General features: G+C 45.9%; 3 protein-coding genes across 4 annotated transcripts; all 3 read right to left on the bottom strand.

Annotated features, from left to right (window-relative positions):
- Positions 1–36,266: 36,266 nt before the first annotated feature.
- LOC136593129 (gastrula zinc finger protein XlCGF17.1-like) lies at positions 36,267–61,687 on the bottom strand. 2 transcript variants are annotated; one of them, XM_066588641.1, is made up of 4 exons: positions 61,586–61,687; positions 61,438–61,506; positions 53,335–53,437; positions 36,267–37,688 (listed from the first exon to the last, which is right to left on the bottom strand). In XM_066588641.1, the coding sequence occupies exons 1-4, from the start codon at positions 61,664–61,666 to the stop codon at positions 37,024–37,026; spliced, it is 918 nt and encodes a 305-aa protein (XP_066444738.1). In that variant the 5' UTR covers positions 61,667–61,687; the 3' UTR covers positions 36,267–37,023. The 2 variants fall into 2 exon arrangements, with proteins under 2 accessions (XP_066444738.1, XP_066444739.1); XM_066588642.1 differs by lacking the exon at positions 53,335–53,437 and having other exon boundaries at positions 61,586–61,633.
- A 41-nt stretch (positions 61,688–61,728) lies between these two features.
- LOC136593123 (oocyte zinc finger protein XlCOF29-like) lies at positions 61,729–69,281 on the bottom strand. The gene is made up of 3 exons (XM_066588636.1): positions 69,171–69,281; positions 62,591–62,693; positions 61,729–61,968 (listed from the first exon to the last, which is right to left on the bottom strand). Exons 1-3 carry the CDS (start codon positions 69,188–69,190, stop codon positions 61,729–61,731), a joined length of 363 nt encoding a protein of 120 aa, XP_066444733.1. The 5' UTR covers positions 69,191–69,281.
- Positions 69,282–94,792: 25,511 nt separating this feature from the next.
- LOC136593126 (oocyte zinc finger protein XlCOF7.1-like) lies at positions 94,793–135,552 on the bottom strand. Its single transcript, XM_066588639.1, has 8 exons — positions 135,414–135,552; positions 116,370–116,472; positions 115,894–116,073; positions 115,688–115,811; positions 115,541–115,605; positions 103,196–103,528; positions 97,449–97,551; positions 94,793–95,925 (listed from the first exon to the last, which is right to left on the bottom strand). Exons 2-8 carry the CDS (start codon positions 116,445–116,447, stop codon positions 95,015–95,017), a joined length of 1,794 nt encoding a protein of 597 aa, XP_066444736.1. The 5' UTR covers positions 116,448–116,472; positions 135,414–135,552; the 3' UTR covers positions 94,793–95,014.
- Positions 135,553–144,179: the final 8,627 nt, after the last annotated feature.

Genomic DNA, 144,179 nt, shown 5'->3' with positions numbered 1-144,179 from the left:
GCTGATAAAGAAACACAAATTTGAGAGGGACCAAACAGATTACAACAGAGGAGAAATCTACAAATAGAAAGGTAACACCCCTCACGGGAAACCGGAATCGATTATGAAAGATAAAGGGCAGAACAAGTCATGAACAAGAGTAACCTTCTCCTCGTCTGATTTTATGGAATGGGATACAAATTATAAATCGTGAAGCCGTAACCAATCAAGCTCAGAAGATTCCACCATCAGAAATGAAAGCAAAACAAGAACATCAAAAAAAGGTTAGAAGAGCTAGAAAGAAAAAGGAGATACCCGAGTCGGGTGGGGAGGAAATGAATAATAACATAGGACTTCTAACCCCTGTTGTTACATCTGAAGAACAACTATAGGTTCTAAATAAAGGACTACATTTTGTACCGAGTGAAGATTTTGAATTATTTCCAACCTTTACCCATCTGAATCGGTTCGTCAGAGCCCTTGTAGTTACAAAAACATTTCTTTGAGGCCAATATGGATAATGAAAATGTTAATTCTAGAGGGATTAGCAAAACACAATGAATACCAAAGAAAACATTTTGCTGAAGTAATGGCACTACTAGATCTTCAGGATTTGGAAAGAGAGAGTGCAAGTACAGAAATAGAGAATAAAAAGAGAAACCAAGCATGAATATATGGAACTGTTCTTTCTACCTTATGTCAGCAAGAATGAAATGTGTGGAGGACTTCCAGCAAATGATGGAAACAGAACTAAAAGAATTACAAAAACAGTTACATAAAGTGAAGTCAAAATACAGAAATCTATCAAAAAACAATACGAAATGCTGAAAATCCTAAAGGCTAATGTAAATATCATTCTAAAGAAGTTGGATAAGGGTGGAAATATAGTTCTTATGGGCTACATTATATTCAAATCTTATACATAAAATGCTGGACAATGATCAACTCTAATGAAAGGCTCAAAGAAGATTCAACACAAGAATGCATGGAGAAACTACATACCTTTTGGAAGAAGGTCAATGCCCTGGAAGCTCTAACAAATAAGGAAGCTACTCTCCTACACCCAGAGCACCCAATAACTGCTAAGTTTTATGGATTACCCAAAATCTATGAAAACATTTTTCCTCCACCTATGCGTCCAATCGTTGCAGGCATTGGGTCTCCTTGTGAGCACTTAACTCCTTAGTGACGGCCCTATAGTCTTTTTACGTCCTGCTGTTGCAGAACGTGTATGGAAGGAAATAGCGCCAGTATCTCCTTCCATACAGTGCGGGCATCAGCTGTTTATTACAGCTGACAACCGCGGGCAATAGCTGCAATTGGCCGTTCGTCCAATTGCGACTATTAACCCTTTAAATGCTGATGTCAATTCTGACAGCAGCATTTAAATCCTCCAAACGATGTTCGGGGGGTCCTGTACCCCCCCCCCCCCCCCCCCACACGCGCGGTGAGATCGGGGGAGCTATGCAGATGTCATGGCAGCCGGGGGCCTTCTGAAAGGGTGACTTCATAGACTGCCTGTCAAAAAAGCAGCATGACGTAATGCTATAGCATTATGTCATACTGCTCAAGAGTAACGATCCACGCCACCATATAGTAATTAATGAGAATAACTCACCTGGTGCCCAGCGGGGTTCCCGTAGACCGTTAGATCCTATGGGAACAACCCGCCAGCACCTGTGATCCGAGTATGCCTGTAGTAGTATACGAAGAGACTTCAGATATCCTTCGATGGGGAAGGAGAGCCGCCGGAGTAAAAGCAATCCCAAAGAGAGAAAAAATCCCCCTCAATGGGTTAAAACAAGCAAGCTTCAAATTAGAAAAAAGCTCTTTCCGCGCTCCTGCTGGAGCTCCTCTTCGGAAGAAATAAACTGTCGTAGCAGACAGTATTTATATAAATTAATCATAAATTTATTTCCGAATAAAAAATTGCATGCAAGTAAAGGTCTTGCAGCAATAGTTCAACAACGCGTTTCGGCGTTCTACAGACGCCTTTCTCAAGTATACAGAGTGATAAAAATGCAACATTTAAATAGCATGTCTTACCTTTTTGGAGGTGGGGGTTACAGGTGCTTGGCGCGCACCTCCGTACCGTGTCGCTCTGGCGCGGTATCTAGGTGTCATAGCTATGCAGCGGAGAGGGTGTTCCAGCGTACATGTACGCTGGTACTGAACGTAAACTCCGTAATTTTAGAAGGGAAGGCACGCTAAATGTGTAACTCCCGATCTGATGTGTGAAAACAAAAACTCCGACCTTCAAAGAGATTAATGCAATCACATTCATTGTGCTAAAAATTCAATCTAGATCCATTAATGGAGAATGTTAATATAAAGATAGAATACTATATGGTGGAATTGTATATATGCATACATCAATGATGAATAATATTGAAATGATATATTACGGGTGATATGTAAAAAAATAAATATTTAAATTAATCAAAAGGGAATAAATAGAAAAAACACCTAAAAAATGGGCCCGTTACCAATGAACTCAATAAATCAATACAACCATAATACCTTATCAAAAAACAGGGATATATACCTAAAACTTCATGCTAAAAATCTAGAACAGATGGTGATGGGAAAATATATATAACGGTTACTGATAAAAAATAAATATCAACATTTTTCTAAAACCTCGTTCAAACCAAACGGAGTTAGGGTATTTAATCTAAAAATCCAGAACATCTCTCTCGTCCTTAGTTGTGCAAACGAGAGAGTGTGAATATGTTCTACTGGTGTTATTTTCATGTCCTTTGGATTTTTGTTGTGTTTCTCCGAAAAATGGCGTGAAACGCTGTGTTTAGAATAACCTGTTATATTAAATCTATGTTGATTTGCCCTTATATTTAAAGTATTAGTGGTACGTCCTATATACTGCAATCCGCATGGACATTCAATCAAGTATATTATGAATTTAGAACTGCAATTTAAAAATTGATTGATTTTTATATGTTTTTGTTCTTTCGGGCAATATACTGATTTTCTCCCCTGTGTAATATTACTGCAGCACTTGCATTTTCTCTTGCCCCAACAATAAACTCCTGTCACCATAGGTTTTTTTATTGTCTCTTTAATGAGTTTTTTATGTGGATTAGATGGGGCCAATATGTTTTGAATTGTTTTGTTTCTGCGGTAAATTACCTTAGGTTTATCTTGTATTTCTTTGTTTAAAATTGGATCCCTTAATAGGATATTCCAGTTATTTCTCATTATTTTTTCAATCCTAGTTGCTTGGGAATTATATTTTGTTATAAATAACACATTTTTTTCTGAATCTATTGTTTCTATTTTGTGGGAAATTTTTAGTTGGGTCAGTGGACTCATTGAGTGCTTTTTTATAAGCAGCATCAATTAAATTCGCAGGATAACCTTTTTGTTTAAAACGATCTTTTAAAACCTGTGCTTGGGAAGAATAGATTTCTATTGACGAACAGTTTCTACAAATTTTTTGAGATCTTCCATTTCACCATTTTAGGTGAAATGGAAGATCTCAAAAAATTTGTTTTGGGGATAAATTTTAGCTCCCTTTGTGCATCCAGACATAAGATTAGGGCCACAATGGGTATATTTCTGAACACGGGAGAAACAGGGGTATCCATTTTGGGGTGTAAATCCTCATTTTCATGGGCACTATAGGAAAAAAATGTCTTTAAAATGACATATTTGCAAAAATATGAAATTTTATTTTTTTCTCCTCTAAATTTAATTAATTCCTTCAAAAAAATCGTGGGGTTAAAATACTCATGACACCCCTCAGTGACTACATTAAGGGGTGTAGTTTTTAAAATGGGGTCATTTGTGGGGGTATCTATTATTCTGACACTAATGAACCTTTGCAAACTTGGCTTGGTGCAGGAAAACAAAGTGTTCCTCAAAATGCTGAAAAGTAATGTTAAATTTGTATGTCCTCTAAATGGTTAAAAAAAACACAAAAGTTTTTCAAATGTGCATTCAGAATAAAGTAAACAGATGGAAATATATATCTTATAAAAAATTTGTACAGTATGTTTGGATATATTTGAGATATTACAGTTGAAAATGTGAAAAAATGACAATTTTTCAAAATTTTCCCAATTTTGGTGCTTTTAATAAATATACACAAATTATATCGGTCTCTTTTTACAACCAAAATGAAGTACAACATGTGGCGAAAAAACAATGTCAGAATCACTTGGATATGTAAAGTCTTTACGGAGTTATGCTACGTTGAACAACGCATGTCAGATTTCCAAAATTTGGCTCCGTCACTAAGGCGCAAACAGGCTTTGTCACTAAGGGGTTAAAGGAAACAAAATAGGGCAGTAAAACCACCACATGGGTAAAATCCCTAAAGTGTCTGGTCCTTAAGCTACAAAACAGCTTGGTCCTTAAGGGGTTAAACGCGACAAACAGGGGTATCCATTTTGGGGTGCAAGTCTTCATTTATATGTGTCCTGTCTAAAAACAAAAATGGAAATTTTCTTACTGATAATTCCCTTTCTTGAAGACCTCATGACAGCATACGCCGGAGGCTGCTGACCTGCTGGGACAGGAAGGGGCAGAGCATAAAAGAAACCTCCCCTCCAACACCACTAGTGTTTGTCCTGTCCCTTCAGGACAGCAGCGGCAGAGCTCAAGCATATGCTTTCACATGCCGCCAGATCAGGACTCGTGAAGGCATCGGGCGGCATCGTTCCTGGCAGACCCGGTTATGCCAGTGGGAAATACCTCACCTGGGTGCTAACCGAGACTGTGTGGGCCTGGGTCGAAGGACGGGCTCTCCGGCACCACCGTGGCTGTCATCCAGGTGGCAGCCGCTACATCGGCTCCCTGGCACTAGCGGCTGTTGTCAGACGCTCTGCAAGGGGGCGGGGCATCAGATAGAGTGCATGGAGTGGGCAGGGCCTACCGCTGCTTGGCGACAGATTCAAAAATAGCAGAACCAGCAGAACCCTGTAGGAGGCTACTACAAGTGGGGATCAGTTCCTAAGGACAGAAGTCCAAGCCCACAGTACAGGATATCGGCCAGGGAGAACCCAGACAATCTCCAAACTGTAAGTGTTCCTATGGGCCAAACTACAAACACCTGCACTACATTCCCTTTACTAATGGAGTTCTAGCTTGTCATGTCAGGACAGGGATACTCAAAAACCTAGGGAGGTTAGGAGGAGATGTAAAAGGTGTCCAGTATGCTTAGTGAAACTGGATGACTTTCAGCTGGAAGTGACGTCTGACGCCAGGAATCGGGCGCCAGAAGCTAGCCAAGAGCAGGAGACACCTGTAGAAATCTCAATCAAAATAGGCTCCCTCTGAAAGCTCCAAGTCCTGGATAGATGAGATCCATATCGGCAATAACTGGAGTATGTCAGAACAGATTCAAGGAGTGCAAGCAGTAGCCAGAGAAAAAGAAGCTGCATTTAGCAAGCATGACACCGATTTTGGACAAGTTCAGTACATCTATCATTCAATTCCTACTAACGGTCATCCACTCATCAAAGAGAGATACTGTCCTATACCTCCAGCTTCATATCAGTAAGGTAATACTATGATACAAGATATGAAAAATAAAAATATTATTAGAGAGAGCTACAGTCCGTGGGCCGCACCCATCCTGCTTGTAAAAAAGAAAGATGGCAGAGAACGTTTCTGTGTGGATTACAGAAAACTAAATTTTAATCACACATACAGATGCCTACCCATTGCCCTGTATAGAGGACTCTCTCACCACTCTCGGGTCTGCCGTATACTTTTCCACTCTTGATTTCATTAGCGGCTATTGGCAAGGGCCCATGTACGGCCCTGACCATGAAAAGACTATCTTTACCACTCCAATGGGCCTTTTCGAGTTTAATTGCATGCCTTTCGGTCTTTGTAATGCACTGGGTACATTCCAGAGACTTATGGAGCGCTGTCTAGGTCACAAAAATTTTGAGACTGTCCTTCTATACCTGGACAACATGATGATTTACTCGAAAACTTACAAAGAACATCTTCAGCACCTTAAAGAAGTTTTTCAAACCCTCATCCAGCATGGCACAAAGGTAAAACCAAGCAAATGTCACCTACTTCAGACAGCGGTCAAATACCTAGGTCATATCGTCAGTGCTGATGGCATTATTCCAGACCCAGATAAAACTGAAGCAGTTAAAAGTTGGCCTACCCCCAAAATGCTAAAGCACATTCGTAGTTTCCTGGGGTTTGTTGGCTATCTTGCCCGTTTTATCCCCAATTTTGCTCGTCTGGCTGAACCATTGCAGGAATTATTAAGAGGAAATGCTAAAGAAACTCACAGCAAGTCTATTTTTATTGTATGGGAAGAAGAACAAGAAATAGTCTTCCAAGAGTTGAAAGAAAGATTAATTATGCCCCCACTTCTGGCCTACCCTGATCATTCTAAACCCTTCAATCTATATACTGATGCTAGTTTCCATGGTTTAGGTGCTCTCCTTAGTCTGGTTCAAGATGACAGGGAAAGAGTTATTGTCTATGCTAGCCATTCTTTAAAAGGGTCTGAGAGAAATGACTAAAGTGATAGTTCATTCAAGTTAGAACTGTTAGCGCTAGTCTGGGCCATAACTGAAAGATTCAGGGATTATTTAGCTGCTGCCAAGTTTGTTGTATACACAGACAATAACCCAGTTGTACATTTGAATTCAGCTAAGGCAGGGTCATTAGAACAAAGTTGGCTTTCTAAATTATCAAAATTTGATTTCACTGTCAAATATAGAGCTGGTAAGCTAAAAAAAATGCTGATGCTTTGTCATGTCTGCCTAACAAAACTGATTATTCCCTTTAAGAAGACTACTGGGAAGAAATCGAGATTCCAGACATTAACGCACGCCAGACTCAGCAGATGACAGTTCCAAGTCCCTCTACTCAAACTTCCTGTTATGTACAGACTGAAATCCAGAGATGGATTCTCCTTCAACAAGACAGCTGAGCCTTTGGAGAACTTCAAGAATATCTTTCATCAGGAACCACCACAAAGGGAATCCTCCGGAAAACCTCTGATACGCAGCTTCTCCGTTTGTGGAGACAAAGGAAAAGACTCTTCTTTCGCAAAGGCTTTCTATTACAGAATTCTATTGATCGAGTATTTGGAAATCGTATCCATCAGATTCTAATTCCCTACAGAGATGCAAGCAAAGTGTTAGAAGCATATCACGACAAATCCGGACACTTTGGAGTACATAAAACTGAGATGACTCTGCAGAACAGATTCTATTGGATAGGGATGCGAAACGATATTGATAAATGGTGCCACGATTGTTCTACCTGTATAACCCAAAGAAGAGCCAACTCTGATCAGAAGACCAAATTACATCCCATCATTACTAGTAAACCTCTAGAACTTCTCGCCATCGATCATTTGAACGTTGAGACTAGTTTGTCAGGCTTTAGTTACGTCTTGACCATGATCGACCATTATACCAAGTTTACCGTGGCTATTCCAGTCAAAGATCTCACTTCTCAGACTACCGCAAGCATTGTTTGGAAGCATTTCATCTTGCCATATGGATGTTCAGAGAAGATTTTATCAGATAGAGGGACCGCATTTGAATCACAATTATTGCATGAACTGTGCAATGTATACGATTGCAGGAAGTTACGCACTACAGCTTATCATCCTCAGGGCAACAGACTCTGTGAAAAAGCAAATCAGACTATCTTAGAATTACTCCAAACCATTCCCCAAGAGAAAAGAGCAAGATGGCCTCAGGTACTCCCTGAAATGATTTATGTATATAACACTGTCCATTGCTCCACGGGATACTCTCCCTACTATTTAATGTTCGGACGACAAGGATGACTCCCTTAAGACCTTGCTTTGGGAAATCGTGTACCCGAAGATTCTGACTTATTACCTTCTACTACGGTAAATGGGTCCAGGATCATCAACGTCGCTTAAAAGACTATTGTAGACACTCGATTAGAGGGAGTGCAATTGAAGCGCAGCAGACAGATTTTGATAAACACGCTCACGCAGTTCCTTTACAAATTGGAGATTGAGTATGGTTGAAGAAAGAGCATCGTCAAGGAAAATTGGACTCTCGTTGGGAGGTAAAGCCTTATCAAATTACAAGTGTACCTTCTGTGGAAAAAGGACTATATTATATCACACAGCCTAACAGAAGATCTCAAGTAGTGCATCGAAACCGGTTAAAGCTGTGTCATATATCAGAATCCCCAACAGATTTCAGCTAATCAGAAGGTGAAGACATGCTAGCCAGCCCTTGTCCATCCCCTCTCGAGCTAATCAATCTTTGGAGTTGGTTCCTTCATCCGTTGATAATTTTTCCCCCCTTCTAAATCTCAGCCAGAGTTTCCAAGCCCTGTCTCAGAGATGACATCGTCTGTGATAGGACTCTCATCCAGATCTACAGCGCCTATCTTTAGAGTCAGAAGATTACCTGCTCCTTCAGCAATTTCTCTCTGTGGATCGACAAGGAGCAGAAGAGGACAACCACCCATCCGTTATAGGGATAAGTAAACTATTAATGTTCTTTTGTTGTTTCCTGAAAATTTTTTGCATAAATTTTTAAAACTTTTGTATTTTACTGATATTTTTGTACTTTTTGGGTTTTCATTATTTCTTTTCTTTTAAATGGAGCAACGTTCAAGATATGCACCTCAAGAGACTACTTGTTTTTGTTTTTCTTAAAGTTTATAAACTTTTTCTAACAAGTGGATGTTATTCTATTCTTTATTATGCTTTACCTGCTGCCTCTACCCTATGCCTTAACCTCTCTCTAATTTACATTGTCTTTTAGACATTCCTGGACTTTTTTATGAACTAATCCTGTGGTCCGGTGACATGGAGTTCCTCTTCTCTCAGACTGTCTCGCCATGATTCATTTCTTGTCTCTCTTATACATGTATATTTAAAATGTATGATGTTTCTGACTTTGAGGAGAAGAGCAATGAAGGACCCCATAGTAAACTAGAAGTTAGGACTTAGTCCATTCTCATGCAAAAAAAATGTTCATGTGTTTTCTAAGCTAAATTTTCAGTGAGATATCATTCCCTGCACGTCCTTCTACTTTTAACCGCCAAGGATGGCTGTGGTTTTAGTGGGGGAGTGGGGGTGGGGACTGTAGTTGCGCAGAGCGTGGCACTGCAGGGACCACAGGCAATTAGCCATGTTATATTCTGTTGCTGCGACTGTGCTTTGTGTAAAGCATCGTTATTTCTGTAATGTATAATCTGCCCGGCAGCACTGCATTTAGATTTGCTGATTGGTTGCTGGGAGACCAGTGCATAGAGGTTTCTGTGTGGTTGAGCAGGCTAGGGGGAGGAGCTAGCATGCACAGTGGTTACAGAAGCAGTTAGATTAGCCGTGGACCTGAAGTGCGCAGGAGATTTTGTGAGGAGACACTGTCCTGATTGGATGCTGGTGGTTGTGCTCCCTTGGGGGTACGATCGTAAGCGACCAGGTGCCTCAGAGAGTGAGGTAAGTCTGATGTATGATACTCCGGTGCATGCCTGGCACCTGTATACGGGCCTGATGTATGATAGTCCAGTGCATGCCTGGCACCTGTATACGGGCCTGATGTATGATAGTCTGGTGCATGCCTGGCATCTGTATACGGGCCTGATGAATGATGGTCTGGTGCATGCCTGGCACCTGTATACGGACCTGATGAATGATGGTCTGGTGCAGGCCTGGCACCTGTATACGGGCCTGATGTATGATAGTCTGGTGCATGCCTGGCACCTGTATACGGGCCTGATGTATGATAGTCTGGTGCATGCCTGGCACCTGTATACGGGCCTGATGAATGATGGTCTGGTGCATGCCTGGCACCTGTATACGGGCCTGATGAATGATGGTCTGGTGCATGCCTGGCACCTGTATACGGGCCTGATGAATGATGGTCCGGTGCCCGCCTGGCATCTGGATACGTGAGTGACCAGCCTGCACAAAATCAATCACCTCAGTAAAATTTAAGTTTACATTCAGTCTAATTGGTAGAAGGAAGATAAAAGCAAGCAGAGTTATTTCCTTAAATATTTTACCTCAGAAAAACATCTAACATTTCTCAAGTCATTCTTAATCATCTCAGAAGGGAACAACGCCTCACTAGAAGCCGGATCAGATAACTACTGGCCGCCATTTTGGGTTCCGTTATTACACTTAGTGTCAGCATCCATTTATCGTTTCTATGTTTGTACAGTGAAATCTTTCAGGGATCCTTCTCTATCTAATCAGTCATTTTAGCAGTATTTTAGCATTTCTATTTAGTCAGTTTTGGTCCATCATAGCCGCATATAGTATAGCTACTTTAATATCTTCTCCCCTGTATTGCTAAATACTACATATATACCACTACAAGTCTTATTGCAATGTCTTATACTCCTCTGTAATTGCTGTGAAGAAAATCTACCCCATGAACCGACACAAGAAGCATAGTAAATGTTTGTACCTTTGAATTTGCTATCACGTCTTTATTTCATTCACACTAACAAAGGTGCTGGCGTCACAAGAGACTTTATTTTATATTACAAACCCCACTCCTCAGTTGGATCCTTTGAGTCCTGCTCATGCGGCCCTACTGGCCCAGGTGTGTTACTGCCCCATGACAAAGTTAGTGACTACCTGCTCCTCTCCAGACAGCTGCCCAGTTCACACACAAGGTTTCGCACGAAGCACTATAACAATCATTATAATCTTTCCACATTGGAGAATTTGGAGTTCTACAAGGTTCTTTTTTTCTACGATCTTCCTTTAGGGTCCTTTAACCCCCTTTCCTTATACATTCTCCACATCTCATCTGTACGGATGCCATCTTTCAACAAAACTAGGAACATATATCTTATCTGCTTACTCTATCTGGATTCACTTGAGTTATTAGATTTGGATTGAGATTTTGATCTTGTCAAGACTTTCCCTTTTACAAAGATGATCTTACATCTAAATAAAAATCCTCAAGCCCTGAAGCAGTGGCTTGCTTTAGGAACATGTAAGGAAGGGCGCTTTTCTTGTCACAGGACTCACTACATCCCCACTGTGAAATTTTTGAATCTTTAATCATTACCTTTTGATTTTGGGACCCTTGTTTCTTATTAAAGGGGTTGTCCCGCGCCGAAACGGTTTTTTTTTTAATTCAATAGGCCCCCCGTTCGGCGCAGGACAACCCCAATGCATGTGTCGCTGCGGCGACTTCTTCCTTCTTCTTACTTACCTTAGTAAGATGGCCGCCGGGATCTTCACTCACGATGCACCGAGGGTCTTCTCCCATGGTGCACCGTGGGCTCTGTGCGTTCCATTGCCGATTCCAGCCTCCTGATTGGCTGGAATCTGCACACGTGACGGGGCGGAGCTACGCGATGACGCGTAGAAGGGGGTGGAGCCAGAACTCCGCTCGTGCCGAGACCCAAAAGAAGGGAGAAGACCGGACTGCGCAAGCGCGTCTAATCGGGCGATTAGACGCTGAAATTAGACTGCTCCATGGAGACGGGGACGCCAGCAACGGAACAGGTAAGTGAATAACTTCTGTATGGCTCATAATTAATGCACGATGTACATTACAAAGTGCATTAATATGGCCATACAGAAGTATATACCCCCACTTGCTTTCGCGGGACAACCCCTTTAAGTCCCCTTTTCTGGTATACCCTCCATATATTTTCTGTGCTCATACCATCTATTGTGTCTCTCATGGCCTCATCTTTCAATAATGCAACAAACATTTATTTTCTAGTAACCTCAGCCTTATCACCAGTACTCTGTTCCCCATCTCCCGGTAGAAGATTGCTTGGCACCCCATTCTCCTACGTCTTCCAATTGTCTGACAGCCTCCAGGATGGCTTCTATTTCCTGTGCAGTTTGATTGACCAATAAAGCCATAATAACAGACTTGTACACTGGCAGGCACATTTAAATTATTTTATTCCTCACACCCCATGGAAAGGATAGGTATATTAAATGAGATCAGAATAGCGCTCCTACAGACATAAATTGTGGGAAATGAAAAAAGGATGAAAGGGTTTGGACTTACCCGGTACTTAGTGAGGTCCCACAGTGCGGGGGCCTCACTAGTACCTCCAGGTCCAGGAGCGCCTGTAATATAGATAGTTCTTCCTCCCAATCCTCAATCGGAGAGCTTCTCGGATCCTTGTGTCCACCCAGTGACAGGGGACCCAAATATAGTACAATCCGGTGATAAAAGAAAAAATGATCCAAGCGCTTCCCGGGATAGACAGATCCTCTATATGGAAAGTTTCTGCTTAGTTTATTTGCAACGCGTTTCAGCCCATACAAAAGGGCCTTTTTCAAGCATATAACACAATACATAGCAATCCTTTATATGCCTCTCTAACTGCTTCACAGGAACGCAGATGAAGAATTAATAGAGCTTGATCAAGCTAAAACATATGGTATCTTCAACATCTCTAACCATTTATTAAAGAGGTAGAATTACTGACAAAAGGGGTAGGGCATAGGCGGACCCAAGTAACATTTCTGTAGCAAAAGTATAGGCAGACCCCAGTAACATTTCTGTAGCAAAAGTATAGGCAGACCGATGTAACATTTCTGTAGCAATAGTATAGGCGGACCCCAGTAACATTTCTGTAGCAAAAGTATACGTGAACCCCTCAAACCATTCAGCAGAAACTGCATAAGCGGACCCCAGTAAAATTTCTGTAGCAAAAGTTTAGGCAGATCCCTGTAACATTTCTGTAGCAAAAGTGTAGGTGAACCCCTCAAACCAGTCAGAAGAAAAGGTATAGGCAGACCCCAGTAACATTTCTGTAGCAAGAGTATAGGTGGACCCATGTAACATTTCTGTAGCAAGAGTATAGGCAGACCCAGTAACATTTCTGTAGCAAAAGTATAGGTGAACTCCTCAAACCATTCAGTGGAAACTGCTTTGGCGGACCCCATTAACATTTCTGTAGCAAAAGTATACGCAGACCCCTGTAACATTTTTGTAGCAAGAGTATAGGTGGACCCCAGTAACATTTCTGTAGCAAGAGTATAGGTGGATCCCAGTAACATTTCTGTAGCAAGAGTATAGGCGGACCCCAGTAACATTTCTGTAGCAAAAGTTTAGGCAGACCCCTGTAACATTTCTGTAGCAAGAGTGTAGGTGAACCCTTGAAACTTTGATCTACCCAGAGTATAAGCGAACCCCTGAAAAAATGTGGTTACCAAGAGTGTAGGCGAAGGCCGGAAAAATTAGTTAGATAACAGTATAGGCGAGGGCAAGAAAAACACAAGTACTCCCCAGAAAAATTACTCAACCGCGAGGGCAGGTGAAACCCATAAACATTTTTGAAAGATACAGTTCGCTGTTGCTTAATTTGTAACAGAGCCTGGAAGCAGCCCTGTGACAAAATTGGTGTCTGTTAAAGTATCAATACTTTTGAAACATTGAAAAAGTGTTAAGAAACTTTTAAACAGAGCCGTTTGGGCTGCAGAAAAATTGGCACTTCAGCGTGATGACATGCTGTTTTAGGAGGAGGAGTCGAAGGAGGAGGAGTAATAATATTCGAGGGTGAGTGACAAAGCTAATTCCCCCTTCTTTTGTGGTGATAGAGGATGTATTTTTCTCCTGTTATTCTCCATTTATCCGTGATGATTCCCCCAGCTGCACTAAACACCCTCTCTGACAAGACGCTAGCGGCAGGACAGGCCAGCACCTCCAGGGCGTACAGCGAAAGTTCGTGCCACGTGTCCAGCTTTGACACCCAATAGTTGTATGAAGCAGAGGTATCACGGAGGACAGTGGTATGATCGGCTACGTATTCCTTCACGATCTTTTTACAGTGCTCCCTCCGACTAAGCCTTGACTGGGGAGTGGTGACACAGTATTGCTGGGGAGCCATAAATCTGGCAAAGGCCTTGGAGAGTGTTCCCCTGCCTGATCCCTGCTCCATTCCTGGTATTTGGCCCTCTGAACTCCATCTTCTGCCACTAGCGCTGTCAGATGGAAACTTTAGCATCACTTTTTCACCAGGGCCCTGTGGTATTGCATCACTCTCATACCCCTTTCCTCTTTGGGAATGAGAGTGGAAAGGTTCTCCTTATACCATGGGTTGGGAAGGGTGTACACCCAGTAATCCGTGTTGGCCAGAATGCGTCTAACGCGAGGGTCACGGGAAAGGAAGCCTAACATGAAGTCAGCCATGTGTGCCAGGGTACCAGTACGCAACACATCGCTTTCCTCACTAGAAAGATGACATTCAGGATCCTCCTCCGCCCATACATGCTGAACAGATGAGAGGCAAGCAGTATGGGTACCCTCTGCAGTGTGCCCAGCTGTCTCTTCCCCCTCCTCCTCCTGCTCCTCCCCCTTCTCCAAAACGCGCTGAGATATCGACATGATGATGGTCTGGCTATCAAGCGACATACTGTCATCCCACCATCTCCTGTTCCAACCACAAAGCTTCGGTGTGAGAACTGGCGACTCTCGGGGCCTCTGTGCCCGCACCACCGGTCCTACCAACCGGGTTGCAGGAGTGCGGCGCAGGGGAGCCCCGGTTCTAGTGATCTCCCCTGGCCGCAGTAAATCTGGTCGCTGCCGGGTTGCTAGGGAGGCAGCTGGCGCTGCCCCGCGCCGCGTCCCCATTTCCATGACTACCAGGCGTGCTTCCTTGGTATCTGTCTGCTTAGCAAGGCTGGGGGCGGTGTTCCCAGCATCTCCTTGATTGTGCCCTGCTGCTGTCAGGCTCCCCGCCCCAATCAGCTGCTGGGGCGGGAGTTCTGACAGCATTTAAATGTGTGTTTTCCTTCCAGTTTTGCCAGTGTTAGTTTGGTCTTCCAGCTGCACCCGCGTATTATTTGACTCCTGTTGTGACCCTGGCTTTCTGACTTCTGCTTTTGGACCTTGACTTCGTTTTTGCCTGACCCCTTTGTACCGCGTACCCTCCTATTGCCGACCCGGATAGTCTGACTATTCTACTGTTTGTTTGTCTCAGTGTCTGTTTGTCTTTCCCGTGTTCCGCTTCCCTAGTGAGTGTAGGGACCGCTGCCCAGTTGTTGCACTGGGGGTTAGCCCAGGGGGGCAAGTAGGCAGGGACAGGGGTTGCGGGTTTTCTCAGGGACTTCCATTATCTCGGACTCTGTCCTGACAGTAACACTGGCCGAAAGAAGGTCAGACCCTTGTATCCGACCCGCAACTTTGAACCCCTCGATGGAGGCTGTGGCGGATTTAGCAAACCAGGTCCAGGTCCTTACGAACCTTGTCCAGGACCTAACCACACACTTGCAGCTACAGGACCAAGTAGTGGCTGCGGGTTCCGTGCAGCCCTCTTCCGCTCCAGGAACTGTGTCAGAACCTCGGACTACGCTTCCTGATTGCTTCTCCGGGGAGAGAAGTCAGTTTTTTGCATTCAGAGAGAGCTGCAAGCTCTACTTTGACCTCCGACCCCACTCCTCCGGTACTGAATACCAGAAAGTGGGAATTATCATTACCCGCCTGAGGGGAGCGCCCCAAAATTGGGCCTTCTTGTTACCTGCTGGCTTTCCCACCCAACTGCTCTTGACGCCTTTTTTTCCGCCTTGGGCCAAATTTATGACGAACCCGACCGGGCTGGCTATGCAGTTTCTAAACTTCTAGCCTTGCGCCAGGGTTGCATGATGGCGGAAGACTATTGTTCCCAATTCCGCCAACATTGTACGGAATCCGGGTGGAATGACGCCGCCTTGAAAGATGTATTTTTGGCCGGTCTGTCTGAAGGTCTTAAGGACCTACTGGTGGCCCACCCAGAGACTAGTACCTTGGAGCAAGCCATGTCGCTGGCTATTCGGGCCGACCGACGCTTGAGGGCTAGACACTCCACTCGGACCAGTCCACCCCGCACGTCCACTTCTTCTAATGACCCGACTTTATCACCTCCCACCACATAGCCCATAGAGCTTGGAACCATGAACCCTAAACAACGACGGGAATATCGCCTAAAGAAGAATCTCTGTCTCTACTGTGGGGAGTCGGGTCATCGCATTGCGACCTGCAAGAAGAAGCCACGGCAGGAAAACTTCCGCTCCTAGGCAGTTATCGGGAGGACTGTCCTGTCTAGGAGCTAAGGTACTCTCTGTGATGTCCAAGATGTTATTGCCCTGCACCCTAGAATTCCGTTCTTTCTACCGTACTGGGCAAGCCTTCGTTAATTCTGGGGCTGCTGCAAATTTCGTTAATTATAATTTTGTGACTCAACTGTCTGGGTTTTTGTTACGCTTAGAGACTCCAATTTTGGTTTCAGGCATTGATTCCACTCCATTGCAGGTGGGTCTAGTTAATCTGGTTACCCCGGAAGTAAGGTTTACAGTAGGAGCCCTACATATTGAGTCCTGCACATTTCTTGTGATGAGAGACTTGTCTGTGGACGTCGTTCTAGGTCTACCCTGGCTACAGGAGCACAATCCTGTAGTTAATTGGGACACGCTGGAACTGGTAGAGTGGGGTCCCCGCTGTGCCAATCACCTACATCCAGTTGGGGTTCTTGAAGACAGGATCCTATGCTAACACTATCCCTGTATAAGCAGCAGCACTTGCCCTAACCTCTGCCAGCCTGCGTCTGAGGCGAGCCGCAGGCAGGACCAGTTTAAGTACTCGGAGGTGATCTGATCGGCCCAGCCACTCACTACTGTGGGGGTGAAGAGGGCTGGCATGTCACAGCAGGAAGTGGTAATGCCTTCCCCGCATATCTATTGGCTAGAAAATGGCGCTAAACATGCGGGGAAGGAAATGCAATTGACTCAAGTACTGCATGGTGTTCGTCTCAAGTACCCTAATGCTTGAACGAGCATCATGCTCGGATGAGTGTGCTCGCTGATCTCTAGTGGTATGCAAGAATAGAGATCCACAACATCACATGCAAGCCATTCATATTCCTTTTCCCATGTGAAACCATTACACTGCTGTATGACACACTTACAGTCAATAAGGTGTCCTGGTGTTCTACGTACCACAGGTTGCAGAGCATGGTCTACCCAGACACTTAACCCCTTAGTGACGGAGCTTTTTTGCTTTTTTCCATTTTCATTTTTTCCTACTCCCTTTAAAAAAATCGTAGTTCCTTTGTTTATCCATCGACGTCGCTGAATGAGGGCTTGTTTTTTTGCGGGATGAGTTGTATTTTTCAATGGCACTATTTATTGTACCATACAATGTACTGAAAAACTTTTGAAAAATTGTAAGCGGAAGGGCGGAGCCTGACGATGCATGGATAGGACGCACGCTGCCCGTGCTCCCGCTACAGCCACCGACATACAGCTACTTACAGCGGACCAAACGCACCCAGAGGACCCCAGACGGAAGATGGTGAAGAGGAGAGGCACGGGGAAGCTGCCGGACGCCACCGAGGAAGATCCGCAGAATATCCAGCGGTACTTCGGGAGCCACAGCGCGTCGGCCCCCCCATCCAAGATGGCGACGGACCATGTGCGCGCGGATCAGCCTAATGCCGATAGCGGAGGAGAGGATGAGAGAGCAGCAGCGGATGCAGGAGCGGTGGACGCCGGCGGGTCAGATAAGTGCCCTATGAACACTGACTCCATATACACCCCTGCGACCCCCCCCCCAAGACCCCAATGGGACTGAAATCCCAACATAAAAGGGGGGACTATCCTCAACACAGGGCCACATTCCCCCAGCCTTCCCCACCAGAGAGTACCAGACACTCCAGATCCCCCAGAAGTGATATGGGGGAAAGTCAGGCCCCAAGCCCTGCAGAAGCCATTAGCCGTTGCCCGAAGGAGGGAGAAAGTCACGCACCGCAGAGACCCCGCAGGAGCCCCAGTAATGCGGTTAAGCCCAAAGCCCCCAGACCAGATCCGCAAATACAAGACCCCTCGTCAGAGGATGAGTGGGACTGGAGGGGACACCTACGTGCTTTGCCAACTAAGTCCGACTTCTAGAGGCTTGAAGCCTCCCACAAGGAAGCACTATCTATGCTACAGCAAGAGATTAAACACGTGGGCAACCAGTTAAGTGCAGTTGAGGAGTCACAGGAGACGGTCCTCTCCACGCTAGATGCCCACAGTCAAACGATCAATGCACAAGCCATGCAGATTGCGGACATATTGACACATATAGATGACATAGAAAACCGCCACAGGCGTAATAACCTGCGAATAAGGGGACTATCAGAAGAGATCATGCCGACGCAACTAGAGGAATGGGCCCGTAACTTCTTTGGTTTGCTGTTGCATAGAGGATCTGAAAGCCCGGTTGAAATAGACCGAATACACAGAACACTAGGCCCAAAACCAGACAACCCAAATAGACCGAGGGACGTGGTTTGTCGCATACATTATTACAAGGATAAGGAGGCTTTAGTGAAAAAAGCTCGTGAAAAGGGAGACACAATAACGTACAACGGAGCTCCCATAGAGGTGTTTCCAGATCTAGCGCGACGCACACTACTACAACTGCGCAGAGCAGTAAGACCGATTTTAAACGAACTAAGAGCAAACAACATCCATTATAGATGGGGGTACCCGTTCCAACTCATTGCTACGAGAAATGGGAAAACAGCTTATTTCAGATCACCAGCTGACCTACCAGGGTTCCTAGGAGCGCTAGAACTGCCATTGGTGGCGATACCTGACTGGCCGTACGTGCCAGCGCTACCGGTGGGAGCACCAAGAGAGCCGTGGCAAGAAGTGAGACCCCATAGGCCAAGAGGGTCGGGGCCCAACTACAGAGCGCAGCGTTGACCATCCACTAGGAACAAAGGCCAAATCTTAACAAAATGTGGGTCTTAAGGTCCGGCAAAAGGAGAAACACTTATCTGACACTCCCCGGTATAGAGGATTAGAAGGGAGAGTGGATAATGCAAGACTATGCACGGGAGGGTGGGGGGTCATCTGGGAATGTGTTATTGTTACATGCTTTACATAGAGGTTGCAAAAGCGTTATAGTTAAGGCAAAGTAGTTTTCTGAAAATTGCCATTTAATCACTTATTGGTTTGTCGGTGGGGGTGGCGGGAGGGGGGGTTCTGTTCAACTGCCTCAATTTCCCTCCCCCACAGGATGGACGATGCGGAAGTATCGTCTGTAACCAACCCAAGGTTGGTTTCCCTCATTTTGAGGTTGGAGACCCTGAGTCCAATCGACAGAATGCTTACCTTCTGTCACCTTTTCCTATTCTTTTCCCCCTTCTATCTCTCTTCTTTTCCTTTCTTGGCCTCTGCCTCACCAACGCTCCAGATGGAGGGCACCCAAGTAGTCCCCTCATCAATCAAAAATAAACCACCATGACAAATCTAACTTTCTGTTCATTTAACGCCAGGGGACTGAACATCCCTGCCAAAAGGGGTCAGATCCTGGCGCATATGCATAAGAAACACGTCATGATAGCTCTCTTCCAGGAGACTCACTACAGAGCCGGACATGTTCAAAAGGGGAGTCCTAGAAACTACCCCAGTTGGTATCATAGTGTGCATCCGGATAAGAGGGCTTGTGGAACATCGATCGCAATACACAAGACCCTCCCGCACAAGGTACTAGACTCTAAGGTAGACAGCGAGGGGAGATTCATTTTCCTAAAGCTTGAAGTTAGAGGGCAAATACTAACTATAGCTAATATGTACTCTCCAAACTCCAAACAGGTCTCGTTTGGCTGCCGGATACTGGAAGATCTGGCGCGGTTCGCTTAGGGTTCAAGGATCGTCCTGGGTGGGGATCTCCATTTCGGCTTGGACCCAGACTTGGACTCGTCCTCGGGTAAGTCTGGACCCTCCCTGACAGCACTGCGTAGATTACGCAGACAACTGGCGGAGCTGAAACTCGTTGACCTCTGGAGAATTCTCCACCCGGGGGTCAAGGATTACAGCCATCATTCAGTGTCCCATAACACTTATGGGAGATTGGATTATATATTCATCTCACATGAGCTTTTGGACCTAGAGCCCAGGTGCTCAATGGGCAACTTTATATGGTCGGACCACGCACCTGTCTATGGGACCCTCTTGGGGCAGGGGAAAAAAGGCGGTTTGAACTCCTGGAGGTTAAACAACAACCTCCTGAGAGACGAGTGTTGCCTACAGGAAGTCAAACAGACCATAGAGACATTTACAGATGCACATAGACTAGACACAACAACCCCGACAGTCCAGTGGGAAGCCCTGAAATGTGTCCTAAGGGGGGTTTTTACTTCCCATGGGACTCGTCTTAAAAGGGATAGGACAGGCAAGTTGTCGGATCTGATATCACAGCTAGACAGAGCAGAGAAGGCTAACAAATCGAAACGCACACCAGATCTAAACGTGGAAATCTCAAAATTGCGCCAGCAGGTGCTAGGGATAATGGATAAAAAATATCTTTGCATGCGTGATAGATTTAAAGGAAAATTTTACGAGTACTGAAACAAAAGCGGTTCATGGTTAGCTAGAGCCCTGAATCCCCGGGTCAGTCAAACACATATATTCACGATGAACTCAAAGGAAAAAGGGAAAATACACGCGACTAAAGATATACTGGAATGCTTCCAAAACTACTACAGTGAGCTCTATAATATAGAAAATGCGGGAGACCCGACGGAGATTGGAAAATACTTACAAGCCCATGCCCCGAAAGCTATACCCACGGACAAAGCAAAGGCAAGAGGGGGACTTCACTGCACAGGAGAAATCAAAGACCTAAAAATAGGGAAAAGCTCGGGTCCCGACGGGTTTACGCCTAGGTTTTATAAAATCCTGGGAGACCGCCTGGCCCCTATTTTGTGTAAGGCCTTCAATGCAATCTCGGACACGTGCATCTTCCCCCCACAAGCTCTGCAAGCCACCATTACTGTAATCCCAAAACCCGGTAAAGACCCCACGGCATGCGAGAACTACCACCTCATTTCCTTATTAAATATTGATACAAAGATTTTTGCTAAGATCGTGGCTACCCGACTACATCCATTGACTCCAGGGATCATCAATGGAGACCAAGTGGGATTTGTCCCTAGGAGGGAAGCCAGGGACAACACCATCAGGTCACTTTCTCTGATTGAGCGGGCAAAGGAGGCAAACTTGCCACTATGCATGCTCTCAGTTGATGCAGAAAAGGCTTTTGATCGAGTCAATTGGACGTTCTTAGAGGCTACGCTGAGACATATAGGCCTAGGGGACAGGTGCAGAAAATGGATAATGGCCCTATATAACAACCCGACAGCTCAAATACGTGTAAATGGCACGCTCTCCAACCCAGTTAGTATAAGGAATGAAACGCGTCAGGGATGCCCCCTTTCCCCGACATTATATACACTGGTAATGGAATCATTAGCGAATGCCATCAGAGAAAATAAAGAAGTTACGGGATACAGGGTAGCAAGAAGTAAGCATAAGGTTGCCCTATACGTGGACGATTTATTGGTATACATGACAAGCCCTAAAACGGCCCTACCCACGATCCTAAAGGAATTCGAAAAATATAGCAGGGTCAGTAATTTCAAGATCAATCTGACAAAATCGGAAATACTAAATATTTCACTCTCCACTGAGGAAATTACAAAACTAAAAAACAGGTTCCCTCTGAGATGGCGGGAGGACCACATAAAATATCTAGGGGTGGTCCTTTCCCCTGACACGGAGAAACTATACGAATTAAACTTTGAACCCATCCTCACCTCAATACTGAAGGACTTAGATAAATGGCGGCCACTAAATCTCTCCTGGCTCGGCAGAATAAATGCGCTCAAAATGAACACCCTCCCCAAAATCCTCTATCTTTTCCAAACGTTACCCATAAAAATCCCAAGAGATTATTTCAAGAAATTTCAAAAAGCAGCAACCCGCTTCATATGGAAGGGATCAAGACCACGACTCAGTTACAGACTAATGACGCAAAGAAAGGATAGAGGAGGACTGGGACTCCCGGACCTACGTCTATACTATAGAGCAGCAATCTGCAAAGTGGTGTTAGACCTTGTTCGTAGAGTATCCACGGAACGGTGGGTGGAACTGGAACAGGCAACCACTTCAGTGCGAATCCAAGGATTATTTTGGTTGAAGGGAGGCCTGGGTAGACGGGGCTGTAGGGTCTCTCCCCTGATGAAGTCAGTGTTGGAGATATGGGATGGCTTCGAAGTAAAGAGCGGACTGGTGAGGGTGCCAGGCCCATGGACACCCTTGAAAGGAAACCCAGATTTCCTACAGGGTAATGGGGGATTGCCTCTACTGGAGGGCGTGAACTCACAGCTCCCTAGAGTGCGGGACATTGTAGGGACAGACGGATTGTTAAAACTGAACGAGCCTGCAGGAGAGGGGGGAACCCGGGCAGGTGCGTGGTTCCAATACCAGCAGTTGGCTCACTACATAGGAACTCTGGGCCCAGTAGCTAATCTGATAATGCCTCCAACACCATTTGAGGTGCTATGTGGCACCCCTGGAAAAAAGAGGGGTGAAATCTCCGCAGTCTATGGGATGCTGGTGGACGGGGAGGGTCGGGACATTGGGGTCGGATACAGAAAGTCCTGGGAGGTGGAGCTGGGGCAAAGCGTGCCAGACGAGGATTGGGCAAAGGCCCTATGCTTGACGCAAAAGATGACGGTATCGGGCAGCCACCAGGAACTGAATTATAAGTTACTCACGCGATGGTACCGAACCCCAGCGTGGCTTGCTAGATTCTATCCAGGGGTTTCAGATCTATGTTGGAGATGCTTGGCGGAGGTGGGGACACACACATATCTGGTGGTCCTGTCTACATAATGCTCTGATTGGACGATCCCTAACTCTCACACCAGAAATAGCCCTGTTGTCGGTTATGCCGGGCCCAATAGGGGTCAACAAAAAGAGAATTCTAAGATTCTTCATCCTAGCAATGAGGGCGGCGATTCCCCGATTGTGGAGATCTCAAGTTCCTCCATCTAAACTGAACTGGGTAACAGCCATGGATGAGATAGGCCATATGGAGGAGCTTAGAGCGGAGGATGATAATAAATATCCAGCCTATCCATCGATTTGGGAGCCGTGGCTAACCTTTCGCAAGTCGGCCGATTTCGACAAGTGGTTGGTGGAGGGGGTTTTGCCAGCGAGGTAAGAGATCATGGGATGGGTGGTCAACACGGAGCACGAGGCATTATGTACACCCCTTTTTTTTACTTTCTTCCCACAACTTCCTTTTCCTCCTTTACTCTTCTCTTTCTCTCTCTCTCTCTCTCTTCCCCTTCCTTTCCCTAATCTTCAACCTCTCTTTCTTTTCTCTCTTTTCTCTCCCTTACAATAAGTTAGTTGCATTTTACCTAAGCTGAATGTCGGTCCCGGTGGGCTCGGCACCCAAGGGCTGTCGCTCGGGGGCGAGGAGAACATCCGGTTCCAGAATTTAAGATACAGTTTCTATACTATTGTATTAGTGTTGGATTGCATTAGTTAAAACTAAAGAAGTATTTCTGAAGCTTTAAGTAGCTCCTCACTGAGGGTTACAGAGACTATAACAAGAGACTTTTATTGCATAAATCAAGAACAGAAGAGAAGGGTACTAGACGATGGCACTTCTCCACAACGCCGGAAGCCATATAAATATAGTATTCTGGTTGTAACAAAATAGATGTTGTAATAGTTTGTATGCTGCAAAGTCTCGAATAAAATACTTTTTGAACATAAAAATTGTAAGCGGAGAAAAATGGGAAAAAACCCGACATTCCACCATCTTTTGGTGCGTCGTTTCTACGGCGCACAAACTGCAACAAAAACGACCTGATAACTTTATTCTATGGGTCAGTACCAAACGAAAATTTTTTTTTTGCTGTACTAATTGTATTTTTTTTAAAGATATTTAATTTTTTAAAAATGTATTTTATGTCCATTTTCTGCGCACAATAACTTTTTTATTTTGGGGGGGAAATAGTTAGGTTAGGGCTCATTTTGTGCGGTACGTCCTGGTCATTTCCGTTGGTACCATTTTCGCATACAATTGACTTTTTGATCGCTTTTTATTACATTTTTTCTCAGAGATAGGGTGACAAAAAAACTGCATTTCGGGACGTCCCTTTTTTTTTTTTTTTTTCGTTCACCGTGCGGGGTAAATAATATGTTACTTTGATAGATCGGACTTTTACGGATGCAGCAATACCAAACACATATTTTTGGTTTATTATTTTGATTTTTTTATTGCAAATATGGCAATAGGGTTTTTTTTTTTAAACTTTTACTTTTTTAAAAATAATTACTAAAACTTTATTAATCTTATTTTTACACTTTCTTTTAGTCCTCCTAGAAGACTACAACCAGCGATGCTTTGATCACTCCTGCAGTATGACATAATGCTATAGCATTACGTCATACTGCTTTTTTGACAGGCAGTCTATAAAGTCACCCTTTCAGAAGGCCCCTGGCTGCCATGACATCTGCATGGCTCCCCTGATCTCACCGCGGGGGCCGTACAGGTCCCCCTAACATCGTTCGGGGGAATAAATGCTGCTGTCAGAATTGACAGCAGCATTTAAAGGGTTAATAGTCGCAATTGGCCGAACGGCCGATTGCGGCTATTGCCCACGGGTGTCAGCTGTAATAAACAGCTCATGCCCGCAGTGTATGGAGGGAGGTAGCAGTGCTATATCCCTCTATACACGTTCTGCAACAGCAGGACATAAAAAGACTATAGGGCCGTCACTAAGGAGTTAAGTGCTCACAAGGAGACCCAATGCCTGCAACGATTGGACGCATAGGTGGAGGAAAAATGTTTTCATAGATTTTGGGTAATCCATAGAACATAGCAGTTATTGGGTGCTCTGGGTGTAGGAGAGTAGCTTCCTTATTTGTTAGAGCTTCCAGGGCATTGGCCTTCTTCCAAAAGGTATGTAGTTTCTCCATGCATTCTTGTGTTGAATCTTCTTTGAGCCTTTCATTAGAGTTGATCATTGTCCAGCATTTTATGTATAAGATTTGAATATAATGTAGCCCAAGAGAACTATATTTCCACCCTTATCCAACTTCTTTAGAATGATATTTACATTAGCCTTTAGGATTTTCAGCATTTCGTATTGTTTTTTGATAGATTTCTGTATTTTGACTTCACTTTATGTAACTGTTTTTGTAATTCTTTTAGTTCTGTTTCCATCATTTGCTGGAAGTCCTCCACACATTTCATTCTTGCTGACATAGGGTAGAAAGAACAGTTCCATATATTCATGCTTGGTTTCTCCTTTTTATTCTCTATTTCTGTACTTGCACTCTCTCTTTCCAAATCCTGAAGATCTAGTAGTGCCATTACTTCAGCAAAATGTTTTCTTTGGTATTCATTGTGTTTTGCTAATCCCTCTAGAATTAACATTTTCATTATCCATATTGGCTTCAAAGAAATGTTTTTGTAACTACAAGGGCTCTGACGAACCGATTCAGATCGGTAAAGGTTGGAAATAATTCAAAATTTTCACCCGGTACAAAATGTAGTCCTTTATTTAGAACCTATAGTTGTTCTTCAGATGTAACAACAGGGGTTAGAAGTCCTATGTTATTATTCATTTCCTCCCCACCCGACTCGGGTGTCTCCTTTTTCTTTCTAGCTCTTCTAACCCGTTTTTTGATGTTCTTGGTTTGTTTTCATTTCTGATGGTGGAATCTTCTGAGCTTGATTGGTTACGGCTTCACCATTTATAATTTGTATCCCATTCCATAAAATCAGACGAGGAGAAGGTTACTCTTGTTCATGACTTGTTGTTCTGCCCTTTATCTTTCAAAATCGATTCCGGTTTCCCGTGAGGGGTGTTACCTTTCTATTTGTAGATTTCTCCTCTGTTGTAATCTGTTTGGTCCCTCTCAAATTTGTGTTTCTTTATCAGCATGATGGATTCCTCCAGTTTAAATAGATTTTCCTTGATCCTTATCTGCATATTTTCATATTCAGTCAGACTGACTGTTTCTATAAGTGATTTCTCAGTTCCTCCAATGTTCATGTTTAGTTCTTGAAGCTCGTATTGTTCATATTTCATAATCAGCTCCGGAAGCCTTAAAGGGGTTCTGACATGAATAATTTTTTTATGCTTTAGCAGCCATTGTTCCCTGGTCTGCCTAATGGACCCAGGGAACCCATGGGTTAATGGCTGCTAAAGCATAAAAATCTTATACTTACCTTGTCTCCTGTTGTTGTTGACATCGGGGGGTCATCTCCCGGCAGCATATTAGCACTTTCTGCTTAGGTTAAGCAGCCTGACTAGAGCCACCTGATTGGTGCACGCTGTGCAGTCACGTGGTGCCGAAGAGCCAATCAGGTGGCTCTAATCAGCAGCGCTGCTTAACCTAAGCAGAAAGTGCTAGTATGCCTCCCGGCAGGCAGTCTTCTTCCTCCAGCAGCCGCGCCGCTCCGGGATCGCGCGCATGCGCAGTGGAGAAGTGCCCTCTGACAGGAGTCAGGACGGGCTGCGTCTCCACTGCGCATGCGCAGCACTCCGGAGTTCAGCCGGACGGACGGGCCGCCCACAGCAAGCACTGCTTGTGACGTGCTTGCTGTGGCGGTCCGTCCGTTGACCTCGGAAGTGCCTGACGGACGGACCAGAGCAGGAAGCGGTCTTTTTGACCGCTCCTGCTCTGCTTTAAAGGCACAGAAGAAGATGCCGGCTGGAGGGGACATGCCTGGCGATCGGGCCAGGCCAGGCAAGGTGAGTACAATTTTTTTTTTTTCATGTCAGAACCCCTTTAAGGAACATTCCGACAAGATATTATTCCATTTCTCCGTAAATTCTGTACTGAACATGGTTGTAGGTTTTTCTTATGTGTAACCCCTTGCGGCTCATCGTCAACTTGCTATACTTAGTGACTGCATGCATGTCTCTCCAGGTTTTTAGTTCTTTTCTTTATCCAAAGAGTTGAATAGAGACTTGGTTTCAGCATTAGATTGTAAGGCCTCAGGTGTAGAACTAAATACACGTGATTGTGGGCTGTATGTGTAAAATGTCATAGTCTACAGCTTATCTATATATAGTTGTAGACCAGAACAATTCAATAGTTAACCTTGCAGGTGCCAATTAGCAATGAACAAATACATGCACAAAACAATTTATGTCTTAATGTAATAATAAGCACATACTGTCATTTAATTTAAGCATGAAACTAGAGGTTGCACAAATATTAGCCTGCATGGCAGGGGTTACAATTGGAAATAATTTGCAAGACCAATAAAATAGTTGTGAGCTGCGTTTTCATTGCGGCTTTGCTCAAAAAACAAATGAAGATGCTTCTGTGATTTTCATATGGGGCAATTGTGTCAAGGAGAATTCTGATGAGATTCCCTGCTTTGCAGAAACTTTCTCCTCCTGACAGAATCTGTCAGTCATATTCTAATTGGAAATTAAAAAAAAAATCAATAAGTAAATCTATATATATATAAAGACAAAAGCCCTCACTGACTGACTGACTGACTCACTGACTCGCCAAAAGTTCTCCAACTTCCCGATGTCGTAGAAACATGAATTTTGGCAGAAGCACAGATTATCTCCAAAATAGGAAAAGTAATTGGGTCCCAAGTCGATTATTTAATTCTAGCGCAAAAGAATTAGCGTTGAAATTTAACGTAAATAATCTAAATCTTTCACTTCCCAGTGTCATAGAAACTTTAAATTTGGCATGGGCATTGAATATGTCATAAATAGGAAAAGTTAATAGGAACCAACTTGATTATTCAATTCTATGCGCAAAAGAATTAGCATCCAAATTTTACGTACGAAATCTAATTATCTCATTCCCGATGTCATAGAAATTCGAAATTTGGCATGAGCATTAATTATGTGATAAATAGGAAAAGCTAATGGGTCCCAACTCGATTATTCAATTCTAAGCGCAAAAGAATTAGCGTCCACATTTTACGTACGGAATGTATTTTTCTCACTTTCCGGTGTCATAGAAACGTGAAATTTGGCATGAGCATTGATTATGTGATAAATAGGAGAAGCTAATGGGTCTCAACTCGATTATTCAATTCTATGCGCAAAAGAATTAGCATCCAAATTTTACGTACGGAATCTAATTCTCTCAGTTCTTGGTGTCATAGAAACATGAAATTTGGAACGGGCATTGATTATGTCATAAATAGGAAAAGCTAATGGGTCCCAACTCGATTATTCAATTCTAAGCGCAAAAGAATAAGCGTCCACATTTTACGTAAGAAATCTAATTCTCTCATTCCCGGTGTCATAGAAACTCGAAATTTGGCATGAGCATTGATTATGTGATAAATAGGAAAAGCTAATGGGTCCCAACTCGATTATTTAATTCTATGCGCAAAAGAATTAGCGTCCAAATTTTACGTACGGAATGTAATTTTCTCAATTTCTGGTGTCATAAAAACATGAAATTTCGCACGAGCATTAATTATGTCATAAATAGGAAAAGCTAATGGGTCCCAACTAGAGATGAGCGAGCACCAAAATGCTCGGGTGCTCGTTACTCAAGACGAACTTTTCGCGATGCTCGAGGGTTCGTTTCGAGTAACGAACCCCATTGAAGTCAATGGGCGACCCGAGCATTTTTGTATATCGCCGATGCTCGCTAAGGTTTTCATTTGTGAAAATCTGGGCAATTCAAGAAAGTGATGGGAACGACACAGAAACGGATAGGGCAGGCGAGGGGCTACATGTTGGGCTGCATCTCAAGTTACCAGGTCCCACTATTAAGCCACAATAGCAGCAAGAGTAGCCCCCCCTCCCAACAATTTTTACTTCTGAAAAACCCTCATTAGCAAGGCATACCTTAGCTAAGCCCCACACTACCTCCAACAAAGCGCAATCACTGCCTGCATGACACTCCGCTGCCACTTCTCCTGGGTTATATGCTGCCCAACCCCCCCTCGCACGACCCTGCATCCGCAGCGCACACCAAAGTGTCCCTGCGCAGCCTTCAGCTGCCCTCATGCCACACGCTGGCCTCATAGCCACAGCACCCTCATGTCTATTTATAAGTGCGTCTGCCATGAGGAGGAACTGCAGGCACACACTGCAGAGGGTTGGCACTGCTAGGCAGCGACCCTCTTTAAAAGGGGTGGGGCGATAGCCCATAATGCTGTACAGAAGCAATGAGAAATCCAATCCTGTGCCACCTCAATCAGGAGCTGCACACGTGGGCATAGCAATGGGAAACCCATGTGCCACACACTATTCATTCTGTCAAGGTGTCTGCATGCCCCAGTGAGACCGGGGTTTTTTATAAATAGTCACAGGCAGGTACAACTCCGCAATGGGAATTCCGTGTGCACCCACAGCATGGGTGGCTCCCTGGAACCTACCGGCTGTACATAAATGTATCCCATTGCAGTGCCCTGGACAGCAGACGTCAGATTAAATGCAGGTGGGCTTCGGCCCACACTGCATGCCCCAGTCACACTGGGGTTTTTTATAAGTAGACACAGGCAGGTACAACTCCCTATTGTGAAGTCCCTGTGGACCCACAGCATGGGTCGCTCCCTGGAACCCACCGGCGATACATAAATAAATCCCATTGCAGTGCCCAGCACAGCTGAGGTAACGTCAGGTTTAATGCAGGTGGGCTTCGGCTCGCAGTGCATGCCACAGTCAGAGTGGTAATATGTACCTTAACAGTAACCGCGTTGGTGGGAATGTGGTGGCGACTGCGGACCTAGTAGCGCGGTTTTATTTAGTTGGTTTTCGGAATGTGGCCAGGATTAAGTGGGCCATGGTGGGGGGGCTCTCTTGTTGTGTCGGTAAAGGTGAAATTCTTGGACTGCCACCAGACGGACCAATGCAAAGGTATTTGCCAAGATTTTTTTCATTGTTGGAGGAGTTGGAGGATGTTTTTGAGGCACTAGGTGTCCTCTCCACGTGTCCGTGGTTATATGCACCTTAACAGTAACCGCGTTGGTGGGAAATGGCCTCGCCACCATCATGTCTTTGGGAAGCCTCCGTTTCCACACCCCAGTGACATAGCATTAGCAGCGGTATAGGCAGAGCCCAGAATTAGTAACATTTCAGCGGTAGCATTATAGGGGGAGCACAGTATTAGTTCCATTTCAGTAGTAGTAGCAGTCCAGACAGGCCCCAGTAACATATCACTAGCAGCAGTATAGGGGGAGCACAGTCTTAGTTCCATTTCAGTAATAGTAGCAGTCAAGACAGGCCCCAGTAACAATTTTGAAGCAGCAGTATAGGGGGAGCACAGTATTAGTTCCATTTCAGTAGTAGTAGCAGTCAAGACAGGCCACAGTAACATTTCCGTTGCAGTAGTTTAGGGAGATAACAGTCTCTTTCACATTTCAGTAGTTGCAGTATAGACAAGGCCCCAGTTACATTTATGTAGCAAAAGTGTAGGCCACCCCACACACCTTGCTGTAGCATGAGTGCAGGCAAAGCCCATAAAAATTGCTAGGATTACACTGTAGGCGAGGGCCCAAAAAAATTGGTGTACCAACAGTACTAATGTACCTCAGAAAAATTGCCCATGCCCAACCAAGAGGGCAGGTGAAACCCATTAATCGCTTTGGTAATGTGGCTTAATTTGTAACTAGGCCTGTAGGCAGCCCAGTGAAAATAAAAATTGGTTCAGGTGCAAGTTTCAACGCTTTAATGAGAATTGAAACGTATAAACATTGTTTACAAAAGTAATATGACTGAGCCTTGTGGGCCTAAGAAAAATTGCCCGTTCAGCGTGATTACGTGAGGTTTCAGGAGGAGGAGCAGGAGGAGGAGGATGAATATAATACACAGATCGATGAAGCTAAAAGCTCCCCATTTTGTATGGTGATAGAGAACGATGCTTCCATCCGCGGGTGCAACCTACGTATTGTTTAGGTACCGCTGCTGTCCGCTGGTGGAGAAGAGAAGTCTGGGGAAATCCAGGCTTTGTTCATCTTTATGAGTGTAAGCCTGTCGGCACTGTCGGTTGACAGGCGGGTACGCTTATCCGTGATGATTCCCCCAGCCGCACTAAACACCCTCTCTGACAAGACGCTAGCCGCAGGACAAGCAAGCACCTCCAGGGCATACAGCGCGAGTTCAGGCCACGTGTCCAGCTTCGACACCTAGTAGTTGTAGGGGGCAGAGGCGTCACGGAGGACGGTCGTGCAATCGGCTACGTACTCCCTCACCATCCTTTTACAGTGCTCCCGCCGACTCAGCCTTGACTGGGGAGCCAGAAAGCTGTCAAAGGCCTTGGAGAGTGTTCCCCTGCCTGTGCTGTACATGCTGCCTGATCTCCACGCCTCCCCTGCTACCTGGCCCTCGGAACTGCGCCTTCTGCCACTAGCGCTGTCTGATGGGAATTTTACCATCAGTTTGTCTGCCAGGGTCCTGTGCTATAGCATCACTCTCGAACCCCTTTCCTCTTCGGGTATGAGAGTGGAAAGGTTCTCCTTATACCGTGGGTCGAGCAGTGTGTACACCCAGTAATCCGTAGTGGCCAGAATGCGTGTAACGCGAGGGTCACGAGAAAGGCATCCCAACATGAAGTCAGCCATGTGTGCCAGGGTACCTGTACGCAACACATGGCTGTCCTCACTAGGAAGATCACTTTCAGGATCCTCCTCCTCCTCCTCCTCCTCCTCAGGCCATACACGCTAAAAGGATGACAGGCAAGCAGCATGGGTACCCTCAGCAGTGGGCCAAGCTGTCTCTTCCCCCTCCTCCTCCTCCTCCTCCTCAACGCGCTGAGATATAGACATGAGGGTGCTCTGACTATCCAGCGACATACTGTCTTCCCCCGCCACGTTTCCGAGCGCAATGCGTCTGCCTTTATGCTTTGCAGGGAACTTCTCAAGAGGCATAGCAGAGGAATGGTGACGCTAATGATTGCAGCATCCCCGCTCACCATCTGGGTAGACCCCTCAAAGTTTCCAAGGACCTGGCAGATGTCTGCCAACCAGGCCCACTCTTCTTTAAAGAATTGAGGAGGCTGACTCCCACTACGCCGCCCATGTTGGAGTTGGAATTCCACTATAGCTCTACGCTGCTCATAGAGCCTGGCCAACATGTGGAGCGTAGAGTTCTACCGTGTGGGCACGTCGCACAGCAGTCGGTGCACTGGTAGATTAAACCGATGTTGCAGGGTGCGCAGGGTGGCAGCTTCCGTCTTGGACTTGCGGAAATGTGCGCTGAGCCGGCGCACCTTTCCGAGCAGGTCTGACAAGCGTGGGTAGCTTTTCAGAAAGCATTGAACCACCAAATTAAAGACGTGGGCCAGGCATGGCACGTGCGTGAGGCTGCCAGGCTGCACAGCCGCCACCAGGTTACGGCCGTTGTCACACACGACCATGCCCGGTTTGAGGCTCAGCGGCGAAAGCCAGAGGTCGGTCTGCTCTGTCAGACCCTGCAGCAGTTCGTGGGCCTTGTGCCTCTTCTCTCCTAAGCTGACGCTTGCCCACCGCTGTGCTGCCACGCCGCGTGACACCGACTGCTGGCGACGTGCTGCTGCTGACACATCTTGATTGCGAGACAGAGGTTGCGTAGGAGGAGGAGGGTGGTTTAGTGGAGGAAGCATACACCACCGCAGATACCACCACCGAGCTGGGGCACGCAATTCTGGGGGTGGGTAGGACGTGAGCGGTCCCAGGCTCTGACTCGGTCCCAGCCTCCACTAAATTCACCCAAAGTGCCGTCAGGGAGATATAGTGGCCCTGCCCGCCTGTGCTTGTCCACGTGTCCGTTGTTAAGTGGATCTTGGCAGTAAACCGCGTTGGTGAGGGCGTGTACAATGTTGCGGGAGACGTGGTCGTGCAGGGCTGGGACGGCACATCGGGAAAAGTAGTGGCGAATGGGAACCGAGTAGCGCGGGGCCGCCGCACCCATCATGTTTTTGAAAGCCTCTGTTTCCACAAGCCTATACGGCAGCATCTCCAGGCTGATCAATTTGGCTATGTGCACGTTTAACGCTTGAGCGTGCGGGTGCGTGGCGGCGTACTTCCGCTTGCGCTCAAACAGTTGCGCTAGCGACGGCTGGACGCTACGCTGAGAGACATTGCTGGATGGGGCCGAGGACAGCGGAGGTGAGGGTGTGGGTGCAGGCCCAGAGACGGTAGTGCCTGTGTCCTGAGAGGGGGGTTGGATCTCAGTGGCAGGTTGGGGCACAGGGGGAGAGGCAGTGATGCAAACCGGAGGCGCTGAACGGCCTTCGTCCCACCTTGTGGGGTGCTTGGCCATCATATGTCTGCGCATGCTGGTGGTGGTGGCTCCACGGCTGATCTTGGCGCGACAAACCTTGCACACCACAGTTCGTCGGTCATCTGCACTCTCAGTGAAAAACTGCCACACCTTTGAGCACCTCGGCCTCTGCAGGGTGGCATGGCGCGAGGGGGCACTTTGGGAAACAGTTGGTGGATTATTCGGTCTTGCCCTGCCTCTACCCCTGGCCACCTCACTGCCTCTTCCAACGTGTCCTGCTGCTGCACTTGCCTCCCCCTCTGAAGACCTGTCCTCAGTAGGCTTAGCAAACCAGATGGGGTCAGTCACCTCATCGTCCAGCTGCTCTTCCTCCGAATCCTCTGTGCGCTCCTCCCTCGGACTTACTGCAATTACTACTACCTGAGTGATAGACAACTGTGTCTCATCGTCATCGTCCTCCTCACCCACTGAAAGCTCTTGAGACAGTTGCCGGAAGTCCCCAGCCTCATCTCCCGGACCCCGGGAACTTTCCAAAGGTTGGGCATCGGTCACGACAAACTCCTCCAGTGGGAGAGGAACCATTGCTGCCCATTCTGGGCAGGGGCCCGAGAACAGTTCCTGGGAGTCTGCCTGCTCCTCAGAATGTGTCATTGTAATGGAGTGACGAGGCTAGGAGGAAGGAGGAGCAGCAGCCAGAGGATTCAGAGTTGCAGCAGTGGACGGCGTAGAAGACTGGGTGGTCGATAGATTGCTGGATGCACTTTCTGCCATCCACGACAGGACCTGCTCACACTGCTCATTTTCTAATAAAGGTCTACCGCGTGGACCCATTAATTGTGAGATGAATCTGGGGACCCCAGAAACGTGCCTCTCTCCTAATCCCGCAGCAGTCGGCTGCGATACACCTGGATCAGGATCTCGGCCTGTGCTCACACCCTCACTTGGGCCTCCGCGTCCTCGCCCGCGTCCTCTAGGCCTACCCCTACCCCTCAGCATGGTGTATTACGAGTAGAGAAGAAACAGAACGCTGTAATTAAATGTGCCGCTTATTGGCCTGTGGTTGGAGGCTGACTTCACTTACGGAACACACAGCAGAGCCAGGAAACAATTTTGCGCACGCCTGTAGTGAGACGTAGGTGCGTATGACTCAGCTACTGGAATTCACAGCGCAGAAGCAGTCAAGTGGCCAAACGGCAGTGGTAGGCCTTAAGTATTTTGCTTCACTTTTTTAAATGGTGAGCTGAAACACCAGACAGATACTGTATGCAGCGTATATTATGTATACTGTTTCCCTCTTGCGCTATGACGGCGGTGATGTAACGGGCACAGCAGAGCCAGGAAACAATTTTGCGCACGCCTGTAGTGAGACACAGGTGCGTATGACTGAGCTAGTGGAATTCACAGTGCAGAAGCAGTCAAGTGGCCAAAGGGCTGTGGTAGGCCTTAAGTATTTTGCTTCACTTTTTTTAAATGGTGAGCTGAAACAGCAGACAGATACTGTATGCAGCGTATATTATGTTTACTGTTTCCCTCTGGCGCTATCACGGCGGTGATGTAACGGGCACAGCAGAGCCAGGAAACAATTTTGCGCAAGCCTGCTGTAACGCTTAGCTGCGTATTAATTAGGACTACTACCCCCGGCAGACACGCAGTACACTGAAGACGGTCACAGGCAGCCCAAATATAGTATTTTTCCCCATTTTTTTTGAAAAAGCCCACTGCCTATATAGACAGTATATCTCTTTCACCTTTCCCACTGTCCCTGCCTCACCAGTACTGCCCCTATACTCTGTACAATGACTGCAGACTGAGGACGCAATGGTCTGCATGCCCGATATACAAAAAAGAAAAAAAAATGTGCAACACTGCTAAAAGCAGCCTCAACAGTACTGCACACGGTCAGATATGGCCCTAAGAAGGACCGTTGGGGTTCTTGAAGCCTAAAATAACACCTAACGCTCTTCCTATAGCAGCAGCAGCATCAGCAGCACTTTCCCTGATCTATGTCAGAATGCATCTGTGGCGAGCTGCGGACGGGGCAGATTTTAATACTCGGGTGTCACCTGATCTCCCCAGCCACTCACTGCAGGGGGTGGTATAGGGCTGGAACGTCACAGGAGGAAGTTGTAATGCCTTCCATGTCTTTCTATTGGTCAGAAAAGCGCGCAAATGTCTCAGAGATGAAAGTGAAAGTAACTCGAACATCGCGTGGTGCTCGTCTCGAGTAACGAGCATCTCGAACACCCTAATACTCGAACGAGCATCAAGCTCCGACGAGTACGCTCGCTCATCTCTAGTCCCAACTCCATTATTCACTTCTAAGCGCAAAATAATTAGCGTCCAAATTTTACGCACGGAATGTAATTTTCTCACTTTCCGGTGTCATAGAAACGTGAAATTTGGCACAAGCATTGATTAGGTCATAAATAGGAAAAGTTAATGGGTCCCAACTCGATTATTTAATTCCATGCGCAAAAGAATTAGCATCCAAATTTTACGTACGGAATGCATTTTTCTCACTTTCCGGTGTCATAGAAACGTTAAATTTGGCACGAGCATTGATTATGTCATAAATAGGACACGTTAATGGGTCCCAACTCGATTATTCAATTCTATGCGCAAAAGAATTAGCGTCTAAATTTTACGTACGGAATGTAATTTTCTCACTTTCCAGTGTCATAGAAATGTGAAATTTGGCACGAGCATTGATTGTCATAAATAGGACACGTTAATCGAGTTAGGTCCCAACTCGATTATGTAATTCTAGCACAAAATAATTAGCGTCAAAATTTTATCTACATAATCTAAATCTCTCACTTCCCAATGTCATAGAAGTAGAGATGAGCGAGTATACTCGGTAAAGGCAAATGCTCGAGCGAGCATTGCCTTTATCGAGTACCTGCCCGCTCGAGATGAAATGTTCGGGTGCCGGCGGCGGGCAGGGAGCTGCGGGGGAGAGCGGAACGTAGGGGAGATCTCTCCCTCCCTCTCTCCCCCCCGCTGACAGCCGCTACTCACCGCTTTCCCGCGCCGGCACCCGAACATTTCATCTCGAGCGGGTAGGTACTTGATAAAGGCAATGCTCGCTCGAGCATTTGCCTTTACCGAGTATACTCGCTCATCTCTACATAGAAGCATGAAATTTGCCATAAGCATTGAACATGTCATAAATAGGAAAAGTTAATGGGTGTCGTGGATTTCCTTTGCGTCCACCGACTTGATTATTTAGGAATGTTCACACCCTTCCAGATTAAATGATTAAAGGTTGGGGGGACAGTGCGCACCGTCCGAAGTAATCAGTCTGACACAAGTTCAGATTAAGAAAACTTCCTGTTTATTTCTGGGCGTTTAGCCTCTTTTATAAAGTTTAACATATCTGCCCTTTTGGGGCAGGCCAAAGGTTACATAGATACAGCGTATTGTTTGATTATTGGATAAGCGTCTTCCTTCATCCGGTCATCTGGTATTGCCCGTCACGTGGTAGCACTCTGGAGAGTAGAATGGGCTGTCTACAGCGGTACTCGGATAAAGCCAATTACTCGGACGAGTAGGGCTTATCCGAGTACGCTCGCTCATCTCTAATCATTCTCAAAACACAAAAATGTCCTAACAAATTCCACAAAGTCCAGGATCGGCAGTGATTCTCCCCTCACTACTTATACACATAATGGGTACCAGCTCTCCCTCATCCCCATCAGTTCTGAGGAAACATCATCAAAAGGAAGAAGAAAGAGCGTCCCAAATACAAACATGTAAGTTACACAAGTAAACTTTTATGAACAGTTAGAAACAAGTTTATAGACGCAGTTATATGTATCAGAGTGAAATACTCTATGTACACGGCTGATATAAAGGTGGGTTATCTGGATTATATTTGTTTCTGGATAACAGATGTTTATTGGTAATTACATAATGTCTTACTCATCACTTAGTGCCCTAAATTGCTTCCTTTTTCTTGTGTATGACATGTCAATTTACTTTTTACCTGTGTGAATTTTCTGATGCCGAATTAGCTTTGCTTTCTGTGTAAAACATTTCCCACAGTCTGAACAAGAAAGTGGCTTCTCTCCTGTGTGAATTCTCTGATGATCAACAAGGGCTGGTTTCTGTGTGAATTCTCTGATGTGTAAAAAGGTGTACTTTCTGTGCAAAACATTTCCCACATTCTGAACAGGAAAAAGGTTTCTCTCCTGTGTGAATTCTCTGATGATCAACAACGTTTGATTTCAGTGCAAAACATTTCCCACATTCTGAACAAGAAAACGGCTTCTCTCCTGTGTGACTTCTCTGATGATCAACAAGGTTTGATTTCACTGCAAAACATTTCCCACATTCTGAACAAGAAAACGGCTTCTCTCCTGTGTGACTTCTCTGATGTGTAACAAGGCCTGATTTCGATGTAAAACATTTTCCACATTCTGAACAAGAAAACGGCTTCTCTCCTGTGTGACTTCTCTGATGTGTAAGTAGATGTGATTTAACTCGGAAACGTTCTGCACATTTTTTACATGAATACGGCTTCTTCCCTGTGTGGGTTTCTTGATGTTCTCCCTTTCTGTGACCTTTATCAGTGTGTGATGGATCAGAAGATGGGACCTGTATAAGAGGATCAGATGATGTATTTTGGCTGTGATGGGTTGAGGGGATATCTGGGATAATGGCAGGTTCTTCATATGTATCTTGTGTGATACCACAATCCTCTGCTTTAGTATCTGCAGATATCAGATCTCCCTCTGAGCTCCCGGTACCGTCATCTGCAGAGAGTAAAGCTGATTATTCTTTAATACTACAAACCTTATAAATGATGCTGATCTTTTATAACATTTCTATACAAATAACAAGTCATGTAGCAAAATGTAATCATCATCTAAGGGTGCTTTTACACAGGCTGACAGCCGCTAGAGTAATCACTGAAAAGAGCCATTACGGATGACTGTCAGCCCATGTAAACATGGATCCTGACAGAGCGAGTGAGTGAGAATCGCTCACTCATCGAAGTCACTTGGTTTGCAGCTCACTTAAACACTAAGTGATTGTCGGTGCAGAAGAAAAACCAAAAACTGCAGAATCGGGACTTACAAGCAAATTCTGGTTTTCCCCTCGTCATCCTGACAGCATACACCTGGAGGTTGTCTGCTGGACACCTGTTGGGACAGGAAGCGGAAAAAACACAAAAGGTAACTCCCACCACCGGCTCACCAGTGTCTTCCTGTCCCTACAGGACAGTCCAAGCGGAGCCTCCAGGTGTATGCTGGAGGTGAACAAGAGAAGAAGACTCCCATGCAGCCTGTCCGCCCGTGGGGGGACGACTCTCTGTTCGGGATGGCAGGGCTTGCGCGGGTGAGACCCTACGAGGGGACCCTCACCCGCAGGATCTACGCAGCACTATTTCCCCTCGTGGAAATCCTCCCCCAATACACTGCCCAGAGGGGTAGTCGTACTGGCAGAAGCAGCCCCGGTACCTGAGGGCTCGGAACGCCGGCGTCTCCAGCGGGGATCCAGCACATCAGACAGAGGTATGCCAGCGTTGATAGGGGCGCTCGGGCCGGTCGGCGTGAGAGCGGCAGCGACTCCATGTGTGTCTCCAGGTCGGCAGCGCTCGGGTGCGGGTCCGGTCGGTGTGCACGTGGCAGCGGCTCCATGTGTGCCTCCTGGTCGGCGGCGTCCCTGTGTATGCGGCGTATCCCCCGGGTCCGGCGGCGTGACGTCAGCGCGGCCGCGTCACGTGGGGGGGCCTCTCTTAAAGGGGGCGTGTCGGCGCCAAATTCGAAAATTTAAAGGCTGGATTCCCTTGCATGTCTCCTGTCTGCACCTTATTGAAGATGTCAGCCAGAGAGGACGCTGAGAGCAGCCTGCTGGTGAGTAGACCTCCTGTGGGTCTTGTACCGGGGGGAGGAAGGGGAAAACAAGTATCATAGTGCTGGAAGTTCCTTTTGCTGTCTCCGTCTCTTAGGACAAAGATGCGCAAAAGGTTAGAGAGGCCAAACAGCGAGTTCGAAAATGTCCAGTTTGCTTGCGGCGGCTAGAAGAAGGCCACACCAAGCCACTATGTGCGGACTGTACGGAGAAAGTAGTCCGTGAAGAGGGCTCCTCTGGCATGTCGGACATCCGATCCATGATCCGCGAGGAGATTGAAGCCTCTCTCTCATCTTTTTCTCTTCCGCCCCCCACGAAAAGGGTGAGGCGGTCATGAATGGAAGAGTCAGACTCTGAGGAAGGACTCCTAGAAGATTCTCCCTCAGAATCCATGCCGCCTATGGAGGATGCAAGAAAGTACTTCTTTTCATCGGCGGACCTGGGTCAGCTGTTAACCGCGGTCTGACGCACCATGCAGGTGGAGGAAGAGGTGCCGCAGCAGCCATCCTTTCAGTATAGCCTGTTCAGGGGGCTCCTACCGCAGCCCAAACCGTCGTTCCCAGTTAACGATATCTTAAAACAGCTGATCCTGACAGAGTGGAAGCAGGCAGACCAAAAATTCTTCCTGTCCAAAGAATGTAAGGATCGGATGGTCTTCATACCAGAAGATATCGAGTTGCTGGAAACCGTCCCTAAGGTGGATCTGGCGGTTGCCAGGGTCTCAAAGAAAGCCGCCCTCCCCTTTGAGGACATTTCCCAACTGCGGGATCCACTAGATACCAGAGTGGATTCTGCGATGAAAAAGGCCTGGGAGGCTGCGGCCCTGACCGTTAAAGCCAACATCACGGCCACATCTGTGGTGAGATCTATGACAGTCTGGTTGGACCAACTTCAGACGCTGATTTGTCAGAGGGGCTCTAGGGAAGACATCTCCAACTGCCTTCCCCTCCTCCAACAGGCAACCAGCTTTCTGGCAGACGCCTCTATGGAGTCGGTGAGGTTCGGGGCCCGTTCAGCAGCCCTCTCGAACACAGCCAGGAGGGCCGTCTGGGTTAAGGTCTGGACAGGGGATAACGCTTCGAAGAACAGGCTCTGTTCCCTGCCCTTCCAAGGACACAGAATCTTTGGGCCTTCCTTGGATACACTCCTAGAGAAGGCATCGGATAAGAGTCAGGGACTACCATCGGACAAAACCTTCAAGCGGCCTTCCTCCTCCTACCCTCCTCCCTTTGTTCCCTCCAGAACATACAAGGGGAAAGGGAAAACCGGACGTTGGTCCTATCCCAAAGGTGGAAAGGGTGAGAATCCACCCTCCAGGACCCTACAAGTAGGGGGTAGGCTGAGGGGGTTCGCCCTTAAATGGAGTGAGGTGACCTCCAATTCCTGGGCCTTACGCCTAGTCTCGGAAGGCTATAAAATTGAATTCTCCTCCCCTTTCTCCCCGGAGGTTCGTGGTCACCCCCTGCCAGTCACCCTCGTCTGCTCAGGCCCTCCAGTTGGGGGTGCAGGAGCTGTTGTCCCTAGGGGCCATCACCCGGATTCCCACAGAAGAACGGTTCAAGGGGTGTTACTCCCCCTTGTTTCTCGTTAAAAAACCTATAGAACCATAATTAATCTGAGATTCCTGAATAAATCTATCTCATATCAAAGATTTAAAATGGAGTCGCTGCGGTCAGCAATCTCCTTAATCGCACCAGATAGCGTCATGGCCACCGTGGACTTAAAGGACGCCTACTACCATGTCCCTATACACATAGATTCCCAGCAGTTTCTGCGATTTGCCCTGGTGATAGAGGGGTCAGTCTCTCACTTCCAGTTCACGTGCCTGCCGTTCGGGATTTCCTCCGCACCCCGGGTGTTCTCCAAACTGGTGTGTAGAGATGGTGGTGGCGCTAAGGACTAACAAGGTGTTGATTGTCCCATACCTCGACGATTTCCTGATCATAGCAGGATCAGCTTCAGAACTCCGGTTCCAGGTCAACCTCACACTCCATCTGTTCGAGTCGCTAGGCTGGATCATCAACTCTGTTAAATCCAGTCTTCTGCCCGAACAAAAGAAAAGATTCCTAGGAGTTATCCTGGACTCACACCGCCAGTGTTCATTCCTTCCCCTAGAAAGGCAAAAAGCGATCCAGGACGAGTGTCGGGCACTTTCTCTAGCCACCAAAGTCTCCCTTAGGAGAGGCATGAGGGTCATCGGCCTCATGACATCTTGCATCGGGGTAGTCCCTTGGGCCCAATTGCATTGTAGAACTCTCCAAGACTTTATCCTGAGCAACTGGGATAAATCACCCGCTTCCCTGGATCAGACAGTCGTCCTTACTAGAGATGAGCGAACGTACTCGTCCAAGCTTGATATTCGTGCGAATATTAGGGTGTTCGGGATGCTCGTTACTCGTAACGAGTACCACGCGATGTTCTGGTTACTTTCAGTTTCCTCTCTGAGACGTTAGCGCGCTTTTCTGGCCAATTGAAAGACAGGGAAGGCATTACAACTTCCCCCTGTGACGTTCAAGCCCTATACCACCCCCCTGCTGTGAGTGGCTGGGGCGATCAGATGTCACCCGAGTATAAAAATCGGCCCCTCCCGCGGCTCGCCACACATGCCTTGTGACTTAGCTGAGGGAAAGTGCTGCTGCTGGTGCTGCTGTAGGGAGAGCGTTAGGAGTGAGTGTAGGCTTCAAGAACCCCAACGGCCCTTCTTAGGGCCACATCTACTAGTGTGCAGTACTGTGTTAGCACAGTATTTTTATTTTTTTTTGTCCAAAATTGGATCTGCAGAGCATTGCGCCCAGCAATAGGGACAGAAGTGGTGGTTAGGCAAGGGAGAGTGTTAGGAGTTAGTGTAGGCTTCAAGAACCCCAACGGTCCTTTCTAGGGCCACTTCTATCCGTGTGCAGTACTGTCCAGGCTGCTGTTAGCAGTGTTGCATATATTTTTTTCTTCTCAAAACCGGCTGTGCAGAGCATTGCACCCGGCATTAATACTACAGGGATAGAATTGTGTAGGCAGGGCCAGAAGACATACATTATTCATTGAATACACGCAGTGGGGTCTTCCCTTTGCTAAAAAGGAAAAGAAATTATATTTGGCCTGCCTGTGTCAGTCCTAAGGTCTGTGTGTACGTGTGTGCTGCGTGTACAACGTACAAAAATCAGACGCAACCAGCTACGCTTTACTGCAGCCTAGCGCCATTGTCTTTCCTGACTGGCAAATACCTGCTCTGCTAGAGTTAATAACTCTGCTACACTATACTTGTGTGACACTTTTTGAGGGCCACACCACAGATATTAAACTTCTTGTTTTTCATTGAATACACGCAGTGGGGTCTTCCCTTTGCAAAAAAGCGAAAACATTATATTTGGCCTGCAGGCTTGCGCCAATTTATTTCCTGCCTGGGAAATCAAATCACTGGTAATACAGCATGCTGAGGGGTAGGGGTAAGCCTAGAGGACGTGGACGTGGACGTGGCCGAGGACGCGTAGGCCCAAGTGAGGGTGTGGGCACAGGCCGAGCTCCTGATCCAGGTGTGTCGCAGCCGACTGCTGCGCGATTAGGAGAGAGGCACGTTTCTGGCGTCCCCACATTCATCGCCCAATTAATGGGTCCACGCGGGAGACCTTTATTAGAAAATGAGCAGTGTGAGCAGGTCCTGTCCTGGATGGCAGAAAGTGCTTCGAGCAACCTATCGTCCAGCCACAGTTCTGCGCCGTCCACTGCTGCAAATCCGAATCCTCTGTCTGCTGCTCCTCCTTCCTCCCAGCCTCCTCACTCCACTACAATGACACATGCTCAGGAGCGGGAACACTCCCAGGAACTGTTCTCGGGCCCCTGCTCAGATTGGGCAGCTGTGGTTCCTCTCCCACCAGAGGAGTTTATCGTCACTGATGCCCAACCATTCGAAAGTTCCCGGGGTCCGGGGGAAGAGGCTGGGGACTTCCGCCAACTGTCTCAAGAACTTTCTGTGGGTGAGGAGGACGATGACGATGAGACACAGTTGTCTTGCAGTGAGGTAGTAGTGAGGGCAGTAAGTCCAAGGGAGCAGCGCACAGAGGATTCGGAGGAAGAGCAGCAGGACGATGAGGTGACTGACCCCACCTGGTGTGTAACGCCTACTCAGGACAGGTCTTCAGAGGGGGAGGCAAGGGCATCAGCAGGGCAGGTTGCAAGAGGCAGTGCGGTGGCCAGGGGTAGAGGCAGGGCCAGACCGAATAATCCACCAAGTGTTTCCCAAAGCACACCCTCGCGCCATGCCACCCTGCAGAGGCCGAGGTGCTCTAAGGTCTGGCAGTTTTTCACAGAGACGCCTGACGACCGACGAACAGTGGTGTGCAACCTTTGTCGCGCCAAGATCAACCGGGGAGCCACCACCAACAGCCTCACCACCACCGGCATGCGCAGACATATGATGGCCAAGCACCCCACAAGGTGGGACGAAGGCCGTTCACCGCCTCCGGTTTGCACCGCTGCCTCTCCCCCTGTGCCCCAACCTGCCACTGAGATCCAACCTCCCTCTCAGGACACAGGCACAACCGTCTCATGGCCTGCACCCACACCCTCACCTCCGCTGTCCTCGGCCCCATCCACCAATGTCTCGCACCGCACAGTCCAGCCGTCGCTAGCGCAAGTGTTGGAGCGCAAGCGCAAGTACGCCACCACGCACCCGCACGCTCAATCGTTACCGTCCACATAGCCAAATTTATCAGCCTCGAGATGCTGCCGTATAGGGTTGTGGAAACGGAGTCCTTCAAAGCTATGATGGCGGCGGTGGCCCCGCGCTACTCAGTTCCCAGTCGCCACTACTTTTCCCGATGTGCCGTCCCAGCCCTGCACGACCACGTCTCCCGCAACATTGTACGCGCCCTCACCAATGCGGTTAGTGGCAAGGTCCACTTAACTACGGACACGTGGACAAGCACAGGCGGGCAGGGCCACTACATCTCCCTGACGGCACATTGGGTGAATTTAGTGGAGGCTGGGACAGAGTCAGAGCCTGGGACCGCTCACGTCCTACCCACCCCCAGAATTGCGGGCCCCAGCTCGGTGGTGGTATCTGCGGCGGTGTATGCTTCTTCCACTAAAGCACCCTCCTCCTCCTCCTCCTCCACCTCTGTCTCGCAATCTAGATGTGTCAGCAGCAGCAGGACGTCGCCAGCAGTCGGTGTCGCGCGGCGTGGCAGCACAGCGGTGGGCAAGCGTCAGCAGGCCGTGCTGAAACTACTCAGCATAGGAGATAGGAGGCACACGGCCCACGAACTGCTGCAGGGTCTGACAGAGCAGACCGACCGTTGGCTTGCGCCGCTGAGCCTCCAACCGGGCATGGTCGTGTGTGACAACGGCCGTAACCTGGTGGCGGCTCTGCAGCTCGGCAGCCTCACGCACGTGCCATGCCTGGCCCACGTCTTTAATTTGGTGGTTCAGCGCTTTCTGAAAAGCTACCCACGCTTGTCAGACCTGCTCGTAAAGGTGCGTCGGCTCTGCGCACATTTCCGCAAGTCCCACACGGACGCTGCCACCCTGCGCACCCTGCAACATCGCTTTAATCTGCCAGTGCACCGACTGCTGTGCGACGTGCCCACACGGTGGAACTCTACGCTCCACATGTTGGCTAGGCTCTATGAGCAGCGTAGAGCTATAGTGGAATACCAACTCCAACATGGGCGGCGCAGTGGGAGTCAGCCTCCTCAATTCTTTTCAGAAGAGTGGGCCTGGTTGGCAGACATCTGCCAGGTCCTTCGAAACTTTGATCAGTCTACCCAGGTGGTGAGCGGCGATGCTGCAATCATTAGTGTCACCATTCCTCTGCTATGCATCTTGAGAAGTTCCCTGCAAACCATAAAGGCAGCCGCTTTGCGCTCGGAAACAGAGCCGGGGGAAGACAGTATGTCGCTGGATAGTCAGAGCACCCTCCTGTCTATATCTCAGCGCGTTCAGGAGGAGGAGGAGGAGGAGGAAGAGACAGCTTGGCCCACTGCTGACGGTACCCATGCTGGTTGCCTGTCATCATTTCAGCGTGTATGGCCTGAGGAGGAGGAGGAGGAGGAGGAGGATCCTGAAAGTGATCTTCCTAGTGCGGACAGCCATGTGTTGCGTACAGGTACCCTGGCACACATGGCTGACTTCATGCTAGGATGCCTTTCTCGTGACCCTCGCATTCAACGCATTCTGGCCACTACGGATTACTGGGTGTACACACTGGGTGTGCTCGACCCACGCTATAAGGAGAACCTTCCCAGTCTCATACCCGAAGAGGAAAGGGGTTCGAGAGTGATGCTATACCACAGGACCCTGGCGGACAAGCTGATGGTAAAATTCCCATCCGACAGTGCTAGTGGCAGAAGGCGCAGTACCGAGGGCCAGGTAGCAGGGGAGGTGCGGAGATCGAGCAGCATGTACAGCCCAGACAGTGCAACAGTCTTTAAGGGCCTGGCCAGCTTTATGGCTCCCCAGCAAGACTGTGTCACCGCTCCCCAGTCAAGGCTGAGTCGGCGGGAGCACTGTAAAAGGATGGTGAGGGAGTACGTAGCCGATCGCACGACCGTCCTCCGTGACGCCTCTGCCCCCTACAACTACTGGGTGTCGAAGCTGGACACGTGGCCTGAACTAGCGCTGTATGCCCTGGAGGTGCTTGCTTGTCCTGCGGCTAGCGTCTTGTCGGAGAGGGTGTTTAGTGCGGCTGGGGGAATCATCACAGATAAGCGTACCCGCCTGTCAACCGACAGTGCCGACAGGCTAACACTCATCAAGATGAACAAAGCCTGGATTTCCCCAGACTTCTCTTCTCCACCAGCGGACAGCAGCGATACGTAAGCAATACGTAGGCTGCACCCGCGGATGGAAGCTACGTTCTCTCTCACCATCCAAAACGGGGACATTTCTGCTTCATCAATCTGTGTCTAATATTCCTCCTCCTCCTCCTCCTCCTGCTCCTCCTCCTGAAACCTCAGGTAATCACTCTGAACGGGCAATTTTTCTTAGGGCCACAAGGCTCACTCATCTAATTTTTCGAAACAATTTTTATACGTTTCAATGCTCTTAAAAGCGTTGAAACTTTAACTTGAACCAATTTTTCGTTAAACTGGGCTGCCTCCAGGCCTAGTTACCACTTAAGCCACATTAACCAAAGCGATTAATGGGTTTCACCTGCCATCTTGGTTGCGTATGGCCAATTTTTACTGAGGTACATTAGTACTGTTGGTACACCAATTTTTTGGGGCCCTCACCTACAGTGTAATCATAGCAATTTGTATGTTCTTCACCTGCACTCATGGTACAGACGTGTGTGTGGGGTTGGCCTACACTTTAGCTACATAAATGTAACTTGGGCCTTGGCTATACTGCAGCTACTGAAATGGAACGAAGACTGCGCTCCCACTATACTGCTGCTTCGGAATTGTTACTGGGGCCTGTCTTGAGTGCTACTATTGCTGACATGGAACGAAGACTGCGCTCCCGCTATAATGCTGCTAGTGATATGTTAGTGGGGCCTGTCTTGAGTGCTACTATTGCTGACATGGAACGAAGACTGCGCTCCCGCTATAATGCTGCTAGTGATATGTTAGTGGAGCCTGTCCTAATGCTACGGCTGAAATGTTACGAATTCTGGGCTCTGCCTATACCGCTGCTAATGGTATGTCTCTGGGGTGTGGAAACAGAGGCTTCCCAAAGACATGATGGCGGCGAGGCCATTTCCCACCAACGCGGTTACTGTAAAGGTGCATATAACCACGGACACGTGTAGAGGACACGTAGTGCCTCAAAAACATCCCCCTCCTCCTCCAACAGGGAAAACAAACATTCTTGGCAAATGCCTTTGCATTGGTTCGTCTGGTGGCAGTCCAAGAATTTCACCTTTACCGACACTACAAGAGAGACCCCCCACCATCCCCCCACCACGGCCCACTTAATCCTGGCCACATTCCGAAAACCAACAAAATAAAACCGCGCTACCAGGTCCGCAGTCACCACCACATTACCACCAACGCGGTTACTGTTAAGGTACATATTACCAGTCTGACTGGGGCATGCAGAGACACCTTGACAGAATGAATAGTGTGTGGCACATAGGTTCCCCATTGCTATGCCCACGTGTGCAGCTCCTGATGGCGGTGGCACAGGATTCTATTTCTCATTGCTTCTGTACAGCATTGTGGGCTATCGCCCCGCCACTTTTAAAGAGGGTCGCTGCCTAGCCGTGCCAACCTCTGCAGTGTGTGCCTGCGGTTCCTCCTCATGGCAGACGCACTTCTAAATAGACATGAGGGTGGTGAGGCATTAGGGCAGCTGAAGGCTGCGCAGGGACACTTTGGTGTGCGCTGTGGGGGGAGGGGGGGCGGTTGGGCAGCATGTAAGCCAGGAGAAGTGGCAGTGGAGTGTCATGCAGGCAGTGATTGTGCTTTGTTGGAGGTAGTGTGGTGCTTAGCTAAGGTATGCCATGCTAATGAGGGCTTTTCAGAAGTAAAAGTTTTTGGGAGGGGGGGGGGCCCACTCTTGCCGCTATTGTGGCTTAATAGTGGGACCTGTGAACTTGAGATGCAGCCCAACATGTAGCCCCTCGCCTGCCCTATCCGTTGCTGTGTCGTTCCGATCACTTTCTTGAATTGCCCAGATTTTCACACAAGGAAACCTTAGCGAGCATCGGCGAAATACAAAAATGCTCGGGTCGCCCATTGACTTCAATGGGGTTCGTTACTCGAAACGAACCCTCGAGCATCGCGAAAAGTTCGTCCCGAATAACGAGCACCCGAGCATTTTGGTGCTCGCTCATCTCTAGTCCTTACCCATAAAATAAGGTCCTCCTTGGAGTGGTGGATGTCTGTTTCCAACCTTGCCAGAGCCACGGTTTGCTACCCCTCATCCCCAGTATCCATCTTTACTGACGTGAGTGCAACTGGCTGGGGGGCCCACTTAGGCCGTCATTACGTCCAAGGGGGCTGGAACCAGGAGGAAGCTACTCAGTCCTCCAACTACAAAGAACTTTGCGCTGTCTGGAAGGCCATTCGGGGCTTCGAGACAGAGATCAGGGGTAGACACATTAAGATCTTCTCGGATAATATAACAACTCTGTCCCTCATTCGCCACCAGGGATCTACGCGGAACTCCCGACTCCAAGACCTGGCGGCGAAAGTTCTCGGGTGGATAGAGCAGCGGACACCTTCCGTCGCAGCGTTCCACGTAAGGGGCCCAGAGAACTCCATGGCAGACCATCTCAGCCGCAGGAAGATAGATCCGGGGGAGTGGACTCTACATCCACACGCTTTCCAGCTTATTATAGAAAGATGGGGGACACCAAAGGTGGACTTGTTCGCCTCTCGGGAGAACACCAAGTGTCCCCGGTATTTCTCCAGGGGAGTAGACGGGGGCTTCCTGGGAATAGACGCACTGTCCCAGGCTTGGGATTGGGACCTTGCATACGCCTTCCCACCTATCCCCCTGATCCCTCTGGTCCTAAGGAAAATTCAGGGGTCCCCGGGCTCCGTTATCCTGGTGGCCCCATTCTGGCCCAAGAGACCCTGGTTCCCGCTCCTGGCCGCTCTCTCGACACGGGATCCACTACATCTGACGCAGAGAGACGACCTCCTTCAGCAGGGACCCCTGATATGCCCGAAGGTCCGACAGTTCAGACTGGCGGCCTGGAAGCTGAGCGGGTAAAATACCTGAGCCAGGGCTTATCAGGGAGGGTGACCAATACTTTATGTGAGAGCCTCAAGAAATCCACCAGAAATATATATACTAGGGTGTGGGACACCTTCTCTAGGTGGTTGGGGCGTAGTATTCATGACCTCCAACAGCCGGACATTAACAAGATATTGGAGTTCCTACAGGATGGATTAGATATGGGGCTAAGACCTAGTACCTTTAAGGTCCAGGTGGCCGCCCTTGGGGCCTTCTTTGACTCCCCTTTAGGGGACCATAGGCTAATTAAAAAATATCTTAAAGGGGCAGTCAGACTTCACCCCTTTGTAAGGGACCCAGATATAGAACTTAAAATAAATAACTTTATTAATTATGAGTTAAAAACTTCGGGGCAAACAAAAAAAGACAATCACACATAACACGTAGTGACAGGACAAAAAAGAAAGGAGAAAAGAGAGACCAATGTGGATAAGGGATTCAAATAGGGAAGGGGAGGATACGGGATGTCAATGGAGTTACACCCGACCGTGTAAATGATCCCTATAGGTCTCTTATATATGCAAAGCTCTCAATGAGTATAGGAGAAATTTTCCCACATTTGCATAAGTCCTTTCTGTTTTCTCAAAGTGCTGTTAAATCTTCGTGATCAACACCTAATGTTTTAATGTGTATTAGGTAGGTGTACAAATGCAAATAGATGTTGTCACATGAGTTGGTACATATGTGTCCTCCTTGGGACCATTCTTATTTGATCAGAGCTTTTTTTGCTCGATTGATCAGAACTTTCATATTCTGGTCAAAACCTTTGTGCTCGACGCGTTTCCCTATCGGAATTTGCCGATAGTTCATCAGGAGCAGGGTCCAGATATTACCCAAGATATATGGATGGTGTGAGGCAAAATATGCCTGTCACTATTCAATGTGTCTTTGAGGGATATCCTCCTTTAATACAAAGGGCCCACTATGCCTTGTCTGCAGTTATTTGCAGACCAGAGACCCCTATCGGTGCTTCAAATAGTATAGATGAGAGATATAAAGGTTGTTTTAATAGATTGATTCGCATCCATATGTTAAGATGCAGGGTCTATATTGCTCGTAGATAACGATTTTTTGCGGCTCTCATTAGATCCCACCGTCTTTTGATGAACGGTGTAGTTCTTAAAAGCCTTCCTGTACTCTAGATCATCAACGTTACATAGAAATTTGGAATATGCCCATATTCCGTTTAAACAACTTCCAAGTCCAAATTTTTAGTTATGGAGATCGAGATATCATGGTCTTCCCATCAGGACTATATATAATGTGGAAGTTTCTCTCTCTGAATCAATGCCCTAATTGAATCAAAAGTGGCTAGTAGTGGATGCCCCAGTGGCAAGTAGTTTTTTTGAGCCTCCCACAGGACGTTCAGGAGAAATAGCTCATAGCTTAGAAGTGCTGGCTACAGATAGCTCATAGTAAAGTCGCATACCGGGTCACTACCCCATGCAAGACAAAAAGAGGCTAATAGTAACTGCCACAATGGCAAAATTGCATCTTAATCTAATTCAGACAAGAGCTGGAAGATTCAGAGTAAAGTAGCATAAATAGATCTTATAAGAGTAGAGTATCTAAGAGCAAGGCATTAGTGGTCAAGCATAGCGTCTGCAGCTCTGGTGGTGAGCAGCAGACATCTGAATACTATGTGTCAGAGTCCAGGTTTTAAAGCTCCTCTAGCTCCTCCCATTCAGTGTGTCATTACGGATATGGCCAATTAGGAGGCTTCGGGGGAGGTGCTAGAACCAATGCACTACCTCCAGAGTTATCCATGCATTATATTTGTTACAGATAGGTCTCATTTATGTCCGGGATGACCGCATGCCATGCTGGTCTAAACCGCAATCTCCCCTTGTTGTTTGATCCACTTTAAACCCCATCGATGTGGGATTTGTCCAGGAGGTTTACTTTACTTCCGCGTTCCATGTTGGAACGCAAACGGGACGTCACAGGCGCAAGCGTACGACGTGACGTATGACGTCATCACGTCGCGTCCCGCTGCTCATTATTGCGGCTGTCATGCATTCAAATGACGGTGTCCTCGTATCTAAATCATTTAGGAGGCGGGGTTCTGCCCTGCCAGGACGTATCCTGGCCGCGTCACCGAGGAGGGGACGAGGGGGGGGAGGCGTTTACAGGGGGCGTGTCAGGATCTTCCCTGTATTTCGATTTAGTTTTAGGGATATACACATCAACCTTTGCGTTCTATGATGTGCCAATTCCCTAATTGTTGCAGAGGGATCCATCGATGTTGCATCCGGACGCCGAGGGGTATCATGGCAGGTCAAAGAAGAAATTTGTAAATTGCGGAGTTTGTTCCAATTTATAAGCATGGATACATATGTCCAATTGGGACATATCAATGCATATTGTCTGTATTTCGTGTTTGGTCCCATATCCTAAGCCAAGTTTTCTAAGAATATACTGACATAGATCTTTGATTGGGACATATTTATGCATAATATCTATATTGAATATTTAGTCCCATATGATAAGGAACTATTTTTCTCGAGGTATGCTAACACATATATAGTCATATGGGGTCCTTAATGTTAGCCCAATACTTGATAGAGAAATATCAAAATAAAGGTTCAATGAAACGCAGGCGTGGTTCTGTTGTAATTTATAGATAGGCTTTATGCATTATTTTAATGTACGTTGCCATATTGGTGGGGAGTAATCTTTCTTTCTGTTGTTTATATCCGGAGGTGGTACCTGTAGACGGGAGATACTGAAGGTAGTATGACAATTATTTTGGAGACACTCAGCCCCGCTTCGTTGTTTGTTGTTACAGGAAGCAATTGAGGCCTGACCCTTTTTTTCAACCGAAAGTTCTCACAGACTTTCATAGGGAACAGCAAATAGTACTTCCCTCCTTCTGCCAGGAATCCCGTAACACCACGGAACAGAGGTTCCATAATCTAGATGTTAGACGAGCAGTCCTGAAGTATTTGGAGGTCACACATTCCTTCAGGAAGTCTAACAACCTCTTTATTCAATTTCAGGGTCCACGCAGAGGAGGGGCCGCTACTAAGGACTCCTTAGCGCGTTGGGTCAGGAGGGCCATAGAAGAGGCGTACAGATCCCAGGGGATCCCACTCCCGGGCGACGTTAGAGCCCATTCCACTAGGGCGGTCGCCTGTTCCTGGGCGGAGAGAGCCCAGACGACAACCGACCAGATCTGCAGAGCCGCCACACGGTCAAGCATGCATACCTTCACTAAACACTATCGCCTGGACCTGGGGGCCAGCCGTGATATGGCCTTTGGGCGGAAGGTGCTACAGGCGGTGGTCCCAGCCTAAAGCCCTTGGTTGTTGGCACTTCTCCAGGTGTATGCTGTCAGGATGACGAGGGGAAGACAGGAATTAGGTCCTACCTGTTAATTCCTTTTCTTGAAGTCATCCTGACAGCATAGGGGCTTTTCCCTCCCCTTGAGTTATTTTTACGTGAAGTAACGTATTGTACTATGATTTCTGTAATAAAAATAATTGGTTAAGCAAAGCCGGGTCACTGTAGTTATTTGGTACACACTGGTGAGCCGGTGGTGGGAGTTACCTTTTGTGTTTTTTCCGCTTCCTGTCCCAACAGGTGTCCAGCTGACAACCTCCAGGTGTATGATGTCAGGATGACTTCAAGAAAAGGAATTAACAGGAAGGACCTAATTCCTGTCTTCATCAATAACATGGCGGTCTCAGGGGTCTGAAAAAGGGTCATGAAAAGTACTGGACAGCAGAGTCCTGTACAACCTCTGGGTTCCTGTTCCCGGTAGATCTCCGAGCCCAAGCTACAGAAATAGTATTTTCCATACAGATGGAGTTCGGCCATTTCTGCACCAACATCAGTTTCTGTTTTTCCATTAAAAAAACTCATATAAAATCTCCCATGAAGCCGGATGTCAGGAACACACAGTGTACAGCAAACATAGAGCTGCTCATCTATAAGACAGCGTAGTACATACAATAATTCTATATCCTGTCATGTCAGACCAGGACTAGGCCGGGGGCCGGGGGCAGCTGACAACCAAGCTGGGTTGCCCCACACGTTTATGGCCACCTAGTTTGCCCCTGATCTCAAAGCTATGGCAGCTCCTGCCGCTACTAGTTCTGACAGTCTTACTCACGGTACTGCTGTGTCCCGCTCTCTCTCACAGGCTGAAAGAGTGACCTCCCTCCCGGCTCCAGTGTTCACTGTAGTTGAGTGACCGCGTCGGGGGGAAAGAAGTGAGGTCACATTGTGAGCCGGTGAGAGAGCACACAACACAATTGGGAATGATTGGGAAAAGTGGAGGATAATGGGGTCTGTTCAGGTACATTGATGAGCATGGGGGCTGTTTGGGGTACAGTGGAATATGATGTGAGCATTTTGGAGGATGATAGGGACTGTTTGCAGGACCTTGGAGGATGAGGGAGTAGTTTGGGGGACATCAAAGTATGATGCTGCCACTTGGAGATGGACATGAATTATATGGAATTAAATCTTTTGGTGTTTAAACTTTGCTCTTGGGCCCATAGGACTCTAGCTATACCAATGTTCAGAGTCTCAGAGGAAGTCGCATTAATAACTGAGGTAACATCAGGGGGCACTATTACATAAAGGGAGATCACAACGGTGGGGGGAGGGGTGGCACTATTACCTAGTGAAACTATAGTGGGCAGCTTGATGGGGAGAGTGGGCTGAAACAAGGTTTGGCTGCAAGAAGTCGTAAAGGCAGTCTGGGCCCAGAGATAAGAACATATAATATTATATTTATCCCAGTGGGGGAGGAGCATTCTTAGTTTTGCTCTAGGTCGCCATGGAATCTACATAACTATCTGCAGCCTGTGACCGAGGAGAATCTGTGACTCTTCTCTGCTGTATTTAGTGGTTACTACTCACCTGGGCGGTTACCTGTAGGCATCCCCTCTTTACATCGCTGATTGCCCCTCACATTTTTCTCTGTAGCATTAATATTGGTTAAATCTTCATCCTGATACAAAAGCTGTGAGACAAATGTTGTAAGAGTCAGCAGACGGTTGGAGAAGTCATGTGGAAGGTTTTACATGACCAGAAAAGGTCATTAATCATCATGATGACCAAAAATGACCTGACAGCAGTAGTTATCAGAGTCATGTCAGAGTGGGTGCAGATTTACTTAGATTACAACTGCTCGTTAAAGGGATTCTGTCACCGGGTTCATGACGTTTGATTTGAAGCTCATCTAACATAGTAAAATAGTATGCTGGGCTGAAAAAAGACAAGTGTCCATCCAGTTCAGCCCGTTTCCACCCACTCCTGCATGTTGATCCAGAGGAAGGCGGTAAAAAGAAAAAAAACCCTAATGGAGGCAGTAGCCAATTTGCTTATTTTTTGGGTAAAAATTTTTTTCTCAACTCCATAGTGTCAATCAGAACAATCACTGGATCAATATTTGAAAAAGTTCCTACCTGCCTCTAAGACGGATGATTGGAAGATACCCGGTTCACAACCCTTCCGGTTATTAAATGTCTATACCCTGTAATATGGTAGCACTCTAAAAAGACATCTAATTCCCTCAAACTCCTCAATAGATTTTGTCACTTCCTCAGGCAGAGAGTTCCAGGGTCTCACTGCTCTTACAGTTAAGAATCCCCTTCTGAGTTGGTGATAAAACCTTCTTTTCTTTAGACGTAGAGGATCCCCTCTTGTTACCGTCGCAGTCCTGGTGTCCCTGGTTCCCAATTCTGACATGACTGGGGTCCTTAGGCCAAGTGATAACATTTTTAATTAGATACGGAGGTTATCAATGCGAAGTTGTATGTCCTTATGGAATGAAGTAGGATTATCACCCTGGGTCATTCAGAGGTCCAAGGGAATTGTCGTATACTCTCACCCCAGGAAAATGTAGAAGCGACAGTTCTGCCCAATGAGTCTGGTAGGGGTTTCCTGCATATAAATAGTGTTCAAATCAAATGGGACACATACACAAGAGCTTGGAGGTATTCAAACCCTTTCCAATCACTGACTCCCCGGGACCAGGGGTGGAAATTATAAGCGGGTCTAGAGGACCATACATTGTGAGCGTAGTTAGACTAAACTATCCCTTTGAGAAAGCCTCTAATATCATTGATTGTCATCTGCTCGCCATTCTGGAGCCACGAGCCTTCACCCAGAATTTTTGTTTTGCGTGCATGGTTTAAGTGGTCTGCCCTGAGTGTAAAGGCAGGATTGTATGTGTGTGGAGTACCTACAGCTGGCTATAATGCATATGTTGGGGGTTGGCTGTGCTTTTGTGCAGGCTACTAATGTATTTGTATTATATTGGGAATGCATCACACAAGAAGGTAGACCCTCACTCTCACAACAGGCGAGGATCCCAAAGCTGGCATTTCTGGCATATCCTGTGCACACGTAGTGGCTGTAGCACTTCCAAAAACTGCACTGCCTTGTCCGCAACTATGAGTCAAATAAACTAAATTTAAGGACTCATAGAAGCTGAAGCGCTGAATCCAGCGATGCAAGTCCTATACTTACTCTGCTTGGTATTCCCCTGCTGTCCGCAGGTATGCCAAGGAGAGTAAGCATATGCTCACTATCACATGGTCAAGAAAATCACGAGACTTGTGCCGTGCGGAAGGAAAAAAAATCACTGCATGTTCTATCTTTTTGCTTTCCTCAGAGCACATTGCATATGGTTTTCAATGACACAGGAAACCACATCCCACGGCATGCGATGCAATGCTTCCCACTGAAAACAATGGGAAACATTTGCCGATCGCTACTTCCCAGAAGTGATGGGAGGCGTTCTTGCCATGAAAATGCCTTGCATCTGCAGGTAAAACGCATCATCTCTGTATCTTAGATTACTGATGGTTCTTCCATCTATTTTCACCCAATACCCTGATCATTTATGTCCAGCCACCTCAGGATCACTGCCGCATAGAGACAAGACAGAAAAGACAACAAAGATTTCCTGAACGCCCGCTGCAGGAGCCTTGAATTGGCCTTTAAGAAGGGTCAAACAAGGGAATTATTTGCCATTTTGAAAAAGATGAAGAAGCCTTTCTCTGCCTGCCAAGCAGCCATAAAGGACCACGATGGGAATGAAATCCGTGACCAGTAAGACATGAAGAAGAGATGGAAAGAATATACAGAAGGACTATAAGTCAGCGCCGCAGTGACCATGCAGAGGAACATGGGAGCCAAGAGGATCTGGAACCAGACCTGTTGGAAAGTGAAGTGGGCGATGAGGCAGCTACCAGACAGCAAAACATCTGGCATCAATAGAATCATTGCAGAGCTGCCCTAACCAGTCCAGAGAGCCGCACTAATAACACTATGGCGGACAATCTGGAACACCTGCATATGGCCAAAGGATTGGGAAAGATCAGTTTCATCTCACTGCCTAAGAAGGGTGATGTCAAGGTCTGTAGATACTATAGAACTATCTCTCTGATTCCCCATGCCAGCAAGGTACTTCACAAAATCATTTAGGGGCATTTAGACAATATCATTGACCAGTAAATTCTTGATATAAAAGCTGGATTCTGCAAGGGTAGAGGGACCCGTGACCACATCACAAACCTGAGGTGGATCATGGGAAAGGCAAGAGGCCATCAGAACAAACAGCAGTATCATTCACTAAACCGCACAGCTTTGCCAGTCTGAACAAATGGCCGATTTGTGGTAAACCCATGTCAGAATGGTATTTTGTCCCCCTTACAGCCACCCTGTGGCTGATACATGTGAGCTCATCCTTCAGAAGGTTCCTTATGGCATTCAGTTTGTGAGAAGAACTATGAAAAACTATAGATCCCAACACCCCCAAATACAGACCCTGTGCCAGACCCTAACCTAAATAGAGACCCAAGCCTAGATCCACCCTAAACACAGATACCAAGTCAGACCCTCTCGTAAAAAAAAGACCCCGGGTCAATGTCTTCTTGAATGAAACCCCCCTTAAATACGGAACGCAGTCCAGATCCCACCTAAATACACAGCAATCTAGACCCTCCTTAACCCTTTAGGGTATGTTCAAAAGGCAGAATTTGCAATAGAAGTTCCAATAGATGGCCTGCATTATTTTATTCCTTCATTAGCACAGGGAAAATCAGTTGATGTAACATCTACTTTCCAAGAGAAAACAGATGCAAAATAGTAATTGAATAGTTCAGCCTTCTCAACGTTATTTTAAACCAATTCTTTAAACCCAACACTTTTACTGAACCCCACCATACTTCTGGGTGATGTTATTTTGGCTGGCTGTCCATAGAAGGTCCAGTAGGAAACCCCTTGTCTGAGTGGGTTATGTTCTAACTACATAGCTGCAGGTCTAGAAACTGGACATACAGTAGATATTAGATGGCGACTCAATGATACCCTCAGGTACATCATACATATGTATATTTAACATGGCTAAACACACTGCATGTTATGCGGCTTTAATTCTGAACATCTCAGATTTACTGCGCTTTATGTTCCTCTCAAAAAGTCAGTTTTACAGTAAGCATAATTCTTGTGTGATGGACCCTACCAGACAAGCTCTTTAGAGGGGGATACGGAGACTCATATCACAGTTACAGCTGATGATTAGCAGTTCTTGTCAAACATTTATAGTGAAAGAGATGACCGTTCAGCCACCCGACTGTATACTCGTGGTCTATAGGTTATTTAGGTGAATGCAGAAGTTAATAATATCACCTCCCAGCAGGCAGAGATGGTACTAACTAATCATGTAATATTGATGCACCATAGGATTGATTGCTTAGAAGAGTGGAAGACAAAGCAGGGGCAGATCTTAACATCAGAACAGTGCCTGGTAAGCAGGCAGAAGACTGCACTGCATGGAAGTAACTGCAATGTATAGGAAATATTCAGAGACATTTAGAACACAGCAGAAAAGCAGAGGAGGGGTACAGGGATGGGAAACGTGGTTTTTGCCAGAGTGGTGCTTTAAGCCCTTAGTGACGAAGGCAAATTTTGGAAATCTGACATGCGTCACTTAAAGGGGTTGTCTCGCGCCAAAACGGGTTTTTTTTCCATAGGCCCCCGTTTGGCGCAGGACAAACCCAAGGCATGTGTTAAAAAAAATATATATATATTACTTACCCGAATCCCCGCTCTGCGACTTCTTCCTTCACCCACGATGCACCGCGGGTCTTCTCCCATGGTGCACCGTGGCCTCTGTGCGGTCCATTGCCGATTCCAGCCTCCTGATTGGCTGGAATCGGCACACGTGACGGGGCAGAGCTACGATAACGACGCAGGACCAGCTCTCCGGCACGAGCGGCCCCATTCACCAGGCAGAAGACCGCACAGCGCAAGCGCATCTAAAAACGCCAGAAGACAGCGAAATTAGAGGGATCCATGGCGACGGGGACGCTAGCAACAGAGCAGGTAAGTGAATAACTTCTGTATGGCTCATATTTAATGCACGATGTATATTACAAAGTGCATTAATATGGCCATACAGAAGTGTATAACCCCACTTGCTGCCGCGAGACAACCCCTTTAATATATCATAACTCCGTAAAGGTTTTGCATATCCCAGTGATTCTGATATTGTTTTTCGCCACATATTATACTTTAATTAGGTGGTAAAAATAGACCCACAGAATTTGTCTTTTTTTCACATTTTCAACTGTAATATCTCAAATATGTGCAAACATACTGTACAAATTTTTGCCAAGATATATATTTCCATCTCTTTACTTTATTCTGGATGCACGTTTGAAAAACTGTCATTTTTTTTAACCATTTAGGAGACGTACAAATTTAACATTAATTATCAACATTTTGGGGAACACTTTATTTTTCGGCACCAAGCCAAGATTGTAAAGGCTCATAGGTGTCAGAATTATAGATAACCCCACAAGTGACCCCATTTTAAAAATTACACCCCTTAGTGTATTCACTGAGGGGGGTCAGGAGTATTTTGACCCCACAGTTTCTTTTCAGGAATTAATGCAATTTAGAGTAGGAAAAATAAAATTTCACATTTTTGCAAATACGTAATTTTAAACGCAGGATTTTTTTCTATAGTGCACATGAAAATAAGGATTTACACCTCAAAATGCATACCCCCGTTTGTCCTGTGTTTAGAAACATACCCATTGTGGCCCTAATCTTCTGTCCGTATGCACAACGGGGCCAAAACCGAAATGAGCAGCCAGTGGCTTTCAGATCACACATTTTGCTTGAAGGCGTTTTAGGCCCCATTGCTCACTCGTAGACCCCTTGAGCGGCCAAAACGCGGAGGACCCCCACAAATGACCTCATTTTGGAAACTAGACCTCTTAGCGCATTAATTTAGGGGTGTACTGCGTATTTTGACCCAACAGTTTTTGAGTGAATCAAGGCAAAGCAGAAGGAAAAAATTACGATTTTTTTTTTAAATCAATTATGTGATTTTAAAAAACAGTCTTTTTTGGACAGCAAACATAAGCATGGAGGCTTTCACCCAAAAATAGATTCCCCCCATTTGTCCCGTGTTCAGAAACATACCCATTGTGGCCCTAATCTTCTGTCCGTATGCACAACGGGGCCCTAACCGAAAGCAGCAGTGGGTGGTTTTCAGAACAGACATTTTGGTTGAAGGTGTTTCAGGCCCCATTGCACACTGGTAGACGCCCTGAGCGGCCAAAACGATAGAGAACCCCCACAAATGACCCCATTTTAAAAACTAGACCCCTTATCACATTCATCTAGGGGTGTACTGCGTATTTTGACTCCACCGTTTTTAAATGAATCGAAGCAAAGCAGAAGGAAAAAATTACGATTTTTGTTTTTTTGGCAATTATGTCATTTTAAAAATAGTTTTTTTTGTACAGCATACATAGGAATGAAGACATTCACCCCAAAATGTATACCCCCATTTGTCCTGTGTTCAGAAACATACCCATTGTGGCCCTAATTTTCTGTCTGGATGCACAACGGGGCCCAAACTGAACGGAGCGTCAAACTTTATCTGTCTTAACTTTTATGTGATCACCATTATCCATTGGATAATAGCCATCACGTGACCGAAGACCACTCACTGCGGCCCCCCGTGACATCTCCAAGCTCTTGGCTACCTTTAGTAGCCAGGAGCAAGGAGATTTTAAATTTCCTCTTGCCCTCCCCAGCTTCTGCGCTTGCGTTTGCCATTTTGGCGACGGGCACATGCCCCAAAACTGGGGAAAGGTCCGCAGATAAGGATCCCGTCAGGGGACATCACCGGTGGCGTTATTTAAGTAATTTCACCTCCCCTCACGGATCCGATCCGTGACGGGAGGTGAAAATTGAGGTTTTTTTTACTTTTACGTGATCGCCGTTATCCATTGGATAACGGTTATCATGTGACTGGGAAAAGCCTACCATGGCACCCCATGAAATCTCCAGGCTCTTGGCTACATTTAGTAGCCAAGTGCGGGGAGATTTTAAATTACCCCGCCAATCTGTGGCTTTTGCGCCTGCGTCCGCCATTTTGGCGACGGACGTGTGCGCAGAAGCCGGGCAAGGTCCGCGGATAAATCTGGGGGATTTAGGTACCCAATTTCATCTCCCCTCATGGATATGATCCATGAGGGGAGATGAAACAAACTTTTCTTCTTTTTTTTTTACTTTTTAAACTTTTCTATTTACTTTTATATGATCGCTGCTATCCATTGGATAGGGGGGGGGGGGGGGGGGGGGGGAGTACCCTCAGCTCCCCTTACGGATCTGATCCGTTACGGGAGCTGAAATCTCAACTGCTTTTAACTTTTTGGTAACTTTACCGGTGATCGCGTGACCGGGGGTGGGGTCCTGCGGTCCTGGATGACAGCTCCATGCTGTCGGCTACCTCCGGTAACCGGCAGCATGAAGCTATCACGTCCTGAGCATGCCAAGCTTTCATTCCTAGAGGAGGCATGTTTTCACATCCTCTAGGAATTAAGCCCAGCAGGCAAGGCATAAAAAGGCAATGGGGCCGTCACTAAGGGGTTAAGGCCTCATGTCCACGGGGAAAATCAGATCTGCTACGGATTCTACATGTAGAATCCGTAGCGGGTCCCTCCTGCCCCGCGGACATGAGCGCTGAAAATAACAATAAATCAGAATAAACTCACCTCCCATCCGCTCCGTTTCTTCTCTTCGCTGCGGCGTCATCTTCTCTCGTCGCGGCCGGATCTTCATTCTTCGGCTCGGCGGATGTGCATGATGACGTCGGTGACGTGCCCCGCGCATGCGCCGGGCCGAAGCAAAATGATCCGGCCGCGACTGAGAGAAGATGGCGCCGCTGCGAAGAGAAGAACCGGAGCGGGTGAGTAAACTCTGATTTTTGTGTCCCGCGGATCCGGACGGCTTCCATAGAAGCCCGCGGGAGCCGTCCCCGCGGGAGACTATGGAGCATGGTCCAGATTTTTTCATGCTCCATTTTTTTTTAAATCACTTTTATTGACGATCCGCGGGTATTTATCTACCCCGCGGGTGGTCAATGCATCCCTATGGGGTGCGGAATCCGCGGGCAGGAGAAGAGTTAAATCCGCTGCGGATTTTAATTCTTATTTTCCCCGTGGACATGAGGCCTTAGGGAAAGACAGAAATATATTTTTAATTATTTAACTCTCAGCCATGTTTTTCAGCTTTAGAAATATACCCCTCCATGTATTACAGGGTTCAAAATCCAGTTGCATTGTTTTACTTGTGGCTTGTTGAGTGGTGAAACTTCCAAAAAATGATCACGTTTTAGGAGAAAACCGACCTTGATCATTCTTTCCCCAAGGCCTTCATTTAATGCATATGTGTCAAATTAAGGTCCCTGGATGGAATCCAGCCTGCTACCTCATTTACAGTCTTACAATTACAATCAGCCCTTTGAAGGCAACCATAACGCTGATGTGGCCCCTCGGTGAAACTGAGTTTGACACAACTGATCTAATGTCTCTGGTCAGCGGTAATCCTGCCATCTCCACCGGCCTCATCACACAAGTAGAAGACATCTAATAAGACTGAAGACAAGAGCTTCACAGCCCTTCTACAGATCAGAGGGACATCTCCACATACCTGATGGTCCTGTGGAAGAAGAGGACGGGGACATCTCTCTGGTGGGCTTCTCTTACTGGATGGAACTGGAGGAAACACAGACACTGAAGTAATTCTTTACATACAGATAATAAAGTCCCCGTGGATTTAGTCCTGTCTGTTACCATGGTGATGTATGCGGCCGGCGGGTCTCCATCATGGCGTCCTTGTACAGATCCTTGTGTCCTTGTAAATACTCCCACTCCTCCATGGAGAAATAGACAGCGACATCCTGACACCTTTATAGGGACCTGACAATACAATATACAGTCATTACCCAGAAGCCTCCAGTGCTGTTACTGTATAATGTCCCAGCATTCCCTGCAGCGTCACCTCTCCAGTTAGCAGCTCCATAATCTTGTTGGTGAGTTCTAGAATCTTCTGTACATTGATGTCCTCATGTATCAGGGGGTGAGATGGGGGCCCCATTATTGGGCTCAGAGGTCTTCCCCACCCATCACACACAGGGGCCCGACAGCCATCACTAGAGGTCTTCTTCACTACTGTGTAATCCTGCATGTGGGGAGACATTAATAAATATCAGTGCAGACATTTCCAGAGTCCATCACTTCTCCAGTGATATCATCTGTTATTACTATAGATAAGAATGCAATGTGACATCATCAGAATCTCTCCTTCCTTCAGTGACATAATCTGTTATTACCACAGATAAGAATGATGTGATGTGACATCATCAGAATCTCTCCTTCCTTCAGTGACATAATCTGTTATTACCATAGATAAGAATGATGTGACTGTGACATCATCAGAATCTCTCACCTCCCCAGTGACATCATCTGTTATTACCATAGATAAGAATGATGTGATGTGACATCATCAGAATCTCTCACCTCCCCAGTGACATCATCTGCTATTACCATAGATAAGAATGATGTAATGTGACATCATCAGAATCTCTCCCCTCTTCAGTGGCATCATCTGTTATTACTATAGATAAGAATGATGTAATGTGACATCATCAGAATCTCTCCCCTCTTCAGTGGCATCATCTGTTATTACTATAGATAAGAATGATGTAATGTGACATCATCAGAATCTCTCCCCTCTTTAGTGACATCATCTGTTATTACCATAGATAAGAATGATATAATGTGACATCATCGGAATCTCTCACCTCCCCAATCAGCTGGAAGAGTATCTCTAGGGTGAGATTTAATACACTTTCTGCCGTGTTGTTTCTGTCCTTCTCCATCTTTGATGAATCAATCTGGTAGGAACTTGAATGAAAAGAATATGAACCAATGTAAAAAACACAAACAACATAGGAAACTAAATTTACTGGAGATAATAAGGAAAAACATTTAGAAGTATTTTCCCATTACATAAAAAGTGATTGGCTGCAGCAGTCACATGTCCTGGTCAGCAGCAGCCAGGAAAGATGGAGCGGTTATGAAGCAAGTCATAGGAAAACCCTGATAAGGAGATATTAAAGGGAACCTGTCAGAGTTTTATGAAGCCCGAACTACAGGCAAATCAAATTCCAGACAGGCTTCTCCCCAACCCAGATTAGATCGACTGATAGCCGTGAGGCAGGGAGAAGTCGTCAGCGACCGCCCCACTGACTCTTCTCCAAGTTCAGAGCTGCTTTTTCCAGGGTTTTCTCTGAAGTGCTGCAGTGTTTTAGAGCACAATATAGATGTCTGCAATGTACATGCGTGTTGGGATGTATGTGTGACAATATACATGTCTGCAATGTACATGCGTGTTGGGATGTATGTGTGACAATATACATGTCTGCAATGTACATGCGTGTTGGGATGTATGTGTGACAATATACATGTCTACAATGTACATGCGTGTTGGGATGTATGTGTGACAATATAGATATCTGCAATGTACATGCGTGTTGGGATGTATGTGTGACAATATACATGTCTGCAATGTACATGCGTGTTGGGATGTATGTGTGACAATATACATGTCTGCAATGTACATGCGTGTTGGGATGTATGTGTGACAATATACATGTCTGCAATGTACATGCGTGTTGGGATGTATGTGTGACAATATACATGTCTACAATGTACATGCGTGTTGGGATGTATGTGTGACATCGGCAGCAGAATCCTCCTGACAGCTTCCCTTTAACCCCTTCCTGTAGCCATTTTTTCCCTACCACCCAGGGGCAATTGCTTTATTTCTCTAACATAACTGTATGCGAGCTTCTCTGGAGGAACAAGGAGTCTTTTTTTAAAGCCTCATTTAACATACGGAGAACTTTGTAAAATATTCTATTAGAAGATCATTTATTAGGAAATGTTTTTAAAAATTGTGGTGGAATTATTTAAAAAACGTGATTGAGCCATAGTTCTTTTTGTACATCGCTGTGCAGTAAATGGACACGTTCTTCCTATTTCAGTGTGCCGGTGAGAATACGGCGATGACACATTTCTATAGTTTCCGTTATCTTTTACTTCTTTTTTAAAAATTACCCTTTTTGATTAAAGCTGCTTTCTGCTGAGGAAACTGTATTTTGTATTAATGAGTTTGTTTTGTGTTTCAGTAGAACAGCGCTTCTGTAAGACATGCGGAGAAGCAAGCAGGATGTTCTACAGCCCCCCCCCCCCCCCCCCCCCCCCCGAGGGTGCGGCCCCTCTAGTGATAACAGGAGTACCCAGTGATGTCAGGATGATGTGGCTCCTGTAATACACGGCTGTTACACCCGCCGCATACAGCCATTTGTATTCTGCTATAAAACCCACCTAGTAAAGCGGAGACTCAGCCCACGTAACACATGACGTGTCCATAGAGTGATTCCGAGCTCGAACCAACCTCACCCAACTAGTCACCCGCATTATATCTAACACTCCAAATTCTGAACCCCAGAACTTCTCATATTGCCCTTTGGTGGATCTGGGGGAGATGTTCTTTATTGCCGGCTGAGCTGCAGTTTGTATTAGTGCTGTTTAGGGATATAGGACTTCTAGATCATTCTTCACTTGATTTTTGGGCAGACGAGGCGACTACAGATCAGCCATTCTAGCATTACATTTTCTCTCTCACATAACATTCACTATGTGGCATAAATACCATGCTGCTTTAACCCTTTTCTTGCTGACCATGAATCTCTCAGTGAGGCGCTCCAGTAGGTAATAACGTAGGTGGAACATCCTTGCTACTAATTGCTGTATCTCAGGCTGTATTGTGGCTGGAGGACCGATTTTATGCTCCTTTTAAAGCCAATAATGTGGAATGTTGGTCCTGGCCACAATACAGCCTGAGATACAGGAGGGTGAAGTGAGAGATGAAGTGACAGCTGCACAGACCTGCAGCTCTCAGTCTGGTCATTCCTGGGTTTCTATAGGCTTTATCTCAGGCTGTGTTGCACATAGAGCATCCATCATGGCCTTGTTTTACATCCAAAAGTTTTAGAAAAAAGGGACCGTTTTTTGAAGCTATCTGCTACACAACCTGAGGTAGAGAAAGTGGAAATGGTGCCAACCTCTTCAGTCAGCTTTCAGTTTAAGGGCCCTCTTAGAAGGAAGGATTATCATTTTAAAAAATTGTTCAAATGAGCGAAAGGGTGTACTAGGTATTGTGGATGTAGCAGAGCTGTATGTGTGTAATGTACACGCTCCTGTACTGTATGTGTATTGTGGATGTAGCAGAGCTGTATGTGTGTAATGTACACGCTCCTGTACTGTATGTGTATGGTGGATGTAGCAGAGCTGTATGTGTGTAATGTACACGTGTATGTGTGTAATGTACACGCTCCTGTACTGTATGTGTATGGTGGATGTAGCAGAGCTGTATGTGTGTAATGTACACGCTCCTGTACTGTATGTGTATTGTGGATGTAGCGGAGCTGTATGTGTGTAATGTACACGCTCCTGTACTGTATGTGTATTGTGGATGTAGCAGAGCTGTATGTGTGTAATGTACACGCTCCTGTACTGTATGTGTATTGTGGATGTAGCAGAGCTGTATGTGTGTAATGTACACGCTCCTGTACTGTATGTGTATTGTGGATGTAGCAGAGCTGTATGTGTGTAATGTACACGCTCCTGTACTGTATGTGTATTGTGGATGTAGCAGAGCTGTATGTGTGTAATGTACACGCTCCTGTACTGTATGTGTTTTGTGGATGTAGCAGAGCTGTATGTGTGTAATGTACACGCTCCTGTACTGTATGTGTATTGTGGATGTAGCAGAGCTGTATGTGTGTAATGTACACGCTCCTGTACTGTATGTGTATTGTGGATGTAGTAGAGCTGTATGTGTGTAATGTACACGCTCCTGTACTGTATGTGTATTGTGGATTTAGCAGAGCTGTATGTGTAATGTACACGCTCCTGTACTGTATGTGTATTGTGGATGTAGCAGAGCTGTATGTGTGTAATGTACACGCTCCTGTACTGTATGTGTATTGTGGATGTAGCAGAGCTGTATGTGTGTAATGTACACGCTCCTGTACTGTATGTGTATTATGGATGTAGCAGAGCTGTATGTGTGTAATGTACACGCTCCTGTACTGTATGTGTATTGTGGTTGTAGCAGAGCTGTATGTGTGTAATGTACACGCTCCTGTACTGTATGATGGATGTAGCAGAGCTGTATGTGTGTAATGTACACGCTCCTGTACTGTATGTGTATTGTGGGTGTAGCAAAGCTGTGTGTGTAATGTACGCGCTCCTGTACTGTATGTGTATTGTGGATGTAGCAGAGCTGTATGTGTAATGTACACGCTCCTGTACTGTATGTGTAGTGTGGATGTAGCAGAGCTGTATGTGTGTAATGTACACGCCCCTGTACTGTATGTGTATTGTGGATGTAGCAGAGCTGTATGTGTAATGTACGCGCTCCTGTACTGTATGTGTATTGTGGATGTAGCAGAGCTGTATGTGTAATGTACGCGCTCCTGTACTGTATGTGTATTGTGGATGTAGCAGAGCTGTATGCGTGTAATGTACACACTCCTGTACTGTATGTGTATTGTGGATGTAGCAGAGCTGTATGTGTAATGTACACGCTCCTGTACTGTATGTGTATTGTGGATGTAGCAGAGCTGTATGCGTGTAATGTACACACTCCTGTACTGTACGTGTATTGTGGATGTAGCAGAGCTGTATGAGTAATGTACACGCTCCTGTACTGTGTGTGTATTGTGGATGTAGCAGAGCTGTATGTGTGTAATGTACACGCTCCTGTACTGTATGTGTATTGTGGATGTAGCAGAGCTGTATGTGTGTAATGTACACGCTCCTGTACTGTATGTGTATTGTGGATGTAGCAGAGCTGTATGTGTGTAATGTACACGCTCCTGTACTGTATGTGTATTGTGGATGTAGCAGAGCTGTATGTGTGTAATGTACATGCTGTACTGTATGTGTATTGTGGATGTAGCAGAGCTGTATGTGTGTAATGTACACGCTCCTGTACTGTATGTGTATTGTGGATGTAGCAGAGCTGTATGTGTGTAATGTACACGCTCCTGTACTGTATGTGTATTGTGGATGTAGCAGAGCTGTTTGTGTCATGTACACGCTCCTGTACTGTATGTGTATTGTGGATGTAGCAGAGCTGTTTGTGTCATGTACACGCTCCTGTACTGTATGTGTATTGTGGATGTAGCAGAGCTGTATGTGTAATGTACGCGCTCCTGTACTGTATGTGTATTGTGGATGTAGTAGAGCTGTATGTGTGTAATGTACACGCTCCTGTACTGTATGTGTATGGTGGATGTAGCAGAGCTGTATGTGTGTAATGTACACGCTCCTGTACTTTATGTGTATTGTGGATGTAGCAGAGCTGTATGTGTAATGTACATGCTCCTGTACTGTATGTGTATTGTGGATGTAGCAGAGCTGTATGTGTGTAATGTACACGCTCCTGTACTGTATGTGTATTGTGGATGTAGCAGAGCTGTATGTGTGTAATGTACACGCTCCTGTACTTTCTGTATTGTGGATGTAGCAGAGCTGTATGTGTAATGTACACGCTCCTGTACTGTATGTGTATTGTGGATGTAGCAGAGCTGTATGTGTGTAATGTACACGCTCCTGTACTGTATGTGTATTGTGGATGTAGCAGAGCTGTATGTGTGTAATGTACACGCTCCTGTACTGTCTGTATTGTGGATGTAGCAGAGCTGTATGTGTAATGTACACGCTCCTGTACTGTATGTGTATTGTGGATGTAGCAGAGCTGTATGTGTGTAATGTACACGCTCCTGTACTGTATGTGTATTGTGGATGTAGCAGAGCTGTATGTGTAATGTACACGCTCCTGTACTGTATGTGTATTGTGGATGTAGCAGAGCTGTATGTGTGTAATGTACACGCTCCTGTACTGTATGTGTATTGTGGATGTAGCAGAGCTGTATGTGTGTAATGTACACGCTCCTGTACTGTATGTGTATTGTGGATGTAGCAGAGCTGTATGTGTGTAATGTACATGCTCCTGTACTGTATGTGTACTGTGGATGTAGCAGAGCTGTATGTGTGTAATGTACACGCTCCTGTACTGTATGTGTATTGTGGATGTAGCAGAGCTGTATGTGTGTAATGTACACGCTCCTGTACTGTATGTGTATTGTGGATGTAGCAGAGCTGTATGTGTAATGTACACGCTCCTGTACTGTATGTGTATTGTGGATGTAGCAGAGCTGTATGTGTGTAATGTATGCGCTCCTGTACTGTATGTGTATTGTGGATGTAGTAGAGCTGTATGTGTGTAATGCACACGCTCCTGTACTGTATGTGTATTGTGGATGTAGCAGAGCTGTATGTGTAATGTACACGCTCCTGTACTGTATGTGTATTGTGGATGTAGCAGAGCTGTATGTGTGTAATGTACACGCTCCTGTACTGTATGTGTATTGTGGATGTAGCAGAGCTGTATGTGTGTAATGTACACGCTCCTGTACTGTATGTGTATTGTGGATGTAGCAGAGCTGTATGTGTGTAATGTACACGCTCCTGTACTGTATGTGTATTGTGGATGTAGCAGAGCTGTATGTGTAATGTACGCGCTCCTGTACTGTATGTGTATTATGGATGTAGCAGAGCTGTATGTGTGTAATGTACACGCTCCTGTACTGTATGTGTATTGTGGATGTAGCAGAGCTGTATGTGTGTAATGTACGCGCTCCTGTACTGTATGTGTATTGTGGATGTAGCAGAGCTGTATGTGTAATGTACACGCTCCTGTACTGTATGTGTATTGTGGATGTAGCAGAGCTGTATGTGTAATGTACGCGCTCCTGTACTGTATGTGTATTGTGGATGTAGCAGAGCTGTATGTGTAATGTACACGCTCCTGTACTGTATGTGTATTGTGGATGTAGCAGAGCTGTATGTGTAATGTACACGCTCCTGTACTGTATGTGTATGGTGGATGTAGCAGAGCTGTATGTGTAATGTACGCGCTCCTGTACTGTATGTGTATTGTGGATGTAGCAGAGCTGTATGTGTAATGTACACGCTCCTGTACTGTATGTGTATTGTGGATGTAGCAGAGCTGTATGTGTGTAATGTACACGCTCCTGTACTGTATGTGTATTGTGGATGTAGCAGAGCTGTATGTGTGTAATGTACACGCTCCTGTACTGTATGTGTATTGTGGATGTAGCAGAGCTGTGTGTGTAATGTACACGCTCCTGTACCCCTCAGTTCGGTTTTTCTGCACCGAGGACATAGCGTTGTATCGCTCTCCATGAACACGCACTAGCACACCACGCACACAACGACACGTACCGTATGCACTCCATACACATGAGCACATGCTAGCAGACTCCATAATCCTCACCATACAGGCCCTCATGCAGGAGAAAACCTGCAAATATCCAAAAATGAGCCTAAAGTTCCTGTAGATTCCTCCGGCCGCAGGCAGCAGCTTACCTAGATGCACAGCTGTAACTGTATCTGCCTGCACACTGTGTACCACGTGGGGCCCAACAACCAATGAGGCGGCTGGATTAGTCAATGCTACTGAAGTGTGGTGGAAAAGAAATCTATGTCTCTCATACCTCCACCGGGGTAGATGCTGGATTGGAGGGGCTCCTAGGAGGTCTGAGGACAGGAAGTCACATGGTCTGAGGTCACATGACTGTAAGGGGAGGGGATTACTAATACTGTAGGCATATTTCCCTTTTCAGTCGCAGTTCTCCGGCGCGGCGCATTCAGCCAATCAGCTGGCTGGAATCGGCACCACGTGACCACACAGCGTGCACGCGGATTGCCTTCAGCAGCCGTGTGCACTACACACTACACTTAAAGGGGTTGTCCCGTGAAACCAAGTGGGGTTACACACTTCTGTATGGCCATATTAATGCACTTTGTAATATACATCGTGCATTAAATATGAGCCATACAGAAGTTATACACTTACCCCCTCTGCTGCTGGCGTCCCCGTCTCCATGGCGCCGACTAACGCTGTCTTCTCCTTCCATTAGACGCGCTTGCGCTGTGCGGTCTTCTGCTCTGTTCAATGGGCCTATACCTAACCCTAGGTCTTCTGCGCATGCGCAGACCAACTCTTCGGTGCGAGCACGCCGGAGCGGCCCCATTGAACAGAGCAGAAGACCGCACAGCGCAAGCGCGTCTAATGGAAGAAGACAGCGTTAGTCGGCGCCATGGAGACGGGGACGCCAGCACCGGAGGGGGTAAGTGTATAACTTCTGTATGGCTCATATTTAATGCACGATGTATATTACAAAGTGCATTAATATGGCCATACAGAAGGGTATAACCCCACTTGGTTTCACGGGACAACCCCTTTAAGCAGCACGGGGTTAGGTATAGGGTTGTGTTTAGGGGTTGGGGTTCGGGTTAGGTAACCCTAAACCTAACCCCGTGCTGCTTAACTGTAGTGTGTAGCCGCGCCGGAGAACTGCGGCTGAAAAGGGAAATATGCCTACTGTAGTACTGTGGAGAGGAGAGGAGGATGCTGGGAGGGCCGTGATCTGAATGCAGGAAGGAATGGTGTCCTGTCTCCATAAGGAGAGCACCCAAAAAGTGTGAGGAGACACCTAGGGGTCGGGGGATGGTATCGTCTCTCCCCAAGGAGAACACCCACAGCAGCCGTCTGTGTGGTTACTGGCTTGGTTTCCTATAACTCATCATTATCTGCATAGAATGCAGGAAGACTTGGTCTCACCCCCCCCCAGGATTCCTCTTCCCCTGTGTGAGGATGCTGCCCCCTTCTGGTCGGAGGGTCCCGGTCCTTTACCCCCAGGATTTCTCTTCCTCTGTGTGAGGATGCTGCCCCCTCCTGGTCGGAGGGTCCCGATGCTTCACTCCCCAGGATTCCTCTTCCTCTGTGTGAGGATGCTGCCCCCTCCTGGTCGGAGGGTCCCAGTCCTTCACCCCCCAGGATTTAGTATCCTCCTGTGTCCTCAGTGTAGATCCGGCTGCAGTAAAGGACTCTTATCTAAGGGCCTTTTATACCGGCAGATACATCGCTGGTCGTTCAACCAGAAATCCTTCAGAATCGTTCCGTGTTTCACATTCGCCGTATAAGTGAGACGGAGCGACCGAGCGCTGATTAACCCTTTATACCTGCAGGAAATGAGCGAACAGTGAACGATTCTTGTTCTCCGTTTCATCGTCTCGCAGTCAGACTGAACGATTATCGCGCACTTTCTCTCGTTTGCACAATTATTTGAAGCATTATCGCTTTGTCTACAATCACCCTGCGGGCGGCTTCACATGGGCGGGTTGGAACATATAGAATGTACGCGTGCAAAACATGGAGAATAGCCCCCCAGTATGGATGTACCACTAGAGGGCTCCACATACAAAATGCACATTGAGTGCCTTGCTGGTCGGTCGCACTGGCAGCTACGTGATTGGTGTGGGCAGCGGTATGTGTGATGAAGGAAGGCTTGGGCAATGCACGCAGCGGAGAGGTGTGATGATGTCATCATCCTGCTGCTCTTGGAGACAACTGCCTGCCATCTGTGCTCCCGGCTCCCCTCACACCGCGGCTGTCTGCTGGAGAAGTACAGAGCAGCGGTCTGGTTCCGGGGTCACGGCTGACATTTCCGGTGTGGGGGTCCCATGACTCTCCTGGTCTGACTGCCCTGTGTTTGTGCATTGTGGCTAATATTCAATGAAGTGTAGTTCTTCTGCAGGTTATCCACAGGGTAGGAGATAACCTGCTGATCCCTGGGGGTCTCACACCACTGAAAGTCTCCTGAGGATCTTAAAGGGGTTGTCCCGTGAAACCAAGTGCGGTTATACACTTCTGTATGGCCATATTAATGCACTTTGTAATATACATCGTGCATTAATTATGAGCCATACAGAAGTTATTCACTTACCTGTTCCGTTGCTAGCGTCCTCGTCTCCATGGTGCCGTCTAATTTTCAGCGTCTAATCACCGGATTAGACGCGCTTGCGCAGTCCGGTCTTCTTCTTTTCTGAATGGGGCCGCTCCTGCCGGAGAGCGGCTCCTCGTAGCTCCGCCCCGTCACGTGCCGATTCCAGCCAATCAGGAGGCTGGAATCGGCAATGGACCGCACAGAAGCCCTGTGGTCCACCGAGGGAGAAGATCCCGGCGGCCATCTTCACCAGGTAAGTAAGAAGTCACCGGAGCGCGGGGATTCAGGTAAGCACTGTCCGGTTTTCTTTTTTAACCCCTGCATCGGGTTTGTCTCGCGCCGAACGGGGGGCTGTTGAAAAAAAAAAAAACGTTTCGGCGCGGGACAACCCCTTTAACCACTTAGTGTTTTTACATCGTAGCTAAGTGGGATTTAATCCCCGAGGATATAAAAACCTGCTTCCTGCGAGGATTAAAGCCACGTGGGCTATGGAGGGAGCTGACAACATGGAGCTGTCATTGGGGGGTCGCAGGGAGCACCTTTTCCCCGGCAATGCGATCAGCGCTATCCATTAACCGCATACAAGTGTAAAAACGTTTTCAAAAAGTTAAAAATTCAGCTGCCCTTATGGATCGGATCCATGGGGGAAGCTGAGAGTACTGACCCATGTCTTCTGCAATGTCCCGCGGTGATCTAGTCCTCCAGGACCTGACGCTGGTCTTGTGTGCATGCGCCACAGGTGTCATTATGTCAGTCGCATGTGCAGAAGGCCGGGAGTCCAGGCAAATTTGAAATCTCTTGGCTACTGAAGTGTACAGGAAATGTCTCTGGATAACGGTGATTACAGAAAAGTGAAAATAAAGTTAGTTATACCTCCCCACAGGGATCGGATCCATGAGGGGAGGTGAAAATGCTCGCTCCTGTCCTCTGTAATGTCCCGCGGCATCTGCACCTGCCGTGGGCTTCTGCGCATGCCCCGATGTGGCACCCATGCACAGAAGGTGGGAGAGCCAAATTTAAAATCTCCCTGCCCCTGGCTGTCAAACATATACAGCGGTCCCAGCCCCATGATCACTGTTATCCATCGGATAACAATAATCATGGAAAGTTAAAAAGTGTAAAAAAAAAAGTTTAAAAAGTTAGTTTCATCTCTCCCCCTTACAGATCATATCCGTAGACCTTACATACCAAAGGTCCCCGAATTTCTCCCCTGATGGAATCTTTCTCTGCGGCTTTACCCCGGCCCATTAGCATAGTGGCGGATGCATGTGCAAAAGTCAAGGATTGCCAAGGAAATTTAAAATCTTCCTGCTCTTGGCTACCAAAGGTAGCCGAGAGCCTGGAGATGTCACGGGGGCTGCGGTGAGTGGTTCCTGGTCACATGATTGCCGTTATCCAATAGATAATGGTGATCGTGTAAAAGTTAAAACAAAAGTTGAAGTTTCATCTCCCCTCACCATTCTGAAAAAAGATTTAAAATATCCTTGCTCCTGGCGGCCAACGGTCACCAAGAGCCTGGAGCAGTGACCAATGGCCTCGCTGAGCAGTCCCCGGTCATGTGATAAACAGGTAGCGATATACCTTAGGCCAGTCTCGCATGACCTAATAGAAATTGCGGATTCCGCGTGCATTTGATCTGTAGTCATACGCGGATCAATCAAATGCATTGGATTACACAATTCTGCTGACATTAGCGGGTCGGAATTACGGAATTCACGTGTTCTATTTTACTGCGGATACCCATGACATAGAACCCATTGTGCTGTATGGTCGTGGATATCTCTGCAGCCCATACACAACCACATTGTGTACGGCCTGCGGGTACCCGTGTCATCGCTAAGCAGAGGTATGACAAATATAAACAGAAAAAGTTGTACTGCGTATAACCGCCTGTGTGAGTACGCAGTTATGTGCAGAACATTATGCAGCACAACGGCCGAGCTTACAGCTGGGATCCGCTACGGGCTTCCACAAGCGGATTCCACATATAGCCGTGTGAGCCCGGCGTTATTCACATCACTTTGTATAATGTGTCATTTACAAGAAGCCCCCGGAACGCTCGCCTTCCTGCAGTTCCCGGAGCAGCTTGATGAACGCCTTCTGTGTGAGACCGCCGCACCTCAGCAAGCTTAGGAAGACTCACAGAGCGCCACTTTTACACATCTCTGCCACTGGGGTCAGGAAATACCCCCAAAAAAGCGAGGATGAGGGATGCCTGATATTATTTCCCCTATGTGCCCATCCCAACCAGGCCCCCTAATTACCCCTGTCTTCGGACATATCACGGTATGCGGTTACTGGTCACGTGATCGCCATTATCCAATGCATACGGCCATGTGAGCCCGGCGTTATTCAGACCGCTACCTGTAATACGTAATTTACAAGAAGCCCCGGGAACGCTCGCCTTCCTGCAGTTCCAGGAGCAGCTTGTTGAACGCCTTCTGTGTGAGACCGCCGCACTGCAGCAAGATTACAAAGCCTCACAGAGCGCCACTTTTTACACCCCATCCCCGCCGCTGAGGTCACAAAATACCCCCCAAAATACATGAGAGGAGGGGGGATACCCGGTTTTCTTGCCCCATGTGCCCATCCCAAGCAGCCTCTGTAATTACCCCTGTCTTCGGACATAAAACGCAGTTTATATTATTACCTTTATCTAATATTTAGGGAATGCCAAAAAATGGGGATGACGGGGGTGGGGGATTATTTTTAGGAAGTCAATTTTTTTCTGTATAAGTGGGCAATGGGGCCTGGAATTCAGTTCTGCCCTGAAATCCAGCGGGCATTCCCTCCATTATGGACCTAGCCATGTGTCCTGTAAGTAGATTAGGGCCACAAGGGGTATATTTCTGAACACGGGACAAACGGGGGGATCCATTTTGGGGTGAAAGCCTTCATTCCTATGTACACTGTACAAAAAAAAGTTTTTAAATTGACAAAATTGCCCAAAAAATGAAAATCGTAATTTTCTTCCTTTTGCTTTGCTTAGATTCGTTCAAATACTGAGGGGTCAAAATACGCAGTACACCCCTAGATGAATTCGTTAAGGGGTCTACTTTTTTAAAATGGGGTCATTTGTGGGGGTTCTCTATCGTTTTGGCCGCTCAATGGCTCTACAAGTGGGCAATGGGGACTGGAATTTATTCCGTTGTACCCTGAAATCCAATGGGTGCTCCTTCCATTATAGCCTAGCTATGTTTCCTTTAAGTAGATTAGGGCCACAATGGGTATGTTTCGGAACACGGGACAAACAGGGGTATCCATTTTGGGGTGACCATCTTCATTCCTATGTACACTGTAGAAAAAAACTGTTTTTAAATTGACACAATTGCCAAAAAAATGAAAATCATAATTTTTTCCTTCTGCTTGTCTTAGATTCATTCAAAAACTTTGAAGTGAAAAAAGTCATCGTACACTTAGATAAATTCGTTAAGCGGTCTACTTTTTAAAATGGGGTCACTTTTGGCGGTTCTCCCTAGTTTTGGTCACTCAATGGCTCTACAAGTGTGCAATGGGGACTAAATCTCCTTCAAGCAAAATTTCTGTTCCGAAAGCCACCGGTTGCTCCTTTCATTTTGGGCCACATTGTGCATACAGACGTAATACTAGGGCCACAATGGGTATGTTTCTGAGCACAGGACAAACAGGGGTACACATTTTGGGGTGCAAGTCTTCATTCATATATGTGCGGTACAAAAAAAACTGCTTTTGAAATGACAGAATTACCCAAAAAATGAAAATCGTAATTTTTTTTCCTTCTGCTTGGCTTAGATTCATTCAAAAACTGTGAAGTCAAAAAAGTCATCGTACCCCTAGATAAATTCGTTAAGCGGTCTACTTTTCAAAATGGGGTCACTTGTGGGGGTTCTCCATCGCTTTGGTCACTCAATGGCTCTACAAGTGTGCAATAGGGCCTAAATCTCCTTCAAGGGGGGCGGAGCTAGCCAAGCAGGAAGAAAGTCGCACATTACCCGGGCTCCGCACCAAGCACTAAAAAAACGGAGTGTCCTGCCATACCGGCACCCCCGGTAAGCCGCTTACCTGTCCAGTCGCGCGGCCCAGCACAAGAGGAGCAGGAAGACATCTCTCCCGACGCGCTCCGTGAGGTCCGGAGACTGAGGCCTACTGCCGCGGCTGCATCCCCGGCCTAGATTTTGGGACGCCGCGGGTCGGCGCGAGCCGGGGGAGCGATCGGCGGCAGCCCAAGCACAGGGGGAACATCCGATCCACCGCCGGAGACACCGGAGAGCCCAAAACCACCCTCGACCCCCTCCTAGCAGCCTTAGAGACCGGAGGAGCGGGAGAAAACAGCGCGGGCGTTGCAGCAGAGGGGTCTCAGGATAAAAGGAGAGTCCTGCCAACTATAAAGTGAGGGGAATCCCCCTTTACAAGGAATTCCTCTATAAATCTCTACCGCCATCTACTGGCCACATACCATATTGCAAGCTCCTAACTTTTCTTTACTACAAAAAAAAAACAAAAACATAGAACATTTAAAGCTAGTAAAGAAGGACCCTAACACCTCTCCACGCCAAATGGAGTAATCAAGACACCTACCCATAGGACGCATACTCGGAGACGCTATGTTACTACACTAGCCTCCGACCGGATGGTGGAAAGTGATACTATCAAGCTGCAACAAATATAACCACAAGAAAAACTAGTGCACTCTGCCCTGAAAACCCTCTACTATGCCAAAGTACGGGAAATATCCAAAATCAACTCCGCTTCGTCCCACAGCCAAACCAATACCAAAATTGTTCCGCCCATCACAAACCACAGAAATGGAGACCCAAGAGCAAGACCACCCAACCACGTCAGAGTCTAGACCAGGCCCCAAAAAGCCTACCGCAAAGCAACCCCAAATTTTCAAGTCAAGAAATCAAAGATCTATACGAAAATATACAACAATTATTCAAAAAAGAATTGCTGGAAGCTGTGGCCGAATTCTCCAAACAAACTCAAGAACTCGGACAAAGAGTCGAGGAGATAGAAAATAAAACCGACGAAGTTATAGAAGCATTAGATCAAGATAGAAACCTTATCAAAGAAAACCAAGAGAAAATAGAACAACTAGAACTTAAATTGGAAGATCAAGAGAACAGATCTAGAAGAGCGAATCTTCGTATAAGAGGCCTGTCGGAACGCTTCACAGCACTAAAAGAAACGGCAATGAATATATTCCAAGCCTTAATACCGCAGGCAAGCCCAGATCTCTTTAGAATGGACCGCATACACAGAGCACTCAACAAACCCCGTAACCCAAACCAACCCCGAGACGTGATCCTAAAATTCCATTACCCAGAAGCGCGTGACATGATCCTCACAGCAGCTAGAAACATATCTCCAATCCCGGGAGCCGAACAAGGAGTGCAATTATATGCAGACCTAGCACCATCTACCCTTGAGCGCCGACGACGATTAAGACCCATCACCTTGGCACTACAAAAGGCTCAAATAAGATATCGGTGGGGCTTCCCATTTATGCTATCCTTCCAAATTGAAGACCAAACTCATAACATTCGCACACTAGAAGAAGGACAAGAAATTCTCCAAGCCACAAATATACCAATAGAGGACCCCACAACAACCAGACAAGTGCCAGGCATGCACCGGACTATCATACATCAGGCCAGTATACAGGTGCCAGGCATGCACTAGACTGATATATGATAGTCCGGTGCATGCCTGGCACTTGAATACGGGCCTGATATATGATAGTCAGGTGCATGCCTGGCACCTGTATACAGGCCTGATGTATGATAGTCTGGTGCATGCCTGGCACCTGTATATGGGCCTGATGTATGATAGTCCGGTGCATGCCTGGCACCTGTATACAGACCTGATGTATGATAGTCCGGTGCATGCCTGGCACCTGTATACGGGCCTGATGTATGATAGTCTGGTGCATGCCTGGCACTTGTATACGGGCCTGATGTATGATAGTCTGGTGCATGCCTGGCACCTGTATACGGGCCTGATGTATGATAGTCCAGTGCATGCCTGGCACCTGTATACGGGCCTGATGTATGATAGTCTGGTGCATGCCTGGCACCTGTATACTGGCCTGATGTATGATAGTCTGGTGCATGCCTGGCATCTGTATACGGGCCTGATGTATGATAGCTCGGTGCCCGCCTGGCACCTGGATGCGTGAGTGACCAGCCTGAACTAAATAAATCACCTCAGTAAAATTTAAATTTACATTCAGTCTAATTGGTAAAAGGAAGATAAAAGCAAGCAGAGTTATTTCCCTAAATATTTCACCTCAGAAAAACATCCAACGTTTCTCGGCTCATTCTTAATCATCTCAGAAGGGAACAGCGCCTCACTAGAAGCCGGATCAGATAACTACTGGCCCCCATTTTGGGATCAGTTATTACATTCAGTGTCAGTGGCCATTTATCGTTTCTATGTTTGTACAGTGAAGTCTTTCAGGGATCCTTCTCTATTTCTAATCAGTATTTTAGCATTTCTATTTAGTCAGTTTTGGTCCATCATAGCCACATATACTATAGCTACTTTAATATCTTCTCCCCTGTATTGCTAAATACTACATATATACCACTACAAGTCTTATTGCAATGTCTTATACTCCTCTGTAATTGCTGCGAAGAAAATTTACCCCAGGAACCGACACAAGAAGCATAGTAAATGTTTGTACCTTTGAATTTGCTATCACGTCTTTATTTCATTCACACTAACAAAGGTGCTGGCGTCACAAGAGACTTTATTTTATATTACAAACCCCACTCCTCAGTTGGATCCTTTGAGTCCTGCTCATGCGGACCTACTGGCCCAGGTGTCTTACTGCCCCATGACAAAGTTAGTGACTACCTACTCCTCTCCAGACAGCTGCCCAGTTCACACGCAAGATTTCGCACGAAGCACTATAACAATCATTATAATCTTTCCACATTGGAGAAATTGGAGTTCTACAAGGTTCTTTATTTCTACCATTTTCCTTTAGGGTCCTTTAACCCCCTTTCCTTATACATTCTCCACATCTCATCTGTATGGATGCCATCTTTCAACAAAACTAGGAACATATATCTTTCCTTCTTACTCTATCTGGATCCACTTGAGTTATTAGATTTGGATTGGGATTTTGATCTTGTCAAGACTTTCCCTTTTCCTGTTTTAACTCTTTTACCAATGATCTTACATCTAAATAAAAATCCTCAAGCCCTGAAGCAGTGGTTTGCTTTAGGAACATGTAAGGAAGGACGCTTTTCTTGTCACAGGACTCACTACACCCCCACTGTGAAATTTCTGAATCTTTAATCATTACCTTTTGATTTTGGGACCCTTGTTTCTTATTAAGTCCCTTTTTCTGGTATACCCTCCATATGTCTCCTGTGCTCATACCATCTATTGTGCCTCTCATGGCCTCATCTTTCAATAATGCAACAAACATTTATTTTCTAGTAACCTCAGCCTTATCACCAGTACTCTGTTCCCCATCTCCTGGTAGAAGATTGCTTGGCACCCCATTCTCCTACGTCTTCCAGTTGTCTCACAGCCTCCAGGACGGCTTCTGTATCCTGTGCAGTTTGATTGACCAATAAAGCCATAATAACAGACTTGTACACTGGCGGGGCACATTTAATTATTTTATTCCTCACACCTCATGGAAAGGATAGGTGAATGAACTGAGATCAGAATAGCTCTCCTACAGACATAAATGGTCGGAAATAAAAAAAGGATGAAAGGGTTTGGACTTACCCGGTACTAAGTGAGGTCCCACAGTGCGGGGGCCTCACTAGTACCTCCAGGTCCAGGAGCGCCTGTAATATAGATAGTTCTTCCTCCCAATCCTCAATCGGAGAGCTTCTCGGATCCTTGTGTCCACCCAGTGACAGGGGACCCAAATATAGTACAATCCGGTGATAAAAGAAAAAATGATCCAAGCGCTTCCCGGCATAGACAGATCCTCTATATGGAAAGTTTCTCCTTAGTTTATTTGCAACGCGTTTCAGCCCATACAAAAGGGCCTTTTTCAAGCATATAACACAATACATAGCAATCCTTTATATGCCTCTCTAACTGCTTCACAGGAACATTCCGCAGATGAAGAATTAATAGAGCTTGATCAAGCTAAAACATATGGTATCTTCAACATCTCTAACCATTTATTAAAGAGGAAAGAGGTAGAATTACTGACAAAAGGGCTAGGGCATAGGCGGACCCAAGTAACATTTCTGTAGCAAAACTATAGGCAGACCCATGTAACATTTCTGTAGCAAAACTATAGGCAGACCCATGTAACATTTCTGTAGCAAAAGTATAGGCAGACCCATGTAACATTTCTGTAGCAATAGTATAGGCGGACCCCAGTAACATTTCTGTAGCAAAAGTATAGGCAGACCCATGTAACATTTCTGTAGCAATAGTATAGGCGGACCCCAGTAACATTTCTGTAGCAAAAGTATAGGTGAACCCCTCAAACTATTCAGTAGAAACTGCATAGGCGGACCCCAGAAACATTTCTGTAGCAAAAGTGTAGGTGAAACCCTCAAACCAGTCAGAAGAAAAGGTATAGGCAGACTCCAGTAACATTTCTGTAGCAAGAGTATAGGCGGACCCCTGTAACATTTCTGTAGCAAGAGTATAGGCGGACCCCTGTAACATTTCTGTAGCAAGAGTATAGGCAGACCCAGTAACATTTCTGTAGCAAAAGTATAAGTGAACCCCTCAAACCATTCAGTGGAAACTGCATTGGCGGACCCGATTAACATTTCTGTAGCAAAAGTATACGCAAACCCCTGTAACATTTCTGTAGCAAGAGTATAGGTGGACCCCAGTAACATTTCTGTAGCAAGAGTATAGGTGGACCCCAGTAACATTTCTGTAGCAAGAGTATAGGCAGACTCCAGTAACATTTCTGTAGCAAGAGTTTAGGCGAAACCTTGAAACATTGATGTACCCAGAGTATATGCGAACCCCTGAAAAAATGTGGTTACCAAGAGTGTAGGCACAGGCCGGAAAAATTAGTTAGATAACAGTATAGGCGAGGGGAAGAAAAACACAGGTACAAGTACAAGTGCACCCCTGAAAATTACTCAACCACGAGGGCAGGTGAAACACATAAACATTTTTGAAAGATACAGCTCGCTGTTGCTTAATTTGTAACAGAGCCTGGAAGCAGCCCTGTGAAAAAAAAAATGGTGTCTGTTAAAATATCAATACTTTTGAAACGTTGAAAAAGTGTAAAAAAGCTTTTAAACAGAGCCTTTTGGGCCGCAGAAAAATTGGCAGTTCAGCGTGATGACATGCTGTTTTAGGAGGAGGAGTCGAAGGAGGAGGAGTAATAATATTCGAGGGTGATTGACAAAGCTAATTCCCCCTTCTTTTGTGGTGATAGAGGAGGCATTGCTCTCCTGTTGCAGTGAAAAGAATACTTAGGTTTCACTGCTTTCCGCCGGTGGAGAAGAGAAGTCTGGCGAAATCTAGCCTTTGTTCATCTTTATGCTTGTAAGCATGTCGGCACTGGCAGTTTACAGGAGGTTACGCTTATCCTTAATGATTCCCCCAGCTGCACTAAACACCCTCTCTGACAAGACGCTAGCGACAGGGTAGGCCAGCACCTCCAGGGCATATAGCACAAGTTTGTGCCACGGGTCCAGCTTTGACACCCAATAGTTGTATGGAGCAGCGGCATCTCGGAGGACAGTGGTATGACCGGCTACGTACTCCTTCACCATCTTTCTACAGTGCTCCCTCCGACTCAGCCTTGACTGGGGAGTGGTGACACAGTATTGCTGGGGAGCCATAAATCCGGCAAAGGCCTTGGAGAGTGTTCCCCTGCCTGCACTGGACATGCTGCCTGATCCCCGCTCCATCCCTGCTATTTGGCCCTCTGAACTGCATCTTCTGCCACTAGCGCTGTCAGATGGAAACTTTAGCATCACTTTTTCACCAGGGCCCTGTGGTATTGCATCACTCTCGTACCCCTTTCCTCTTCGGGAATGAGAGTGGAAAGGTTCTCCTTATACCATGGGTTGGGAAGGGTGTACACCCAGTAATCAGTGTTGGCCAGAATGCATCTAACGCGAGGGTCACGGGAAAGGCAGCCTAACATGAAGTCAGCCATGTGTGCCAGGGTACCAGTACGCAACACATCGCTTTCCTCACTAGGAAGATTACTTTCAGGATCCTCCTCCGCCCATACACACTGAACAGATGAGAGGCAAGCAGCATGGGTACCCTCTGCAGTGTGCCCAGCTGTCTCTTCCCCCTCCTCCAAAACGCGCTGAGATATAGACATGATGATGGTCTGGCTATCAAACGACATACTGTCATCCCACCGTCTCCTGTTCCAACCACAAAGCATCGGCCTTTATGTTTAGCAGCGAACTTCTCAGCAGGCAATGCAGCGGGATGGTAACGCTAGTGATTGCCACATCGGCGCTCACCATCTGGGTAGACTCCTCAAAGTTTCTGAGGACCTGGCAGATATCTGCCATCCATGCCCACCCAGTGAAGAATTGTGGAGGCTGCTTAACACTCCACTGCCCATGTTTCAGCTGGTATTCCTCTATTGCTCTATGATGCTCGTACAGCCTGGCCAACATGTGCAGCGTAGAATTCCAACGTGTGGGCATGTCACACAACAGTCGGTGCTCTGGCAGCTGAAACAGACGTTGCAGGGTCCTCAGGGTGGCAGCGTCCATGGTGGACTTGCAGAAATGTGCGCAGACACGGCACACCTTGCCGAGCAGGTCAGGCACGTGGGGGTAGTTTTTCAGAAACTGCGAACCACCAGATTGAAGATGTGGGCCATGCATTGCACGTATGTGAGGCTGTCGAGCTGCAGAGCCGCCACCAGGTTACGGCCGTTGTCACACACGACTGTGCTCGGTTGGAGAGTCAGCAGCGAAAGCCAGAGGTCGGTCTGCTCTGTCATACCCTTCAGCAGCTCAGGGGCCGTGTGCCTCTTGTCACCTAAGCTGATTAGTTTCAGCACGGCTCGCTGACGCTTTCCCACCGCTGTGCAGCCGCGCGCTACCGACTGCTGGCGACGTGTTCACACTTCTTAATTGAGAGGTAAAGGTGGCAGAGGAGGGGGAGGGTTTTGAGGAGGTGGCAAAAAACCCCGCAGATACCAGCACCGAGGTAGGACCCGCTATTCTGGGTGTGGGTAGGACATGAGCGGTTCCAGGCTCTGACTCAGTCCCAGCCTCCACCAAGTTCACCCAATATGCCGTCAGGGAGATATAGTGGCCATCATGTTTTTGAAAGCCTCCGTTTCCACAAGCCTGTACGGCAGCATCTCCAGGCTGATTAATTTGGCAATGTGCACATTTAAGCTTGTGCATGCGGATGGGTGGCGGCGTATTTGCGCTTTCGCTCCAACACTTGCGTTAGCGACAGCTGAACGATGCGCTGAGAGACCTTGCTGGATGGAGTGGAGGTGAGGGTGTGGGTGCAGGCCGTGAGGCGCTCGTGCCTGTGTCCGGGGAGGGGGATTGGATCTGTTTGGCAGGTTAGGGCACAGGGGAACAGGCAGTGGTGTGACCCGAAGGCGGTGAATGGCCTTTGTCCCACCTTGTGGGGTGCTTGGCCATCATATACCTGCGCATGCTGGTGGTAGTGAGGCTGCTGGTGGTGGCTCCCTGGCTGATCTTGGTGCAATACAGGTTGCACACCACTGTTCATCGGTCGTTCGCGGGCTCACTAAAAAACATCCACACTTTGAACACCTAACCCTCTGCACGGAGGCTTGCCGCGAGGGGCTACTTTGGGAAACAGTTGGGGGATTCTTCACTCTGGCCCTGCCTCTACCCCTGGCCACTTCACTGCCTCTTCCAACCTGTCCTGCTGCTGCACTTGCCTCCCCCTCTGAAGCCCTGTCCTCAGTAGGCTTAGCAAACCAGGTGGGGTCAGTCACTTCATCGTCCAGCTGCTCTTCCCCTGAATCCTCTGTGTGCTCCTCCCTCGGACTTACTGCCCTTACTACTACCTCACTGACAGACAACTGTGTCTCATCATCCTCATCCACAAAAAGCTCTTGAGACAGTTGCCGGAAGTCCCCAGCCTCATCACCCGGACCCCGGGAACTTTCCAAAGGTTGGGCATCGGTCACGGCAAACTCCTCAGGTGAGAGAGAAACCGTTTTTTCCCCACTCATGGCAGGGACCCGAGAACAGTTCCTGGGAGTCTGCCTGCTTAGAATATCCCATTTTCATGGAGTGAGGAGGCTGGGAGGAAGGAGGAGCAGCAGCCAGAGGATTCGGAGTTGCAGTCCCTAGGCCAGGAGTAGTGGACTGCGTAGAAGACTGGGTGGTCGATACATTGCTAGAGGCGTTTTATGCCATCTATGACAGAACCTGCTCGCACTGCTCTATTTGTAACAAGGTCTACCACGCGGACCCATAAATTGTGATATGAAGCTGGGGAGCCTAGAAACTTGCCTCTCTCCTAATCCCTGCAGCAGCCAGCTGTGATTTACCACGACCAGGAACTCGGCCTGTGCCCACACCCTCACTTGCACGTCCGCGTCTTTCACCCTTACCCCTACTCCTCATCATGGCGGATTAAGAATAGAGCAGGGCCCAAATAAATTACCCCCCTGTACAGCACTGACAACTGTGGCTTAATTCACCGCACACAGAGACTTGTAGATAGCGGCGGCTCTATGCTGTGACTTGAAAAAATTAACCTGCTGTCTTGCGCTGATACCTGAATATACTTTGCAGTGGCCCCGGTAATATTACAGTACTGTTTAGCAGTGAGACCTCTGTCTAATGCACTGCAGACACAGAACGATATAACTGAAGTCATTTGCAGTAGGCTAGGAAATTTTAGAGTGTAGTTTCATGGTGAGAGCTGGTTGTACGGCACTGCAGGCTGAGCTCGCTATTACTGAAAGGCTGGGAACAGGCCTAGATGCGTAATACAAAAATTGATGCACTACTACACCCAGTCAGCCACAACTATAATGCACACGGTCAGATGTAGCCCTAAAAAGGACCGTTGGGGTTCTTGAAGACAGGATCCTACTCTAACACTTGCCCTATATAAGCAGCTCTTTGCCTCAACTCTGCCTACAGCACTGCAGACATAGAACAGTATAGCTGAAATAGCCTGCACAGCCCGAGATGCTTGGAAAAAAAATCGGTGCACTACTGCTCCCAGCCAGCCACAACAGTAATGCACACTATGAGGAGTAGCCCTAAGAAGGACCGTTGGGGTTCTTGAAGGCAGGATCCTACGCTAACACTATCCCTGTATAAGCAGCAGCACTTTCCCTAACCTCTGCCAGCATGCGTCTGAAGCGAGTCGCAGGCGGGACCAGTTTAAGTACTCGACGGGCATCTGACCGGCCCAACCACTCACTACTGTGGGGAGGAAGAGGGCTGGCATGTCACAGCAGGAAGTGGTAATGCCTTCCCCGTCTATTGGCTAGAAAATGGCGCTACACATGGGGGGAAGGAAATGCAATTGACTCAAGTACCGCGTGTTGTTCGTCTCGAGGACCCTAATGCTCGGACGAGTGTGCTCGCTCATCTCTAGTGGTATGTAAGAATAGAGATCCACAACATCACATGCAAGCCATTCATATTCCTTTTCCCATGTGAAACCATTACACTGCTGTATGACACACTTACAGTCAATAAGGTGTCCTGGTGTTCTACGTACCACAGGTTGCAGAGCATGGTCTACCCAGACCCTTAACCCCTTAGTAACGGAGCTTTTTTGCATTTTCGTTTTTTCCTACTCCCTTTTAAAAAATCGTAGTTCCTTTGTTTATCCATCGACGTCACTGAATGAGGGCTTGTTTTTTTGCAGGATGAGTTGTATTTTTCAATGGCACTATTTATTGTACCATACAATGTACTGAAAAACTTTTTAAAAATTCCTAGCGGAGATAAATGAAAAAAAAAAACGACATTTCAACATCTTTCAGTGCGTCTTGTTTCTACGGCGCACAAACTGTAACAAAAAACGACCTGATAACTTTATTCTATGGGTCAGTACGATTACTATAATACCAAACTTATATAGTTTTTTTTTTTTGCTGTACTAATTGTATTTTTTTTAAAGATATTTAATTTTTTTAAATTGTATTCTGTGTCCATTTTCTGCGCACAATAACTTTTTTTTTTTTTTGGGGACATAGTTAAGTTAGGGCTCATTTTGTGCGGTACATCCTGGTCATTTCCGTTGGTACCATTTTCGCATACAATTGACTTTTTGATCGCTTTTTATTACATTTTTTCTCGGAGATAGGGTGACAGAAAAACTGCATTTCGGGCGTTCTGTTTGTTTTTTTTGGACCACGTTCACCGTGCGGGGTAAATAATATGTTACTTTGATAGATCGGACTTTTATAGATGCAGCTATACCAAACACATATTTGGTTTATTATTTTGATTTTTTTAATTGCAAATATGGCAAAAGGGCTTTTTTAAAAAAGTTTTATTACTTTTTTTTTTTCAATAATTACTAAAACTTTATTGATCTTATTTTTACACTTTCTTTTAGTCCTCCTAGAAGACTACAACCAGCGATGCTTTGATCACTCCTGCAGTATGACATAATGCTATAGCATTAGGTCATACTGCTTTTTTGACAGGCTGTCTATGAAGTCACCCTTTCAGAAGGCCCCCGGCTGCCATGACATCTGCATAGCTCCCCCGATCTCACCGCGCGGGGGGGGGGGGGGGGTACAGGACCCCCGAACATCGTTTGGGGGATTTAAATGCTGCTGTCAGAGTTGACAGCAGCATTTAAAGGGTTAATAGTCGCAATTGGCCGAACGGCCGATTGCAGCTATTGCCCACGGTTGTCAGCTGTAATAAACAGCTGATGCCCGCACTGTATGGAGGGAGATAGCAGCGGTATATCCCTCTATACACGTCCTGCAATAGCAGGATGTAAAAAGACTATAGGGCCGTCACTAAGGGGTTAAGTGCTCACAAGGAGACCCAATGCCTGCAATAATCGGACGCATAGGTGGAGGAAAAATGTTTTCATAGATTTTGGGTAATCCATAAAACATAACATAGTTATTGGGTGCTCTGGGTGTAGGAGAGTAGCTTCCTTATTTGTTAGAGCTTCCAGGGCATTGGCCTTCTTCCAAAAGGTATGTAGTTTCTCCATGCATTCTTGTGTTGAATCTTCTTTGAGCCTTTCATTAGAGTTGATCATTGTCCAGCATTTTATGTATAAGATTTGAATATATTGTAGCCCATAAGAACTATATTTCCACCCTCATCCAACTTCTTTAGAATGATATTTTCATTAGCCTTTAGGATTTTCAGCATTTCGTATTGTTTTTTGATAGATTTCTGTATTTTGACTTCACTTTATGTAACTGTTTTTGTAATTCTTTTAGTTCTGTTTCCATCATTTGCTGGAAGTCCTCCACACATTTCATTCTTGCTGACATAGGGTAGAAAGAACAGTTCCATATATTCATGCTTAGTTTCTCTTTTTATTCTCTATTTCTGTACTTGCACACTCTCCAAATCCTGAAGATCTAGTAGTGCCATTACTTCAGCAAAATGTTTTCTTTGGTATTCATTGAGTGTTGCTAATCCCTCTAGAATTAACATTTTCATTATCCATATTGGCCTCAAAGAAATGTTTTTGGAACTACAAGGGCTCTGACGAACCGATTCAGATCGGTAAAGGTTGGAAATAATGCAAAATCTTCACCCGGTACAAAATGTAGTCCTTTATTTAGAACCTATAGTTGTTCTTCAGATGTAACAACAGGGGTTAGAAGTCCTATGTTATTATTCATTTCCTCCCCACCCGACTCGGGTGTCTCCTTTTTCTTTCTAGCTCTTCTAACCCGTTTTTTGATGTTCTTGTTTTCATTTCTGATGGTGGAATCTCCTGAGCTTGATTGGTTACGGCTTCACCATTTATAATTTGTATCCCATTCCATAAAATCAGACGAGGAGAAGGTTACTCTTGTTCATGACTTGTTGTTCTGCCCTTTATCTTTCAAAATCGATTCCGGTTTCCCGTGAGGGGTGTTACCTTTCCATTTGTAGATTTCTCCTCTGTTGTAATCTGTTTGGTCCCTCTCAAATTTGTGTTTCTTTATCAGCATGATGGATTCCTCCAGTTTAAATCGATTTTCCTTGATCCTTATCTGCATATTTACATATTCAGTCAGACTGACTGTTTCTATAAGTGATTTCTCAGTTCCTCCAATGTTCATTTTTAGTTCTTGAAGCTCGTATTGTTCATATTTCATAATCAGCTCCAGAAGCCTTAAAGGGGTTGTCCCGCGAAAGAAAGTGGGTCTATACACTTCTGTATGGCCATATTAATGCACTTTGTAATATACATCGTGCATTAATTATGAGCCATACAGAAGTTATTCACTTACCTGTTCCATTGCTAGCGTCCCCGTCTCCATGGTGCCGTCTAATTTCAGCGTCTAATCGCCCGATTAGACACGCTTGCGCAGTCCGGTCTTCTCCGTGTTGAATGGGGCCGCTCGTGCCGGAAAGCTGCTCCTCGTAGCTCCGCCCCGTCACGTGTGCCGATTCCAGCCAATCAGGAGGCTGGAATCGGCAATGGACCGCACAGAGCCCACGGTGCACCATGGGAGAAGACTCGCGGTGCATCGTGGGTGAAGATACCGGCGGCCATCTTACTAAGGTAAGTAAGAAGTCACCGGAGCGCGGGGATTCGGGTAAGTACTAAACGGGTTTTTTTTTTAACTGATGCATTGGGTTTGTCTTGCGCCGAACGGGGGGCCTATTGACAAAAAAAAAAAACCCGTTTCGGCGCGGGACAACCCCTTTAAGGAACATTCCGACAAGATATTATTCCATTTCTCTGTAAATTCTGTACAGAACACGGTTGTAGGTTTTTCTTATGTGTAACCCCTTGCGGATCATCGTCAACTTGCTATACTTAGTGACTGCATGCATGTCTCTCCATGTTTTTAGTTCTTTTCTTTATCCAAAGAGTTGAATAGAGACTTGGTTTCAGCATTAGATTGTAAGGCCTCAGGTGTAGAACTAAATACAGGTGATTGTGGGCTGTATGTGTAAAATGTCATAGTCTACAGCTTATCTATATATAGTTGTAGACCAGAACAATTCAATAGTTAACCTTGCAGGTGCCAATTAGCAATGTACAAATACATGCACAAAACAATTTATGTCTTAATGTAATAATATGCACTGTCATTTAATTTAAGCATGAAACTAGAGGTTGCACAAATATTAGCCTGCATGGCAGGGGTTACAATTGGAAATAATTTGCAAGACCAATAAAATAGTTGTGAGCTGCGTTTTCATTGCGGCTTTGCTCAAAAAACAAATGAAGATGCTTCTGTGATTTTCATATGGGACAATTGTGTCAAGGAGAATTCTGATGAGATTCTCTGCTTTGCAGAAACTTTCTCCTCCTGACAGAATCTGTCAGTCATATTCTAATTGGAAATTTTAAAAAAATCAATAAGTAAATCTATATATATATAAAGACGAAAGCCCTGACTGACTGACTGACTGACTCACTCACTCACTCACTCACTCACTCACTGACTCGCCAAAAGTTCTCCAACTTCCCGATGTCGTAGAAACATGAATTTTGGCAGAAGCATAGATTATCTCCAAAATAGGAAATTATTATATTCTAGCGCAAAAGCATTAGCGTCGAAATTTAACGTACATAATCTAAATCTCTCACTTCCCAATGTCATAGAAACTTAAAATTTGGCACGCGCATTGAATATGTCATGAATAGGAAAAGCTAATGGGTCCCAACTCGATTATTCAATTCTATGCGCAAAAGAATTAGCACCCAAATTTTATGTACTGAATGTAATTTTCTCACTTCCCAATGTCACAGAAACGTGAAATTTGGCACGAGCATTGATTATGTCATAAATAGGAAAAGCTAATGGGTCCCAACTCGATTATTCAATTCTAGCGCAAAAGAATTAGCGTCTAATTTTTACGTACATAATCTAAATCTCTCACTTCCCAATGTTATAAAAAACATTAAATTTGCCATAAGCATTGATTATGTCATAAATAGGAAAAGCTAATGGCTCCCAACTTGATTATTCAATTCTATGCGCAAAAGAATTAGCGTCCAAATTTTACGTACAGAATGTAATTTTCTCACTTTCCGGTGTCATAGAAATGTGAAATTTGCCACAAGCATTGATTCTGTCATAAATAGGAAAAGCTGATGTGTCCCAACTCGATTATTCAATTCTATGCGCAAAAGAATTAGCGTCCAAATTTTATGTACGAAATGTAATTTTCTCACTTTCCGTTGTCATAGAAACGTGAAATTTGGCACTAGCATTGATTATGTCATAAATAGGAAAAGCTAATGGGTCCCAACTTGATTATTCAATTCTATGCGCAAAAGAATTAGCATCCAAATTTTACGTATGGAATCTAATTCTCTCACTTCCTAATGTCATTTTACATAAAGGAAACGTTGCATGGTTACCTCCCGTGGTGTTTCCTGGGTAACGCAGAGAACTATGCAAAATGGTGAACATATGTTTTTCCGGTATCTCTAAAGTAACCACGACTTCATAAGATTTTCCGTGTGAAAACCAGATAAACAGCAGTAGCAAATTAACTCGGGTGAAGCCGGGTACATCAGCTAGTATTATATATGTGGAACTTGTTTAAACTGTATCTGCTTGTGAGTATTTTATACCCTCTTTATAAAAATTGTTTTTTTTTTGTTTGTATTTTATGAATAATGTCTGCATATAAGGATATCATTGGTCATATGTATATACTGAAAGTAGCTAATGATTGATAGATGAATATATTGTGTAAGATCTCTGAAATATCCCCCAGCATTTATAAGGTTAGCTGGGAGGAGGGAAGATCCCTAGTGAGCGTAATGTATAAGGGCTATCAGCTGTTTTTAGAAGAACGTTTTAAATGTGTGTTCAAGCAATGGTATGTCAGATGTGACTGAGACCGCTGTGGCGGTGGAAATGTGTTACCTGTAAAGCCTGATCACAAAACTAAGGATATAGGGAATGCCTTTATACATCTATCTATACAAGTTGTAACTTTGAAGAGGTGGTACGGCACAATAGTCCATATCAGGGTGCAAACATGTGATTGTTCTCAGTTACATAAATCAAGTTACCTTGTAGATATGATAGCTTTTAATGGCTAACAAAAATATATGATGTTAAAGCGATTTTTGGACCTGTGCAGGGCCCTTCCTCAGGCTTATAATGGAACAAATCTATAGCCATATTATCTAACTACACATGATCACATGGGAGGGCAGGAACATGGTAGAGGGTAAGAGGGCACAGACAGGTTTAGATAAATAGCATTTAGATAAAGAACATGGGAGATAACTAGAGATGAGCGAGTATACTCGGTAAAGGCAAATGCTCGAGCGAGCATTGCCTTTATCGAGTACCTGCCCGCTCTAGATTAAATGTTCGGGTGTCGGCGTCACTGACTGACTCACCCACTGACTGACTCGCCAAAAGTTCTCCAACTTCCCGATGTCGTAGAAACATGAAATTTGGCAGAAGCATAGATTATCTCCAAAATAGGAAAATTAATTGGGTCCCAACTCGATTATTATATTTTAGCGCAAAAGAATTAGCGTCGAAAATTTTAATGGGTCCCAACTTGATTATTCAATTCTATGCGCAAAAGAATTAGCGCCCAAATTTTATGTACGGAATGTAATTTTCTCACTTCCCAATGTCATAGAAACGGGAAATTTGGCAAGAGCATTGATTATGTCATAAATAGGAAAAGCTAATGGGTCCCAACTTGATTATTCAATTCTATGCGCAAAAGAATTAGCGCTCAAATTTTATGTACGGAATGTAATTTTCTCACTTCCCAATGTCATAGAAACGTGAAATTTGGCACGAGCATTGCTTATGTCATAAATAGGAAAAGCTAATGGGTCCCAACTTGATTATTCAATTCTATGCGCAAAAGAATTAGCGCCCAAATTTTATGTACGGAATGTAATTTTCTCACTTCCCAATGTCATAGAAACGTGAAATTTGGCACGAGCATTGCTTATGTCATAAATAGGAAAAGCTAATGGGTCCCAACTCGATTATTCAATTCTAGTGCAAAAGAATTAGCGTCTAATTTTTACGTACATAATCTAAATCTCTCACTTCCCAATGTTATAAAAAACATGAAATTTGCCATAAGCATTGATTATGTAATAAATAGGAAAAGCTAATGGGTCCCAACTTGATTATTCAATTCTATGCGCAAAAGAATTAGCGTCCAAATTTTATGTACGGAATCTAATTCTCTCAGTTCTTGGTGTCATAGAAACATGAAATTTGGAACGGGCATTGATTATGTCATAAATAGGAAAAGCTAATGGGTCCCAACTCGATTATTCAATTCTATGCGCAAAAGAATTAGCGTTCAAATTTTACGTACAAAATCTAATTCTCTCATTCCCGGTGTCATAGAAACTCGAAATTTGGCATGTGCATTGATTATGTTATAAATAGGAAAAGCTAATGGGTCCCAACTTGATTATTCAATTCTATGCGCAAAAGAATTAGCATCCAAATTTTACGTACGGAATGCATTTTCCTCACTTTCCTGTGTCATAGAAACGTGTAATTTAGCACAAGCATTGATTATGTCATAAATAAAAAAAGCTAATGGGTCCCAACTCAATTATTCAGTTCTATGCACAAAAGAATTAGCGTCCACATTTTACGTACGGAATGTATTTTTCTCACTTTCCGGTGTCATATAAACGTGAAATTTGGCACTAGCCTTGATTATGTCATAAATAAGAAAAGCTAATGGGTCCCAACTTGATTATTCAATTCTATGCGCAAAAGAATTAGCGTCCAAGTTTTACGTATGGAATCTAATTCTCTCACTTCCTAATGTCATTTTACATAAAGGAAACGTCGCATGGTTACCTCCCGTGGTGTTTCCTGGGTAACGCAGAGAACTATGCAAAATGGGAAACATATGTTTTTCCGTGTGAAAACCAGATAAACAGCAGTAGCAAATTAACTCGGGCGAAGCCGGGTACATCAGCTAGTATTATATATGTGGAACTTGTTTAAACTGTATCTGCTTGTGAGTATTTTATACCCTCTTTATAAAAATTGTTTTTTTTTGTTTTTTATGAATAATGTCTGCATATAAGGATATCATTGGTCATATGTATATACTGAAAGTAGCTAATGATTGATAGATGAATATATTGTGTAAGATCTCTGAAATATCCCCCAGCCTTTATAAGGTTAGCTGGGAGGAGGGAGGATCCCTAGTGAGCGTAATATATAAGGGCTATCAGCTGTTTTTAGAAGAACGTTTTAAATGTGTGTTCAAGCAATGGTATGTCAGATGTGACTGAGACCGCTGTGGCGGTGGAAATGTGTTACCTGTAAAGCCTGATCACAAAACTAAGGATATAGGGAATGCCTTTATACATCTATCTATACAAGTTGTAACTTTGAAGAGATAGTACGGCACAATAGTCCATATCAGGGTGCAAACATGTGATTGTTCTCAGTTACAGAAATCAAGTTACCTTGTAGATATGATAGCTTTTAATGGCTAACAAAAATATATGATGTTAAAGCGATTTTTGGACCTGTGCAGGGTCCTTCCTCAGGCTTATAATGGAACAAATCTATAGCCGTATTTTCTAACTACACATGATCACATGGGAGGGCAGGAACATGGTAGAGGGTAAGAGGGCACAGACAGGTTTAGATAAATAGCATTTAGATAAAGAACATGGGAGATAACTAGAGCTGAGCGAGTATACTCGGTAAAGGCAAATGCTCGAGCGAGCATTGCCTTTATCGAGTACCTGCCCGCTCTAGATTAAATGTTCGGGTGCCGGCGGCGGGCTGGGAGCTGCGGGGGAGAACGGAGCGGAACGGAGAGGAGATCTCTCCCTCCCTCTCCCCCCCCCCCCCCCCCCCCCCGCTCCCTCCTGCTGACAGCCGCTACTTACCGCTCCCCCGTGCCGGCACCCAAGCATTTCATCTAGAGCGGGCAGGTACTCGATAAAGGCAATGCTCGCTTGAGCATTTGCCTTTACCGAGTATACTCGCTCATCTCTAGAGATAACCATAACAGTAAATAATTAGTCCAGTAACAAGGAATGTGAATTTCTACTTCAGACCTGCAAACAAGGAAAATTGAACAACATCTCTGCAGTCCCACCTATTGGATGGAAGCATTCCTTTAAATTATGTATGAGGTTTTAAAAAGTCTGTAAAACAATAATTGGGAATAGCAAGCCTTCTGGGTGCTCTCCTTGGGGGAGATACTACATCATCCCCAACCCACTCACCCCCAGGTGTCTCCACTCCCCCCTTCCCGGTGCTCTTAAGGACACCCCTCTTGACCTCCTTGCAAACAATTACATTCAATCAGCGCAGAACTTGAAAATGTAAATCTCAGATCGGGCAGATATTGTCAGTACAAATACATAAGATTATACTTCTTTATACATTATAGCTTACGGAGATTACGGAGATGTGTGTCCGGGTTTTGTTAGGCTTGAAGTCTAAGTAAGATCTTATGTATTTCTGTTGGCAGTATCCACCGGATTTGTAAATGTTTGACCCTGATATGAACTATTATGTCTCAGCAGCTTTCCCAAGTTATCACTTATGTATAAAACTCTTGGCCCTCTTGAATTCTATTAAGAGCGCATCTGAGTGTGAAACGTGTAGGTGGCTTGCTTGCGCCCCAAGTTTTGGAGTCCTGTATAAATATTGTCTGATATGTTACACTGAAGTTGTAGCACCTTTCCCATGTGATCACAGCTGTATATTACTGTGTGCGACTCTTCCTAGTATATGACCCTATAGTGATGAGATGGAGGGGAGACGTCCTTGCTGGGCTCAGTGGTGGAATAAGGTTCTTATAGTTATCATTTATGAAAGGATCATTCTCAAAACAAAAAAATGTCCTAACAAACTCCACAAAGTCCGGGATCGGCAGTGATTCCCCCCTCACTACTTATACACATAATGGGTAGCAGCTCTCCCTCATCTCCATCAGTTCTGAGGAAACATCATCTAAAGGAAGAAGAAAGATCGGTCCAAACACAGACATGTAAGTTATACAAGTAAACTTTTATCAACAGTTAGAAACAAGTTTAGAGACGCAGTTATATGTATCAGTGTGAAATATTCTATGTACACGGCTGATATAAAGGTGGGTTATCTGGATGCTATTTGTTTCTGGATAACACATAATTATCAGTAATTACATACATTTCTTACTCATCACTTAGTGCCCTAAATTGCTTCCTTTTTCTTGTGTATGACATGTCACTTTACTTTTTACCTGTGTGAATTTTCTGATGCCGAATTAGCTTTGCTTTCCATGTAAAACATTTCCCACATTCTGAACAAGAAAATGGCTTCTCTCCTGTGTGAATTCTCTGATGATCAACAAGAGCTGGTTTCTCTCTAAAACATTTCCCACATTCTGAACAAGAAAACGGCTTCTCTCCTGTGTGAATTCTCTGATGTGTAAACAGGTTTGCTTTCTGTGTAAAACATTTCCCACAGTCTGAACAAGAAAATGGCATCTCTCCTGTGTGAATTCTCTGATGTGTAAACAGGTTTGCTTTATGTGCAAAACTTTTCCCACATTCTGAACAAAAAAATGTCTTCTCTCCTGTGTGAATTCTCTGATGTGTAAACAGGTTTGCTTTATGTGCAAAACTTTTCCCACATTCTGAACAAGAAAATGGCTTCTCTCCTGTGTGAATTCTCTGATGTGTAAACAGGTTTGCTTTATGTGCAAAACTTTTCCCACATTCTGAACAAGAAAATGGCTTCTCTCCTGTGTGAATTCTCTGATGTGTAAACAGGTTTGCTTTCTGTGTAAAACATTTCCCACAGTCTGAACAAGAAAATGGCTTCTCTCCTGTGTGAATTCTCTGATGTGTAAGTAGATGTGATTTAACTCGGAAACGTTCTACACATTTTTTACATGAATACGGCTTCTCTCCTGTATGGGTTTCTTGATGTTTTCCCCTTCTGTGACCTTTATCAGTGTGTGATGGATCACAAGATGGGACCTGTATAAGAGGATCAGATGATGTATTTTGGCTGTGAAGGGCTGAGGGGATATCTGGGATAATGGCAGGTTCTTCATATGTATCTTGTGTGATACCACAATCCTCTGCTTTAGTATCTGCAGATATCAGATCTCCCTCTGAGCTCCCGGTACCGTCATCTGCAGAGAGTAAAGCTGATTATTCTTTAATACTACAAACCTTATAAATGATACTGATATTTTATAACATTTCTATACAAATAACAAGTCATGTAGCAAAATGTAATCATCATCTAAGGGTGCTTTTACACAGGCTGACAGACACTAGAGTAATCACTGAAAAGAGCCATTACGGATGACTGTCAGCCCATGTAAACATGGATCCTGACAGAGTGAGTGAGAATCGCTCACTCATCGAAGTCACTTGGTTTGCAGCTCACTTAAACACTAAGTGATTGTCGGTGCAGAAAACATCACCAGAAACTGCAGATGTGAATCGGTACTTACAAGCAAATTCTGGTTTTCATCAATAACATGGGGGTCCCAGGGGTCTGAAAAAGGGTCATGAAAGGTACTGGACAGGAGAGTTCTGTACAACCTCTGGGTTCCTGCTCCCGGTAGATCTCCGAGCCCAAGCTACAGAAATAGTATTTTCCATACAGATGGAGTTCGGCCTTTTCTGCACCAAGATCATTTTTTGTTTTTCCATAAAAAAAACTCGTATAAAATCTCCCATGAAGCCGGATGTCAGGAACACACAGTGAACAGCAAACATAGAGCTGCTCATCTATAAGACAGCTTAGTACATACAATAATTCTATATCCTGTCATGTCAGACCAGGACTAGGCCGGGGGCAGGGGGGCAGGTGACAACCAAGCTGGGTTGCCCCACACATGTTTATGGCCACCTAGTTTGCCCCTGCTCTCAAAGCTATGGCAGCTCCTGCCGCTACTAGTTCTGACAGTCTTACTCATGGTACTGCTGTGTCCCGCTCTCTCTCACAGGCTGAAAGAGTGACCTCCCTCCCGGCTCCAGTGTTCACTGTAGTTGAGTGACCGCGTCGGGGGGAAAGAAGTGAGGTCACATTGTGAGCCGGTGAGAGAGCACACAACACAACTGAGAGTGATGGGGAAAAGTGGAGGATAATGGGGTCTGTTCAGGTACATTGATGAGCATGGGGGCTGTTTGGGGTACAGTGGAATATGATGTGAGCATTTTGGAGGATGATAGGGACTGTTTGCAGGACCTTGGAGGATGAGGGAGTAGTTTGGGGCACATGGAAGTATGATGCTGCCACTTGGAGATGGACAGGAATGATATGGAATTAAATCTTTTGGTGTTTAAAGTTTGCTCTTGGGCCCATAGGACTCTAGCTATACCAATGTTCGGAGTCTCAGAGGAAGTCGCATTACTAACTGAGGCAACAGCAGGGGGCACTATTACATAAAGGGAGATCACAACGGTGGGGGGAGGGGTGGCACTATTACCTAGTGAAACTATAGTGGGCAGCTTGATGGGGAGAGTGCGCTGAAACAAGGTCTGGCCCCATAGATAAGAAAATATAATATTATATTTATCCCAGTGGGGGAGGAGCATTCTTAGCTTTGCTCTAGGTCGCCATGGAATCTACATAACTATCTGCAGCCGGTGACCGAGGAGAATCTGTGACTCTTCTCTGCTGTATTTAGTGGTTACTACTCACCTGGGCGGTTACCTGTAGGAATCCCCTCTTTACACCGCTGATCGCCCCTCACATTTTTCTCTGTAGCATTAATATTGGTTAAATCTTCATCCTGGAACAAAAGCTGTGAGACAAATGTTGTAAGAGTCAGCAGACGGTTGGAGGAGTCATGTGGAAGGTTTTACATCACTAGAAATGATCATTAATCATCATGATGACCAAAAATGACCTGACAGCAGTAGTTATCAGAGTCATGTCAAAGTGGGTGCAGATTTACTTAGATTACAACTGCTCGTTAAAGGGATTCTGTCACCGGGTTCATGACATTTGATTTGGAGCTCATCTAACATAGTAAAATAGTATGCTAGGCTGAAAAAAGACAAGTGTCCATCCACTTCAGCCCGTTTCCACCCACTCCTGCATGTTGATCCAGAGGAAGGCAGCAAAAAAAAAACCCCTAATGGAGGCAGTAGCCAATTTGCTCATTTTTGGGAGGAAAAAATTCCTTCTCAACTCCATTGTGTCAATCAGAACAATCACTGGATCAATATTTGAAAAAGTTCCTACCTGCCTCTAAGACGGATGATTGGAAGATACCCGGATCACAACCCTTCTGGTTATTAAATGTCTATACCCTGTAATATCGTAGCACACTAAAAAGACATCTTTTCCCTCAAACTCCTCGATCGATTTTGTCACTTCCTCAGGCAGAGAGTTCCAGGGTCTCACTGCTCTTACAATTAAGAATCCCCTTCTGAGTTGGTGATACAACCTTCTTTCCTTTAGACGTAGAGGATGCCCTCTTGTCACCGTCGCAGTCCTGGTGTCCCTGGTTCCCAATTCTGACATGATTGGGGTCCTTAGGCCAAGTGATAACATTTTTAATTAGATATGGAGGTTATCAATGCAAAGTTGTATGTCCTTATGGAATGAAGTAGGGTTATCACCCTGGGTCATTCAGAGGTCCAAGGGAATTGTCGTATGCTCTCACCCCAGGAAAATGTAGAAGCGACAGTTCTGCCCAATGAGTCTGGTACGGGTTTCCTGCACATAAATAGTGTTCAAATCAAATGGGACACATACACAAGAGCTTGGAGGTATTTAAACCCTTTCCAATCACTGACTCCCCGGGACCAGGGGTAGAAATTATAAGCGGGTCTAGAGGACCATACATTGTGAGCGTAGTTAGACTAAACTATCACTTTGAGGAAGCCTCTAATATCATTGATTGTCATCTGCTCGCCATTCTGGGACACGAGCCTTCACCCAGAATTTTTGTTTTGCGTGCATGGTTTAAGTGGTCTGCCCTGAGTGTAAAGGCAGGATTGTATGTGTGTGGAGTACCTACAGCTGGCTATAATGCATATGTTGGGTGTTGGCTGTGCTTTTGTGCAGGCTACTAATGTATTTGTATTATATTGGGAATGCATCACACAAGAAGGTAGACCCTCACTCTCACAACAGGCGAGGATCCCAAAGTAGAAGTGCCGTGGGCCGTAGAAGAGAGGAGACCACGGCACTCACAAAAACAACCCGCGGGATAAAAGATTTTAGATAGGAAGTCACCAGTATCTTGTACGAAGGAGAGAGCATTGTTGGCAAAAGGACGTAGTATTTTATCAAGGAATATTGCTGCGTTTGTGAAGATAGAACCACATGCTGAGACAATCGGTCTCCAAGGGGGTTCAACAAATCATTATGAATTTTAGGTAGGATGTAGAGGGTTGGAGATTTAGGATGTAGGACATCAATGAAGCGAAGGAGTTCGGCATCAATGGTGCCGTCCATCATAGCATCATTCAGTAAAATTCTGAATTTGAAGTCGAGCAGTGGGATCAGACTTCAATGCTTCATAGATGTCACCATCGCCTAATTGTGGCATGACCTCATTAAGATATTTAGTAGTGTCCATTACCACGAGCGCCCCGCCCTTATCAGCTGCTTTTATTGTGATAGTTGTATCATTAGATAAAGATCTTAAAGCATCAAATTCACATTTACTCATGTTTGGGTTCCCAAATTTGGATTTACCATCAAAACACTTTAACTTTGCCACATCTTTTTGGACCAACGCAATGTAGGCCTCAGGGCAGGGATTGGAACCAGGAGGTAAATAGTGGCTTTTGTTGCGCAGACCACACCCACCAGGGAAAAGCCCCCACGGCTTTTTTCTTTGTCTTTTTTTAGGATCTTCATTTGGTCCATGTTCCAGCCCTTTTTTCCCCTGACATCTTTACCACAGTCCATCATGAGCATCACCCTATATTTTTCACGCATGTGTTAATTTCTGTATGGTTTTTCACCTGACACCATTTCTGGTCTATTCCACTTATATATTGCTATATTGCCGGTTTTCATTACATCTATTACTCCTTATTAGTATGTTTTTACTATATACTTCTCTAGATGACGCATAACGTTCACGCATCACTTGTTACTATGCACTCACTGCTACTACACGACATGTTGACGTCACACGCACGGTCACGTGAACCCCGTCTTTCTCACGTGATCGGACGCTGCCACATGATCACCGCTCATAGCTTCTGCTGTGTATAGCTCTACCATATTGATACACAGTGCCTCTACGTCATGACGCCTGCGCCTTGTTTAGCCCCGATCTTACCGGCAGCTGGTGCTTTTCCTTGTCTACATCTATTTAACTATACTGTGGTTTATACCCTATTATGCTGCTATATGACTGCTTGTTGCCCTGTGCTCTTAGGTAGCTATTTTCTTCGATTGAGTTTGAGATCACCAGTAAAGTAACTCAACAAGATTGGGATTCTCGACGTATGAAATTTGACGCCTTCTTGAAGGGATTCAAGGAAGATCTGGAGGATTGAAAACGATCCAAATGGTTTCGTGACCAACATGACTATGAAGAGGGTGCTGTCTTTTCTTGGCAGGCATTAAAGACTCACCATGGCTATGAACAAGGTCCTCAAAGGAACAAACCTAGATCTAGAGGAAGAAGATATAGGAACCGTCCAAGGACCAATCAGTCTCCTAGTTTATCATACTCCACGGATGACTCGTCATGTGCCACTACCCCTTCTAACCAGTCCTTTTTAGGGTGGGGCATGTCCAACAAATGCAAGAAAAAAGAAGACCATGACACAGCAAGCGAAGAGGAGGTGTCAAGCATAAAAGGACCCTCAAGAGAGACTATGCACAACAGAAACAAAGTACCGACATCAAGGCCACCACTGGGACGATCGATGTCGAATCTAGTCTAGTAGTGAATATATCTTCCAGACCGTTGTCCGCCACCAAAAGTAAGGTACTCGCTAAGGGTCTATCTTTTTGCCCAAAAACTGGGTATATGGACTGGTTTCAGCTTGACCTTGATTTAAAAAGATTCTTCCGCAATTTGCGGTTGAGAAATACTTTCTCTGATAAATCCAGTGGTGCTGTTGCGCAGACCAACCCCCGTGGGGGCTTTTCCCTGGTGGGTGTTGGTCTGCGCAACAAAAGCCACTATTTATCTCCTTGTTCCAATCCCTGCCCTGAGGCCTACATTGCGTTGGTCCAAAAAGATGTGGCAAAGTTAAGGTGTTTTGATGGTAAATCCAAATTTGGGAAACCAAACATGAGTAAATGTGAATTTGATGCTTTAAGATCTTTATCTAATGATACAACTATCACAATAAAAGCAGCTGATAAGCTGATTAGCACTTCCAAAAACTGCACTGCCTTGTCCGCACCTATGAGTCCCATAAACTAAATTTAAGGGCTCATAGGAGCTGAAGCGCTGAATCCAGCGATGCAAGTCCTATACTTATTCTGCTGGGTATTCCCCTGCTGTCCGCAGGTATGCCAAGGAGAGTAAGCATATGCTCACTTTCACACGGTCAAGAAAATCAGGAGACTTGTGCAGTGCGGGAAGAAAAAAAAATCACTGCATGTTCTATCTTTTTGCTTTCCTCAGAGCACATTGCATATAGTTTTCAATGACACAGGAAACCACATCCCACGGCATGCGATGCAATGCTTCCCACTGAAAACAATGGAAACATTTGCCGATCGCTACTTCCCAGAAGTGATGGGAGGCGTTTTTGCCATGAAAATGCCTTGCATCTGCAGGTAAAACGCATCATCTCTGTATCTTAGATTACTGATGGTTCTTCCATCTATTTTCAACCCAATACCCTGATCATTTATGTCCAGCCACCTCAGGATCACTGCCGCATAGAGACAAGACAGAAAAAAACAACTAAAATTTCTTGAACGCCCGATGCAGGAGCCTTGAATTGGCCTTTAAGAAGGGTCAAACAAGGGAATTATTTACCATTTTGAAAAAGATGAAGAAGCCTTTCTCTGCCTGCCAAGCAGCCATAAAGGACCATGATGGGAATGAAATCCGTGACCAGTAAGACATGAAGAAGAGATGGAAAAAATATACAGAAGGACTATAAGTCAGCGCAACAGTGACCATGCAGAGGAACATGGGAGCCAAGAGGATCTGGAACCAGACCTATTGGAAAGTGAAGTGGGCGATGAGGCAGCTACCAGACAGCAAAACATCTGGCATCAATAGAATCATTGCAGAGCTGCCCTAACCAGTCCAGAGAGCCGCACTAATAACACTATGGCGGGCAATCTGGAACACCTGTATATGGCCAAAGGATTGGGAAAGATCAGTTTCATCTCACTGCCTAAGAAGGGTGATGTCAAGGTCTGTAGATACTATAGAACTATCTCTCTGATTCCCCATGCCAGCAAGGTACTTCACAAAATCATTTAGGGGCATTTAGACAATATCATTGACCAGTAAATTCTTGATATAAAAGCTGGATTCTGCAAGGGTAGAGGGACCCGTGACCACATCACAAAACTGAAGTGGCTCATGGGAAAGGCAAGAGGCCAGCAGAACAAACAGCAGTATCATTCACTAAACCGCACAGCTTTGCCAGTCTGTTTGAACAAATGGCCGATTTGTGGTAAACCCATGTCAGAATGGTATTTTGTTCCCCTTGCAGCCACCCTGTGGCTGATACATGTGAGCTCCCCCTTCAGAAGGTTCCTTATGGCATTCAGCTTGTGAGAAGAAGAACTATGGAAAACTATAGATCCCAACACCCCCAAATACAGACCCTGTGCCAGACCCTAACCTAAATAGAGACCCAAGCCTAGATCCACCCTAAACACAGATACCAAGTCAGACCCTCTTGTAAAAAAAGACCCCGGGTCAATGCCTTTTTGAATTAAACCCCCCTTAAATACGGAACCCAGTCCAGATCCCACCTAAATACACAGCAATCTAGACCCTCCATAACCCTTTAGGGTATGTTCAAAAGGCAGAATTTGCAATAGAAGTTCCAATAGATGGCCTGCATTATTTTATTCTTTCATTGGCACAGGAAAAATCAGTTGATGTTACATCTACTTTCCAAGAGAAAACAGATGCAAAATAGTAATTGAATAGTTCAGCCTTCTCAACGTCATTTTAAACCAATTCTTTAAACCCCTGACACTTTTACTGAACCCCACCATACTTCTGGGTGATGTTATTTTGGCTGGCTGCCCATAGAAGGTCCAGTAGGAAACCCCTTGTCTGAGTGGGTTATGTTCTAACTACCGTGTTTCCCCGAAAATAAGACACCCCCTGAAAGTAAGACATAGTAAGACATTTGCAGAAGTCCCAAATATAAGCCCCCCCGATAGTAAGGCATAGTAAAGTGTGTTTGTATATAAGCATGCCCGATGAACAGAACACCAGAGCATGCAGCTATGATTCTTTTTAGCCCACCGCTGTTGTCCCCTACCTTCACCGTCCGTTGCAGAGCAGCTGCATGCAGGATATGAAGACAGTCACCTGCCACCCGATGTTCCCGATGTTCCACGGCCATCGCTTGTAAATGTGCAGGCAAGTCAAGAGGGCTGTCCCCTGCTGCCATCCCCGTTGTCGCTAACCTCCAGATGTATCGGTAGATCTGCAGTCTGCCGTTACCCCTTCTCCTGCTGCCGTTATCCTGTCCCTGCGGTGCTGTACGAGTGTGCTGTCGTGAGCTCCCCCTGCTGGCTGGAAAATGCCATACTGTATGTTCTGTTCCTGCTGTACACGTCTGCTGTGATGAGCTCCCCCTGGTGGCCGGAAGCTGCAATACCATCCCTGATTACAAGTGGTACAGAACCTTCTGTCGGTGATACGGTACGGGTAATTAAAGTCTGCAGACAGGTACGTTACTTTACAGCCCTTATTTTTTCATGGCTCTGTGTGTGAGTCAGGCAACCTGTGTGTGATTCTTAAGGCTGGGTTCTCACAGAGCGTATTTCCAGCGGAAATCTCGCAGTTTGGCCACAGCGATAAACAGCGAGATTTCCGCCGGGAAAGCGCTGCTTCAAAACCCACGGCACTTAGCCGCGGGTTTTGAAGCGACCTGGCTGCACGCTTTTCCGTTTCTGTGGCCAGTGAATCCGCACCACAACACTGGCTTCTCCCAGCTTTGCCGTGACAGATTCGCTGTCCCATGTGGACGAGATTTCTGAGAAATTTCGTCCACAAAGCTGGCCAATTGAGGGATTAGCAGCCACAGACGGATTTGCCGCGGCGAAATAAGACACCCCCTGAAAATAAGACGTAGCGCATATTTGGGAGCAAAAATTAATATAAGACATGTCTTATTTTCGGGGAAACGGGGTACTCTGATTGCTACATAGCTGCAGGTCTAGAAACTGGACATACAGTAGATATTACATGGCGACTCAATGATACCCTCAGGTACATCATACATATGTATATTTAACATGGCTAAACACACTGTATGTTATGTGGTTTCAATTCTGAACATCTCAGATTTACTGCGCTTTATGTTCATCCCAAAAAGTCCGTTTTACAGTAAGCATAATTCTTGTGTGATGGATCCTACCAGACAAGCTCTTTAGAGGGGGATACGGAGACTCCTATCACAGTTACAGCTGATGATTAGCAGTTCTTGTCAAACATTTATAGTGAAAGAGATGACAGTTCAGCCACCTGACTGTGTACTCGTGGTCTATAGGTTACTTAGGTGAATGCAGAAGTTAATAATATCACCTCCCAGCAGGCAGAGATGGTACTAACTAATCATGTAATATTGATGCACCATAGGATTGATTGCTTAGAAGAGTGGAAGACAAAGGAGGGACAGATCTTAACATCAGAACAGTGCCTGGTAAGTAGACAAAAGACTGCACTCCATGGAAGTAACTGCAATGTATAGGAAATATTCAGAGACATTTAGAACACAGCAGAAAAGCAGAGGAGGGGTACAGGGATGGGAAAATGTGGTTTTTGCCAGAGTGGTGCTTTAGCCCCATAGTGACGAAGCCTGTTTGCGCCTTAGTAACGGAGCAAATTTTGGAAATCTGACGTGTATCACTTAACATATCATAACTCCGTAAAGGTTTTGCATATCCCAGTGATTCTGATATTGTTTTTCGCCACATATTATACTTTAATTAGGTGGTAAAAATAGACCCACAGAATTTGTCTTTTTTTCACATTTTCAACTGTAATATCTCAAATATGTGCAAACATATTGTAGAAATTTTTGCTAAGATATATATTTCCATCTCTTTACTTTATTCTGGACGCATGTTTGAAAAACTGTCATTTTTTTAACCATTTAAGAGACGTACAAATTTAACATTAATTATCAACATTTTGAGGAACACTTTATTTTCCGGCACCAAGCCAAGATTGCAAAGGCTCATAGGTGTCAGAATTATAGATAACCCCACAAGTGACCCCATTTTAAAAATTACACCCCTTAGTGTATTCACTGAGGGGGGTCAGGAGTATTTTGACCCCACAGTTTCTTTTCAGGAATGAATGCAATTTAGAGTAGGAAAAATAAAATTTCACATTTTTGCAAATACATAATTTTTAACACAGGATTTTTTTTCTATAGTGCACACGAAAATAACGATTTACACCTCAAAATGCATACCCCCGTTTGTCCTGTGTTCAGAAACATACCCATTGTGGCCCTAATCTTCTGTCCGTATGCACAATGGGGCCCTAACCGAAAGCAGCAGTGGGTGGTTTTCAGAACAGACATTTTGGTTGAAGGGGTTTCAGGCCCTATTGCACACTGGTAGACGCCCTGAGCGGCTGAAACGATAGAGAACCCCTAAAAATGACCCCATTTTAAAAACTACACCCCTTAATGCATTCATCTAGGGGTGTACTGCGTATTTTGACTCCACCGTTTTTAAATGAATCGAAGCTAAGCAGAAGGAAAAAATTATGATTTTTGTTTTTTTGGCAATTATGTCATTTTAAAAGTAGTTTTTTTTGTACAGCATACATAGGAATGCAGACATTCACCCCAAAATGTATACCTCCATTTGTCCTGTGTTCAGAAACATACCCATTGTGGCCCTAATTTTCTGTCTGGATGCACAACGGGGCCCAAACTGAACGGAGCGTCAAACTTTAACTGTCTTTTAACTTTTACGTGATCACCATTATCCATTGGATAATAGCGATCACGTGACTGAAGACCACTCACTGCGGCCCCCCGTGACATCTCCATGCTCTTGGCTACCTTTAGCCAGGAGCAAGGAAATTTTAAATTTCCCCTTGCCCTCCCCAGCTTCTGCGCTTGCGTCTGCCATTTTGGCAACGGCCGAATGCCCCAAAACTGGGGAAAGGTCCGCAGATAAGGATCCCGTCAGGGGTCATTGGATAACCGTGATCACATGACTGGGAAAAGCGTACCATGACACCCCATGAAATCTCCAGGGTCTTGGCTACATTTAGTAGCCAGTTGCGGGGAGATTTTAAATTACCCCGCCAATCTGTGGCTTTTACGCCTGCGTCTGCCATTTTGGCAACGGACGCGTGCGCAGAAGCTGGGCAAGGTCCGCGGATAAATCTGGGGGCCTTAGGTACCTAATTTCATCTCCCCTCATGGATATGATCCATAGGATATGAACTTTTCTTTTTTTTTTTCACTTTTTAAACTTTTTTTATTTACTTCTACATGATCACTGCTATCCATTGGATAGCAGCGATCATGTGACCGGGAACTGCATACAGCAGCTTCCAGTGACAGCTTCCTGCTCTCGGCTACTCATACTAGCCGGGAGCAGGGAGTTTTTAAATTCCCCGGGCCTCACGGCTCCCTGCGCATGCGCGTGACATAATGCGTCTGGCGAGCAGATGCCGGCGGCAGGACCAGGAAGAAAGAAGATGATGCCGGACGGCGCGGAGGACGGGGGTGGGGGTGGGAGTGGGGGGTGAGTACTCTCAGCTCAGCTTATGGATCTGATCCGTAAGGGGAGCTGAAATCTCAACTGCTTTTAACTCTTGGTAACTTTAATGCGATCGCCGGTATCCGGTGGATACTGGTGATCGTGTGACCGGGGGTGGGGTCCCGCAGTCCTGGATGACAGCTCCATGCTGTCGGCTACCTCCGGTAACCGGCAGCATGGAGCAATCACGTCCTGAGCCTGCAGGGCTTTCATTCCTAGAGGAGGCATGTTTTTACGTCCTCTAGGAATTAAGCCCAGCAGGCAAGGACATAAAAAGGCAATGGGGCCGTCACTAAGGGGTTAAGGGAAAGACAGAAATATATTTTTAATTATTTAACTCTCAGCCATGTTTTCAGCTTTAGAAATACACCCTGCATGTATTACAGGGTTCAAAATTCAGTTGCATTGTTTACTTGTGGCTTGTTGAGTGTTGAAACTTCCAAAAAATGATAACGTTTTAGGAAAAGCGGACCTTGATCATTCTTTCCCCACGGACTTCATTTAATGCATATGTGTCAAATTAAGGTCCCTGGATCAAATCCAGCCTGCTACCTCATTTACAGTCTTACAATTACAATCAGCCCTTTGAAGGCAACCATAACGCTGATGTGGTCCTTGGTATACTTGAGTTTGACACAACTGATCTAATGTCTCTGGTAGAGATGAGCGAGCGTACTCGTCCGAGCTTGATACTCGAGTATTAGGGTGTTCGAGATGCTCGTTACCCGAGCCGAGCACCATGCGGTGTTCGAGTCAATTCCATTTCCTTCCCTGAAAGATTTGCGCCATCTTCTGGCCAATAGAAACGCAGGGAAGGCATTACAACTTCCTCCTGTGACGTTCCAGCCCTATCCCACCCCCCTGCAGTGAGTGGCTGGCGAGATCAAGTGACCCTCGAGTATTTAAATCAGCCCCGCCCGGAGCTCGCCTCAGACACACACTGGCAGAGATTAGGGAGAGTGCTGCTGCTGCTGCTGCTGGTGGGAGAGTGTTAGCGTCTACAAGAACCCCAACGGTCCTTCTTAGGGCCACAGCTCACCTAGTGCACTACTGTTGTGGGTGCTGGGAGCAGTTTTGCCTTTTTTTTTTTTTTTTTTGTATATCGGGCGTGCAGCCCCATTACAGCTATAGCGTTCTCAGGCTGCAGTCTGTACTAAGTAGTATAGGGGAAGTATTGGTGAGGCAGGGACAGTGGTAGTGTGGAATCCTGTCTACCTGTGCATTTAGCTCCGTGGTTGCTGGGAGTTGTAGTACCTCAGCATTGCACTGCATGGCCTCAGTTCAGCCTTCAGTTGCATTTTTTGCTGGGGGCAGTTAGCGTTACGTAAGCGCTCTCTGCCTCCAAGTGCACATTTAAAAAGCACTAATATTTTTCTGCGCTCTGGGTTACCAGACAGCTGCCGCCGCAGTGTACGGTGCCAGACAGCCATAGAAGGAGAGTCCAATACACGCTCCATTGCCTGCATTTTATTGGAAAAAAACAAATTTTTAAAAAGGACTCCTTTTTTCCGTCTGCTTGTAACCCAGTGCACATTACTGCGTGGCCTGTGGGACTGGAGGTGAATCTCAACTGCATAGTGCTCAGCTCGTCCTGCTTGCATCCTTCCTTATAATTTAGCTCAGGCTTCTCTTTGCATTGTATAACCGTTGACAGGCACCAACTGCGCGGCAATAATTCCAAAAATTTTTTACACTGCTCAGTGTCTGCTCGATTCTTAATCCACCATGCTGAAGGGTAGGGGTAGGGGTAGAGGACGTGGACGCGGGCGAGGATGTGGAATTGCAAGTGAAGGTGTGGGCATAGGCCGAGTTCCTGATCCAGGCAAATCACAGCCGCCTGCTTCAGGAGTAGGAGAGAGGACAGTTTCTGGGGTCCCTAGCTTCATATCACAATTTTTGGGTCCACGTCGTAGACCTTTATTAAAAACCGAGCAGTGTGAGCAGGTCCTGTCGTGGATGGCAGAAAGTGCATCCAGCAATCTATCGACCACCCAGTCTTCTACGCCGTCCACGGCTGCAACTCTGAATCCTCTGGCTGCTGCTCCTCCTTCCTCCCAGCCTCCTCACTCCATGAAAATGACACATTCTGATGAGCAGGCAGACTCCCAGGAACTGTTCTCGGGCCCCTGCCCAGATTGGGCAACAATGGTTCCTCTTCCACCGGAGGAGTTTGTCGTGACCGATGCCCAACCTTTGGAAAGTTCCCAGGGTCCGGGGAATGAGCCTGGGGACTTTCGGCAACTGTCTCGAGCTTTCAGTGGGTGAGGAGGACGATGACGATGAGACACAGTTGTCTGTCAGTGAGGTAGTAGTAAGGGCAGTAAGTCCAAGGGAGGAGCGCAAAGAGGATTCGGAAGAAGAGCCGCTGGACGATGAGGTGACTGACCCCACTTGGTGTGATAAGCCAACTGAGGACCGGTCTTCAGAGGGGGAGGCAATTGCAGCCACAGGACAGGTTGGAAGAGGCAGTGGGGTGGCCAGGGGTAGAGGCAGGGCCAGAGCGAATAATCCCCCAGCTGTTTCCCAAAGCACGCGCTCGCGTCACGCCAAGGTGCTCTAAGGTGTGGCAGGTTTTCACTGAGACCGCGGACGACCGGCGAAAAGTGGTGTGCAACCTTTGTCGCGCCAAGATCAGCCGGGGAGCCACCACCACCAGCATGTGCAGGCATATGATGGCCAAGCACCCCACAAGGTGGGACGAAGGCCGTTCACCGCCTCCGGCTTGCGCCACTGCCTCTCCCCCTGGGCCCCAACCTGCCACTGAGATCCAACCGACCTCTGACGACACAGGCACGGCCGTCTCCTGGCCTGGACCCACACCCTCACCTCCGCTGTCCTCGGCCCCATCCAGCAATGTCTCTCAGCACAGCGTCCAGCTATCGCTAAGAGAATCGTTGGAGCGAAAGCGCAAATACGCCGCCACGCACCCGCACGCTCAAGCTTTAAATGTCCACATAGCCAAATTGATCAGCCTGGAGATGCTCCCCTACAGGCTGGTGGAAACTAAGGCTTTCAAAAACATTATGGCGGCGGCGGCCCTGCCCTATCCTGTCCCCAGTCGCCACTATTTTTCACGGTGTGCCGTTCCAGCCCTGCATGACCACGTCTCACGCAACATTGTACGCGCCCTCACCAACTCGGTTACTGGCAAGGTCCACTTAACAACGGACACGTGGACAAGCACAGGTGGGCAGGGCCACTATATCTCCCTGATGGCACATTGGGTGAATTTAGTGGAGGCTGGGACCGAGTCAGAGCCTGGGGCCGCTCATGTCCTACCCACCCCCAGAATTGCGGGCCCCAGATCGGTGCTGGTATCTGCGGCGGTGTATGCCACCTCCACTAAACCTTCCTCCTCCAACGCAACCTCTACCTCGCAATCAAGGCATGTCAGCAGCAGCACGTCGCCAGCAGTCGATGTCGCGCGGCGTGGCAGCACAGCGGTGGGCAAGCGTCAGCAGGCCGTGCTGAAACTACTCCGCTTAGGAGAGAAGAGGCACACGGCCCACGAACCGTTGCACGGTCTGACAGAGCAGACCGACCGCTGGCTTTCGCCACTGAGCCTCCAACCGGGCATGGTCGTGTGTGACAACGGCCGTAACCTGGTGGCGGCTCTGCAGCTCGACAGCCTCATGCATGTGCCATGCCTGGCCCACGTCTTTAATTTGGTGGTTTAGCGGTTTCTGAAAGGCTACTCACACTTGTCAGACCTCCTCAGCAAGGTGCGCCGGGTCAGCGCACATTTCCGCAAGTCCAAGACGGACGCTGCCACCCTGCGGACCCTGCAACATCGGTTTAATCTGCCAGTGCACCGACTGCTTTGCGACGTGCCCACACGGTGGAACTCTATGCTTCACATTTTGTCCGGCTGTATGAGCAGCGTAGAGCTATAGTGGAATACCAACTCCAACATGGGCGGTGTAGTGGGAGTCAGCCTCCTCAATTCTTTACAGAAGAGTGAGCCTGGATGGCAGAAATCTGCCAGGTCCTTGGAAACTTTGAGGAGTCCACCCTGATGGTGAGCGGCGATGCTGCAATCATTAGCATCACCATTCCTCTGCTATGCCTGTTGAGAAGTTCTCTGCAAAGCATAAAGGCTCATGCTTTGCGGGCGAAAACGGAGGCGGGGGAAGACAGTATGTCGCTGGATAGTCAGAGCACCTTCATGTCTATATCTCAGCGCGTGGAGGAGGAGGGGGAGGAGCCTGAGGAGGAGGAGGAAGAGACAGCTGGGCCCACTGCAGAGGGTACCCATGCTGCTTGCCTCTCATCCCTTAAGCGTGTATGGCCTGAGGAGGAGGAGGATCCTCAAAGTGAGCTTCCTAGTGAGGACAGCCATATGTTGCGTACAGGTACCCTGGCACACTTGGCTGACTTTATATTAGCATGCCTTTCTCGTGACCCTCGCATTAGACGCATTCTGGCCACTACGGATTACTGGGTGTACACACTGCTTGACCCACAGTATAAGGAGAACCTTTCCACTCTCATTTCAGAAGAGGAAAGGGGTTTGAGAGTAATGCAATACCACAGGGCCCTGGTGGACAAACTAATGGTAAACTTCCCATCCGACAGCGCTAGTGGCAGAAGGCGCAGTTCCGAGGGCCAAGTAGAAGGGGAGGCACGGAGATCAGGCAGCATGTTCAGTGCAGGCAGGGGAACACTCTCCAAGGCCTTTGCCAGCTTTATGGCTCCCCAGCAAGACTGTGTCACACCTTCCCAGTCCAGGCTCAGTCGGCGGGAACACTGTAAAAAGATGGTGAGGGAGTACATAGCCGATTGTACCACCGTCCTCCGTGACGCCTCTGCTCCATACAACTACTGGGTGTCCAAGCTGGACACGTGGCCCGAACTCGCGCTGTATGCCCTGGAGGTGCTGGCTTGCCCTGCGGCTAGCGTCTTGTCAGAGAGGGTGTTTAGTGCAGCTGGGGGAAACATCACGGACAAGCGTACCCGCCTGTCAACTGACAGCGCCGACAGGCTTACACTCATAAAGATGAACAAAGCCTGGATTTTCCCAGACTTCTCTTCTCCACCAGCGGACAGCAGCGGTACCTAAAGAGCTTTGTCAATCTGTGTATGATATTCGTCCTCCTCCTCCGGCTCCTCCTCCTGAAACCTCACGTAATCACCCTGAACGGGCAATTTTTCTGTGGGCCAAAAGGCTGATAACCTTTCAAAATAATATTTATCTGTTTCAATTCTCATTAAAGCACTGAAACTTCCACCTGAACCAATTTTTATTTTGACTGGGCTGCCTCCAGGCCTAGTTACAAATTAAGCCACAGTAAGCTAAGCGATTAATGGGTTTCACCTGCCCTCTGGGTTGGGCATGGGCAATTTTTCTGGGGTATATCTGTACTGTCGGTACACCAATTTTTCGAGCCCTCGCCTACAATGTAATCCAAGTAATTTTTATGGGCTTCGCCTGCACTCATGGTACGCCACTATTTCTGGGGTTGGCCTACACTTTTGCTACAGAAATGTAACTCTGTTCTGCCTACCTATACTTCTGCCACTGTAACGCTAGAGGGGTATGACTAGACTTCTGCAACAGAAATGTTACTTCGGTCTGCTGATACTTCTGCTCCTGAAATGTTACCTTGGTTGGTGTATACTGTTACTACTGTAATTCAACTAATACTGGGCTCTGCCCATAATGCTTCAACGGAAATGTTACTGGGGCATGTCTATACTGCTATAACAGAAATGTAACTAATAGTGGGCTCTGCCCATACTGCTTCTACGTAAATGTTACTGGGGCCTGTCTATACTGTTACTACTGAAATCTTACCAATAGTATGCTCTCCCTACACTGCTGCCAGGGAAATGTTTATCTGCTGCTTTGTCCATACTGCTTTGACGTAAATGTTACTGGGGCCCGTCTATACTGCTACTACTGAAATGCTACAAATGCTGTGCTCTCCCTACACTGCTGCCAGGGAAATGCGAATCTGCTGCTTTGCCTATACTGCTTCTACGTTAATGTTACTGGGGTCTGTCTGCACTGCTGGAACTGAAATGTGACTGGGGCATGTCGCAACTGATACTACTGAAATGTTACTGGGGTCTGTCAATACTCCTGTAAATGAAATGTTACTGGGGTCTGTCTATACTGTTGCTACTGAAATGTTACTGGGGCCTGTCCCTAATGATACTACTGAAATGTTACAGGCGTCTGTCTGCACTGCTGGAACTGAAATGTGACTGGGGTCTGTCTACACTGCTGGAACTGAACTGTTACTGGGGTCTGTCTAGACTTATACTACTGAACTGTTACTGGGGTCTGTCTATACTTATACTACTGAAATGTTACTGGGGTCTATGTATACTGCTGCAAATGAAATGTTAGTGGGGTCTGTCCTCACTGCTGCCAATGAAATGTTACAGGGGTCTGTCCTTACTCTTACCACTGAAATGTTACTAATTCACTGGGAAGGTGCATATAACCATGGACACGGGGACAGGACATGTACTGCTTCAAAAACATCCCCCTCCTCCTCCAACAATGAAAACATTCTTGACAAATGCTTTCGCAGTGGTCCGTCTGGCGGCAGTCCAAGAATTTCACCTTAAACTATACAATAAGAAAGCCCCCCACCACGGCCCACTTAATCCTGGCCACATTCTGAAAACCAACTAAATAAAACTGCGCTAATAGGTCCACAGTTGCGACCACTATCCCACCAACGCGGTTACTGGTAAGGTGCATATAACCATGGACACCGGGACAGGACACGTACTGCCTCGAAAACATCCCCGTCCTCCTCCTCCAACAATGAAAACATTCTTGGCCGAAGCCCACCTGTATTGAATATGACGTTAGCTCTGCTGTCCAAGGCACTGCAATGGGATGTATTTATGTACCGCCGGTGGGTCCAGGTAGCCACCCATGCTGTGGGTCCACAGGGACTTCACATAGGGGAGTTGTACCTGCCTGTGTCTATGTATGAAAAACGCCGGTCTGACTGGGGCATGCAGTGTTGGCCAAAGCCCACCTGTATTTTATCTGACGTTACCTCAGCTATGCAGGGCACTGCTATGGGATTTATTAATGTAACGCCGGTGGCTTCCTGGGATCCACCCATGCTGTCGATCCACACGGACTTCACATTAGGGAGATTTACCTGCCTGTGTATACTTTTAAAATACTCGAGTCTGACTGGGGCATGCAATTTGGGCCGAAACCCACCTGTATTTAATCAGACGTTAGCTCTGCTGTCCAGGGCACTGCAATGGGATGTATTTATGTACCGCCGGTGGGTTCCAGGGAGCTACCCATGCTGTCGGTCCACATGGACTTCACATTAGGGAGTTGTACCTGCCTGTGTCTATGAATTAAAAACACCGGTCTGACTGGGGCATGCAGTGTGGGCTAAAGCCCACCTGTATTTTATCTGACGTTAGCTCAGCTGTGCTGGGCACTGCAATGGGATTTATTTATGTACCGCCGGTGGCTTCCTGGGACCCACCCATGCTGTGGGTGCACACGGAATTCCCATTGCGGAGTTGTACCTGCCTGTGTCTACTTATAAAAACCCCAGTCTGACTGGGGCATGCAGTGTGGGCCGAAGCCCACCTGTATTTTATCTGACGTTAGCTCTACTATCCGGGGCACTGCATTGGGACAAACTACAGGACCAATACAGCGCTAATGAGATGTGCACAGCTACGCTAGCATTGGAGTCCGCTGTAGGCCCACGATTGCTGAGGGTTTGTGCAAAGGTGTATGTCCTGGGTGCAGTGAAAGTCCGCTTCCTGCCTACAATTGCTGAAGCTGTGGGCCGAGGCCTATGTCGTGGGCGCGGTGCAAGTCTGCCATGTTTGGCCGCTCAGATTTATTTTTTGTTCATGTCTTGGGTTGCCTAGGACCCCTCTATGCTGTTGGTGCCCACTTAGTTCCCATCGCAGTGTTTGACCTGTCTGGCACAAAGACACTGACTGACTTGGGTAGGGGGCAGAGTGCAGATGGCTTTTCCCATTGCGGTGTCGATTGAGCTATGCGACACCTTGACAGATTCCCCATTGCTATGCCCACGTTTGCAGCTCCTGATGGAGGTGGCACAGGATTGGATTTCTCATTGCTTCTGTACAGCATTGTGGGCTATCGCCCCGCCCCTTTTAAAGAGGATCGCTGCCTGGCCCTGCCAACCCTCTGCAGTGTGTGCCTCCGGTTCCTCCTCATGGCAGATGTACTGAGAAATAGACATGAGGGTGGTGTGGCTATGCATGCAGTGTGTGGCATGAGGGCAGCTGAAGGCTGTGCAGGGACACTTTTATGAGCGGTGTGGACACTGGGTCGTGCGGGGGGTTGGGCAGTATGTAACCCAGGAGAAGAGGCAGCGGTGTGTCCCGCAGGCAGTGATTGTGCTTGGTTGGAGGTAGTGTGGTGCTTAGCTAAGGTGTGCCTTGCTAATGAGGGTTTGCCCGAAGTAAAAATTGTTAGGGGGGGGGGCCCCACTCTTGCCGCTATTGTGACTTAATAGTGGAACCTGGGAACCTGAAATGCAGCCCAGCATGTTGCCCCTCGCCTGCCCTATCTGTTTCTGTGTCGTTTCCATCACTTTCTTTGGTTTTGCAGATTTTCACCAATGAAAACCTTAGCGGAGCATGGGTGATAATACAAAAATGCTCGAGTCGCCCATTGACTTCAATGGGTTCGCAACTCGAAACAAACTCTCGAGCATCACGGAAAGTTCGACTCCAGCAACGGGCACCCGACGATTTTGGTGCTCACTCATCTCTAGTCTCTGGTCAGCGGTAATTCTGCCATCTCCACCGGCCTCATCACACAAGTGCAAGACATCTAATAAGACCAAAGACAAAAGCTTCACAGCCCTTCTACAGATCAGAGGGACATCTCCATCTACCTGATGGTCCTGTGGAAGAAGAGGACGGGGACATCTCTCTGGTGGGCTTCTCTTACTGGATGGAACTGCAGGAAACACAGACAGACACTGAAGTCATTCTTTACATACAGATAATAAAGTCCCCGTGGATTTAGTCCTGTCTATTACCTGGTGATGGGAGCGGCTGGTGGTTGTCCATCATGGCCTCCTTGTACAGATCCTTGTGTCCTTCTAAATACTCCCACTCCTCCATGGAGAAATAGACAGCGACATCCTGACACCTTATAGGGACCTGACAATACAATATACAGTCATTACCCAGAAGCCTCCAGTGCTGTTACTGTATAATGTCCCAACATTCCCTGCAGCGTCACCTCTCCAGTTAGCAGCTCCATAATCTTGTTGGTGAGTTCTAGAATCTTCTGTACATTGATGTCCTCATGTATCAGGGGGTGAGATGGGGGCCCCACTATTGGGCTCCGGGGTCTTCCCCACCCATCACACACAGGGGCCCGACAGCCATCACTAGAGGTCATCTTCACTACTGTGTAATCCTGCATGTGGGGAGACATTAATAAATATCACTGCAGACATTTCCAGAGTCCATCACCTCTCCAGTGACATCATCAGAATCTCTCCCCTCTCCAGTGACATCATCTGTTATTACTATAGATAAGAATGCAATGTGACATCATCAGAATCTCTCCTTCCTCCGGCGACATCATCTGTTATTACCATAGATAAGAATGATGTAATGTGACATCATCAGAATCTCTCCCCTCTTCAGTGACATCATCTGTTATTACCATAGATAAGAATGATGTAATGTGACATCATCAGAATCTCTCACCTCCCCAATCAGCTGGAAGAGTATCTCTAGGGTGAGATTTAATACACTTTCTGCCATCTTGTTTCTGTCCTTCTCCATCTTTGATGAATCAATCTGGTAGGAACTTGAATGAAAAGAATATGAACCAATGTAAAAAACACAAACAACATAAGAAACTAAATTTACTGGAGATAATAAGGGAAAACATTTAGAAGTATTTCCCCATTACATAAAAAGTGATTGGCTGCAGCAGTCACATGTCCTGGTCAGCAGCAGCCAGGAAAGATGGAGTGGTTATGAAGCAAGTCATAGGAAAACCCCGATAAGGAGATATTAAAAGGAACCTGTCAGAGTTTTATGAAGCCCGAACTACAGGCAAATCAAATTCCTGACAGGGTTCTCCCCAACCCAGATTAGGTTGACTGATAGCCGACCCAGGCAGGGAGAAGTCGGCAGCCTGAGAAAAGGGAAACTGCGCACAGGTGTGGTCAGGAAGTGGGATATAAGTGTTGGAGATGAGCGAACGTACTCTGTTCGGGCGTTTTTGCACTCGAGCACCGCTTTTTCCGAGTAACTGACTACTCGGGCGAAAAGATTCGGGAGCCGCCAGGGGTGAGCGGGGGGGGGGGGGGGGAGTGGGGGGGGGGGGGTGAGAGAGAGAGCTACCCCCCCCCCCTCCACCATGCCGTCCCCCGGCGCCCTCCGAATCTTTTCGTCCGAGTAGTCAGTTACTCGGTAAGAGCGGTGCTGGAGTGCAAAAACACTCCAAACGAGTACGTTCGCTCATCTCTAATAAGTGTGCATTCCTGCTACAGTCAGGGGAGATGTTGGCTGAGAGAGCCAGAGAGACACCTCAGTGGAGCTGGAAGGACTGCTAGGCCAGGGTCTAGTGAAAACCAGGAAAGGCGGGAGGTTGACAGGGGTGACCACCCTAACCTCAAAACCCAGGTGGGGTGTGTATATGGACTTTGTGTTCCGCCTGACAGCCTGAGGTGGGAATACCATCTGTGTGGGCCTGAGCACCCTACGTGCTACACATTGTGGGATTATAAGGACTTTGTGTTATTTTTAATTTGGAGAGTTTATGCACATTTGAAGTCCAGTGTGTCATCGCTGCCCCTCCCTTGGAGGACAAATTCTTACAGTGTATGGTGGATGTAGCAGAGCTGTATGTGTGTAATGTAGATCCTCTTGTACTGTATGTGTATGGTGGATGTAGCAGAGCTGTATGTGTGTAATGTACACGCTCTTGTACTGTATATGTATTGTGGATGTAGCAGAGCTGTATGTGTGTAATGTACATGCTCCTGTACTGTATGTGTATTGTGTTGTGGATGTAGCAAAGCTGTATGTGTGTAATGTACACGCTCCTGTACTGTGTCTGTATTGTGGATGTAGCAGAGCTGTATGCGTGTAATGTACACGCTCCTGTACTGTATGTGTATTGTGGATGTAGCAGAGCTGTATGTGTGTAATGTACACGCTCCTGTACTGTATGTGTATTGTGGATGTAGTAGAGCTGTATGTGTGTAATGTACACGCTCCTGTACTGTATGTGTACTGTGGATGTAGCAGAGCTGTATGTGTGTAATGTACACGCTCCTGTACTGTATGTGTATTGTGGATGTAGCAGAGCTGTATGTGTGTAGTGTACACGCTCCTGTACTGTATGTGTATTGTGGATTAGTAGAGCTGTATGTGTGTAATGTACACGCTCCTGTACTGTATGTGTATTGTGGATGTAGCAGAGCTGTATGTGTGTAATGTACACGCTCCTGTACTGTATGTGTATTGTGGATGTAGCAGAGCTGTATGTGTGTAATGCACACGCTCCTGTACTGTATGTGTATTGTGGATGTAGCAGAGCTGTATGTGTGTAATGTACACGCTCCTGTACTGTATGTGTATTGTGGATGTAGGAGAGCTGTATGTGTGTAATGTACACGCTCCTGTACTGTATGTGTATTGTGGATGTAGAAGAGCTGTATGTGTGTAATGTACACGCTCCTGTACTGTATGTGTATTTTGGATGTAGGAGAGCTGTATGTGTGTAATGTACACGCTCCTGTACTGTATGTGTATTGTGGATGTAGCAGAGCTGTATGTGTGTAATGTACGCGCTCCTGTACTGTATGTGTATTGTGGATGTAGCAGAGCTGTATGTGTAATGTACACGCTCCTGTCCTGTATGTGTATTGTGGATGTAGCAGAGCTGTATGTGTGTAATGTACACGCTCCTGTACTGTATGTGTATTGTGGATGTAGCAGAGCTGTATGTGTGTAATGTACGTGCTCCTGTACTGTATGTGTATTGTGGATGTAGCAGAGCTGTATGTGTGTAATGTACACGCTCCTGTACTGTATGATGGATGTAGCAGAGCTGTATGTGTGTAATGTACACGCTCCTGTACTATGTGTATTGTGGATGTAGCAGAGCTGTATGTGTGTAATGTACACGCTCCTGTACTGTATGTGTATTGTGGATGTAGCAGAGCTGTATGTGTGTAATGTACACGCTCCTGTACTGTATGTGTATTGTGGATGTAGCAGAGCTGTATGTGTGTAATGTACACGCTCCTGTACTGTATGTGTATTGTGGATGTAGCAGAGCTGTATGTGTGTAATGTACACGCTCCTGTACTGTATGTGTATTGTGGATGTAGCAGAGCTGTATGTGTGTAATGTACACGCTCCTGTACTGTATGTGTATTGTGGATGTAGCAGAGCTGTATGTGTGTAATGTACGCGCTCCTGTACTGTATGTGTATTGTGGATGTAGTAGAGCTGTATATGTGTAATGTACGCGCTCCTGTACTGTATGTGTGTAATGTGCACGCTCCTGTACTGTATGTATATTGTGGATGTAGTAGAGCTGTATATGTGTAATGTACACGCTCCTGTACTGTATGTGTATTGTGGATGTAGCAGAGCTGTATGTGTGTAATGTACACGCTCCTGTACTGTATGTGTATTGTGGATGTAGCAGAGCTGTATGTGTGTAATGTACACGCTCCTGTACTGTATGTGTATTGTGGATGTAGTCGAGCTGTATGTGTGTAATGTACACGCTCCTGTACTGTATGTGTACTGTGGATGTAGCAGAGCTGTATGTGTGTACTGTACACGCTCCTGTACTGTATGTGTATTGTGGATGTAGCAGAGCTGTATGTGTAATGTACACGCTCCTGTACTGTATGTGTGTTGTGGATGTAGCAGAGCTGTATGTGTGTAATGTACACGCTCCTGTACTGTATGTGTATTGTGGATGTAGCAGAGCTGTATGTGTGTGATGTACACGCTCCTGTACTGTATGTGTATTGTGGATGTAGCAGAGCTGTATGTGTGTAATGTACACGCTCCTGTACTGTATGTGTATTGTGGATGTAGCAGAGCTGTATGTGTGTGTAATGTACATGCTCCTGTACCGTATGTGTATTGTGGATGTAGCAGAGCTGTATGTGTAATGTACACGCTCCTGTACTGTATGTGTATTGTGGATGTAGCAGAGCTGTATGTGTGTAATGTACACGCTCCTGTACTGTATGTGTATTGTGGATGTAGCAGAGCTGTATGTGTGTAATGTACACGCTCCTGTACTGTATGTGTATGGTGGATGTAGCAGAGCTGTATGTGTGTAATGTACACGCTCCTGTACTGTATGTGTATTGTGGATGTAGCAGAGCTGTATGTGTGTAATGTACACGCCCCTGTACTGTATGTGTATTGTGGATGTAGCAGAGCTGTATGTGTGTAATGTACACGCTCCTGTACTGTATGTGTATGGTGGATGTAGCAGAGCTGTATGTGTGTAATGTACACGCTCCTGTACTGTATGTGTATTGTGGATGTAGCAGAGCTGTATGTGTGTAATGTACACGCTCCTGTACTGTATGTGTATTGTGGGTGTAGCAGAGCTGTATGTGTGTAATGTACACGCTCCTGTACTGTATGTGTATTGTGGATGTAGCAGAGCTGTATGTGTGTAATGTACACGCTCCTGTACTGTATGTGTATGGTGGATGTAGCAGAGCTGTATGTGTGTAATGTACACGCTCCTGTACTGTATGTGTATTGTGGATGTAGCAGAGCTGTATGTGTGTAATGTACACGCCCCTGTACTGTATGTGTATTGTGGAGGTAGCAGAGCTGTGTGTGTGTAATGTACCTGCTCCTGTACTGTATGTGTATTGTGGATGTAGCAGAGCTGTATGTGTAATGTACACGCTCCTGTACTGTATGTGTATTGTGGATGTAGCAGAGCTGTATGTGTGTAATGTACATGCTCCTGTACTGTATGTGTATTGTGGATGTAGCAGAGCTGTATGTGTGTGATGTACACGCTCCTGTATTGTATATGTATTGTGGATGTAGCAGAGCTGTATGTGTGTGAAGTACACGCTCCTGTACTGTATGTGTATTGTGGATGTAGCAGAGCTATATGTGTGTAATGTACACGCTCCTGTACTGTATGTGTATTGTGGATGTAGCAGAGCTGTATGTGTAATGTACACGCTCCTGTACTGTATGTGTATTGTGGATGTAGCAGAGCTGTATGTGTGTAATGTACACGCTCCTGTACTGTATGTGTATTGTGGATGTAGCAGAGCTGTATGTGTGTGATGTACACGCTCCTGTACTGTATGTGTATTGTGGATGTAGCAGAGCTGTATGTGTGTAATGTACACGCTCCTGTACTGTATGTGTATTGTGGATGTAGCAGAGCAGTATGTGTGTAATGTACACGCTCCTGTACTGTGTGTGTATTGTGGATGTAGCAGAGCTGTATGTGTGTAATGTACATGCTCCTGTACTGTATGTGTATTGTGGATGTAGCAGAGCTGTATGTGTGTGATGTACACGCTCCTGTACTGTATGTGTATTGTGGATGTAGCAGAGCTGTCTGTGTGTAATGTACACGCTCCTGTACTGTATGTGTATTGTGGATGTAGCAGAGCTGTATGTGTGTAATGTACAGGCTCCTGTACTGTATGTGTATTGTGGATGTAGTAGAGCTGTATGTGTGTAATGTACACGCTCCTGTACTGTATGTGTATTGTGGATGTAGTAGAGCTGTATGTGTGTGATGTACACGCTCCTGTACTGTATGTGTATTGTGGATGTAGCAGAGCTGTCTGTGTGTAATGTACACGCTCCTGTACTGTATGTGTATTGTGGATGTAGCAGAGCTGTATGTGTGTAATGTACACGCCCCTGTACTGTATGTGTATTGTGGATGTAGCAGAGCTGTATGTGTGTAATGTACACGCTCCTGTACTGTATGTGTATTGTGGATGTAGCAGAGCTGTATGTGTGGAATGTACACGCTCCTGTACTGTATGTGTATTGTGGATGTAGCAGAGATGTATGTGTGTAATGTACACGCTCCTGTACTGTATGTCTATTGTGGATGTAGCAGAGCTGTATGCGTGTAATGTACACGCTCCTGTACTGTATGTGTATTGTGGATGTAGCAGAACTGTATGTGTGTAATGTACACGCTCCTGTACTGTATGTGTATTGTGGATGTAGCAGAGCTGTATGTGTGTAATGTACACGCTCCTGTACTGTATGTGTATTGTGGATGTAGCAGAGCTGTATGTGTGTAATGTACACGCTCCTGTACTGTATGTGTATTGTGGATGTAGCAGAGCTGTATGTGTGTAATGTACACGCTCCTGTACTGTATGTGTACTGTGGATGTAGTAGAGCTTTATGTGTGTAATGTACACGCTCCTGTACTGTACGTGTATTGTGGATGTAGCAGAGCTGTATGTGTGTAAAGTACACGCTCCTGTACTGTGTGTATTGTGGATGTAGCAGAGCTGTATGTGTGTAATGTACACGCTCCTGTACTGTATGTGTACTGTGGATGTAGCAGAGCTGTATGTGTGTAATGTACACGCTCCGGTACTGTATGTGTATGATGGATGTAGCAGAGCTGTATGTGTGTAATGTACACGCTCCTGTACTTTATGTGTATTGTGGATGTAGCAGAGCTGTATGTGTGTAATGTACACGCTCCTGTACTGTATGTGTATTGTGGATGTAGCAGAGCTGTATGTGTGTAATGTACACGCTCCTGTACTTTATGTGTATTGTGGATGTAGTAGAGCTGTATGTGTGTAATGTACACGCTCCTGTACTGTATGTCTATTGTGGATGTAGCAGAGCTGTATGTGTGTAATGTACACGCTCCTGTTCTGTATATGTATTGTGGATGTAGTAGAGCTGTATGTGTGTAATGTACACGCTCCTGTACTGTATGTGTGTAATGTACACGCTCCTGTACTGTATGTGTATTGTGGATGTAGCAGAGCTGTATGTGTGTAATGTACACGCTCCTGTACTGTGTCTGTATTGTGGATGTAGCAGAGCTGTATGTGTGTAATGTACACGCTCCTATGCTGTATGTGTATTGTGGATGTAGCAGAGCTGTATGTGTGTAATGTATACGCTCCTGTACTGTGGATGTAGCAGAGCTGTATGTGTGTAATGTACACGCTCCTGTACTGTATGTGTATTGTGGATGTAGCCGAGCTGTATGTGTGTAATGTACACGCTCCTGTACTGTGTGTATTGCTGATGTAGTAGAGCTGTATGTGTGTAATGTACACGCCCCTGTACTGTATGTGTATTGTGGGTGTAGCAGAGCTGTATGTGTGTAATGTACATGCTCCTGTACTGTATGTGTATTGTGGGTGTAGCAGAGCTGTATGTGTGTAATGTACACGCTCCTGTACTGTATGTGTATTGTGGATGTAGCAGAGCTGTATGTGTGTAATGTACACACTCCTGTACTGTATGTGTATTGTGGATGTAGTAGAGCTGTATGTGTGTAATGTACACGCTCCTGTACTGTATGTGTATTGTGGATGTAGCAGAGCTGTATGTGTGTAATGTACACGCTCCTGTACTGTATGTGTATTGTGGATGTAGCAGAGCTGTATGTGTGTAATGTACACGCTCCTGTACTGTATGTGTATTGTGGATGTAGCAGAGCTGTATGTGTGTAATGTACACGCTCCTGTACTGTATGTGTATTGTGGATGTAGCAGAGCTGTATGTGTGTAATGTACACGCTCCTGTACTGTATGTGTATTGTGGATGTAGCAGAGCTGTATGTGTGTAATGTACACGCTCCTGTACTGTATGTGTATTGTGGATGTAGCAGAGCTGTATGTGTGTAATGTACACGCTCCTGTACTGTATGTGTATTGTGGATGTAGCAGAGCTGTATGTGTGTAATGTACACGCTCCTGTACTGTATGTGTATTGTGGATGTAGCAGAGCTCTATGTGTGTCATGTACACGCTCCTGTACTGTATGTGTATTGTGGATGTAGCAGAGCTGTATGTGTAATGTACACGCTCCTGTACTGTATGTGTATTGTGGATGTAGCAGAGCTGTATGTGTGTAATGTACACGCTCCTGTACTGTATGTGTATTGTGGATGTAGCAGAGCTGTATGTGTGTAATGTACACGCTCCTGTACTGTATGTGTATTGTGGATGTAGCAGAGCTGTATGTGTGTAATGTACACGCTGCTGTACTGTATGTGTATTGTGGATGTAGCAGAGCTGTATGTGTGTAATGTACACGCTCCTGTACTGTATGTGTATTGTGGATGTAGCAGAGCTGTATGTGTGTAATGTACACGCTGCTGTACTGTATGTGTATTGTGGATGTAGCAGAGCTGTATGTGTGTAATGTACACGCTCCTGTACTGTATGTGTATTGTGGATGTAGCAGAGCTGTATGTGTGTAATGTATACGCTCCTGTACTGTATGTGTATTGTGGATGTAGCAGAGCTGTATGTGTGTAATGTATACGCTCCTGTACTGTATGTGTATTGTGGATGTAGCAGAGCTGTATGTGTGTAATGTACGCGCTCCTGTACTGTATGTGTATTGTGGATGTAGCAGAGCTGTATGTGTGTAATGTACACGCTCCTGTACTGTATGTGTATTGTGGATGTAGCAGAGCTGTATGTGTAATGTACATGCTCCTGTACTGTATGTATATTGTGGATGTAGTAGAGCTGTATATGTGTAATGTACATGCTCCTGTACTGTATGTGTATTGTGGATGTAGCAGAGCTGTATGTGTGTAATGTACCCGCTCCTGTACTGTATGTGTATTGTGGATGTAGCAGAGCTGTATGTGTAATGTACACGCTCCTGTACTGTATGTGTATTGTGGATGTAGCAGAGCTGTATGTGTGTAATGTACACGCTCCTGTACTGTATGTGTATTGTGGATGTAGCAGAGCTGTATGTGTGTAATGTACACGCCCCTGTACTGTATGTGTATTGTGGATGTAGCAGAGCTGTATGTGTGTAATGTACACGCTCCTGTACTGTATGTGTATTGTGGATGTAGCAGAGCTGTATGTGTGTAATGTACACGCTCCTGTACTGTATGTGTATTGTGGATGTAGCAGAGCTGTATGTGTGTAATGTACACGCTCCTGTACTGTATGTGTATTGTGGATGTAGTAGAGCTGTATATGTGTAATGTGCACGCTCCTGTACTGTATGTGTATTGTGGATGTAGCAGAGCTGTATGTGTGTAATGTACACGCTCCTGTACTGTATGTGTATTGTGGATGTAGCAGAGCTGTATGTGTGTAATGTACCCGCTCCTGTACTGTATGTGTATTGTGGATGTAGCAGAGCTGTATGTGTAATGTACACGCTCCTGTACTGTATGTGTATTGTGGATGTAGCAGAGCTGTATGTGTGTAATGTACACGCTCCTGTACTGTATGTGTATTGTGGATGTAGCAGAGCTGTATGTGTGTAATGTACACGCTCCTGTACTGTCCGTGTATTGTGGATGTAGCAGAGCTGTATGTGTGTAATGTACACGCTCCTGTACTGTATGTGTATTGTGGATGTAGCAGAGCTGTATGTGTGTAATGTGCACGCTCCTGTACTGTATGTGTATTGTGGATGTAGCAGAGCTGTATGTGTGTAATGTACACGCTCCTGTACTGTATGTGTATTGTGGATGTAGCAGAGCTGTATGTGTGTAATGTACACGCTCCTGTACTGTATGTGTATTGTGGATGTAGCAGAGCTGTATGTGTGTAATGTACACGCTGCTGTACTGTATGTGTATTGTGGATGTAGCAGAGCTGTATGTGTGTAATGTACACGCTCCTGTACTGTATGTGTATTGTGGATGTAGCAGAGCTCTATGTGTGTAATGTACACGCTCCTGTACTGTATGTGTATTGTGGATGTAGCAGAGCTGTATGTGTGTAATGTACACGCTCCTGTACTGTATGTGTATTGTGGATGTAGCAGAGCTGTATGTGTAATGTACACGCTCCTGTACTGTATGTGTACTGTGGATGTAGCAGAGCTGTATGTGTAATGTACCCGCTCCTGTACTGTATGTGTATTGTGGATGTAGTAGAGCTGTATGTGTGTAATGTACACGCTCCTGTACTGTATGTGTATTGTGGATGTAGCAGAGCTATATGTGTGTAATGTACATGCTCCTGTACTGTATGTGTATTGTGGATGTAGCAGAGCTGTATGTGTGTAATGTACACGCTCCTGTACTGTATGTGTATTGTGGATGTAGCAGAGCTGTATGTGTGTAATGTACACGCTCCTGTACTGTATGTGTATTGTGGATGTAGCAGAGCTGTATGTGTGTAATGTACACGCCCCTGTACTGTATGTGTATTGTGGATGTAGCAGAGCTGTATGTGTGTAATGTACACGCTCCTGTACTGTATGTGTATTGTGGATGTAGCAGAGCTGTATGTGTGTAATGTACACGCTCCTGTACTGTATGTGTATTGTGGATGTAGTAGAGCTGTATGTGTGTAATGTACACGCTCCTGTACTGTATGTGTATTGTGGATGTAGCAGAGCTGTATGTGTGTAATGTACACGCTCCTGTACTGTATGTGTATTGTGGATGTAGCAGAGCTGTATGTGTGTAATGTACACGCTCCTGTACTGTATGTGTATTGTGGATGTAGCAGAGCTGTATGTGTGTAATGTACATGCTCCTGTACTGTATGTGTATTGTGGATGTAGCAGAGCTGTATGTGTGTAATGTACATGCTCCTGTACTGTATGTGTATTGTGGATGTAGCAGAGCTGTATGTGTGTAATGTACACGCTCCTGTACTGTATGTGTATTGTGGATGTAGCAGAGCTGTATGTGTGTAATGTACACGCTCCTGTACTGTGTGTGTACTGTGGATGTAGCAGAGCTGTATGTGTGTAATGTACACGCTCCTGTACTGTATGTGTATTGTGGATGTAGCAGAGCTGTATGTGTGTAATGTACACGCTCCTGTACAGTATGTGTATTGTGGATGTAGCAGAGCTGTATGTGTGTAATGTACACGCTCCTGTACTGTATGTGTATTGTGGATGTAGCAGAGCTGTATGTGTGTAATGTACACGCTCCTGTACTGTATGTGTATTGTGGATGTAGCAGAGCTGTATGTGTGTAATGTACACGCTCCTGTACTGTATGTGTATTGTGGATGTAGTAGAGCTGTATGTGTGTAATGTACACGCTCCTGTACTGTATGTGTATTGTGGATGTAGCAGAGCTGTATGTGTAATGTACACGCTCCTGTACTGTATATGTATTGTGGATGTAGCAGAGCTCTATGTGTGTAATGTACACGCTCCTGTACTGTATGTGTATTGTGGATGTAGTAGAGCTGTATGTGTGTAATGTACACGCTCCTGTACTGTATGTGTACTGTGGATGTAGCAGAGCTGTATGTGTAATGTACACGCTCCTGTACTGTATGTGTATTGTGGATGTAGCAGAGCTGTATGTGTGTAATGTACACGCTCCTGTACTGTATGTGTATTGTGGATGTAGCAGAGCTGTATGTGTGTAATGTACACGCTCCTGTACTGTATGTGTATTGTGGATGTAGTAGAGCTGTATGTGTGTAATGTACACGCTCCTGTACTGTATGTGTATTGTGGATGTAGCAGAGCTGTATGTGTGTAATGTACACGCTCCTGTACTGTATGTGTATTGTGGATGTAGCAGAGCTGTATGTGTGTAATGTACACGCTCCTGTACTGTATATGTATTGTGGATGTAGCAGAGCTCTATGTGTGTAATGTACACGCTCCTGTACTGTATGTGTATTGTGGATGTAGCAGAGCTGTATGTGTGTAATGTACACGCTCCTGTACTGTATGTGTATTGTGGATGTAGTAGAGCTGTATGTGTGTAATGTACACGCTCCTGTACTGTGGATGTAGCAGAGCTGTATGTGTGTAATGTACACGCTCCTGTACTGTATGTGTATTGTGGATGTAGTAGAGCTGTATGTGTGTAATGTACACGCTCCTGTACTGTGGATGTAGCAGAGCTGTATGTGTGTAATGTACACGCTCCTGTACTATGTGTATTGTGGATGTAGCAGAGCTGTATGTGTGTAATGTACACGCTCCTGTACTGTATGTGTATTGTGGATGTAGCAGAGCTGTATGTGTGTAATGTACACGCTCCTTCCTGTACTGTATGTGTATTGTGGATGTAGCAGAGCTGTATGTGTGTAATGTACACGCTCCTGTGCTGTATGTGTATTGTGGATGTAGCAGAGCTGTATGTGTGTAATGTACACGCTCCTGTACTGTATGTGTATTGTGGATGTAGCAGAGCTGTATGTGTGTAATGTACACGCTCCTGTACTGTATGTGTATTGTGGATGTAGCAGAGCTGTATGTGTGTAATGTACACGCTCCTGTACTGTATGTGTATTGTGGATGTAGCAGAGCTGTATGTGTGTAATGTACACGCTCCTGTACTGTATGTGTATTGTGGATGTAGCAGAGCTGTATGTGTGTAATGTACACGCTCCTGTACTGTATGTGTATTGTGGATGTAGTAGAGCTGTATGTGTGTGATGTACACGCTCCTGTACTGTATGTGTATTGTGGATGTAGCAGAGCTATATGTGTGTAATGTACACGCTCCTGTACTGTATGTGTACTGTGGATGTAGCAGAGCTGTATGTGTGTAATGTACACGCTCCTGTACTGTATGTGTATTGTGGATGTAGCAGAGCTGTATGTGTGTAATGTACACGCTCCTGTACTGCATGTGTATTGTGGATGTAGCAGAGCTGTATGTGTGTAATGTACACGCTCCTGTACTGTATGCGTATTGTGGATGTAGCAGAGCTGTATATGTGTAATGTACACGCTCCTGTACTGCATGTGTATTGTGGATGTAGCAGAGCTGTATGTGTGTAATGTACACGCTCCTGTACTGTATGTGTATTGTGGATGTAGCAGAGCTGTATGTGTGTAATGTACACGCTCCTGTACTGTATGTGTATTGTGGATGTAGCAGAGCTGTATGTGTGTAATGTACACGCTCCTGTACTGTATGTGTATTGTGGATGTAGTAGAGCTGTATGTGTGTAATGTACACGCTCCTGTACTGTATGTGTGTTGTGGATGTAGCAGAGCTGTATGTGTGTAATGTGCACGCTCCTGTACTGTATGTGTATTGTGGATGTAGCAGAGCTGTATGTGTGTAATGTACACGCTCCTGTACTGTATGTGTATTGTGGATGTAGCAGAGCTGTATGTGTGTAATGTACACGCTCCTGTACTGTATGTGTATTGTGGATGTAGCAAAGCTGTATGTGTCATGTACACGCCCCTGTACTATGTGTATTGTGGATGTAGCAGAGCTGTATGTGTGTAATGTACACGCTCCTGTACTGTATGTGTATTGTGGATGTAGCAGAGCTGTATGTGTGTAATGTACACGCTCCTTCCTGTACTGTATGTGTATTGTGGATGTAGCAGAGCTGTATATGTGTAATGTACACGCTCCTGTACTGTATGTGTATTGTGGATGTAGCAGAGCTGTATGTGTGTAATGTACACGCTCCTGTACTGTATGTGTATTGTGGATGTAGCAGAGCTGTATGTGTGTAATGTACATGCTCCTGTACTGTATGTGTATTGTGGATGTAGCAAAGCTGTATGTGTCATGTACACGCCCCTGTACTGTATGTGTATTGTGGATGTAGCAGAGCTGTATGTGTAATGTACACGCTCCTGTACTGTATGTGTATTGTGGATGTAGCAGAGCTGTATGTGTGTAATGTACGCGCTCCTGTACTGTATGTGTACTGTGGATGTAGCAGAGCTGTATGTGTGTAATGTACACGCTCCTGTACTGTATGTGTATTGTGGATGTAGCAGAGCTGTATGTGTGTAATGTACACGCTCCTGTACTGTATGTGTATTGTGGATGTAGCAGAGCTGTATGTGTGTAATGTACACGCTCCTGTACTATGTGTATTGTGGATGTAGCAGAGCTGTATGTGTGTAATGTACACGCTCCTGTACTGTATGTGTATTGTGGATGTAGCAGAGCTGTATGTGTGTAATGTACACGCTCCTGTACTGTATGTGTATTGTGGATGTAGCAGAGCTGTATGTGTAATGTACACGCTCCTGTACTGTATGTGTATTGTGGATGTAGCAGAGCTGTATGTGTGTAATGTACACGCTCCTGTACTGTATGTGTATTGTGGTTGTAGCAGAGCTGTATGTGTGTAATGTACACGCTCCTGTACTGTATGTGTATTGTGGATGTAGCAGAGCTGTATGTGTAATGTACACGCTCCTGTACTGTATGTGTATTGTGGATGTAGCAAAGCTGTATGTGTCATGTACACGCCCCTGTACTGTATGTGTATTGTGGATGTAGCAGAGCTGTATGTGTGTAATGTACACGCTCCTGTACTGTATGTGTACTGTGGATGTAGCAGAGCTGTATGTGTGTAATGTACACGCTCCTGTACTGTACGTGTATTGTGGATGTAGCAGAGCTGTATGTGTGTAATGTACACGCTCCTGTACTGTATGTGTATTGTGTTGTGGATGTAGCAGAGCTGTATGTGTGTAATGTACACGCTCCTGTACTATGTGTATTGTGGATGTAGCAGAGCTGTATGTGTGTAATGTACACGCTCCTGTACTGTATGTGTACTGTGGATGTAGCAGAGCTGTATGTGTGTAATGTACACGCTCCTGTACTGTACGTGTATTGTGGATGTAGCAGAGCTGTATGTGTGTAATGTACACGCTCCTGTACTGTATGTGTATTGTGTTGTGGATGTAGCAGAGCTGTATGTGTGTAATGTACACGCTCCTGTACTATGTGTATTGTGGATGTAGCAGAGCTGTATGTGTGTAATGTACACGCTCCTGTACTGTATGTGTATTGTGGATGTAGCAGAGCTGTATGTGTGTAATGTACACGCTCCTGTACTGTATGTGTATTGTGGATGTAGCAGTGCTGTATGTGTGTGATGTACACGCTCCTGTACTGTATGTGTATTGTGGATGTAGTAGAGCTGTATGTGTGTGATGTACACGCTCCTGTACTGTGTGTATTGTGGATGTAGTAGAGCTGTATGTGTAATGTACATACTCCTGTACTGTATGTGTATTGTGGATGTAGCAGAGCTGTATGTGTGTAATGTACATGCTCCTGTACTGTATGTGTATTGTGGATGTAGCAGAGCTGTATGTGTGTAATGTACATGCTCCTGTACTGTATGTGTATTGTGGGTGTAGCAGAGCTGTATGTGTGTAATGTACACGCTCCTGTACTGTATGTGTATTGTGGGTGTAGCAGAGCTGTATGTGTGTAATGTACACGCTCCTGTACTGTATGTGTATTGTGGATGTAGCAGAGCTGTAGGTGTGTAATGTACACGCTCCTGTACTGTATGTGTATTGTGGATGTAGCAGAGCTGTGTGTGTAATGTACACGCTCCTGTACTGTATGTGTATTGTGGATGTAGCAGAGCTGTATGTGTGTAATGTACACGCTCCCGTACTGTATGTGTATTATGGATGTAGCAGAGCTGTATGTGTAATGTACACGCTCCTCTACTGTATGTGTATTGTGGATGTAGCAGAGCTGTATGTGTGTAATGTACACGCTCCTGTACTGTATGTGTATTGTGGATGTGTTAGAGCTGTATGTGTGTAATGTACACGCTCCTGTACTGTATGTGTATTGTGGATGTAGTAGAGCTGTATGTGTGTAATGTATACGCTCCTGTACTGTATGTGTATTGTGGATGTAGCAGAGCTGTATGTGTAATGTACACGCTCCTGTACTGTATGTGTATTGTGGATGTAGCAGAGCTGTATGTGTGTAATGTACACGCTCCTGTACTGTATGTGTATTGTGGATGTAGCAGAGCTGTATGTGTGTAATGTACACGCTCCTGTACTGTGTGTGTATTGTGGATGTAGCAGAGCTGTATGTGTGTAATGTACACGCTCCTGTACTGTATGTGTATTGTGGATGTAGCAGAGCTGTATGTGTGTAATGTACACGCTCCTGTACTGTATGTGTATTGTGGATGTAGCAGAGCTGTATGTGTGTAATGTACACGCTCCTGTACTGTACGTGTATTGTGGATGTAGCAGAGCTGTATGTGTGTAATGTACACGCTCCTGTACTATATGTGTATTGTGGATGTAGCAGAGCTGTATGTGTGTAATGTACACGCTCCTGTACTGTATGTGTACTGTGGATGTAGCAGAGCTGTATGTGTGTAATGTACACGCTCCTGTACTGTGTGTATTGTGGATGTAGCAGAGCTGTATGTGTGTAATGTACATGCCCCTGTACTGTATGTGTATTGTGGATGTAGCAGAGCTGTATGTGTAATGTACATACTCCTGTACTGTATGTGTATTGTGGATGTAGCAGAGCTGTATGTGTGTAATGTACATGCCCCTGTACTGTATGTGTATTGTGGATGTAGCAGAGCTGTATGTGTGTAATGTACATGCTCCTGTACTGTATGTGTATTGTGGGTGTAGCAGAGCTGTATGTGTGTAATGTACACGCTCCTGTACTGTATGTGTATTGTGGGTGTAGCAGAGCTGTATGTGTGTAATGTACACGCTCCTGTACTGTATGTGTATTGTGGATGTAGCAGAGCTGTATGTGTGTAATGTACACGCTCCTGTACTGTATGTGTATTGTGGATGTAGCAGAGCTGTAGGTGTGTAATGTACACGCTCCTGTACTGTATGTGTATTGTGGATGTAGCAGAGCTGTATGTGTAATGTACACGCTCCTGTGCTGTATGTGTATTGTGGATGTAGCAGAGCTGTATGTGTAATGTACACGCTCCTGTACTGTATGTGTACTATGGATGTAGCAGAGCTGTATGTGTGTAATGTACACGCTCCTGTACTGTATGATGGATGTAGCAGAGCTGTATGTGTGTAATGCACACGCTCCTGTACTGTATGTGTATTGTGGATGTAGCAGAGCTGTATGTGTGTAATGTACATGCTCCTGTACTGTATGTGTATTGTGGGTGTAGCAGAGCTGTATGTGTGTAATGTACACACTCCTGTACTGTATGTGTACTGTGGATGTAGCAGAGCTGTATGTGTGTAATGTACACGCTCCTGTACTGTATGTGTATTGTGGATGTAGCAGAGCTGTATGTGTGTAATGTACACGCTCCTGTACTGTATGTGTACTGTGGATGTAGCAGAGCTGTATGTGTGTAATGTACACGCTCCTGTACTGTATGTGTATTGTGGATGTAGCAGAGCTGTATGTGTGTAATGTACACGCTCCCGTACTGTATGTGTATTGTGGATGTAGCAGAGCTGTATGTGTGTAATGTACACGCTCCTGTACTGTATGTGTATTGTGGATGTAGCAGAGCTGTATGTGTGTAATGTACGCGCTCCTGTACTGTATGTGTATTGTGGATGTAGCAGAGCTGTATGTGTAATGTACACGCTCCTGTACTGTATGTGTATTGTGGATGTAGCAGAGCTGTATGTGTGTAATGTACACGCTCCTGTACTGTATGTGTATTGTGGGTGTAGCAGAGCTGTATGTGTGTAATGTACACGCTCCTGTACTGTATGTGTATTGTGGTGTAGCAGAGCTGTATGTGTGTAATGTACACGCTCCTGTACTGTATGTGTATTGTGGATGTAGCAGAGCTGTATGTGTGTAATGTACACGCTCCTGTACTGTATGTGTGTTGTGGATGTATCAGAGCTGTATGTGTGTAATGTACACGCTCCTGTACTGTATGTGTATTGTGGATGTAGTAGAGCTGTATGTGTGTAATGTACACGCTCCTGTACTGTATGTCTATTGTGGATGTAGCAGAGCTGGATGTGTGTAATGTACACGCTCCTGTACTCTATGTGTATTGTGATGTAGCAGAGCTGTATGTGTGTAATGTACACGCTGCTGTACTGTATGTGTATTGTGGATGTAGCAGAGCTGTATGTGTGTAATGTACACGCTCCTGTACTGTATGTGTATTGTGGATGTAGCAGAGCTGTATGTGTAATGTACACGCTCCTGTACTGTATGTGTATTGTGGATGTAGCAGAGCTGTATGTGTGTAATGTACACCCTCCTGTACTGTATGTGTATTGTGGATGTAGCAGAGCTGTATGTGTGTAATGTACACGCTCCTGTACTGTATGTGTATTGTGGATGTAGCAGAGCTGTATGTGTAATGTACACGCTCCTGTACTGTATGTGTATTGTGGATGTAGTAGAGCTGTATGTGTGTAATGTACACGCTCCTGTACTGTAAGTGTATTGTGGATGTAGCAGAGCTGTATGTGTGTAATGTACACGCTCCTGTACTGTGTGTGTATTGTGGATGTAGCAGAGCTGTATGTGTGTAATGTACACGCTCCTGTACTGTAGGTGTATTGTGGATGTAGCAGAGCTGTATGTGTAATGTACACGCTCCTGTACTGTATGTGTATTGTGGATGTAGCAGAGCTGTATGTGTGTAATGTACACGCTCCTGTACTGTATGTGTATTGTGGATGTAGCAGAGCTGTATGTGTGTAATGTACACGCTCCTGTACTGTATGTGTATTGTGGATGTAGCAGAGCTGTATGTGTGTAATGTACACGCTCCTGTACTGTATGTGTTTAGTGGATGTAGCAGAGCTGTATGTGTGTAATGTACACGCTCCTGTACTGTATGTGTATTGTGGATGTAGTAGAGCTGTATGTGTGTAATGTACACGCTCCTGTACTGTATGTGTATTGTGGATGTAGCAGAGCTGTATGTGTGTAATGTACACGCTCCTGTACTGTATGTGTATTGTGGATGTAGCAGAGCTGTATGTGTGTAATGTACACGCTACTGTACTGTATGTGTATTGTGGATGTAGCAGAGCTGTATGTGTGTAATGTACACGCTCCTGTACTATATGTGTATTGTGGATGTAGCAGAGCTGTATGTGTAATGTACATGCTCCTGTACTGTATGTGTATTGTGGATGTAGCAGAGCTGTATGTGTGTAATGTACACGCTCCTGTACTGTGTGTGTACTGTGGATGTAGCAGAGCTGTATGTGTGTAATGTACACGCTCCTGTACTGTGTGTGTATTGTGGGTGTAGCAGAGCTGTATGTGTGTAATGTACACGCTCCTGTACTGTATGTGTATTGTGGCTGTAGCAGAGCTGTGTGTAATGTACACGCTCCTGTACTGTATGTGTATTGTGGATGTAGCAGAGCTGTATGTGTGTAATGTACACGCTCCTGTACTGTATGTGTATTGTGGATGTAGCAGAGCTGTATGTGTAATGTACACGCTCCTGTACTGTATGTGTATTGTGGATGTAGCAGAGCTGTATGTGTAATGTACGTGCTCCTGTACTGTATGTGTATTGTGGATGTAGCAGAGCTGTATGTGTAATGTACACGCTCCTGTACTGTATGTGTATTGTGGATGTAGCAGAGCTGTATGTGTAATGTACGCGCTCCTGTACCCCTCAGTTCGGTTTTTCTGCACCGAGGACATAGCGTTGTATCGCTCTCCATGAACACGCACTAGCACACCACGCACACAACGACACGTACCGTATGCACTCCATACACATGAGCACATGCTAGCAGACTCCATAATCCTCACCATACAGGCCCTCATGCAGGAGAAAACCTGCAAATATCCAAAAATGAGCCTAAAGTTCCTGTAGATTCCTCCGGCCGCAGGCAGCAGCTTACCTAGATGCACAGCTGTAACTGTATCTGCCTGCACACTGTGTACCACGTGGTGCCCAACAACCAATGAGGCGGCTGGATTAGTCACTGCTACTGAAGTGTGCTGGAAAAGAAATATATGTCTCTCATACCTCCACCGGGGTAGATGCTGGAATGGAGGGGCTCCTAGGAGGTCTGAGGACAGGAAGTCACATGGTCTGAGGTCACATGACTGTAAGGGGAGGGGCTTACTAATTCTGTAGGCATATTTCCCTTTTCAGCCGCAGTTCTCCAGCGCATTCAGCCAATCAGCTGGCTGGAATCGGCACCACGTGACTACACAGCGTGCATGGGGATTGCCTTCAGCAGCCGTGTGCACTACACACGACACTTAAAGGGGTTGTCCCGTGAAATCAAGTGGGGTTATACACTTCTGTATGGCCATATTAATGTAGTAGACATCATGATTAATATAAAATGTCTATTGATTTATATAAACCCAAATGTATTTTGTTGTTGTAATGACTTTTAACTCTGGAGTTTAAAGGACACACACACAATCTAATCATAGTATTTAGTAGACAATGGGATGGTGAAGGATGTCTGATCTAATGTTGACTAAGTACATAGAAGTTGCTCAACCAGTTTCTAAGAAGTTAAAGGGCCATAGTGTCGTGTATATCCTGTGTTCAATACCGTGTGTTTACCTAGCCCCCTTCCACTCTTCAAACACAAGCTAGTTAAACAAATCATTTGTCAACTACACAGAATTCCTTAAGGCTGTCTGCATGCTAAAGAATACAAAGTCCATACCTTGGCGGACGTGAGGACGGGAGGGTAGGGAGGCGGGAGACTCTGTATAATCTAGCGAATAAGAATATATATATGTTAGTGATGTAATCTGTTAAACGCCCATAAAGGGCAGGTGTTATCCTTTTTCAATAAAAAGGCCTGTCTGGACGTCTCTGCCAGGAGAGCCATTTTTAACATGAGATTCATACCTTGTGTTTGACTTGGTCAGTGTGCGCATACTGCTTCCACACAATTAGGAAAGCGACAAAATACCCCAAAGCCTGCTGGAGAAATCATAATCCAGATCATTAATGCACTTTGTAATGTACATCGTGCATTAAATATGAGCCATACAGATGTTATACACTTACCTCCTCCGGTGCTGGCGTCCCCGTCTCCATGGCGCCGACTAACGCTGTCTTCTCCTTCCATTAGACGCGCTTGCGCTGTGCGGTCTTCTGCTCTGTTCAATGGGCCTATACCTAACCCTAGGTCTTCTGCGCATGTGCAGACCAGCTCTCCGGTGTGAGCACGCCGGAGCGGCCCCATTGAACAGAGCAGAAGAACGGGAAATCTAAGCAGAAAAAGTTGTACTGCGTATAACAAGCGGATTCCACATATAGCCATGTGAGCCCGGCGTTATTCACATCACTTTGTGTAATACGTCATTTACAAGAAGCCCCGGGAACGCTCGCCTTCATGCAGTTCCCGGAGCAGCTTGATGAACGCCTTCTGTGTGAGACCGCCGCACCTCAGCAAGATTAGGAAGACTCACAGAGCGCTACTACTACACATCCCTGCCACTGGGGTCAAGAAATACCCCCAAAAAAGCGAGGAGGAGGGATGCCTGATATTATTGCCCCATGTGCCCATCCCAACCAGGCCCCCCTAATTACCCCTGTCTCCGGACATACCACACAGTTTACATTATTACTTTAAACTAAGATTAATTTTTAAGGACTCCATTTTTTTTCTGCACAAATGAGCAATGGAGACTGGAATGAATTCAGTTGTGCCCTGAAATCCAAAGGGTGTTCCCTCTTAGCTCGTTAAGGACCAGGCACAGTAAATTTACGGCGCCTGGTCCTGGGCTTAAAGCACCGCTGATAGCAAAATTGCGGAGGAGCTTTAAGCCTGCTGACTCTGCAATCAATCAGAGGCAGAAAACAGTTATCAGCTGTTAGTAACAGCTGATAACCCAGTGGAGAAGGCAGAAGGGGTTTTTAACCCTTCCTGCCTTCTGCTTCCCTGAGTACACAGCGCTCAATGAGTATTGAAAGTGAAAGTAACATGTAACTTTCACATTGGGAATCTGGAGTCGGGGGAGAGGGGGTCATGTGACCTCTGAGGTTCCCTGCTATATCAGAGCTGGAGGGTCAAACTAGACCCTGGATAGCTCTGCCAGTGACTAATATCACTTCAGGGGTTGTTTCTCCTGTAACTGTGGCTCCCATGCATGCCCCAGCTACAGTGGGAAAGTGTCAAATATAAAAAAATAAATACATGAAAAGACCAGAGGTCTTACATGATGTCATGGGGGACATAGTAAAAAGCATTATTACATGCACAAAGAAAACAATATTACTGAATTAACCCCTTAACGACCAGCCCATAGTGTTTTTACGTACTCCCGAAGTGGGCTTTATTCTCTGAGGACGTAAAAACATGTGTCCTGCAGAGAATAAAGCCACATGGGCTCTGGACATGACAGCATGGAGCTGTCCTCCCGGCCTGTACGGACCCCCCCCCCCCCCCCCCCCCGGCATTGCGATTGGCGCTATCCATTAGCGCCGATCGCAAAAAAGCAAATAAAACTGCAAAAAAAGTTAAAGATTCAGCTGCCCTGAAGGATCGGATCCATCAGGGCAGCTGAAATTACTCACCGAGGTCCGCCGCACGGCTCCCCGCTGTCCCGATGCTCCGGGCCCCGTAGCCGTCCTTCTGCGCATGCGCGCCAGGCGGCATTACGTCAGCCGCATGTGCAGAAGGCCCGGCGGCGCGGGAAATTTAAAATCTCCTGGCTCCCGGCTCCTGTAACCAATGGATAACGGCGATCGCGAAAAAGTGGAAAAAAGTGTAAAAAAAGAAAACTTTCACCTCCCCTCATGGATCGGATCCATGAGGGGAGGTGAAAATACTCACCTCAGGTCCACCGATGTCCTCCGGCCGGTGTCGGGACCCCCGCTGGCCCGGCAAATCCAAAATCTCCCTGCACCCGGCTGTCACAGATAGCCGAGTGCAGGGAGATGTGACTGGGGACCGCTGTATGCGGTTTCCAGTCATATGATCACCATTATCCATCGGATAACGCTGATCATATAAAGTTAAAAAGTAAAAAAAAAAAGTTTAAAAAAAATATAAAGTTTCATCTCTCCGTAAGGGGGGATGAAATTACGTACCCAAGGTCCCGGATTTGTTCCCTGATGGGATGTTGATCCGCGGACCTTACCCCAGCTTCGGCGCATGCGCCCGTCAGCATGATGGCGGACGCATGCGCAAAAGTGAAATATTGCCCAAGAAATGTAAAATCTCCCTGCTCCTGGCTACCAAAGGTAGCCAAGAGCCTGGAGATGTCACGGGGAGCCGCGGTGAGCGGTTACTGGTCACATGATCACCGTTATCCAATGCATAATGGCGATCACGTAAAAGTTCTTTAAAAAGTGGAAGTTTCATCTTCCCTCACCGATGCGATCGGTGGGGGGAGATGAAACATCTTCTCGGAGGCTTCCGCATTTGAATCCAGATGCGATTATCCTCCATGGACCCTTCCGGCTGCTGCGCATGCGCCCGCCGGCAAAATGCCGGACACATTCGCAGGAGCTGGGGAGCCCAGGAAATTTTAAATCTCCTTGCTCCCAGCGACCAACGGTCGCTGAGTGCTTGGAGCAGTGACACGAGGCCTCGTTGAGCAGTCCCCGGTCACGTTGTCATGGAAGCTTCCTTTACGGAACCACGGCTTACTCAATTTGGAATGTTTACACCCTTCCATATTAATTCTGAATTGATAATGCGCATAAGAAGTTTTCACACTGACACGAGATTCAGCATGCATAGCTTCCTCAATTCTAACTTTAATGATGGGCGTGTAGCCTGTTTTAAGAGTTTAACATATCCGCCCATCTGGGCAGGTCAAAGATTACATAGATACAACGTATTGTTTAATTATTGGATAAGCATCTTGCAATTCTTCCATCCTCCGGTCATCTGTGATTGGCCATCAGGTGGTGGATGAAATGAGTGGGTTGTCTTGGAGCCACGTGTGGTTCCTTCGATATGATTGGATGTTACATCATGAACTATAAATTGCACAAACCTCCCATGTTATTTGCATACGTTTCCAGTAAAAGTGCTTGGGTAATTTCTGCGGTGGCTGTTTCAGACTGCGGTTGTCCGTCTGAGTTATACTGTCCTCCAAAATTGCAAAACAGATGGAAAATGTAACGTGTTTATACTATATATTATCTTGTCAGCGTTTTGAGTACAGAAGTTTCATGTTGGCTTCCCCATGTCAGCAGAGTTATAAAACAGATATTTTCATATGAGCGGAAGTACCTATTGCATAACTGTAAGAACATTATATTTGTAGCAAGACAGAAAGCAAATATGTATACAGAATGTTAAATTGACAACTGTCTACTGCCAAGGCCCACCGATCCATATAGATATATACTGGGCTTCCACCACAGACCCCCCTTGAAACTATCTGTTTCACTAAACTCGCCCTGCTCCGGCCCACCCCAATCCCCCACCGCTGACCCTAGACTCGCATTGCGTTGTAGACGACTGGGCCTATTACTGCCATGTGGGTATGGGATGGTTCGACATCATCACATTCTGGATCCATGATGACGACGTTTGCGCTGACAGTGGGCTTTTTGTTGGACGTCGTAGTGGGACAGGTGGACCAGGCAGTCATCAGGGTCGGAATACACTGTATGCAACAACAAACAGAAATTAGGATGACTATAAAGGTGACAAATATAATCAGGTTAGGAGAGGTGCGACTTTTACTATTTCAGGTAAACACTGCATAACTTGTATAGAACCCCGCCTTCTTGACGTTACCTCGATTCATCAACAAGAGTGCAAAGTCAGGACTATCTAATGACTGATCAACATGACTGAACCCCTGTCTTATTAGTACGTGCATTATCATATATATTAGTCTGGAAGGAAAGAGCTACAAGCTGATTATTCCCACTTCCCTTTTCCAGAGGCGGCAAGGTAACAGGACCAGGGGCGTTGTAACACCGGCATGTTGTGTGGACATAAGCAGAGTGCACTGCAGATAAAATAAAGCAAAATCTTAGCAAAAATCTATCACAGTATTCTAAATACACAATGTTTCAAAACTTATTTTATATATATTTTTCCCTTCTCCTGTTAGGTACCTAACTGAGGAAAACAGACTAAGGTTAGCTCTTTTTAGTTAGTGCGGTCAGCTTCTTAATGGCAACTGCGTCTTTACCCGCGGGTCACGTGTTGTCTGGAATGTAGGTACAAGTCTCCCCTATCATCTTACAGGCACTCCCTTTTTTGGCTAAAATCGTACCTAGTGCCATTCTATTTTGAAAAGTCATAGTCGAGGTAGGTCCTATTGGTCGACTAGTCCCTATAAGGCGTCTCTAGTATAACTTATAAATCACTTTTAATTGGAATAAACATAATTAATCTGGTCAACATTTTATTTACCATAATAAATCAGGAAAATTTTTAAAAACTCGTCAGGTACCCCCCTTGGCTGTCTTATGACGTCAACGTACATGTGTGGGTCAAAACTATCACCAGGAGCCTCTCTTCTCACTCTAATGTGCTGTACTAGAAGTACATACTAGTAGTGTGCACAGGTACGCACGGCGTGGGACACCCTGATCTTCACCCACACCGATGTCCCTCCTGGAGATAGTCCTAATGGTGAACACGTCCAGGCCGCCTACCCTGACCCTACACTACCTAGTGACAAGACTAGAAGGAGCCGTCGTACCTATGCAGAAACAAGGGTAGACCAACATGACAGGTTAACTACGCAACACAGCAGGGTTGGATCAAGATAGAGTAACCATGGGGGGTAACCTCATTATCTTCAATGCTGTCTGACAGGATGTGGGGGAGCATAAGGGCTTTACTAAGGCACACTCCCCTGTCCAATTACTTTCTAGACATGATGTCACATTATTTTACCTGTGAAGTGTGTACCTTCGTTTACCTTATTCACTTCCGGTACCCTGTATCTGTAGATTACCTCATTCATGAGCTTCTGTGTGGTTATCTGCTCATTTACCTTAGTATCAGGGTGGGCCTCCAACCTGAAAAAGACTCGAGCAACAACAAGCACATATTCATACTCCCCAACAGGTGTGAGCTGAATTTGGTCAAATTGGCAATCTCTGAAATGGGTAGAGTGGTCAAGGCAAGTGTTATATGGCCACCTTACTTCTGTCCGGACTCGCATATGGCAAAGATCATGCTAACTGGACAAATGATGCAGCAGCTACAGAGAACCCAGGTGTCACCCATTCTTGTTCAGTGTCGCCGTCATCGCTGCTTTTGATTCTGTGTACCAGTTGGGCCATCATGGGGAACAGGGACCTCTGTAGGCAAGTTCTGTTGATTATTCGCCATACGCCGTCCTGTTCTGTCGCTCCCGTCTTTTAGCCCATCTGCTTTCTTTCCTCGTTGACTTGTAACTGTAAAGTCCTTGACATATCAAAGTCCAAAGTCTTATCAAAGTCCAAAGTCTTACCAAAGTCCAAAGTTTTTATCAAAGTCCAAAGGTTTTATCAAAGTCCAAAGGTTTTATCAAAGTCCAAAGTCTTATCAAAGTCCAAAGGTTTTATCAAAGTCCAAAGTTTTTATCACTGACTCATGCTGTCAGTATCTATTCTTCTTTCTTCCACGGCTTGAGGGCCGCTGCCTTTGCTGTGTTGTCGGCGAGGGTGTCATCTCTCGCTTCTCCGTTGTAGAAATCGGTGTGGATTCTCCATTGCCAGGTAGTAGTAGTAGGGTTTCCATGAGACTCTGCACCGCTGCACCATTCTTAATTGGCTGTCCTACTGAGATAACAAGCTGTCTGGCCTTCCATATTGGGCCATAATCATGAGCTATGCCAAATGCATTCCAGGAGTCAGTGTAAAGAGTTGCCGACTTACCTTCTACCACTCCACACGCCTCAGTGAGGGCCTCCGGTTCCGCTTCTTGCCCTGAGACATGCGGAGGCAGAGCTTCTGCGTTTAGGACATCTTGTTGTGTTACCTCTGCATATCTGGTTCGGAATCATCAATCCTCACCCTGATACCATCTACAAAAGAAAACTCAAAATATGCATCATTAACAGTGTGTACATCACTACAATAGTGTCAGAATCTTGTTGTACAGAATTTTTAAATAATTTTTTAAAAAATAGCTGATCTGCCATACTCAGATCACCTATGCCTCCCCTCCCCCCAGGAATACCTGATTAAAAGAAGAGTAGCCGGGTTCAAGGTATTACAACATTGGGAAGCAATATTGGGGGAGGCATGGAAAGAGCACATTGTAGCCGGATCTAATAGGCCAGAGATAAGTGCTTGGGTTGCACTTGCATGAGTATGTTCTGGGTGTCATTTGGGGTGTGGACCACTAGGGGGTAGTCCAATACCAACTTAGAAGATTTGTCAACCATTGCCTGTACTGCTGCCACCGCAAAAGCAGATGAGGGAGCTCCTCAAGTCACTGGATCTAACCTCATTGCTGTGGTTGTCCTCCGTGCTTTTGTGTCAATACTGTCATATGGCCGGCAGTATGAAACAAGGCCCAGAAAGGTGCGGAATTTGGCAACGGGTGTATGTACAGGTATGGCCTGCAGAACTTGGTTAGTCTTTGGAGGCCTCCAGGCCTTACAGCCTTCTGCAAGAGAAATTAACAGTAAAATTGTGGCCGGTTGGCAGTTTTTCCAAAGCATCAGCACACAGCACCTAAGATGCGTGGCTGACCCTTCACCCCTTTTTTTTTTTTTTTTTAAACTAGGGGGGTACTGTTTGACCCAGGGGTGTGTATCTGGGTCTCGTATATATTATCATGGTCGATACATTCAATTTCCCTATGCCTGTCTTGTGGGTGTCCCATAATTTGTCAGGAACCGTGGAAAGCTGAGTTTGGGACAGGAGAAAAAAAGCAAAACTTTTTCTTCTGGCTATCTATGATTCTTACCCCCTCCTTGGATAAGAGACGTGTTCTTGCATCATCTAGCTCCACCCCTCTGAGTGTGGCTAATCACTTACTTCCTTATTCTCTCATTCAATGTTAGCAGTCCTTGGGTACATGTCACAACCCAATAAAGATAAAGTCTTATGCATCACACAATTTACATTTTACAAATTACGGGTCAATCTGCCCCGTTCCTCCTGTGGATACCTGGCCTTATCGTTACCTGCTTGTTTCCTATTCCTTGGCTTCTCCACCGTTTCTCTACAGTTTCTCTTACTCCCTGTAGTTTATTTATTTATTTTATATTGTCTGCGAATATACGTTACTTGTGCTGGGACTACAGGGCAAGTAACTTCCTCTTTTTAAGTCTCTCGCTCATGTGACAGCCTAGCGAGAGGATTATAAGGGAGAACGTGGCTAATTTTTACTTTTACAACAGTTTTTGTCCCAGACTTCCGGCGACCGGGCAGATGCAGTCTTAGATGCCGGGCATCTCCATCTGATTGGTAATGTACTGCAATTCTCTCTATTCACTAAACTGTATTGAACGCTGGTGTCTTTGGCGTGTGTTAATACAGACGCCATTGCAGCCCACCTTCTCTTCCTCTTTCTAAAAATTAGGGAAATTCCAACGTCTAATGCATAAATTACATATATTATGTTGTAACTTTACTGTCACAGCGGTGACCACCTAACATTGTATGTGGTTACAATTGAATTGGGGACTTGGCAAACATAGACGTATTTTCTTGTGGGCATGGTGGGCTACGCAGTCTGTTACAGTTTGTATTCTTAAGAGCCCCCTCAGGATGT

This window comes from Eleutherodactylus coqui, unplaced genomic scaffold, assembly GCF_035609145.1.
Source record: "Eleutherodactylus coqui strain aEleCoq1 unplaced genomic scaffold, aEleCoq1.hap1 HAP1_SCAFFOLD_128, whole genome shotgun sequence".
In the NCBI taxonomy this organism is placed as follows: domain Eukaryota; kingdom Metazoa; phylum Chordata; class Amphibia; order Anura; family Eleutherodactylidae; genus Eleutherodactylus; species Eleutherodactylus coqui.
The sequence above is the reverse complement of the archived record's forward strand: the minus strand, read 5'-3'. Positions and strand labels throughout refer to the sequence as shown.

What these genes read in the sequence shown, in the direction of transcription:
- LOC136593129 (XM_066588641.1), bottom strand. Translation starts at nt 61,666, where the DNA reads ATGGAGGAGTGGGAGTATTTACAAGGACACAAGGATCTGTACAAGGAC. An exon ending in TTCTTCCACAGGACCATCAG is followed by an intron (nt 53,438 to 61,437) that starts GTATGTGGAGAT and finishes TTTGTCTCACAG; the next exon opens with CTTTTGTATCAGGATGAAGA. An exon ending in GCCTACAGGTAACCGCCCAG is followed by an intron (nt 37,689 to 53,334) that starts GTGAGTAGTAAC and finishes TACTCTCTGCAG; the next exon opens with ATGACGGTACCGGGAGCTCA.
- LOC136593123 (XM_066588636.1), bottom strand. Translation starts at nt 69,190, where the DNA reads ATGTGTATGGAGTGCATACG. An exon ending in ATGTGTATGGAGTGCATACG is followed by an intron (nt 62,694 to 69,170) that starts GTACGTGTCGTT and finishes TTTTCATTCAAG; the next exon opens with TTCCTACCAGATTGATTCAT. An exon ending in TCTTCCAGCTGATTGGGGAG is followed by an intron (nt 61,969 to 62,590) that starts GTGAGAGATTCC and finishes CCCCACATGCAG; the next exon opens with GATTACACAGTAGTGAAGAA.
- LOC136593126 (XM_066588639.1), bottom strand. Translation starts at nt 116,447, where the DNA reads ATGGAGAAGGACAGAAACAAGATGGCAGAAAGTGTATTAAATCTCACC. An exon ending in TTCTTCCACAGGACCATCAG is followed by an intron (nt 103,529 to 115,540) that starts GTAGATGGAGAT and finishes ATGGTATTGCAG; the next exon opens with CTTCCGGCCACCAGGGGGAG. An exon ending in CTCTGCAACGGACGGTGAAG is followed by an intron (nt 97,552 to 103,195) that starts GTAGGGGACAAC and finishes TTTGTCTCACAG; the next exon opens with CTTTTGTTCCAGGATGAAGA.